General features: G+C 47.1%; 4 protein-coding genes and 1 non-coding gene across 22 annotated transcripts; 1 reads left to right on the top strand and 4 right to left on the bottom strand.

Annotated features, from left to right (window-relative positions):
* Positions 1 to 3,174: 3,174 nt before the first annotated feature.
* On the top strand, positions 3,175 to 10,941 carry GAPDH (glyceraldehyde-3-phosphate dehydrogenase). The gene is made up of 12 exons (XM_035140942.3): positions 3,175 to 3,209; positions 4,014 to 4,059; positions 6,078 to 6,177; positions 6,830 to 6,936; positions 7,052 to 7,142; positions 7,374 to 7,489; positions 7,655 to 7,736; positions 8,582 to 8,733; positions 8,828 to 8,906; positions 9,914 to 9,997; positions 10,394 to 10,491; positions 10,712 to 10,941. The coding sequence occupies exons 2-12, from the start codon at positions 4,037 to 4,039 to the stop codon at positions 10,779 to 10,781; spliced, it is 1,002 nt and encodes a 333-aa protein (XP_034996833.1). The 5' UTR covers positions 3,175 to 3,209; positions 4,014 to 4,036; the 3' UTR covers positions 10,782 to 10,941.
* Positions 10,942 to 25,210: 14,269 nt separating this feature from the next.
* On the bottom strand, positions 25,211 to 49,762 carry IFFO1 (intermediate filament family orphan 1). 10 transcript variants are annotated; one of them, XM_035141209.3, is made up of 9 exons: positions 48,614 to 49,762; positions 37,715 to 37,775; positions 37,523 to 37,618; positions 35,215 to 35,355; positions 34,096 to 34,280; positions 32,458 to 32,578; positions 29,522 to 29,617; positions 26,909 to 27,039; positions 25,211 to 26,009 (listed from the first exon to the last, which is right to left on the bottom strand). In XM_035141209.3, exons 1-9 carry the CDS (start codon positions 49,438 to 49,440, stop codon positions 25,907 to 25,909), a joined length of 1,761 nt encoding a protein of 586 aa, XP_034997100.1. In that variant the 5' UTR covers positions 49,441 to 49,762; the 3' UTR covers positions 25,211 to 25,906. The 10 variants fall into 10 exon arrangements, with proteins under 10 accessions (XP_034997100.1, XP_034997102.1, XP_088514862.1 ...); XM_035141211.3 differs by having other exon boundaries at positions 34,096 to 34,256; XM_088658736.1 differs by having other exon boundaries at positions 25,211 to 26,476; positions 29,522 to 29,614; positions 34,096 to 34,256; positions 48,614 to 49,520.
* Positions 49,763 to 51,554: 1,792 nt separating this feature from the next.
* On the bottom strand, positions 51,555 to 73,568 carry NOP2 (NOP2 nucleolar protein). Its single transcript, XM_035141214.3, has 16 exons — positions 73,236 to 73,568; positions 70,091 to 70,136; positions 69,198 to 69,271; positions 67,365 to 67,609; positions 65,212 to 65,255; positions 63,502 to 63,659; positions 61,876 to 62,075; positions 59,638 to 59,727; positions 59,460 to 59,547; positions 59,194 to 59,334; positions 56,934 to 57,073; positions 56,438 to 56,527; positions 55,147 to 55,269; positions 54,168 to 54,265; positions 53,933 to 54,063; positions 51,555 to 52,113 (listed from the first exon to the last, which is right to left on the bottom strand). The coding sequence occupies exons 1-16, from the start codon at positions 73,339 to 73,341 to the stop codon at positions 51,788 to 51,790; spliced, it is 2,100 nt and encodes a 699-aa protein (XP_034997105.3). The 5' UTR covers positions 73,342 to 73,568; the 3' UTR covers positions 51,555 to 51,787.
* Positions 73,569 to 76,529: 2,961 nt separating this feature from the next.
* CHD4 (chromodomain helicase DNA binding protein 4) lies at positions 76,530 to 104,620 on the bottom strand. 9 transcript variants are annotated; one of them, XM_088658728.1, is made up of 40 exons: positions 104,489 to 104,620; positions 102,505 to 102,684; positions 99,350 to 99,477; positions 98,981 to 99,175; positions 98,499 to 98,617; positions 97,588 to 97,829; positions 97,236 to 97,363; positions 96,934 to 97,069; positions 96,326 to 96,507; positions 95,979 to 96,218; positions 94,975 to 95,178; positions 94,677 to 94,882; positions 94,152 to 94,283; positions 93,828 to 93,924; positions 92,248 to 92,439; positions 91,952 to 92,152; positions 91,618 to 91,755; positions 90,901 to 91,022; positions 90,617 to 90,790; positions 90,181 to 90,322; positions 89,514 to 89,645; positions 89,139 to 89,256; positions 88,612 to 88,736; positions 87,254 to 87,518; positions 86,968 to 87,140; positions 86,568 to 86,748; positions 86,383 to 86,469; positions 85,904 to 85,992; positions 85,595 to 85,728; positions 85,160 to 85,304; positions 84,804 to 84,969; positions 84,392 to 84,516; positions 83,859 to 83,985; positions 83,599 to 83,676; positions 83,363 to 83,503; positions 83,158 to 83,266; positions 81,786 to 81,918; positions 80,676 to 80,871; positions 77,202 to 77,377; positions 76,530 to 77,043 (listed from the first exon to the last, which is right to left on the bottom strand). In XM_088658728.1, exons 2-40 carry the CDS (start codon positions 102,599 to 102,601, stop codon positions 77,026 to 77,028), a joined length of 5,793 nt encoding a protein of 1,930 aa, XP_088514854.1. In that variant the 5' UTR covers positions 102,602 to 102,684; positions 104,489 to 104,620; the 3' UTR covers positions 76,530 to 77,025. The 9 variants fall into 9 exon arrangements, with proteins under 9 accessions (XP_088514854.1, XP_060125126.2, XP_088514855.1 ...); XM_060269143.2 differs by lacking the exon at positions 104,489 to 104,620 and adding an exon at positions 104,024 to 104,072 and having other exon boundaries at positions 86,565 to 86,748; XM_088658729.1 differs by lacking the exon at positions 104,489 to 104,620 and adding an exon at positions 104,024 to 104,072 and having other exon boundaries at positions 83,363 to 83,500; positions 86,565 to 86,748.
* On the bottom strand, positions 84,634 to 84,766 carry LOC118075510 (small Cajal body-specific RNA 11). Its single transcript, XR_004691388.2, has one exon.
* Positions 104,621 to 133,849: the final 29,229 nt, after the last annotated feature.

Below are 133,849 nucleotides of genomic sequence, written 5' to 3'. Positions count from 1 at the left end.
AGAAGCGGCCTTGCTGCCGCCGGAGATTTAACGTGCCGGATACAAATGGAGCGCAAAAGGCAAGCGATACATTGCATCGCAATGTCTTCCTCTTTTTACGCAGTTACACGCGGCTTGGTCCCTCCGAACTTAGATGAGCTTTAAGAGTTCTGAAAGATACGGTCACATGATAACACTATTCCAAGCATATTTCCCCTTAACTGATGTCTGTACATTGCTCTCTTTTATTGATTTTATTTCCCATCCTGGAAGGTGGGATGAGATATAAAATCAATAAAAGGTTACAATATGTGCAAGACTGGGAAATAACAAATGTAAGGGAAACATTTCCTAACACACACACACCCGCGGGGGGGGGGGGAAGCACGTCTGTTGTTGCTTGGGAAACGAGCTGTTAATTATTCGGGGGGGGGATGGGAGAGGCTGGAAGGAAACCTATTTCTCCCAACCCCCATGCATGCCTGTGTTGGAAGGCTGGGTTTCGCTTTGCGCACTCTTACCGTATTAACTGTGATATAGGCGTTCCTTAATAGCCGCCGAGGTGGGGAGAGGAAGGAATTGGGCAGTACCCGAGGCTTTGCTGAAGGTTCTACTGAGAGTCTTGGCCCAAGTGGCACTTCTCCAGGGATGACTTTGAGTGGCTTCTTAAACGGCATAAGCCTTGTCAGGGGCTGATGCTCTTAACTCAGCCTATGATAAAAATCCACACTCCTCCATTCAGTTCAGACATCTAACTACTGGCCAATGAAATGCAGGTAGTAATTCTAATGTAAAGGTAAAGGGACCCCTGACCATTAGGTCCAGTCGTGACTGACTCTGGGGTTGCGCGCTCATCTCGCATTATTGGCCGAGGGAGCCGGCGTATAGCTTCCAGGTCATGTGGCCAGCATGACAAAGCCGCTTATGGCAAACCAGAGCAGCACATGGAAACGCCGTTTACCTTCCGGCTGTAGCGGTTCCTATTTATCTACTTGCATTTTGATGTGCTTTCGAACTGCTAGGTTGGCAGGAGCTGGGACCAAGCAACGGGAGCTCACCCCGTCACAGGGATTCGAACCGCCGACCTTCTGATCAGCAAGCCCCTAGGCTCAGTGGTTTAGCCCACAGTGCCACCTGGGTCCCTTAATTCTAGTGTAGAGCAACACAATTATGGGGTGTCTGCGAACCAGATCTAGGTCCTCTGCATCTTGCTTACAAAGGCCTTTGGTCCATGTGTCACCTACCTGCAATCTTCATTCCTGTTCTTCCGGGGCGGTGAGGTTAGGTGAGGCAACTGCCTCAGGCTGCAGGATTTACAGGGGCAGCAGATTGATAGTTCCTTCCCCTCTTGTTCCCACTGTGGATCTTCACTCAACCCTTCTTCCCTGGTGGCGAGTCATTTTGTGGTTTGGCTCAGGGGCCAGAATGTCTTGGGCTGGCCCTGTGTCCCTTCCCCCACTGCATCCTCTGCTTCACATCCCCTCCTGAACTTCCTTAAAGGTAAAGGGACCCCTGACCATTAGGTCCAGTCGTGACCGACTCTGGGGTTGTGGCGCTCATCTCGCTTTACTGGCCAAGGGAGCCGGCGTACAGCTTCCAGGTCATGTGGCCAGCATGACTAAGCTGCTTCTGGTGAACCAGAGCAGCGCACAGAAACACCATTTACCTTCCCGCTGGAGTGGTACCTATTTATCCACTTGCACTTTGGCATGCTTTCAAACTGCTAGGTTGGCAGGAGCAGGGACCAAGCAACGGGCGCTCACCCCATTGCGGGGATTCGAACTGCCGACCTTCTGATCGGCAAGCCCTAGGCTCTGTGGTTTAACCCACAGCGCCACCGGCGTCCCTTAGGGCTTCCTTAGGGCTCACCAAATGGGAATTCTTCTCAGGGAACCACATACCCTCCTTCTAGCATCTCTCTGCTAAAACACAGCAAATCCACAATATTTGCAGTCCAGGTCACTCTCCCCCCCCCCCAAATCAGCTCCAATGATGGCTGACCGTCTTGCTTGCATCCTCCCAAGGAGAAATGCTGCCTTGGATTCCCTTTACTGCTGATCTGTGGCAGCAGTGTGGAGGCTGGTAAGCTAGGACACATGCACAAAACATCTTAGGGATGCAAAATAAAACAGTTCTTTAAAAAAACAACCCCAAAAAGGGTTCTTTGGAGTGATGAGGGTGTGTTTTTTGTGTTTGTTTGTTTGTTTTTAAGAACCATTTTGCACGAAAGGACAAGCAGTACTACATATCCTGCAAAAGCAGCTGTGGACCTTATGGCCACTCTGTCTTACAAAGAGGCATTCATCAGCTCTCCAGAACTGCCTTCTGTTTCCAGCAGTGGAGGGCTGGTGGCTTGGAAGGTAGACTGCCTCCAGCATGGAGGTTCCATGCCACCTTTATGGCTAATGTGGGCCCCAAAAAATCAATGGCTGGCATTTAGGTGGCCAGGCAGGTATCTCCAGGAGTCCATGAAAAACAAGGCCTATCCAGCCTCTGAGCTTTGGAAATCGCAGCAAGCTGTCCTGGCAGGTTCAGGGCCTCAGTTCAGCACCCAAAAAACCCTTTTGTTGGAATGGTGCTATTCCAGCACAGGTGCTGTTCACCTAAGTAAGAAAGAAGGGCACATTCCAGACCTGCCGGTTGGGAAAGGGAAGGGAATTTATGCCACCGGGAAGGCTTGACTTGCTGGTGCTTGTTGATCCCTGTTGTAGGGTAGTTTTACTCTGATTGTTCTTGGCTGGAGTCCTTATTTTGTCCAAGGGAGCCCTCAGATTTTCCGTTACCATCCCTTCCTGGACGGGGAAAAAGCGCTTATAATAGTGAACCCACTCCGCGGCCTTCACTTTAGCTAGGTGGAATAATGGGTAAGTAACGAAAATTCTCCCTCGTGCCCACTTTGGAGACCTCGGGGGTGCCTGGTTTTTTTGTGGTATCCCTCCGCCCCAAAACACGTTGATGGTGAGGCGATTTGGCGGGAAGGAGCCAGGGCTATTTCTTCCCTCTGAATAGGGGCAGGAAGCGAGGGCGCGGGGGCTGGGGAGCCTCCACTCGCGCCATTAGGGCCGCACGTAGCCTCCCCTCGGGCGCCCTCGGGCTCTGATTTGGCGCCTGCGCTCGGGGCCGGGCCTCGCTATTACCATACGGGGAGGTATAAAGGGCCGGGCGCCGGGGCCCTTCCTCCTCACCTCCTCACTGCACTGCGGAGCTGAGTTAGGTCAGGGACCCCTCGGGTAAGAAGAGGCAGAGGGGCGCGAGGAGGGAAGGCAGCAGGTGTCGGGATTTCGGGGGAAGGTGGAGGAGGGGGAGACGGTGCTGCTGCTTTGCAAAGTTAATTTGGGGCGGGGAGGAAGGAAGGAAGGGCGGCAGCGGGGCTGGTTGTGGGGCAGCAAAGAGCCCCTCTCCAAAGGGTCTTCCGCGTCTCCTCAGCAAAGGGGGTTCCGGCGCTTGTTTGTGAAGAAGTCCCATAGAACTCAGTTGGGGGGTGGCTTTACTTCTGAGGAGGCGCGCCGTGGGGCGGAAGGGGGTGGTTCGCTCTGGTAACCGGGAGCTTTTCTCCTCTTCGCCCCACCAGCCCTCGGGCTGCGTAGGTAACAAAGTTTCCCGGGCCGACTTCCGTGAGGGGGGAGCCTCCCTGGAAAGGCGGCCGCGGAAGCTCATTCTTCTCGTGGGGCGAAGTTGGGATGGGGGGAGAGGTTGGCGGAAGGAAATGTAACCTGGCAGCGTTTCTTTAGTACAATGATCCCCCACTACACCCCCCAAAAAAAGATTAGAAGCAACTTTCGTTGCCTCTTGTATCCTGAGCTTCGCTTCCCTCTGCTCTGCCGGGTGTGGGGCGGCGTCTCTCTCTCTCCGCCTAAGGGGACATTATCCTGATGGGGGGGGGAAGCAGAGACAAGGACCCCTTTGATCCTGGGGGGTTCCTCTGGCATGAATCGGGGTGGGGTTACTGGAGTGACGGGAGGGAGCCCTCCTTGAGTTTTGGGGCAAGATAAGCAACCTTGTATTTTCTGGATATATATTTTTTTCTCTCCCAGGATCACAATTTCCAGAGACGAAAATGGTGAAAATCGGAGTTAACGGGTGAGTTTTCGGAGGGGGCGGACGTGCGGCGAGGCTGCCTTAGCATGGCAGGGAGGAAGGGGCGTGTAAAGTGGGGAGGAGGAGGAGATCTGGTTGCTGGGAGAAGTACGGGGTGGCTGCCCCCTGGGAGAACTTTTGATAACTTTCCAGCCAATGAGAAAGCGATGGCGCCTGGCTGCCTGTTGCTGTCTCTTGTGGCAGTTCTTGGGGGACCCGGCTTGCATTCCTGTCCTTTGCAAGGACATCTGAAGGTCACTCTGGCTCCTCTGGCTCCACCCAGCAGCTGCTCCTCTCAAAAAAAGGATCTTCTTGTGTTCTTGTCAGCCCAGCTGCCCCATTAAAACAGGTGGCACCCAAAAGGGGTTTTGTCCCCATCTTGATCTCTGCGTGTAGCCCAGGGCAGAGAAAGCACATGGGGCAAGCCAGTGGCCAGGATGTGCCTAGGCATGAGAGGAGTGGTGGTGTGACTCACTTCCTTGAGCTTTGCACTGCTGAATCACTTGTGGCAGGAAGCAGCATCAGTGAGACTCCCTGGTCCTCCCCTTCTTTTGCAACTCTGGCCGTTTCCCCCTGCCCTGCAAATCAAAGTGAAACTCTGTGCCTTTTGGTCTGAAGGGCTCACAAATAATGTGACCTTCTGCACTACACCCCATGGAAGCAGAAAATTGTAACCAGATAACATGCAGCTTGGTGCTGGAGGGGGGGGGGAGCTGGCTCTAAAGTTAGTGCTTGACCTTTCTGCAATGGCGGGATGGTGCTCTAAAGGAAGGGGAGAGGTGTCTGGATGCAACATGAGAGAGCGAGCCTAGCCTGTCTAAGCAATACCTTTCCCATCTCAAGGCTGCTAATTAAATACTCCAAAGCAGCGTCCCGAAAGAATTCCCATAGAGCTGAGTGGCAGACTGCATGCTTTGCATTCAGAGAGTTTTGGACTCTGCCTCTGCCTCAGATAAGGGGGAGCTGCTTATTGGTTTGTTCCCACAAGTTGGTTGGGAATAAACCATGTGAGGCAAGTGGAATTCCCCAGAGCAGCTTCATAGGGAGGGTAGGACTTGCATTTCTGCATGGCGGCTTAATATCTTATCTAACACCCTCACAGTGCCATGAGCAGTGAATCTCTGCAAATCAGGCAGTAACTTTTCAAGCACATGAAGTTGCTGAGCAGTGATTTGAGGTTCATGATGAAAGTGGAGAGATCAGAGCCTCCTCCATCCACATTTTTCTTGCCCCTCATTAGCTGCCTGTTCCGAGCATGGTGGCTTGGCCTCTCATGCAAAAGATGTTCTTTGTCTCAAACACAAAGCCTTAGTCACATGACCCCAAAAAAGAGCTCTGGTTGTAGGGCTCTGGAAGGTTTGCAGAGGTGGTGTTGCATGTCCTTAGTTGGTGTCCTTGCTGCAATTGTTCTACTTCCCCTCTCCCTGCATTTCTCTCACTGGTCCTTGACCTCCAGCCACAGGAGAAACTGAGAAAGGCCAGAGCTCACCAGAGCAGATGATTGTTCTGTGTTGGGAGATGCCCCTAACTTAAGGCAATATAATGCAGCTCTCTTGGGCATCAGACACTGGCTTGCTGGTTCAGGGTGCCAGAATAGGATTTGGACAGGTCTAGGCTGTGGGGCACAATCTACTCTGAAGGCTTTGGCAATAAGCCTAATTTGAAACTAACTGGGATTGTGCATTTTTGTGAGGCTTGCACAGAGTATTTAGATAACAGAAAAATGTTGGCTACATTTCTTGTGTGCCTAAGGCAGAACATATTTATAGAATAAGCCTGCTTTTCTCTCAATGGGGTTAGGCTCAGGTCTAAGCCCTCCTCTAGCTTGGTACCCTCCAGCTGATTGCCAAGTTATCATAAGCTGCAGTGTGATGTGCCTGATCACTACTGCTTCTCCCCCTGCCCCAATTACTTGATATTTTGATACTTTCTTAAAGTACTATTCTCTGTTGTTGTTTTTTGCTAGATAGAGAGAATTCTGTTTTTGCTTCCTTGTGACGGTTGCTCTCCTCTTTCTCTAGATTTGGCCGCATTGGCCGTCTGGTCTGCAGGGCTTCATTTAACTCTGGAAAAGTTGAGGTTGTGGCCATCAACGACCCTTTCATTGATCTGAACTACATGGTGAGAATCCAGTTATTCTTTCTATCTAAAGTCAAAAAGCAGGCTATGGCCTTACCTTGTGAACATGTATTTGTGTTACTAAACAGTATTCTTGGTATTTTTCCAGAGATCTGGCAAATGGTAGCAGTTTCTTTCGGGGAAGACAGTCTACAAGCTGGAAGCAGCATTGGGTGGTTAGGGGTAATGGAGAATTGCCTCTTCAGATTTTAGAATAAAGCCCCTCCCCAAGCTGAAGACTACAGAGTATGAGCCAAATTGGCACATAACGCATAATAATCACATTGTCCCTAGTGAGATGCTGAAAGTTGAAACGCAACTTTCAAAGGACCAGATACAGAGAGAGGAGTAAAAGGTTCTGAAGAGAAAATACTGCATGAAGCGGCCCATAAGAGTTTTTGTGCTCTTGTGTGACCACAGCAGTACTTTGCTTTCACCCCATGACCATAACACACAAACAGCAACAGCAACAAACCTGCCTTTCTACTTTTAGTTCACACAGCCCTTTCTCCATGGAGTTGTGTATTTGAGTGTAGCTTGGGATGTGGGGAAATTGCATTGGGGATTGAGAAAGGGGGGAGGGCAGACAGTGTGAGGGATTAATGTGGAACCAGACTACAACAAAACTAATGTTCTGAATGTCTCACTCTCTTAGGTCTACATGTTCAAGTATGACTCCACTCATGGCCGTTTCCATGGTGAAGTGAAGGCCGAAAATGGGAAGCTCGTGATCAATGGACATGCCATCACTGTCTTCCAGGAGTGAGTAAAATATCTCCACTCTTACCTTTCCTTGCTGGCTGGGCAGGATCTGGCTCTATCAGAAACTTGCAGAGTCTAAAACTCTTGCTTCTTTTTCTTCTTCTTTTCTCACCAGGCGTGACCCTGCCAACATAAAGTGGGGCGATGCTGGTGCACAATATGTTGTTGAATCCACTGGTGTTTTCACCACCATTGAGAAGGCCAGCGTAAGTAACTTTTATGCAGATGGGCAGGAGGAGAGGTGTCACAAACTGGTGCAGGAGTTTTCTGTTTTCCACTCCCGTTTCTCGCCCTAGCTGAGCAATGATAAGGATAACATAGTTTGCCTGATCCACATGGCTGTAGGCTTCCTTAGTAGCAAGATTCTTCTTAAATAACGCATCCTCTATCAGTCTTGGAACATTTTGCTACAGTTCTTGCTTCTTTCCCCCTTCCAGGCTCACTTGAAGGGCGGTGCCAAGCGTGTTGTAATCTCCGCCCCATCAGCCGATGCTCCAATGTTTGTGATGGGTGTCAATCATCAGAAGTATGATAACTCTCTGAAAATCGTCAGGTGAATATGCAAGCGAAACTGCGGTACTGTAATAGTAACCGGAGCAGTGTTGCTCGCAGGCCTATTAACATTGGGCCAGGAAATTCCCGTGCCCCCCCCAAAAAAAGAATATGGATGAGGTTAAGAGTTGTGATGCTCCATATAAATGCCCTCATTTCCTTCCAGCAATGCTTCTTGCACCACCAACTGCCTGGCACCCCTGGCCAAGGTCATCAATGACAACTACGGCATTGTGGAAGGCCTTATGGTAAGTTATTGCATGCTCCTAATAATGCGCACTCCCCATTACCAAAGTCCTCCACTGTGGAGGGGGAGGCCTAGCCCCCCCCCCCAACAGATACCCCAAGCCCTTCCACATATTGTAGGGCTCCAGCTCCCATCAGCCAGCATGGTCAGTGGTAAGGGATGATGGAAGCTGCTGTCCAGCAACAAATTTATCCATCCTTAGTGTAGCCAGATTTGCAGCTCTTCAGAATGTTTCTATCCTTCCCCTTCTGGGTGTACCAGGGGGAAAGTGCATAGTAATATATAATAATAATTTATTATTTATACCCCGCCCATCTGTCTGGGTTTCCCCAGCCACTCTGGGCGGCTTCCAACAGAAAAATAAAACACAGTAATCTATTAAACATTAAAAGCCTCCCTGAACAGGGCTGCCTTCAGATGTCTTCTAAAAATCTGGTAGCTGTTTTTCTCTTTGACATCTGTTGGGAGGGCGTTCCACAGGGCAGGCGCCACCACCGAGAAGGCCCTCTGCCTAGTTCCCTGCAGCTTGGCTTCTCGCAACGAGGGAACTGCCAGAAGGCCCTCTGTGCTGGACCTCAGTGTCCGGGCAGAATGAGTATTCTGTCCAATTACTTGCTAAGATTTTGACTCTTTCCATTATTGCATCATACATTTAAACCCTCTCTGCTTCACTGCAACCATTTCTCCTCACACTGAAATGCTGTTCAAAGCTTAACCACAAATGAAAAGTCGGCTGAGAGGAACTATACAGTTCAGAGCCCTTCCTCTCAGTAGTGTACATAGAGGGGGGGACATCTTGTGCTTGGGGGTGAAAAATTGGTCTCTCTTGCCTCTTCTCTACCCCAGACCACAGTCCATGCCATCACAGCCACACAGAAGACTGTGGATGGTCCCTCTGGGAAACTCTGGCGAGATGGCAGAGGAGCTGCTCAGAACATCATCCCAGCATCCACAGGTGCAGCGAAGGCTGTTGGCAAGGTCATCCCTGAGCTGAATGGGTAAGTCCTCTTGTCTCTGGGTGGCTTCTGAGGGAAGGGTACGAAAGTGAGGAATGCTTTGCACCCTAACCTGAGCAATCTTCTACACCCTCAGAAAACTCACAGGGATGGCTTTCCGCGTCCCAACTCCCAATGTTTCTGTCGTGGACTTAACTTGCCGCTTGGAGAAACCAGTGAGTATTTTGGAACCTGCAGCGCCTTTCCATCTGGCCTTGTGTAGAAATCCATCTTTGTAGCTCTCGGTAATACTTTGTAATGCCTGCCTGTACAGAAACCACAAAAGGGGGTTGCACCTCCTAACAATGCATCATGAGCTGTGGATTTATGTCTAAACGAGCACAGCTAGGGCTGGACTTCTCCTATGAAGTCCAGTCTCCTCTATGACCCCCCCCCAAAAAAAGTGGCAGGTGATGGTGGCAGAAGCCAAGATCAATCTTGCCCATTGTGGTTGCCACTGGTCACTCTAGTCCTTCCTTATGCTTAAATATATATACTTTGGGATACTCCTAATTTTATGTTTGCTTTTAAAAATATATTATTATTATTATTATTATTATTATTATTATTATTATTATTATTATTTTCTGCAAGTAAATGTGTTTTGCGCCAGGGCAGCAGAAGTAAACTCCCATTTTATTCCTGCAGCCATGATAGTGAAGTTTTGCGTGTGTGTGTGTGCGCGCACACGGGGGGGGGTTTCTTCTGCTATATAAGGAATGTAGAAATAGTTGCAAAGCACGGACTGGTGGATTGGGGGGGGGGAGAGAAATGTCAATTGTGTCCACATGGCCATCTAGAGCAGAGTCTCCTCATCAAGACCATTTGAATCCAGCATCTAAATTTATATAACTGCACTACTGGACAAGCATGCCAAGTTACCACGCTCCTTCCGCTTTAACTATAGGTAAAGCTTCAGGAATCATGTGTTTCCATCCAGTGCAGATAACAGGATGTTTATTGGGTGATGACATTTTCTGGCTTGCTGAAAGTGAGATAGCACTAAACCTCTTACTGAAAGGAATTGGGAAGCAAGAGACCAGTATGCCCTGGGTGGCGCAATTGCACAAAGCTTCTCCTTTTCCCAGCCTTCTCTGGCCTGTGTCTTAAGTAGTTTCCATAAGCTCCTGCACAGCTCTGGCAGGTAGGGCCATTTTAACATTTCCCATCCTTTTTCACACAGGCCAAGTATGATGACATTAAGAAGGTTGTGAAGGCAGCTGCCGATGGCCCTATGAAGGGTATCCTGGGATACACCGAGGACCAGGTAAGCCACTGTGGCTGCTTCAGCAGACTGTCAAATCTGGATTTTCTCTTCATGTATACACACAATTTGTATGGAGAAAGCACATTGGTACATTTTGTATCAATTTCTGCTACCATGATAGTGTCAGTAAAGATAATTTTGGACATTGAATGTATCTATATGATACATTTTCTTTCCTCCGTCTTCTTCCTTGCCCTACGTGACTGGCAGCATGTGGTTTCATCCTGCATTTCTTCCATATTGGAACCCAACGTGTACATACTCCCATACACCTTTAGACCATACCAGTTTTGCTTCAAGTTTCTACACCACGTTGCCCTCTGTTGGATAAAATGTGAGATCATGTTTTGAGACTTGTGTTGCCTTGTATTGTGAGCTTCCCTTCTTCTCTCAAAGGTTGTCTCCTGTGACTTCAATGGTGATACCCACTCTTCCATCTTTGATGCTGCTGCTGGCATTGCTCTCAACGACCACTTTGTGAAGCTGGTCTCCTGGTAAGAGATCAAGCTAGATAAGTTCTAGAGTTGTGTAGGATCAAGGAACTTCTTGATGTTTTAATTGCTATGGTAATCCAGTGGCCTGCTGAAATTTGGGGAGGGGGGACACAGTATAGACTTTCTGCAATCTTCCTACCACTTGTCAAATTGGGGGAGGCTATTTTACAATGCGATGATACTGTAGGTAACCCTACTATCCCCCTGCCTTTTTTTCCAGGTACGACAATGAATATGGATACAGCAACCGTGTGGTGGACTTGTTGGTTCACATGGCATCAAAGGAGTAAAGGCAGAGTTCCATTTCTTACTTTCTTACAACTCGGCTCTGTATCTTGCAGTAAGAGGCCTTCTCTTGTTCCACCTGCCTCTGAGGAAGTGGAGAGGCTGGAAGAAACTTGACTGTTTCAGTAACATCTCCCCTCTCAATAAAGTCATCACTGTCTCAAATCCTTGTTCTCTTCCTTGTTGTTGTTGTTGTTGTTGGGGAAGTGAGGGTGTGAGCACAAAGGCTGTCCTTTCCCCCCAAAAGAGCTGGGCTGCCTTGAAAGTTGATAGGCGCAGGACAGAGTTTCTGCATGAAAATTCCCCACTTGATGGCTGCATTGCTGAACAGCAGTTGTACTACTGTATGGACCAGCAGGCATAGTGGTGATGCTGCCAGCTGCCTGGCTTAGAGTTTTGAGGGCTCAGAATGCCTGTAGCTGAAGGGGTCAAACTGCTGCGGCTTAAAGAATGAGCAACAGAAGATAACCAAGAGCAGTTGCCGCTTCATTGGGGGGTGGGCACACACACCTTGACTTGCTGGTAAAATCAAACATAAAACCATGTGATTGTGCTTAGCCAATGACCCATCAGGCTAGTCTTCATTTTTTACTGTAAAGCTCACACAATTGTACTCCACCTGGCTGCAACTACTTTTGAATGCTGGAAGCCAAAACCAGGGCAACATCGCTCAGATCTTCACCTAGCTAGCTAAATTGTTCCATTGTGTCAGAATGGCTGTTGCCGTCAATAAGTTTTGACATCTGTACTCCTCGAAACTGAAGCCCATGTAAGATCCAGTGTCCAGAAGTGGACACTGCATGCCAGCAGGTTTAATTAGTACACAGAGCAGAATGGAACTATTCCTTAAGGCTGTTGGAAAATAATAGTTCTGTTAATGGAGCTTAAAAATGGCATGAGTTTTCTTTTCCAGCTGCGTCACATTGCTAACTCAAGTTCAGCTTCTGATTGTCCACAGTCCTGAGACTGTTTTGCCTACATGGAGAACTTCACATTCGTCTCTGTAGTCTTAGCTTGAAAAACTGCTGACACTACACTACTGAGGCAATTTTAAATAAGTTCTCATATTCCTGCCAAGTTTCTTAACAATGATTTACCTCTACCCCATTTATCCCAAGTCTGTTGATAAAATGTGAGGAATACAGGAATACATCACTTCACTCAATTTCCTCAGTTTCCAGTCTTTTAAAACTCATACTTTTACCAACCTGCTGCAATGCTGGGTAAGGCAAGAAGCCACAAATCTTTCAGGGGGGGGGGGAATGCAGCCAGGAAGAAAACAACGCAGCATGAGAATGTTCAGTAGGTGGCAGCTATATTAGTAATTTGCCTCATTTAGTAAGGAACTGAAATCTTGGAATCGATTTAGGAAAGCATGTACTTTGTTTTCTTCCATTATATGATGTAACCAGCTGTACAATGGCAGTGAAGTAGATGAATAGTTTGGAGTTCCGCAATGGGAGCGTGGCCATGACTCTCACTGCAGCACCAGCTGCTGGCAGAAACGCATACAGGCTGCTTAGCCTAAGGAGAGCACATTCCCTTAGTTTTCTCTGATAGGCAGCTGTGGAATTCACAGAATTGTAGAGCTGGAAGGGACCCTGAGGGTCATCTAGTCCAACCCCCTGCAGTGCAGGAATCTTAAGCATCCATGACAGATAGCCATCCAAGCTCTGCTTTAAAACCGGCAATGAAACAGTTCACCATCTTCCAGTGGTGCCTGTTCACTGTCGAGCAGTGCTTACAATTGGCTGACATCTTCCTTGCTCTTTACAATTGGCTGACATCTTCCTTGCTCGCTCTGTTTTGTGTGTGAACAGGCTATGTTTTACTCCCCTTAGACTCAAACTCTTTGCTTGAGCCTAAGTCCTCTGCCTTCAGCTGAGTCAGACTTTGAGGATGTGTGGGGAACAGCCATTCTGCCTCCTTATGGTACATACACAAGGATGAATCTCTCTCCTTCATGAACCGGTGTCACATTTAGCATCACACAATTACCAGCTGCAGAAGCTGCAACAGCTTCTGTGCAACTGGATTTTGCAAGACCCCTTCCTGGAGCATCCCCATCTCAAGTTAATGGGAAGTGACAGCCGTTTGGATTTTTGGCCTCGGACACTCTGAAGTATTTGGGGTGGGCAGGAGCTATTTTAGAGGTGCCAAATTCCTTGCCACAGGAAACCGTTTTTGAATGGAGGAAAGGGCGTGATGCATGATTATTTCTTGCTGAACTGTGTATAACAGGCATCCCCAAACTGTGGCCCTCCAGATGTTTTGACCTACAACTCCCATGAACATTAGCTAACAGGACCAGTGGTCAGGGATGATGGGAATTGTAGTCCAAAACATCTGGAGGGCCGAAGTTTGGGGGTGCCTGGTGTATAAGAACTATATGAGACAGTCAAATGCACTCAAGGATAAATACTGCCACGTGTTCCTAGTCCAGGGATTGGCAAGGCTTACTGGGCATGGGCCGGATCACTCCCACAGAGATCCTCCATGGGCCGGACCAGCGCAGTGCGATGCCGGAAATCACGTCTGTGCATGTCCGCGGCACCAGAAATCACTTCTGCACATGCCCAGGCGCCGAAAATTGCGTCTGCGCAGAAGCGCCTGGGCATGTGCAGAAATGATTTCTGGCACCGCAGACATGCGCAGACACCATTTCCGGTGTCTGGGCATGCGCAAAAGCAATTTCTGAAGCCATGGAAGAGAGTCCCCATGCTGCGCTGTGTCGGTTTAGCACAGCATGCAGGGACTCGCTGAGTGGGCAGTTCGGTTCGGGGGTGGCTCATGGGCCGGTTAAGCGACCCTGATTGGCCGCTTCCAGCCCCTGGGCCTTTGGTTGCCGACCTCTGTCCTAGTCCTTCCCTTGCAAGCGATGAGTAATTAAGACAGACGATGTAGGATTGAAGAACGTATCCTGCAGAGGGCACTGCAGCCATGCTTCACTTACCAGGATACTGGGTTATTCATGGCACTTTCCTTTCTCCTTGTCTCTGTTGGCAGAATGAGTCCACAGGTCTAGAGCAACACAAACTTAATTTTTAAGCTGAGAAATTCTGAGATTGGTTGGGGCAGTTGAAGTAACATTAGCGGGCTTTCCGCCCCAGGCAAAATCAATGTTTAAAGTCATATTTTGCTTTTGTTTTCATTAATAGCTCTGCAGCACGACGTCCTCCCCAAGCAGACTGCCCTTGTCCAGCCCCCAAACCTGCCAACTTTGACAGATCAAAGTAGCAGAAAAGCCTGGGCCTCGCTGAAGCTCTACATTTCTATTTGAGAGCCACCGGTGTTGTATGGTTAGAATGCTGGACTAGGACCTGGGAGACCAGAGTTCGAATCCCCATTCAACCAGGAAGCTTCCTGGGTGACCCTGGGCATAGTTTGCTGCCTCTCAGCCTAATCTACCTCTCAGGGTTGTTGTGAGAATAAAATGAGGAGAAGGAGAACCATGTATTCCCCTTGAGCAACTTGGAGGAAAGGTGAGATAAACATGTAACAAATAATAAAAGAATAACCATATTTCTAACCCAAAGGATCTTGGTGCCAGAGGGCAGAAATTCTAGGCTTCGACTGCCAGCGCTTGCTGCATAACCTATGTTTCGGCAGAACAAGTTGGAACAATTCTAATCCATTGTTTCCGACACCCAGGGCCGGCCCTACGGCAAGGCTGGGTGGCGCAGGGCGCCAGGGGGGGCGCCGCACTGCTGAGCCTGCAGCTGCCACGCTGCACGCTGCGCCTGCCAGACAGCCGCGCTGGGAAACGGGGCGGGGGGGGGGGACGCCGCCAGAGGGATCTTCACACCACGGCGCCAGGGTGCCAGATATGCTTAAGACGGCCCTGCCCACACCTCTGACTGCAGAAGTGCCACCCTCCCACATCGCCTGTATATAAAATAGGGGGACGTGGGTGGCGCTGTGGTCTAAACCACTGAGCCTCTTGGGCTTGCCAATCAGAAGGTTGGCAGTTCCAATCCCCACAACGGGGAGAGCTCCTGTTGCTTTGTCCCTGCTCCTGCCAACCTAGCTGTTCGAAAGCATGTCAAAGTGCAAGTAGATAAATAGGTACCCCTGCGGTGGAAAGGTAAATGGTGTTTCCGTGCACTGCTCTGGTTTCCGCCACGGTGTGCTGTTGTGCCATAAGTGGTTTAGTCATGCTGGCCATTTGACCCGGAAAGCTGTCTGCGGACAAACGCCGGCTCCCTCGGCCTGAAAGCGAGATGAGCGCCGCAACCCCATAGTCGCCTCCGACTAGACTTAACAGGGTCCTTTTATATAAAATAGTATGAGGTCCAGGCACTTTACTTGTCTACCTTGAAATGTTTTGCATCTCTAGACTCTAGAACAGTAAGTATTCCCATGTGGGTAAGTGATCTGTATGCAGCAAAAGGAGAAACAAGTTAGCTCAGCAGCTCCTGGAGGGACAACTTGCTGTCATTTCTCAGCACAGGCAATATATTTTACCTGCCTGAATCCAGGAAGACCGAATGATCTTGCTTCACGGATTTGAGATGTCTTGCTACTTCTTTCCAAAGATAAGATGAAACTACACAGGAGTTAAAAAAAGAGGTTGTGATCTATCTTTCTATTAGGAGTTTTTAACGACCCCCTTGTGTATAACTATTTAACTAACCTAGAAGTTTCCACTTTTAAAGAGCAAGCAACAAGGGTGAAGAGCAAGGGGAGGGTTGTAACTTTTCAAAATGTAATTCTGAGAAAAAAGAAGAAGAACAAAGTTATAAAATAGGTCACAAAATAGCAGAGCCATGATGTGTTTGCGCAAGTAACTGTGCTGTTTTGGCATACGTCAAGACAAAAGCAACATCAAATAGGACCTCGTGATGTATCGCTAACCACATTCCACTTAGCAGTGATGATGGGTGTGTTACCAAGGGGAAGAATAACATCACCCTTATAACTCAGCTACCAAAGTGGGGCACAGTGCGTGGGCTGTGCAGCAAAAGTGAGAGAACGGCTGTGCATTGCTTGAGGTACTTAAAAACGGTTTTAAAAAGAGACCTTTGGTTGAGCACCAGTGCGCCAACTGCTGGATGTCCTCAGGCCACCCCAAATGCACATACAGCAACCGCAAATATTTCTGCTGTGTCTGGAGGCTCAAAACAACACTCAACCCGTCCGAGAGGAAATTCTGCTAGTCCCCGCTCCCCATGCACACAAAACAAGTTCTATTTACTTTATCGTTAAAGAAGAAGAAATCCTGACGTTGCAAACAGTGCATTGCTCTGCATAACAACCAAACAAGATGCCCCTCTAACCGCTAGGCAGCACTATCCAATTTGGGTTACTGTCACCACAGAGACTATTGGGAAACCTGATGTCTCCCACTTATCTTTCTTTTGTGGGAGGGTTGTGCTTGTGTACTTTAAAAATAAATAAATCATTTTTTAATTTTACAAATATAATTTTATAACAGTCCAAATGCATATCCATATATGGAGATTAGTCTGAATCTTGAGACTTCCCCACCCCCTTCATGGGTCCTATTGTCAACATATAAAACTGCATATTATTTCCATAGTCTATATTATCAATCCATATTATCCATAAAGTTTGTTACATTACAAGGGATATTAAAATCCTGCTAATATTTTCATCTGCTTGCAGTGGTCTCCTAAATAGATTATAAATTTTCCCCATTCTTTTAAAAAGTTTTTGTCCTCTTGGTTCCTGAGCTTTTCCATTCCTCTTTGGTAGGGACTCTTTCGTCTTTCCATCTCTGGCCTAGTAGCATCCGAGCGGCTGTTGTCCCGTACATAAAAAGCCTTTTCTGAGGCAGAAGTAAATTGTTATCCAAAATGTATAATTTTCTGTTGGAATGGTTTACAAAAGATGAATTGATGAAAGAAGTGATGATAAAATGGGAAATGGATTTTGGTTATAATATTGAATATGACGCGTGGTTGAAATTATGGAATGAAACAAAGAAAATGTAATGAAAATAGATGGTATTTTACACCGGTGAAATTAGATAAAATGTATAGGATGAGTAACAGATTATGCTGGAAATGTAAAGAAAAAGATGGTGAGTTTGTTCATATGCGGTGGACATGCGAGAAGGTAAAAGCGTTTTGGGAAATGATCTATAATGAACTGAAAAAGATGTTTAAGTATACCTTTCCCAAAAAGCCAGAAGCATTCTTGCTAGGCTTGATAGGAAAGGAAATTGCAAAGGTAGATCAGAGACTATTTATGTATGCAATGACTGCGGTGAGGACTTTACTAGCCCAAAAGTGGGAATTACAGGAGATATTGAGGAGTGGCAAACGAAGATGATGAACTATGCTGAACTGGCAAAGTTGACCTGCGGGTTCCAAAACCAGGGAGAGACAAAGTTTCAGAGAGAATGGAGTAAATTTATTGATTATATTAATAATAACTGTAGAAGTTTGAAGACGCTTGCGGGATTGAAATAAATCCTACGATGTGAACTTGATTTAACAGAAGGAACTGTAAGACTCAGATTAAGAAACAAAGCCGAATGGCGGGAGGGAGGGAAGTCACAAGCTCGGCAGAGCGAATGGTATTGAGAAGGGTGAATATTTGTTGGAATGTAATTTGTTTTGTTTATTTGGAAAATTGAATTAAAATTACTTTAAAAAAATAAAAAATAAATAAAAAGCCTTTTCTGCTCCTTTGGGATCCCGGTACCCCACTTATCTCTTTAAAGTTATGTCCTCAAGAGAAAGAGGGTGGTTTCTTTTGCTAAAGATAAACCAGGTACTTTTCTGGAATAATAGATAATATTATTTCTGTGACTAATAGAATCATAATATAATAATAATAATTTATTATTTATACCCCACCCATCTGGCTGGGTTTCCCCAGCCACTCTGGGCGGCTTCCAACAGAAAAATAAAACACAGGAATCTATTAAACATTAAAAGCCTCCCTGAACAGGGCTGCCTTCAGATGTCTTCTAAAAGTCTGGTAGTTGTTTTCCTCTTTGACATCTGGTGGGAGGGTGTTCCACAGGGCAGGCACCACCACTGAGAAGGCCCTCTGCCTAGTTCCCTGCAACTTGGCTTCTCGCAACGAGTGAACCGCCAGAAGGCCCTCAGTGCTGGCCTCAGTGTCCGGGCAGAAAGATGGAGGTACATAGAACTGTAGAGATGGAAGGGACCATGAGGGTCATCCAGTCCAACCACCCGGCAATGCAGGAATCTTTTGCCCAATGTGGGACTCGAACCCACAACCCTGAGATTAAATAGACTCATGCTCTACTGACAGAGCTATTCAATCAGCATGCGTATAACCCAAGAATACAGAGCTGAACCAGGCTAAATAAAGCAAAGCTTTTATTATTATTATTGCAAGAAACAAAAATAGCGATACAGAATTATTGGGGTGTGTGGCAGCCTTAATTTCTAATATGATTAATATTCCACCCCATTCATAGCTCTAAGCAAAGAGAGCTAAGAGGTCCTCATTGCTGAATATACGGTGTCAGAAATTACCTCCTCCATGCCTAAGGAAGTGAGCAGTGGGATACAGCTGTACGTGGAAAGTTGCTGTGCCCAAAAAGCACAGGTTTCTCACTGAGGCAACAGAAATCTTTCCAGTCCTGTGGTCTGAATCGAGCATTATGTCCTTGGAAGAGTAGGTTGGAACTCAGATGGTCGGGTCATCCAAATTTGCCAAATTGCCATGCTTTCTGCCTAAACCTGGTCCTAAATTCACATGAAAAGAGGGGCTTGGGGGTGTGTGGTGATTCTGTGCTGGGAGAATATACTTGCTGACGCTTTGTGAAACTGACTGGGTCTACTATTCTAAACAATGGGCTATCCTGCCAAGCCTAAGGGAAGTTTGCCAAGGAGGTAAGATAACAGCTGCTATCCTGTACTGATTATTATTTGGAGAGCTGCCTGATTAATTTGAGGTCTCTTGCGGAAGATGCCTACTTCCATGTCATACCAAGCGAGTGAAACACACAATGACTTGAAGAGGGGGGGGGAGAGATATAGTCCAGGGTATCTTTAATGCTTGCAGAATCTTCACCTTCACATGAACCTCATGCTTGGCTGTCACAGACACACACCTGAATGTTTACCGGTATTTTGCTTCTGTACCTAGGTAAAGGTAAAGGGACCCCTGACCATTAGGTCCAGTTGTGACCGACTCTGGGGTTGCGGCGCTCATCTCGCTCTATAGGCCGAGGGAGCCAGCGTACAGCTTCCAGGTCATGTGGCCAGCATGACTAAGCCGCTTCTGGCGAACCAGAGCAGCGCACGGAAACGCCCTTTACCTTCCCGCTGTAGCGGTACCTATTTATCTACTTGCACTTCGACGTGCTTTCGAACTGCTAGGTGGGCAGGAGCTGGGACCGAGCAACGGGAGCTCACCCCATCGCAGGGATTCAAACCGCCGACCTTCTGATCGGCAAGCTCTAGGCTCTGTGGTTTAACCCACAGTGCCACCTGCGTCCCTCTGTACCTAGAGCACCTCCTAAATATGTCTGCATCTCTGCCTCCCAGGTGACTTCTGGTTCCCAAAGCGTTTTTTTTAAAGCTCCTATTAGGTGGTTAAGATATTTCTGCCTAGTTGGGATTTTTTAAAGGCATATTTCTGCTGACTCAGCTCTAGGAATTTAACTACCTGCCTCTTTTAATCCTTAGTGGGTTTGGTTTTTGCCCTTGATTTTATTATTGCTGTTGGTTTTTAGTCTGCTTGGATTATTTTATTTTTACGTACGCCTCCTTGGTTGCCTTGAGCTCTATATTTTAAATGCAAAGGTGGGATAAGAGCATTAGAAGAGCCTGCGGGCTTGAGACAATGGCCCTTTCAGTCCAGCATCCTCACAGTGGGAAGGCAGGATGAGCCCTCTTCTCTCCTGTGGTTTCCTGCAACTGGTATTCAGAAGCTGTGGAGGCAGAGAATAGCCATTAGGCCAATAGTCAGTGATGGCTCTCTTCCACAATGGATTTTTTCTAATCCTCTTTTAAACTCATTTAGATTGACAACCATCACTGCCTCCTGTGAGTTCCATTCACTGCATCAGGGGCATTTTCTTTTATCTGTCCAGAATCTTCCATCCGGGTTTATAATGAATTAAAAAAGATATTTAAGTATACCTTCCCAAAACAAACCTGAAGCTTTTTTATTGGGGCTGATGGACAATGGAATTGCAAAGATTGACCAAAGATTCTTCATGTAGGCCACGGTGGCCGCTAGATTATTAATTGCTCAAAAGTGGAAGTCACATGAGTTACCTCTGATTACGGAGTGGCAAACGAAGCTGCTGGATCTCATGGAAATGGCCAAACTGACCTTTAGGACCAGACTGAGGAGAAATTTCATAGAGAATGGAGTAAATTTGTAGACTATGCTAGGATGAATTATAAAGGAATGAAAATGTTGGTGGTTATGAGTTAAATCTGTGATCTTAAGATAAATTTGAAATACGCGAGAGGATGGAACTAATTTACCTGCTTGGGGGGGGGGGGAGAGTCAGAGCTGGTGACAGCTATGTATTGTTTGGATTAATGTGTATTGTTTAAGTTGTTAAAAAGCGAAAAATTAATAAAAACTTAATGGTGTTTTTTAAAAAAAGAATCTTCCATCCGGCATACATGGGCGTAGCCAGGATTTATGGGGGGGGGCAGGACACCCACCTTTCATCCTCCTCTGTCTGGCTCTTTCTCACAGATTCGAAATGAAATGTCTCAACAACAGTTGCTTTAAATTACTTTCCTTTGACTCTCAAGTGCTCAGAAAAACCTGTCAACATCTTTGTACAAATTACATACAGTGGTACCTCGGGTTAAGAACGTAATTCATTCCGGAGGTCCGTTCTTAACCTGAAGCTGTTCTTAACCTGAGGTACCACTTTAGCAAATTGGGCCTCCCACTGCCACCGTGCTGCCGGAGCACGAATTCTGTTCTCATCCTGAAGCAAAGTTCTGGATCAGCAGAGTCTATAACCTGAAGCGTCTGTAATCCAAGGCACCACTGTATTTTTGTTTTTATTTATTCACTACGCCCATGCCAGCATATTTTTCTAGGAAGGTGAAAGGTAAAGGTAAAGGGCCCCTGGACAGTTAAGTCTAGTCAAAGGCGACTATGGAGTTGCGACACTCATCTCGCTTTTAGGCCAAGGGAGCTGACGTTTGTCCACGGAATGCGGCCAGCAGGACTAAACTGCTTCTGGTGCAACGGAACATCGTGAGGGAAACCAGAGTGCACGGAAAGGCCGTTTCCCTTCCAGCCACAGCAGTACCTATTTATCTACTTGTGCTGGTGTGCTTTCGAACTGCTAGGTTGGCAGGAGCTGGGACAGAGCAATGGGAGTTCACCCCGTCGCGGGGATTTGCCAACCTTCTGATCGGCAAACCCAAGAGGCTCAGTGGTTTAGACCACCACAGTACCACCCTCTGAGCCCAAGACACGGTTTACATCCATGTAACACCTCCTTGCTCCCGCTTCCGACTGCCACAGCGCAGAGTGCAGAGTTTTGCACTCTACCTAGCAAACAGCCTACCCCAACACCTGTGGGATATTGACAGAAATGGAGTAAGGGAAACCGCTGGACATGACAGGGGATGAAAGCAAGCCGCTGCCAAACACCCACACGTACCCACAAATACTTACGATTGCCGGCTGACCTTTGCTAGCAAACAACCCCTTATCAACAGCTTGGTGCTTAGCAACTGGCAATTTTGCCAGCTCCACCTGCCTCTCTCCGCAGGCACCCGCTTCCATGAATTCTCTGTCAGGAATTCCAGCAAGTGGGGCCGGACCTGTTTCATGACATGAACCCGAGAGCAGCTTCTAATTTAAACAGAGCCAAAAAACTTTGCGCAGATGCCACACGGGACAAGTTCCACATAAGTCTGACTATGGCGGCCTCTTCAAAACCACAGGCTCTTCTATTTCCTGAATGCTTTCCTATGAGTTGGGTGTCAGGGTGGAAAGGCAACCAGTTGAAAAGCTGTAAATTGGCCAAGGGTGGGAGAAGTCCAGCCCAGCCCAGAGGTGGAGGGTGGAGCTGAGCATCGGGCGTAACCATGATTTATGTTGGGAGGGGGCGGGACACCCACCCGCCAGCCCCCTCTGTCTGTCTCTGTCTGTCTAGCAGATTCGGAATGAAATGCCTCAACCACAAATTGCTTCCTTTTGCCCCCCCCCCCCAGTGCTCAGGAAAGTATGTCAAAAATCTTGTCATTTGAAAGCTAAATAAAAAATTAACACCTGGGAGTACCTTTCATGCAGCGAATATTTTGCAAAATTACAAAGAACACACCTTTTAAAATAAATAAATAAATAAATAAATAAATAAATCTTACTTTCAAAAAAATCTAAACTAAAACAAGTTTTATTGGAAATATATAAACAATAAATAAATAAAAATGTCCAGTAGCACCTTAAGAGACCAATTAAGTTTGTTCTTGGTATAAGCTTTCATGTGCATGCACATGTATCTGAAGAAGTGTGCATGCACACGAAAGCTTATACCAAGAACAAACTTAATTGGTCTCTAAGGTGCTACTGGGCATTTTATTTTATTTTATATATATATAAATTCCTACTCTGTCAGACCAACACAGCTACCTACCTGAATCTAAAAGTTTTATTGGATTTGCTGAAAACCTTTTCAGCACTTCCTTCTCAAATTCCTCCTTTTTCCCAATGCCAATTTTCTGTGCACGCCCAGTAAGCTAAGCCCATTGAGACGCTCCCCTCTCATCCATGACCTTAGCCAGGTCTTTACTCTCTGCGAGCTACCAAATGATTGCTCTATGGTACGAAAGGTACAGGGCTGAGCGAGAGAGATGAGCAGTGCTTTTTTCTGTGGCCGGGTAAAAGATTTCCATCTGTTCATGTAAGCCACACCTAGCACTCAGTTGGGTGTTGCCAGTTGTGTCCCGAGAATGTGCCACACCATCCAAGCAACCTCAGGGAACATTCCAGTTCCACATATTCTGATTATTTCTACTTTCAGTATTTTTATTTATTTACTTGATGAGGAGGGGGACAGCTGCCCTCCCTGCCACCCTGGCTACGTCCATAGTGCTGAGCTCTTCTCCCGCTTCTGCTCTCCACTTCTCTTATAGCTGGGATCCCAAAACCCGTGGCGGTGTGGTCCTTTGGGTGCTGGCCTAAGACCTGAGAGACCAGGGTTCAAATCCCCACTCAGCTGCGAAGCTCACTGGATGACCGTGGGCCAGTCATTCACCCACTGCTTGGAGGAAAGGTTGGGGCAGAAATGTGAAGAGAAGGAAATATACAAAAAATATGCACAACTGTTGTGTGGAGGGAGGCAATGCTTCAGAACTCCCAAGTGTGGGCCTTCCATTAACCCACACACCTGCTATACAATTGGAAATAACAACTTCCTTCCTCTCTCTTATTTTAGGACTGCAGAGACACCCTCCAGATGTTTTGGACTACAATTCCTATCTTCCCCGACCACTGGTCCTGTTAGCTAGGGATCATGGGAGTTGTAGGCCAAAACATCTGGAGGGCCACAGTTTGGGGGTGCCCGATATAGATATTAGATGCTCAGCCCTGGCACTACCTGGCAGCCGTCTTGCAGTATCTAGCACAGCTGGAGGAAGTGTGGTGGCTTCTGAAACTACTACCCGAAAATTGGAATTAAGGAATATTTAAGGACTTATCAAAAATCGGACTTAAAAAGACAATGCAGGCGGGGGGTAATGATAATATTAGGATCCACAAAAAGGAGAGGGAGGGAAATCAAAGGGGATATGTGTATTTTTTATTTTATTAGATGTATGTAAAACTGAAAAATTCAAAAATGAAATTCTATATTTAGGCCCGCTCAAGGCCTAAAATGCTCCCGCTCTAACCTGACCTAAATGCACATAGCGCTCCCCATAAATTCAGATCATTGAGCAGCCCCAAACATACATTATTTTTAATATGACAGGTCCTATGCAAAGCTGTTTGTAAGAGGAGCGAATGGGGGCAGGGGGTGTGGCAATAGAGGCCTCCCCCTGTGCTCCCTAAGCACAGCTCCAAGAGGTTTAGCTTTTGCCCTGCTGCTTTTGCCTGGAAAATGCACTCTTTAGCTCTAAAAGGGAACAAACAGCCATCTGCAGAAAACTCAATGGCTCTTTGTTCTGATTCAGTGCTAAATCGTGGGTTTCCCCAGAGGAAAACAGTGGGGCAAACAGGTGTGGGCATTCCTTAGTTACCTTGATCTGCAGCTACCATTTTATTGCCTGTTCACCCAGGGCAGAGCCACCCTTCAGCTCTCCAAATCCTTCTTTGATTTTCACTACTGAATAAATTTGGGGTGATCTGAAAACTTGGCTTATTTCACTTAGCAGATGGCAGAAAGCTGCATATCTCCTAGTGCAGGGAGTTATTCTGGAGTGCATATGCCAAATATTGGAAATAACTGTATTGTATATAATTGGATGATAGAAGAGTAGAAGTACCTCTCTCTCTTTCTTATTTAGTTTTGGATCATCCTTTATTAATATTAAAATTACTTATAAATATGATATGAAGATAGGTAAAGTAAGGTAAAGGGACCCCTGACCATTAGGTCCAGTCGTGACCGACTCTGGGGTTGCGTGCTCATCTCGTATTATTGGCCGAGGGAGCCGGTGTACAGTTTCTGGGTCATGTGGCCAGCATGGCAAAGCCGCTTCTGGCAAACCAGAGCAGCACATGGAAACGCTGTTTACCTTCCCGCTGTAGCGGTTCCTATTTATCTACTTGCATTTTGACATGCTTTTGAACTGCTAGGTGGGCAGGAGCTCACCCCGTCACAGGGATTCGAACCGCCAACCTTCTGATCAGCAAACCCTAGGCTAGAAAACTATGTGAGAGGCAGCATAGTGGTTTTTCTCAGAGTGCGAGCCTGAGAAAGATGGGAGCTGCCCTAGGTGGGAACTGGGAAGATGTGGATCTGCTTGTGAATTGAAGATTAGGATAGAAGGTTGACAGAATATAAAAATTTGTGTTTGTGTAGGTTCCCTTTTTTATTATTTAGCTTTCTCTAGATATTAGCTTTCTCTAGATCAAGGGTGGCCAACTCCCAAGAGACTGCGATCTACCCACAGAGTTAAAAACTGGCAGTGATCTACCCCCTTTTGGGGGGTTCAGGTCAAAGTTGTTGAGCTTTTTCAGGAAGGAGGTAAAATGTCGAGCTTTTTTTTAGGGGAGCCACAGTTGTTCAGCTTCTTTGAAGGGAGCCCATGATCTACCAGAGATCTACCGCAGATGTCCAGTGATCTACCAGTAGATCACGATCTACCTGTTGGACATGCCAGCTCTAGATATTAGCTTTGTTTGGCTTTTATTGTATTACATGTTGGAAAACCTTTAATAAATTTGTTTTGTTTTTTAAAAAAATTACAGCCCATGGCATCACATAATACCTGCACCAAGAGCTCTGGCGTCGGCAGCCCCCGCCACGAGGATCACAAAATCTCACGCGCACAACAGCTTGTAGAAAAGGACGTCAAATCCATTTAATGTTCCTCGTTTCCAGACATAGCACATCGCAGACATTGTTTGTGCCACGGGAGCGCGACTAAGCAGAATGCAAGGGCGGAGAGGCAGGGGCGAAGGAGACCGCGGCTCGTTCTTCATCCCCACACGAGGAGAGGCTCTTGCTGTTGGGGGGGCAACGTGGCCTTGGGAGGGGGGGCGCGCACTGCCCAAATGCACTTCTGCCTGTTCAGAGAACAGAGTCCAGCCTTAAAGCCCACTTGGCAACGAGATGAGGTTCAGGTTTTGCAGAGAGGAAAGGATCCAGTTCAGCTTGTGTGTGTGTGTGTAGCGTGGGGAGGCAAGTCACATATACTAGGTGGCGAGGGGGGGCTTCCCGAGGCAGAACCCAGGAGTAGCAGATGCAATAAGGCGGGTGCCTCCCCACCAAAACCCAAAAAAGTACTTGGGGGAGGGGGGAGAAGAGGAGAGGAAGGAACGGAGAGGCCAGACTCTCCCGATGTGCATCTTATCTAGCTCCCCCTCCAGATTGCGGAGGGACTGTGTGGCAGGACTTCTAATGGGGTATGGCTCTTGGTTCCCTTCCGTCCGGCACAGCCACAGCGAGGGCATGGCTTCCCCCACCCCCCAACGGCACGCTCACAACTCCTGGGCCAGGAGAGAGATGCAGAGGGGGCAGATTCCCCCCTCATTATCTTATGGAGGCATCGCTTGGGAGGTCATGATCGGACTCCTCCTTTTCCTCGCTTGGAGCCGATTCACTTTTCGAGACCGGAGTGAAAGCAGGAGATTTTCTGAAAGAAAAAAAGGGCGGGGGTCACATGCGCACTAGGGCTGGGGGGACGGGTCACACATGATGGAAAGGTCCAGTGGGCGCCTGTAACAAACGCTCGCGGCGGGCAGAGAAGGAAGCACAGGAAAGCGTTCTGATACTGTACTGGAAGGGAGAGGGAGTCTGGCTACACTGGATGCAATTGCAGGGAGAGGGGTGGGGGTGGGGGGACACGGGGTGTGTGTCAAGGAGCTTCCTTGGGAACCTTGCCAAGCCCAGGGTTGAGAGGGAATGGGGGCACAGCATGAACATCCTCCCCAAGCCCAGCGCTGCACTGAATTCATTGTCCCATGAAGCAGTGCCAAAAAGCCCAGCAGGTCGGCGATGCTTCTCCTTCTCCGGCCGAAGCTCTCTTTTGACGGCGACTGCGCCTGTCGGAACTGCGTCACCTTCTAGAGACACATGGCACGAAACACAACTCCTGTAAGTCTGCAAGGGGGGGGTTACAGCCAATCACTCAGAATCCAACCCAAATTTGCCTCCGCCTCCCGCCCGCCCCCCATGGACACACACACTCCCCTCCCCTCCCACAACAGAGAAAACAACCGACAAGGCCCTGCGGACAGCCCCACCCCACCCCAAACCCTGGTGTACCCTTCCCACAGCTAGGACTAGGGCATAGCTGCCAAGTCTCCCGTATTCCCCGGGAAACCCCCGTTTTTCCAGCTGTTCCCAGCCGAAAAAACGGATTTTTTTGTTTTCCCCCGGGTTATTCTGGCGCGGCGGCCATTTTGGAACTGGGCGGAGCATGCTCAGAAGCGACTTCCGGTCTGCTACTTCCGGTCCAGTCCCTTATTTCTCAGGCCGGAACTTGGCAGCTATGGACTAGGGCCTGGCCAGATCCCCGCAAGAGGAGCTCACCTGTCTCCCGACTGGGTGATGAGGCGGCGGCAAGTCTCCATCTGCACGTCCAGGCCCCGCTTCATGCTACACATCTCCATGTACTCGTGTAGGTGCCGGTTCATGTCATTCTTTGCTGTGGCCAACTCCAGCTGAGGAAGAGAGGAGCCTCAGGGGCAGTCATCCTGCCAATAGCAATCCAGATCCACCCCGTCTCAAAAAAAGGGCCCTTTCCCACGGCTGCTGGATGCAACTCTTAACTTTATGCAATCAGTAAAAGGTAAAGGTAAAGGACTCCTGGGTGGTTAAGTCCAGTCGAAGGCGACTATGGGGTTGCGGCGTACATCTCGCTTTCAGGCTGAGGGAGCCGGCGTTTGTCCAGAGAGCTTTCCAGGTCATGGGGCCAGCATGACTAAACTGCTTCTGGTGCAACGGAACACCACGACTGAAACCAGAGCACCATTTGCCTTCCCGCCGCAGCGGTACCTATTCATCTACTTGCACTGGTATGCTTTCAAACTGCTAGGTTGGCAGGAGCTGGGACAGAGCAACAGGAGCTCACCCCGTTGTAGGGATTCCAACCACTGACCTTCTGATCGGCAAGCCCAAGAGGCTCAGTGGTTTAAACCACAGCGCCACCCGCTACACGGGAGCCAGGCAAACGCCAGAGAGCTTTCTACACATGCACACCCGTTTATCTCTCTCTCTGTCCTCCACCCAGGCAAGTAGTAGGCATGGCCAGAATTCAAAGACACATTTCAGACAGGCAAAAGCACATCTTGAGGGCCAGATAGAGAGTCTTGGAGGGCCACATTCAGTCCCCGGGCCTGCAATGCCCCCTAACCCTGATATACTTTTCCCAGCATAAATAAATGGCCATTCTCCCAAGGGGAGAAGAAAATGGCTGCACTTGGGGGCAAAGCAGGCCACCCTCCCTGGAAACTGGGAGGCCAGGCCTTGGTGGGCAGAGTCTCCGCAAACACCGTATGTAATGAAATTCAATATACTGGCATTTCCTCCTTAAAGGTAAAGGTAAAGGGACCCCTGACAATTAGGTCCAGTCGTGACCGACTCTGGGGTTGCGTGCTCATCTCGCATTATTGGCCGAGGGAGCCGGTGTATAGCTTCCAGGTCATGTGGCCAGCATGACAAAGCCGCTTCTGGCAAACCAGAGCAGCACATGGAAACGCCGCTTACCTTCCCACAGTAGCGGTTCCTATTTATCTACTTGCATTTTGACGTGCTTTCGAACTGCTAGGTTGGCAGGAGCTGGGACCAAGCAACGGGAGCTCACCCCGTCACAGGGATTCGAACCGCCGACCTTCTGATCAACAAGCCCTAGGCTCAGTGGTTTAACCTTATTTCCTCCTTACACACCCTTTTTTGTTGTTGTAGGCATCTTTCTGCTTCAAGAGACATCGGAGTGCCTCCAGGGGTGAAGTCAAACCACTGTGTTGGCACCACCGAATTGACCTTCCCTGGGGCGCAAGCCTTGGCAGTGTGTATGGAGGTCCTGGGCTGCCCAGGCGACAAGACCCCTGCTCAGCCTCACTGATGGGGTCCAAAGGAAAGTAGAGCAATACGTTTGGCACCATCTTGGCTGCAGGAGTTGCCTGAAGGAGGCGTACAAGGTGCCATCCAACTGCCTTAGGGACTCCTCTCTGGATTCACATAGGGTTTACTCCTTAGTCTTTTCTTCTCCCAAACCTCTCCTAGGTAGGCTACCTTCCCAGGTTGACGATCCCCACCTGCCCCTCACTTCCCTCAGCAGCGCATGCAGAAAACGCCAATTCGACCGTTAGGCCCACTCTTGGTCTCATCCGCTCAAGCTGCTGCAGCCTAACCCACCGAGGGTTTGAGACCCACCGAAACACAACGGTGGATATTAGGCTAATAAAGTTCCTTGTTATTTGTGCCTAACAAGCAGGTGCTACAAAACGGGTGGAAAACTAACAGGCTATTTGTTCCTAGTAAGAAGGGAGGGAGGGAAACAAAAAGGGGAAGGAGCTGGGAATATGACAATTCCAAATGACAATTTATAGCTGAACTGAGAAGCAGGAAAACTTTTGGGAGCGAGACCTGTCTGCTCCTCACTGCATAATCCCTGAGATATACAAGCCCTTTCTTCCATTCTGTACTATCAAATGCAGTGAGAAGGGGTGTTAAATGGGAAAAACATAAAGGCCCGAGTAGATACATAGAACAAAGCTGCCCCTTTCCCTAGACTCCATTATTCACCGAGGAACTTGTGCCCAATGATCTTTGCAATTTGCCAGCTGCTGGGATGGGCTTTGGTATAATCTTTCACACTATGGCCCCCTGTGTGAGGCCAAAATTTGGCTCCTGCAAATGGATCTTCTCAATTGCGAATCTTATCAATTTTGCACCCCTTCGTCTTGGTGCCCTGAGGGGGTGAACCACCCTAATTCTGGTGCTGCTAGATGCCATTGATGCCCCGCCTGGGGCAGCTGCCTTATTGGCCCCCTGAGCTGAGCCAGCGTCGCCCCCCCCCGCACCAAGGCATATGATAATCTAACACTGATCCCCATTGGTCTCCTTCCTTTTCTGGCGGTGGCAGGGAGCTAATAGTTCATCTCCAGCATTTATTTCCTTGCACACCCTTCTTTTCCCCACCTCGATTTGGTCGATGGTTTCCTGATATTCCTTCTCCCTGCTTTTGAAGAGCGACTCCGTGTCCTTGATCACTTTCTCCAAACTGTCGTCCGGCTGCTGGCAAGGAAGGTGGCAGTGACCCCAAAAAGAAAGAAAGAAAGAAAGAAAGAAAGAAAGAAAGAAAGAAAGAAAGAAAGAAAGAAAGAGAGCAGTTGCCGCCCATCAGTGACACACGTTGCAAAACGACACAGCGTCCATCGCCACAGAAGGGCTGAGGCAAAGGAGGACAGGCTACAGAGCGCATGATGTTCACAGCCTCACTTACAGTGTGTCAACAGAGTTCATAGCTCCACCTGAGAGTCTGGGGTGCCATCTGTCTCTAAAATTTTCAAGGCCCCCTCGATTTCCCCCAGCAACGTGCGCACCCCCCCAACATGCTCACATCATGCACGCAAGCTGCTGTGCAGTGCGTGCGCATGGTGTGAGCACATCTCACAGCGAGGCCCCCTCCATTGCAGAGGCAAGCCGGCGCATCTGCTGAGAGCACACAGTGGCACAGAGGGAAGGAGCCAAACAACCCATGGCATTAGCTGAAGGAAGCTTAATTTGGTTTCAAGGAATGGTCCAAACAGGAGGAGTGGGAAGGGTATCCTCAGCCAGATCAGCTTCTCTCCAAGAAGGAGGAGGAGGTGAACAATTTGCCCCCCTTCTCCCCAGTAGGAGAGAGGAGAATGGTGCATAGCCTCTGCAGGAGTTGCCGAGCTACGAGATAGTGGAAGAAGAGGGGGAAAGGAGGGAACAGCCAGCAGAGACCTCCCTAGAGAGCCTGGGCGATCCCCGCTCCTCTTGGGCTCGCAGGTCCAGCTGTATTAGAGAACAGAGAATGCAGAGGGGTGGAACTTCCCATTGGTGGCTGGTTTGTTGCTGGGGACAGAAGGGGAAGGGCTCTCTCTTTGTAGAGAGAGCCCTTGCTTTGCAACCAGATGGCTGAATAAAAAGGACTGTAAAATACAAACAGCTTGTGATTCTTGCCTATGAAGTTACCGGGGGAGGAGAGAACTCTCCATGCCTGACATTGGGTTTCTTTTAATTTGGAGGGAATTGCTCCCAATCCAGATCAGGGACATTTCTGGGGCTCATGGGCACATTTGGAAACTTGAGAAACTGTTGCGGATACAACGCATGGGAACATAGGAACCGAGTCAGACTACTGGTGCACCCAGTTTAGCGCTGCGCACCCTTCTCTGCAAGCAGCTCTCCAGGGTTTAGGTGGCGCAGCATCCCAGTCCTAGCTGCTGATGCCAGGGACTGACCCTGGGACAATATCGCATGCAGAGCAGATGCTCCTCTGCTGAGCTACAACACTGCCATCACCTTTACACAAGCATCCACCCAGCATTGAAACTACACATGCGCACAGGCAAATCCCATGCCTGCGGTTTGCAGTGGAAGGAAAAAAAAGGTCCAATAGGCCTTTTTTTTTTTTGCAAAGGGCCCAAATTGGATCAGGGTTTTTGACCCTCTCCTCTGCCGTAATCCTGATCCAGAAAGAGTTCCCTGTGCTTGCAACTTGCATTGCAAAACGGGCCTCTTTGGTTTAATGGGAACTTTTCCTAATGCATGTTGCCTGTGAAATCGGCTTGGTCTGGATCAGGACCACAGTTTGAAGCAAAGAGATAACCCCTCCTTATCTTTCATGGTGAGGTCTCAATCTGGATTGGCACACACCCACCCGGGCTGGCAAGTTGTGAAATAAAACTTCCCCCTACCCATGGCACGCCCTCTGCTGCCCCCTTTCTGTGTACCAGCAGTAATGGAGATTGTTCCTTTCTCCTTTTTTTTCCTTTTCCATTTTTAGGGCAGTTGGGGCTGTTGGCCTGCTAGGAAACAAAGCCCAGGCCTTTGGCAGCCTTGCTCTCTTCCCTTGCTGGTATGGTAATGCCTCTCGGCCCGTTTTGGGGCACAGAGGAATTATGCAGAAAAGAAGGAAACAGAGATCGGACACACTGAAAAAGGGGGAAAAAGTGTGAAGGGGGAACCAAATAGCGAGAGACACAAAAGGGTAGAGGCCGCCACATCAGTGTGCATTGCATGAGGCAAATTGTACTCTACAACATAGAGTGCAGTGCTTTTTTCCTGGGGGGGGGGGACCCCTAAACATTTTGTGAATCTAACGGGAGAAGAAACTAATTTTTAATTTTTTTTAGTTTCTTCTCTAGCATGGTGAATCATCAGTTCCGTTGCTACCCCCGATGGCGGCTTCATTTCCTGTCATGGTGTTTCCTGAGTCTCAGACGGAAGTGAGCATTTAATGTGTGAAGCAGTGTGGAATGTGGATGTGTGGCCGCCTTGAGGGGCAGTATTTCAATATGAGTAGGAAAATTACTCTTTTTTCATCACCGCAGCCAGCAAAGAAGTGTAAAGTTAATGACTGTGAAAACAAAAGATGGGACAACGGTGTTGTGCGATACAGCATCATCTGTGGACAACATGGAGATTTGAACTATAAAATGGGGGTTTTCTTGAGTACCCCTCAACATATTTTTAGAGGGGAAAAGTGCAAGAAGGGCAACCGCTATTCCAGCATGGAGTGGGCTTCTAATATTGTGTACCTTCAGCCTTTGGGGGCCAGAGTTTGACAGCACCTGCTTCAAGATCTGCGGGCAAAACCTCTAAATGCAAGGCGTCGCCCTGTGGCCAGGCCTCAAACCCTGCTTAGCTCACTGCCCCTTCCTTAAGAAGCAGAACAAGGTCACCTCCTTCTGCAAACCAAGGAAACCTATGAATCCCTTGGCCAAGAATTCTGCCTGGTTTGGTTTTTTGTTTTGTGCCCAACCTTCAAGCACGACTCAAAGCACCCACTCAACAACAATGGAGAAGGCCTTGCACGGAAATGTACGCTGACGAGAGGAGGAGCTCCAAAGTGCGACGGGAAGAGGAGGAGGCCACTCGCTTACCTCCCCCTGGGCTTCAGCTGCAGCGATAGCATAGCCAGAGAAATCCTCCCACAGCAGCAGCGTTTCTTCAGTCTCCTCCCAGGTGAGGCTGTCGCAGTCATCTTCAAAGTCATACTCCCTCCTGGGGACAAAGGAACCGCATGATCAGCAAAGAGAAGGTGGGCAGGCTCTCCTTGGGAGCAGGCATGCCCAGAAGCAATAGGAGGAGAGACTTGGCTACGTTTCCGTACTGAGACTGGCTTGTGAGGGACCATTCCAGCAACTTTCAGTTCTGGGAGTGGCCGTCTTAGATGTCCTTGATCGGAGGCTAGGTCCAGCGGCCAGGACAGCTGCTGCACCAGCACGACCCTTCCTCCTTCAGGCAGCCAGTCCATGCGAGAAAGCTGGCTTCATCGAGCAAATGAGGGCTTCGTCTCCACCTCCATCGCTCTGCCCGGACACTGAGGTCCAGTGCCGAGGGCCTTCTGGCGGTAGTGGCACCCGCCCTGTGGAACGCCCTCCCACCAGATGTCAAAAAGAAAAATAACTAGCAGACTTTTAGAGGACATCTGAAGGCAGCCCTGTTTAGGGAAGCTTTGAATCTTGAAGCTGCCCAGAGTGGCTGGGGAGGCCCAGCCAGATGGGCGGGGTATAAATAAATTATTATTATTATTATTATTATTATTATTATTATTATTATTCATAAATATGGAATTTAGTCACTAATTTGGGGGGGGGGCTGTCCCAAGAATGATTGTGACGATAAGGCAGACTGCAAGGAGGTCCTTTTCCTTTCTTGAAAGCACATGAGACAGCTAAATAATGATGATGATGATAATAATAATAATAATAATAATAATAATAATAATAATTTACACCCCGCCCATCTGGCTGGGTTTCCCCAGCCACTCTGGGTAGCCCCCAACAGAATATTAAAAACACGATAAAACATCAAACATTAAAAACTTCCCTAAACAGGGCTCCCTTCAGATGTCTTTTAAAAGTCAGACAATTGTTTATTTCCTTGACATCTGATGGGAGGGCGTTCCACAGGGCAGGTGCCACTACCGAGAAGGCCCTCTGAGTGGTTCCCTGTAACCTCACTTCCTGCAGTGAGGGAGCCGCTAGACCTCAGTGTCTGGGTTGAGTGATGGGGGTGGAGACACTCCTTCAGAGATACTGGGCTGAGGCCATTTAGGGCTTAAAGGTCAGCACCAACCCTTTGAATTGTGCTCAGAAACGTACTGGAAGTCAATGTAGGTCTTTCACGACTGGTGTAAAATGGTCTCGGCGCCCAATCCCAGTCACCAGTCTAGCTGCTGCATTCTGGAGTTTACGGGTCACCTTCAAAGGTAGCCCCACACAATGCTCTTATAAGAGCTATCCCCAGGATTATTCATCCTTTAAATTAAAAAAAAATGAGGAAAAAGGGAACCACAAGGGTAGCACAATGTGGTGATGTCTAGATGTTGTCGGACTTCAACTCCCATCAGCCACAGACAGGCATGATGGGAGTTGTGGTCTGGCAATCTCAGCGGACGGCCATGGAGGACCACGCAACTTTGCTTTGTTCCTCCCCTCCAGAGGCTAGATTGGCAATCCCTAACCAGTAACTTGGTCCTCCTAGAAGGTAACTCCAGATGCAAGGGATAAACTCACAGCTGGTTCAGCATCCTCTGCATCTCCTCATTGATGCTCATGGCTGTGGTCTCATCCTCTTCCTCCTCCTCGAGTTTTTTGGAAGTCTCGCTCTCAGAGAGGGAGGTGTCCTCGTCGCTGACCAGCTTCCTCTCCCGCTTCCGCCCCATCGTGGCTGGGACCTTAATGGGAGACAAGTGCAGAGACTACAGAACGAGGTCGGGTTGGAGGTCGGAAGTGGGTGGGGAGAGATGGGGGAGGGGGAATGGAGTGGTGTAGGGTGATGTGGAGATAGAGAGAGAGAAAGAAGGAAGGAAGGAAGAGAGCAAAAGAGAGAGAAGCAGAGAGATCGAGAGAGGAGAGAGAGAGAGAGAGACGGGCTTATTATGACCAGGTTAAAGATGGTGCGATGGCTAGAATGCAGTTTTTAGAAACCTCTATTTTTTAAATTAAAAACTAAGCAATGGGAAGATGGAATCTGATGAGGGTTCACAGCAAAGGGAACTCCAATCACACCCCAAAGATGGCGTCAGGAAGACAAGATTAAGACAGAGGTGTCCAGAAGAAGAAAGAGGAAAATGCCGGGAATTACAGTTAATTATTTTTTATTTTTACAGAAAAGCTTCTAACTCGCCTAGTTTTCCAGCTCAATGGAGAAAAGAAACAAACAACAACTAACCAACTGATTCTGTATAGGGGAAGCAAGAGAAAGAAGAGTGAGTGAGTGAATAAGACAAAGAAAAGAGAGAGAGAAAGGGGGGCGGGGAGGAGAGGGGAGAGACGGTGTTAGAGAGAGGCACACACAAACACTTCCACCATGTCTCCCTCTCCAGTGGCTGCTTCCCTGACGGGGCCTGGCAAGAGCCTGAGGTGGGGCGCCCTGAAGAGATGATGACAGGGACCAGGGGTGGGGTGGGGTGGGGTGGGGGTACAGGGTTCCTACCACACAGCCTCACAGAGGGTCTCGTGAAGGCTTGCCTCAAACTGCCTGCCGTCCCCCCCCCCCGCGGGGACTGAGGTGAATACATGGAATGAGGTTTGGGTGGCAAGGGGGTTCCATTTCCCCTTGGAAAGGTATGGGGGGGGGGCGCTGCGGCCCGCCCTTCCCCACAGGTGGGAAGTGCGCCTGGTGCCTCTCACCTGAAACATTTTGATCATGTCCTCGCAGTTGCGCTGCTGGGCGACGTCGCACAGTTTGGCCGTGATGTCTATGCGCCGGCAGATGTCCATGTCCACTTTCATGGCCTTCTCTTGGATTTTGGTGTCGAGCTCAGTCAGATTCTGGCCCAGCGCACAAGAAAAAGAGGGGGGGGGAGGAAAGTTAGGGATCGTGAATTAAGGTCCTCTGTACCCTTATGAACGGACTGCTTGCAGACGCAGGCTTTGCTTGGATCAATGTGACAATACAGTGGACCCTCCGGATACAAATTTAATTCATTCTGGGGGTCCGCCCGCAACCCGGAAAGTCCGTAGGCAGAGGCACCGCTTCTGTGCATGCGCGCGGTGCAATTGAGCGCATCTGTGCATGGCGAAACCCAGAAGTATACACTTCCGGGTTTGCCGCGAACGTAACCCGAAAGTTGCGTATCCAGAGCGGTACGTAACTAGAGGGTCCACTGTATTTGGAACGAGTTTATACAAAATGTAGTAGGCTATTAATATTTACATATATATTAGGATAATAATATCACATTTATAAAAGAATATGTGGGTTAGGGTATTTCCCCCCTGTATACATTTGTATTTTTTCCTGCACATTTTAGTGCCTTTTCATAATTAAAGGAGAAAAGGAAAAGTGGGGGGGGGAGAGAAAGATGGGGATTGCTCGATAGGGTCCTCTGAAGCTTCTGATGTGAATGATGTTACCTCACGAACTCTCACATTAAGCATGGAGTGGAGGAAAAACCTTGTGTTGGGCAACATATCGTACAGACAAGTAGCACAGCAGGGGTGGGGGTGCTGTGGCCCTCCAAGACCCCAAATCCCATCCATTCCAGCAGGCATGGCTGATGGACAGGGAGAAGATGGAAGTTCCGTTCATTCATTCAGCCTTTATTGGCGTAATAGATGGGAGTTTGGGTCCCACAACAACTGGAAGGCACAGGACCCTACTCCATCCCAGCAACAGAACAACCTCTGTGGACCAGGCTGGATACACACACCCGTGTGTGTGTGTGTGTGTGTGTCTGTGTATAAAATCAGATTTTTAAAATTTAAAAGAATTAAAATTCTTTTTTATTTACATTGGATTTTTAAAATAAAATGTTTTTGGAGGAAAAATTCTTCTAAAGATAGTTTTCTATTTAAGTTACATTATAGTCCAAAGGTTACAAGGACTTGTTTTAAGTCTAAGTTTTTTTTAATTGTTTAACCACATCAGTTAACAAACATGGATGCATATGCTATAATGTTATTGCTTTAGTTATTGCATCTGGTTGTAAATATTAAGATTATGCCAGCAAGAATGTTTTTCCTTAAAAAAAAAAAGAGAGATTTAAATCAAGTCTTACTGACTAGTGATTTAAATCCTGCAACCAGAGGGAGATTTTGTTTTTGGAATAATAAATTTTCAGAGTAGTTTTTACAGTTATATCAAAAATTACTGATTTGGTTCTACTATTAGAAATACATAGATAATTATGAAATTATGGTGAGGTTTAAAAAGTTAACTGTTTATATTTGGGCAACTCTTCTGCTGTACTTTATTGGAAGGAGAAAAATAATCATTTCCTTAATAGCAATTTGAACAATTTCTTTAACTAAAACAATAACATTATAGCATATGCACCCGTGTTTGTTAACTGATGTGGTTAAACAAATCTAATAAAAAAACAAAACTTAGACTGTGTTTTAACACACATGAAAAACTTAAAACAAATCCTTATTTCCTGATGGAGAGCCTTTGGACTATAATGTAACTTAAATAGAAAAGTTACAGGTAGGTAGCCGTGTTGGTCTGAGTCGAAGCAAAATAAAAAAATTCCTTCATTAGCACCTTAAAGACCAACTAAGTTTTTACTTTGGTATGAGCTTTCGTGTGCACACGAAAGCTCATACCAAAATAAAAACTTAGTTGGGCTTTAAGGTGCTACTGAAGGAATTTTTTTATTTAAATAGAAAACTATCTTTCGAAAGATTTTTCCTCCAAAAGCATTTTATTTTAAAAATCCGATTTAAATAAAAAAAATCCAATTTAAAATTTAAAAATCTGATTTTGTAAATTATTTTTTTAAAAAAAATCATTGATTTTTATCCACTCTGCCTGGTTGTCAATGTTAAGATGATACCAGCAAGAATGAGTCTTTCTGTAAAAATAAAATAAAATAAATGATTTAAATCAAATCCACCCTGCTGTGGACTATGCCAGTTTACATGTCTTCACTTGCCAGCCATCTGTGGTCCAAAATAAACCAGGGTGCACATTTGGGGGTGCAGTACATATACTCACATTGCTCATCAGCCCCTTGAAAACGACCAGCTCTGCTTTAAGCTGCTCCACCTTCATCGCCAGCTCTTCCTGACACGCTTCTGCTTCTTGGGCCTCCTAGTGGAGAGGTAGACATATAGACAGGTCAGCGCTCGGAGAGACCCAGGCCCCGGGGCGCAGGGAGTCGGAGGGGGGGGGAGGGATGACCCTCACCTCGTGCAGCTCAGTCACTCGGTCTTGCAGCTGAACACGCAACGTATACTCCTCTTCCCACCTGGCGAGACAAACGGACCAAAGACATGGCAATTTCTTTTTGCACAGGGCTCTGCTGGGAGGACAGGTGCATCCCCCCCCCTTGGGCGACACCGGAAGTTTTGCACGGGGATTTGTGCTACGTGGGAGGGACTGGCACGGAAGCAGAGGCGCCCCCCCCCCCTGGAATGTGCCGCAGTGACAGCTGGCAAGGCTTTGCCACACAGGCTTTTAACTCTGCTGCTCTGAATTCACATCCCACTGGGCCGAGGACCGAGGAGAGGAACCACAAACTATGTTTAGCAACTGCAAGAGACTCGCTCCCCCAGAATAAACCACATCGACAGATGAGACCTGCCTCTCCTTCCTTTGCTCTGCTGGATCGGGCCGCTGGGTATGTCCTAAGCTCATCAGTTTTTGGGCAGCCCAAGGCTTGCATTCCCTCTTCCTTCCTTCACAACTATAGCTGGCACTCAGCTGTCCCCCGGCCTACCGAGTGGCATTTTACTGCTGCCAGATAGCTATGCATGTACATTTGCTTCACAGGGATTTATATAGCTATAGGGTCATCCCAAGCCAAGTAAAACAAAGTAAAAGTTCTAGTCCCCCCCCCCCAAGACTCAACCAACTTGCGGAGCAGCCGGGGGGGGCGTGGCAGATCCAACTAACACGCAGTACTACTGGGAGAAAAGCCCAGCACACTGTTGGTGATGCAAACTGTCCTCACAATATCAAACCTTTTGATGAGCAAAGAGGGTGTCTGTGTGCTGGTAACTCCCGCATCAGCGGATCCGCACGGATCAGCTGTGGGAAGTGTGTGTCTGCAAGCATATTTGAAAAAAGAGAATGTATGTGGGCTGGGCGATATATTGTCCAAAGCCGGTTTGAAGTCCGTATCTGTCATTTAAATTCTACTCAATATTGATCCAAAGTAGATTCCAATGTATACTACTGTTTGTTAAACCATTATTATTATTATTATTATTATTATTATTATTATTATTATTATTACTACTATTACTACTACAGTGGTACCTCTACTTACGAATAACTCTACTTATGAATGTTTCTACTTACGAATGGAGCTCCGTTCGCCATCTTGGATGCAGTTTAGATAGGATTTTTTCTACTTACAAATTTTTTGATAGGGTTGCTTCAACTTACGAATTTTTTCTCCCAATGCATTCCTATGGGATTCGACGTACAATTTTTTTTGACTTACGAATGTGCGTTCGGAACGCATTAAATTCGTAAGTAGAGGTACCACTGTATTATTACACCCAAACTGAGCTCGTGACTTATCTCTTCCAGATAAATCAAGAGCTGTAGCCCAGCTTTGTTCTACGACAGGCTTCCTCAAACTCGGCCCTCCAGATGTTTTGAGACTACAATTCCCATCACCCCTGACCACTGGTCCTGCTAGCTAGGGATCATGGGAGTTGTAGGCCAAAAACGTCTGGAGGGCCAAGTTTGAGGAAGCCTGTTCTATGGTTTACTGTTCCTGGGGAACATAAACCAGGAATCTGGGTTGGCACAAAGCAGTGCAAGAGCAGGACAAGAGAAGGAGCAACATGGCCACATTCTTCCCTCCAGAGGCCCATATCTCATGTGCAACAAGAAAGAGCAGTAGAAGTATTACATTTCTGTATTATTTCCTTTTAGGGAAGTAGGTTGGTTTAAAAGCACGAGGAACACAAAATGTTAAGATTTCCACACAAACATTCTGGTTGTAAATCTTTAGCTGCTGCTATAAAAACCATCTGTACTGGCCTGGACCGCTCTAGCGAGCCTACTGAGGTTTATCATTGCAAGAAACTTTGCAATACTGCAGCTGAGTGGGACAGCTAAAGAGCCGCTCTAGGGCTTCACTGCAAACTGAACAGCAGGGCATACATTAAATAAACACCCTTATGCTTTGCTAACTCGAGCTGCTCCAGCAAAGATATGCTAGTTCATTCTACGCCCTTCAGATCTACTTAGCTACTGATGCTCAACATGTTGCATGCGGTTGGTGAAAAGAAGGTTGCACTAATGATTCGTGCATGGATAGCTCAGTTGGTTAGAGCGTGGTGCGGATAATGCCAAGGTTGCAGGTTCGATCCTTGTGTCTTGCAGGGGTTGACTAGGGTTGCTTCCACCTCTACAATTCTGTGATCCCTTATGAGCAATGCCACAAAATAGCTGTGAAGAAGCAACTGAATCATAAAGTGCAGAGTGGGAAGGAAACCAACTGGTCATCTAGTCAAGACCGAGATGCACCCAAAGGCCTTAGAGGCACGGAACAGGATTGTCAACATGTTTTCCCCCGAACAGCAGACACAGCTACATCCAGTGCCCTCTATCACAAACCGCTTTTGGGATTCCTTGGTTCCTTGTATCGAAAGCATACCTGGCCAATGTCTTACGGTCTAGGCAAGCAACTTAAAAGATCTAGCTGATATGAAAGGATTTTTTTATATAGGTTTATATAAATGGTTTCAGAGGCAGAGGTTTTCCTGGCTTCCAAATCAGCTTTTCTCTTGTTTTACCTCATAAAAGCAGGTTATTATATATACACAGCCAGGGGAGGTACAAATGCATCTTATAACTAGATCAGCGTCTGTGTTGTAATGCTTTGTGGTCCCCCACTAAACTGGCCTGTGGAAATTGGGAGGAAGAATCTGCTCAGATGTCAATCTGATCTTTATCTCCAGGGGATTTCGATAAAGCTTGCTTGTCCCTTCTCTCAGCAACCTTTTAGTATTTCCCAGAACAAACTTGAAAAGTCTCCCTCCTTCCAGAAGCAACAGGCTGTGCTGGCATCTCTCATTGCCTAAAATAAGTGGAATTCTTTTCTGGCAAACCTCAAAGCCAAATGCTTCATAGGCCATAAGAGTTTGCCTGCTCACCCACCCATTTAGGACAAAAACAAACGGGCGATTACTCATGGTTTGGGAAGGAACACAGAAAATGAGGCAGAATATGAGAAAGGAAGGGTGAGGTGACTCAGGCAGGCGAAATGTGGAAGAAGGGGCAGGCAGAAAGCTTGAGACTCCAGAGAAGAAAACATGTTGTTTAAGGATACTTCATTCTCCTATTCGGGGGGGGGGGGACCTGGAACCATGGCCTGCTATCCATAGCACGCTATCAAAAGAAACGGCAATGCAAAAGATATCTAGGTACAGGCTGCCTTCCTATGTTTAAAAAAGCATGAGAGGTCTGCTTTTTTGAGATTATGTGTTATAAATAAAGCCTAATTACCGTATAACTATAGCACATGCTTGTTATTAGATGGTAAGGGACTAGTAATGTTGCGATATTGCAATTCAGGCTCCAATCCTGCTTTCAGACATGTGGCTCCTGTCACCTAATAATCATTGCTATTTGGCCGCAAGCTATAGTTGACTGTCCACATTAGCAGGAATATTGCATTTCCCCCCCTGCTTGCACAGCTTGCTATGTTCCATCTATGTGGTGAGTACAACATAGTTGCCATAGGTAGAGGAAGATCCAGGCCCCATATCCTCCAATATTTCTCCAATGAAAATAGGGATGTCCTATTAATAATAATAATAATAATAATAATAATAATACTTATACCCCACACATCTGACTGGGTTGCCCCTGCCACTTGTGGGCAGCTTCCAAGATATAAAGAAACATAGTACAGTATAACATTAAACATAAAAAAGCAACTTTCCTATACAGGACTGTCTTCAGGTGTCTTCTAAAGGTTGTATTACCTAGGCTTGGGGGTTCCATAACTCCATACCCTCCAACATTTATCTGATGAAAATAGGGATGGCCTAAGAAAAAGAGGAACATTCTGGGATTAAATCAGAAACCGGGGTGGCTTCTGTAAATCTGGGACTGTCCCTGGAAAATAGGGGCACTTGGGAGGGTCTATCTATACTCTTGCCCTCCCTCTTGATATTATGTTTTTATATATGTTGTAAGCCCCCCCAGAGTGGCAGGGGCAACGCAGTTCAATGGGTGGGGTGGTATTATTATTATTATCATCCCTATTTTCATCAGATAAACGTTGGAGGGTATGAGCATCCCAGAATGTGCTGCTTTAATTTCCCACTTCCTCTTAAAAAAAGGGGTCTAGCAATCATTTGTACAGTCCAAACACTCATAATAATTAAAAAGTAGACATAGTCAGGGATACCAGCGGAGTCTGTACCCATTTCCTGCCCACAAAGAGCAACACCGGCCTTTGAGCGTGGAGTCTCTCCACATCCTGAGTTCTGCTGGTTGGCCACAGCTCACTGAGCGACAGAATGCTAGGAATTGGTTTCAGTATTGAAAACTATTATTTCAATTCTTTTATCCCCGCTATTTCTACCCTGGCCCTTCCAAAATTATCTCCTGTTCGCTCCCTGCTGGTTCTTCAGAACTGGGACGAGAGGACACACTTTATGTCCCTCCCTAACCCACGGGAGTAAACCCACGGGAGTGAAAACGGGAGTAAACGCTTCCTAGGGAGCAACACTGATCTGAGGGTGGCCCACTAGAATCAGAAGGGGACTCTTAAGCCTCTTTCACATCCGGCCTAGTCTCTTGATCCCCCACCCTGCACCTCCCGCCTCCACCTCCCGATTCGCACTCTCCTCTGCAATGCACCATTTCCTAATAATAGTCTCGACTGCAACCTTCCCTCCTCCCCACTCAGCCCAGCCCAGGAGAAGCAGAGCAGCCCAGGCAATCTAGCGCAAGCAGCCGTTTCCTTGAGTGACCCCACGGCTCCCTCCTTCCCAGGAAGATGTGTTTGAAGGTGCAAGACGAAAGGGAGGGGCAAAAGAGATGCAGGGAACCATTCCCCAAAGAGACCAAGCCCATTCCCTCAAGACGTGATAAACTCAGAGCAACAAGGGAACACGATGGAAACAGCTGAATGTTGAGTCTGAACAGCATTCGGCTCCCAGCTAACTCCAGATTTAGAGTTTATCTGCTTAGAATCATAAAATCGTAGAGTTGGAAGGGGCCACAAGGGTTGTCTAATCCAACGCCCTGCAATGCGGGAATCTTTCTGCCCAACGTGGGGCTCGAACCCATGATCCTGAGATTAAGAGTCTCGTCTCTCAAGAGCTATTCTATGGGTGAAGGATGCAAGGTACTTGTAATGTAACTCTGAGAGCAGCCAATTTCAGAGGGCTAGTTTGGAGGCAACAACAGCTATCATGTCTACAGAGCAGCTTAAAGTCTCCTATAAAGCTTTCACACCTGGAGCATTTTCCAGATACCTCTGATGCTCCTCACTCACATGCATGTGTTAGAGACTATAAGGATCCCCTTGGTGCATCATATTCGGGGCCACTTCTCGGTTTCCAGCCGTGGCTGGTGGCTCAGAGAAGCTCACCAGCAAAGCATGGAAGCACCAGCTCTTTCCCCTTTGTCTCCAGCCCCTGGTATTTCCAATGCACCCACAGATCTACAATGGGGTGGGGAGCAATAGACACCCCTAGGGACTCCTGAGAATACTATTACTTTGAGAGGCAGGGGCTGTTAAGGATCTCCAACAGATTTTCAGCACATTCACAAAAGCTGCAATTCTTGGGATCCTCTGGAAGAATCTGTGGTAGGTAAAAATTGTATAAATCAATTCAAGTTGGTGGTTCAGAGGTGTCCTCCTTTCTGTCAATAAAAAGGCAGGGCGAGGGGCCTGCTCCTCTTCACCATTGCTATTCTCAGGCTGAATGAAATACAAATGAATTAAGTTACAAAAGAGTGGTCAAGGGTTTTTTTTGGGGGGGGAGCACACTTCTAATAAGTGTTAATTATGTAATGAACTTTAATGAAGTTAGGGAGACTGAGCAAATGGCCTTTTAAAATCCCTCCCTGTTCCATAAATGGTTATTCTGCTGGCATTAGCCATTCTGCAGAGTCATCTTGGTTCTCTGCATTGGACCCTTTGCCAGCTTTGCAAATTCCAACGCACACACAGAGAGAAATCTCCAAGCACCACCGAGGCATTTAGTGAAGTCACTTTCCCCTTAGGATATCACAAGTGAGGGGAAGGAAGGACAGAAAGCAGTAGTTTAATTATTAGGCCCCTTTTTCAGTAACTGGTTGGGCTCCTGGATGATGCTGCATGTCAGTATATTTTCCTAGTGTTTATTTAGTGCTTTCCATAATTCCACAAAGCTCTTTGCAATTATCATCTCGCTATGAGAGACGCGAGCATCATGCAGCTCCGCACAAACATTCTCTCTCTCACGTGCACAGCCCATGTGTCCAAATTCCCCATGTACCCAATGCAGCTCAGTGTTTCCAGCTGCTCTCTTCTCACTGGTCCTTCCCCTCTGTTTTTAACAACAGCATGGCTGAGATTGTTTAAGCAGGTGAACTGTTTGCCACCACTTCCTCTCTGCTACCAGAACAGCTGCCCTCAGCAGATCACCTTGCACCAGGCTGCTGCTAGGGACACAGGAAATGGGCAGAATCTGTGCGTGTAGAGATATTGCAAGCCACTCTGTAGTTCCTCCTCTCTGAAGCAGAAAAAAAACAAAAAAAAAACATCCTGGTAAATTGTATTTTACATTAATGAATGGAAAGAAGATGCTGTTTTGGTTTTCTGCATCAGGCCCGTGTGTCGTAGGCTGGTCCCGTCTCCAGGAATTTACCCCAAAAGCATTACAGGCACTTAGGCTAAGTATGTATCGTAAACTCACAGAAGAGTTGGAAGGGACCACGAGGGCCATCTAGTCCAACCCCCTGCAACGCAGGAATCTTTTGCCTAACGTGGGGCTCGAACCCACGACCCTGAGATTAAGAGTCTCGTGCCCTACGAAAAATGAACCTATGAAACACAAATGAGTGGGGAATCTATAATGGAAGCATGGCCACGATGCTTTCCTCTTCTCACCTGCCACTTCCCCACTCCCAAGTCACACACACAAACAGAATAGGATCCCAAACAATATGTTTGCAAGGGCAAACGTGCATTTGGAGCAGAGAAGGAGACGAGGAAATGGCTAAGGAACAGCATCTGCTGGTTATGAAATGGCCTGCTCCAAAGCTGTTTTTTTTCTTAACACATGTATGCTTATTTAACTCCTGCCTTTCCACCAGAAACAGCTCTAAAAGGTCGGTCATGTAAATCCCAACAAGGATGACCTTCAGAAAAGTGATCCAGGCTTTATGAAGCCTGAAGGGGGAAATATGGAGGCTCAGTGAGCGGCAATTAGCTCCATCCCATCAAAGCACTTCCTTCTGATCCAGCTATGCCCGTATTATCATCTGCTTGCCTCTCATCTTGTCTGGATAAGCAAGGAGGTCGTGCAGGGGAGCTCCACAGCCTTTCTGGCAAGAGAGGCAAACTACCGTATATTCCAGCGTATAAGACGACTGGGCGTGTAAGACGACCCCCAACTTTTCCAGTTAAAATATAGAGTTTGGGATATACTCGCCATATAAGAAATACGACCCGGCGTATAAGACGACCCCTGACTTTTGAGAAGATTTTCCTGGGTTAAAAAGTAGTCTTATACGCAGGAATATACAGTATATATCGCAAGGAGTAATGGCGTACTGTGTCCATTTCTGGGAAGGAAGATGAATCGGAGCCTGCCCAAAGGTGGGCGTGAACAATGCTGATGAGCGCCGAGATAAGAGTCCTTTGTGGGGAGGATACTTAGGCCTGGCAAAGAGTTGATTGAGCAGTGACATGACAGCCAACTATCCGAAGGGCTGTCACACAAGCACTGGAGCAAACTTGTTTTCTGTTGCTCCAGAGGCCAGGACCTGGACCAATGCATTCAATTTTCAAGACAATGGATTTGGACGAAATGTTAGGAAGAACTTGCGGGTAGTGCAAGCTGCTTGACGACAGAATGGACTGCCTAAAAAAAAGTACAGCCAGGATGGGCACCTATCAGGGATGTTGTAGTCTGAAGTAGCTTTCCTAGATTGGACAGGGGGTTAGCCTTTATGATCTCTGAGGTGCCTTCCAACCTGATGATTCTGTGATTATGCAGCTGACCATCGGAAGTCAGGGAGATAAACAACTACCTGACATTTAGAAAACACCTAAAGGGAGCCCTGTTTAGGAAAGTTCTTAATCTGTGATATTTTAATGTATTTTGGTATTTGTTGGAAGCCGCCCAGAGTGGTGGGGGAAACCCAGCCAGATGGGTGGGGTATAATTAAATAAATGATAATAATAATAATAATAACAACAATTAGACACAGGGATTGTTAAATAGCAACACTATCAATGAAGACCAGGCAGGTATATTTCACAGGAAAGGCTCTCATTTAGCACTATGTATGGCTCAGGGCTTTAAATAATAATAATTACAAAACCTGCCCTAAACTGATTTCTGCATTGTGGAGGAGAAGAATAATTCCTCCGTTAACTTTCTCTACACTACGCATAACTCTTCTTCGCTTTCCCTCCCCAACCACAGTAAACAAAAACGGTATGATATGGGAGCTTCAAGGCTGAACTATTTAAAAGAAAAAGTGGGACAGGGAGAGAAGGGTGTTACTTGGCACTTTCTGCCCATGTTATTTATCCAAATGGATGTGATGCGGGCGGCGCTGTGGTCTAAACCACTGAGCCTCTTGGGGTTGCTGATCAGAAGGTTGGCGGTTCGAATTCCTGCGACAGGGTGAGCTCCCGTTGTTTGGTCCCAGCTCCTGCCCACCTAGCAGTTTGAAAGCAAGTGCAAGTAGAAAAATAGGTACCGCTCCAGCGGGAAGGTAAACGGCGTTTCCGTGTGCTGTTCTGATTTGCCAGAAGCGTCTTTGTCATCCTGGCTACATGACCCGGAAGCTGTACGCCGGCTCCCTCGGCCAGTAAAGCGAGATGAGCACCGCAACCCCAGAGTCGTCCGCGACTGGACCTAATGGTCAGGGGTCCCTTTACCTTTACAGCACAAAACAGAAATGTCGTATCAGAAAGAGCCTTCTTAGCAGGCTGGGCAAAATAAGGAGGTCTTCTTCTCCTGGTGCCAAAAGGGCAATAGAGTCGGCCCCAGGCAAGCCTCCCTTGGGAGTGAGCATTCAATGGTTGGGCACCGCGAGGTCCTTGATTCTGGTCACTGATGGTGCCCTTCCTTGGAGGGTGTCTGAGAATGATCTTAGTAGCTGGCAGGTTTGTGTGAGACAAGCTTAACTCAAAACTCCCCACATTTATGAAAAGGGAAGTTGCTTACCTCTTGCTCATGTGTGTGTGTGTGTGTGTGTGTGCACACGCACGCTCAAAACATCACAACTCAGAAAAAAGTTATGGGTACCTGCTAGGAGCTGGGAGAGAAGGGTTCAAATCCCCACTCATCCATGAAGCTCACTGCAGGTGACCTTGGGCCAGCCACCATCTATTAGCCTTGCCTACCTCACAGGGTTGTTGTGAGGATGAAGAGGGGAAGAGGAGAACCACGCGCACCATCTTGAGATCCTTCGAAGATAAAGGTGGCATATAAATGCAGTAAATAAACAATAAATAAATAAGAAAAGTGCTGGGGGCTGAGGAAACTGTTCGGCACTTACAGAAGACCTTCCTCTTTTTCAATGAGCCTTTCAAGTTGTGTGATCTTTCCCAATCTGCACCTGCCCTGGAATAGTTTTAAATGTGTTTGTATGGTTCTGTCGCTTGTTATTTGCCACCCTGGGTTCCTCTGGGAGGAACAGCAGGAGAAGAAGAAGAAGAAGAAGAGAGAAATAAAACCTCTCTGATTCATTTGCCATAGCTTTCTCTGCCCTAGATGCTGCTTTCAGAAAAAGGGAATGAAGTTTTCAGAGAAAGGATATATGTCATGTGCAGCTTGGCCCTTTAGTCTTCGCCACCAAGCCAAATGAAGCATCAGGACGCATAAAAATGCACTTGTTCACATCCATCCCTTGTCACTCCCAGCCAGCGTCTAAATGGAGACCGCAAGTTCCTCAGGCCATGAAGCCGACATCTGCCGTTTACATTTGCAGAGCACTATGTGCACTGATAGCACTATATAAATAACATGTGGCTACTACAAATAATAATAATTATTAGTATTATTATCCTGCACACACAGAAGATCTTTAAAGGCTTGGGTTACTGTGGCTTCTCTCCCCAGCAAGTCAGCTGAGTGAGCATCTGCGACACAGAACTCGCCCAACACTGGCTTTCTATACAAGATGGGGATGTTTAGGTACAAACTGGCAAAAACGTGGTGGTGGTGGGGAGCTTTGAAGGGTTAGCCCAAGCGTCACACCTTAGTTATAGAAATATGAAGTAGACGCGACTAACAAAATGCTTCAATGTGGCAGGGAAGAGTTGCGCATTAGTCCTTGGCCTAATTTCACTTTTCTCTCCCTTCTTCTAAAATGGGTGGGGTGGTGGTGGGGGTGGGAGAGCAGTGGCAACCGGGATAGCTCATTTAACTGCTTTATAACTCTGTCCTGCCACACAGAGGAACCAATTGCTAGGGGCCGAGGTCCTTTCTTTCCACCCCCCTAAAGTATTTCAGGGGGCTGCTGGGCCCCCCTAAAGTTGATGGACATTGCCATTCAAATGGTGGGCATGCACTGCATCTTGTGATCGATTATGTGGGGTAGAGCTTACCTCTCCCCCCCAAAAAAATATTTTATTCAAGTTGGCATGCTTGCTGACATGTGTGGAAGAAGTGGATCAGGATGACTTGCACACTGCATCACAATGTCGGGAACTGACGAATTCAGCAAAGGAAGGAAGTCCTCTAACGGAAGCTGGCCTGGCCACGGAACAAAAACAAAAACTGGCAAAATAAGAGGCTCCTGCGACGGTAGCCCTCCTTCGTCGCCTCTTTTCCTAGTGCTTCCACCAGCCCATCTCTTTCCCTCTCCCTGGCATTGGCCTCCTTGCCGGCTGGCACCCACCCACCGCGACGATGGCTTTGCCCGCCCCGTCGAGCCCCTCACCTGCGCTTGTACTCGTCGCGTTCCCTCTTCACCTTGGCCAGGACGTTGTAGAGCGCCCGGATCTCGGGGGTGATGGTGTCGATCTGCACTCCGACGCCGTCAGGGTGCACCCAAGAGACCCCGGGCCCCTGCACCAAGGTGGTCTCTAGGCCGGGCCCCAGCCGTCGAGCCTGCGAGAAGGACCAGATGGTGCCCGGCAAAAAGCGAGAGGAGGACGAGAAAGTGCCGCCGGGCAGCGACGGAGACTGCGACGAGGTGGGCGTGAGCGGGGCCCCCGGGTGGTGGCAGCTGGGCGAGCTCAGCACCCTCGACGGCGTGCTCAGCCCTACCGAGCGGGGGCTGCTGCAACTGCTGCTGCTGCCGCCGCCGACTCCGACGCCCCCAGCCAGCGGAAGCCCCAGCGGGCGGATGGGGCCCACGAAGCCCGTCTGCACGGCTTGGTCCCGGCGCTGCAGGCTGCTCCGACGGGCGCCGCCTTCCTCGAGGGCCTGCTGCAGCTGCTTCTCCAGCTGCCGGTTGCGGCGCTCCAGCTCGTGCACCTTGGCCAGGAAGCATCGGAAGCGGAGGTTGAGGGTCTTGAGGACATGGATGTTGGAGCCCAGGTCGTTGCGGAGCGCCATGGCGGCCGGCGGGGCCGGGAAGGCAGAGCCGGCGGAGAGGGAGGCCGGCGGGGCCAGCTCCCCGTCGAAGAAGTCCCTCGGGGGCTCGCCGGGAAGGAAGAAAAGGTCCGGGAACTGCTGCTGCTGCTGCTGCTCGGGCTCCGATGCCGCCAAGCCCTGCTGCTCTTGCTGCAGGAGGAAGAGGTTGGGGCCGAATAACGGGTTCATGGCTGCGGCGGCCGTCCAGGGGGCTGCGACGGCGCCGGGGGAAGCGCGGGCTGGGCGGGCACACTCGCTCGCCACGGCCAATCGCAGCCGGAGGCGCCTGCCGGGCTGGCACAGAAGGGGCGGGATCCAGCCGCTCGCCCACCTCCAGCCGCTGCAGAAGGGAGGCGCCTGGACGGGGAGGGAGGAAGGGAAGGGAGGGAGGGATGCAGCAGCGCAGGAGGGCGGCGATGCGGCGCCCTCCAGACGGGCAGGGGGATGGAGGCGCGCCGCACGTCCAGGGGGGAGCCGAGGACGCACAGCCGCGCGGCTGGCTGCGCCCCTGACGCCTGGAGACCGTGGCGCGCAGGAGGAGCAAGGCGCTCCTTCGCCAAACGGAGCTGCGGTAATCAGCTGGCCGAGAAACAGCCTTTTGCCTGCGAGCGGCGATGCAGCTCAGAACAAGGCTGGATGATGGACAAGCTGCCTCTGTGTGCCCTTAGATTGAACCACAGAATTGTAGCTGGAAGGGACTACGAGGACCATCTAGTCCAACCCCCATGCAGTGCCCAATGTGGGGCTGGAACCCACAACCCTGAGATTATAAGAGCTTCATGCTCTACCATGTTACCCCAGTCTTCCAAAAGTGGAAGTCCAAGACCTTTAACATAGCTGTAGCACTCTCTCTCCCCGTGTGTGTGTTTTGCAGGCAGAATTTTGTAATCTGGTGCCAAGGACAAAATATGGTGCCCCATTATTCTTTATTTTCACAATGATTCCATTTGGTACAATTGCTTTCTAATGGATCTTCTCAGTAGATAGATATCTGTATAAATATAGCTTTTGTTATAGTTATCATTTTGCATCTCCTCCGGAGTAAACCCGACACAAATCTGGAGTGGAGTCCCCAAGACTGTTGGATGGTGCCTTGTATACGCCTCCTTCCAGCAACTCCTGCAGCCAAGCATATTGCTCTGCTTTCCTTTGGACCCCATCAGCGAGACCGAGAGGGGAGCCTTGTCATCTGGGCACCCCAGGACCTCCATACACACTGCCCAGGCTTGCACCCCAGAGAGGTCACTTCCGTGCAGCTAACACAGTGGTTTGACTTCACCCCCAGAGTCATCTACCATCATCTCTTAAGACAGACGGATGCCAACAAGAAGGGTTAACTGGTCTAAATCAGAATTTGTGCTTATTGATGATGTGTGCTGCCCATCCATTTTTATAGTAAGAATTTCCATTTGTCTCCCACTGAACTAACTTACCTGGGAATTCTTGTTCCCAAGGATACTGTTAGCACAGGACAACTGGACTCTTACACATATTATCAAGAAAACACAGTCCAACTTGGAACGGTGGACACTCTTCCATGTGATGAAAATGAATGGGCTACCCAGATTGAGCTAGGTGCTGTGGGGTGCCCCACTCTACACCACCCACCTCTACTTCAAGCAAGCACCTCTGGAACCCGGTGTTGCAGGACCTGATGCCCTTGGTGAACTATACAAAAGCCACCCTCTACAAGACCCCACTGGGCAATGGCAAATTTCATGTGAATGACCCAAGGGAGGCCTAGACCAGAGAGCTGGACTTCCCGATACACTTGAAGCAATGGCAAACGGCCTTGGCCTCTGTAAGGTTTGGCTCAGATCTTCAATTACGGAGCTACTTAGTGATGGACAAGTGGGGGACAGACTTAAAATTCTCAGGTGCTCCATTATAGCCAACTCTGTGGGCCTTGATGAAGGGGCAATGTAACTGGACTTTTGTTCGCCCTATTGGTCAAAAGACGGGTGTTGCAACACTGGAAGGGGAGTATCCCTCCCCATAACGGCTCAGTAGTCAGAAGACTTGCCTATTCTTACAACATACGAAAAGGCTACTTTCACCAGGCAGCACAAAAAGAATATGCACTCCGAGATTTGGGATCCATACTTCTTTGCATGAAGTACATGTCCAGTGGGCTCTGCCAGAACCTATTCCTTGCCAGTCTCTGTTTCTCCCCACAGTCTCCTTCCCCTACCAAACCCCCTTCTCCCTTTTAGTTTAGAAGATCCAACAGTATTTACTTCAGCTGTGAAAAAAATAACCATACTGAGACTTGAAATAAAATCCTATACCCGACATGCAACATGACCAGGTAGAAAATCTTTTAATGACTGACAAATTCAGACAGTTTCTGCCCTTCCAACAGGGCTAAAAGTAAATTAAATATTTTACGTCAGCCCCGGTGTGCAGAGCAGAATGCCCAAACGCCAACCTGGCACAGGTCTTGCCAGGGCAAAGTGCCTTGGGGAGGATCTCCCGCCAGTCTTACTAGCGTTGTCTGGCAGCTGTCAGAGAAGCATCAAACAATGCAATTTCCTCCCTATTGGTGGTTTCGGTGCACCTTGCGCTTCTTGCTGGGGGTTGGCCGAGCTTTCGCACCTCCTGGAGAAGGCCGAGCAGCCTTCAAGGGCCTGGACCGCTTCTGGAAGGAGCCTTGCCGTGAGACCGAGAGCAGTTTCTTCTGCTCATCCCCTTTCAACTCTCCTTTCGCAGGCTGCGCCTTGGCAGAAAGTTTCTGTTTTGCAGGCTGCTTCTTAACGGCCTTCGACTCGATGTGCTTCCCTGCTTTAGCCGGCGGCTCAGCTGGTACTGCAACAGATCCCTCTTCTGCTGTTTGCACGGCTGGCTCCCCGCTTGGCTCTTCATCTGGAAACAGAAGCAAGCGTTAGACCAGAACAACAGCAGCAACACTGGAGCAAGCAGGAAAAGAGCAAGGTGGGAACAAGCCAAGGAACACAAAGAAAAAAGAAAGCATTGCGTTGAACCCAAGGTTCTAGAACAGACACCCCCAAACTGTGGCCCTCCAGATGTTTTGGCCTACAACTCCCATGATCCCTAGCTAACAGGACCAGTGGTCAGGGATGATGGGAATTGTAGTCCAAAACATCTGGAGGGCCGAAGTTTGGGGATGCCTGTTCTAGAAGCTCTGCAAATGCCATCTTGGTAGTCAAGATAATTAATTGTTAGGTGTTGTAGCAATGAGCTCACCAGTGTTTATATTCACTTGCTTTGCTATAAGCTAATTGGCTTGCTTGAGGAGCCAATTATGGTGCTGGAGGAGACTCTTGAGAATCCCATGGACTGCAAGAAGATAAAACCTATCCATTCTTAAGGAAATCAGCCCTGAAGGACAGATCTTACACATATTATCAAGAAAACACAGTCCAACTTGGAACAGTGGACACTCCTCCATGGGGCAAGGTCCTTTGGAAGGACAGATCCTGAAGCTGAGGCTCCAATACTTTGGCCACCTCATGAGAAGAGAAGACTTCCTGGAAAAGACCCTGATGCTGGGAAAGATGGAGGGCACAAGGAGAAGGGGACGACAGAGGACAAGATGGTTGGACAGTGTTCTCAAAGCTACCAACATGAGTTTGACCCAGGGGTCCCCAAACTAATGCCCGGGGGGGGGGCAGATGCAGTCCAATTGCCTTCTAAATCCGGCCTGCGAACGGTCCGGGAATCAGCATGTTTTTTACATGTTTGGAATATGTCCTTTTATTTAAAATGCATCTCTGGGTTATTTGTGGGGCATAGGAATTCATTCATATTTTTTTCAAAATATCGTCCGGCCCCCAACAAGGTCTGAGGGACAGTGGAGCGGCCCCCTGCTGAAAAAGTTTGCTGACCCCTGTTGACCAAACTGCGGGAGGCAGTGGAAGACAGGAGTGCCTGGCATGCTCTGGTCCATGGGGTCACAAAGAGTCGGATACGACTAAACAACAACAACAACAACAACAACAACAACAACTGGCTTGCTTTGACGTTATCTTTATCTGTGGGCTTGGGGCGCTGGGCTCTGAGCCCAGAAAGGGGAACTATCTGTAAGATTTGGGTATTTGCCACTTATGCCCTCATCTGGTCAGGTGAAGCAATGGGAAGTTCTGGGCCAAGTGACGTATGCTGCTTGGTGCATACAGAATGTATCAGGGCTGGGCGATATCGGGTTTTCAACATTGTGATATATCAGCAGCTAAATACTGCAATATGCTGATATAGCACAAAGTCTGGAATGTATCTCAGCTGTTCCTTCCTTCCTTCAAGGGAAACAAGCATACAATACCAAACTGAAACACATAAAAAAGCATTATTAACTAAAAATGCTCACCCTGCAATAACATAAAAAAGGATACATCCTACCCAACCAAAAGATGCAGACTAATTAAGAGCAAAAACAGGCTGCTGGGAAAATAAGAACGTCTTCAGCAAGCACCATCACTCAGGTTATATTTAAAGCAGAACCAAAAACCTAAAAATATATGCTAGATGCCACAACCCCACCGCTTCAAAACAAAAGCATTACCACTTGACTAAAGCTCAACAGGATCAGAATGTTGCAGAGAGCAGTTCAGCAAAACTGCGTAACTGGCAGCCAAGAAACAGTTTCCAGGATACAGAATTGTGGAAGCGTTTTTTTGGCAAGAAAACAAAGGTTGCTGATGAGGCAAACCCTCCACCCAGTTACCTTTTGGAGGCTTGGGAATGGCATTGGAGAACTTCTTGAGCTTGGCGACAAAGAAGCCATCCATATTGTGGGTGTGAGGGTAGAAGCGGCGAGTGGATTTCAAGGTAGGGTGGAAACGGCGCTCCCTAAACCTGAGTGTCGAGGGGAACACAAAGATTGCATGTTGTGAGTTGCTGAGAGCCATGAGAATCATGAGCTGCTCTTGCATTCCAGCTTTAGGATTAGAAAGCCACACCTGGTAAATCCTTCCTTGCCAAAGTCCAGCCCTGTCGGCACCAGGCGGACATTGCGTTTCTTCAGAGCATAATCGACCACCCACTCGTTTTCCTCCACCTGTCAAACACAGACAATGGGCGGTCAGATTCCTTAAAAACGTAAAGGTAAAGGACCCCCGGACAGTTAAGTCCAGTCAAAGGCAACTATGGGGTTGCGGCGCCCCTCTCACTTTCAGGCTGAGGGAGCCGGCGTTTGTCCACAGACAGCCTTCCAGGTCATGTGGCTAGCATGACTAAACTGCTTTTGGCGCGATGGGACACTGTGACAGAAACCAGAGTGCACAGAAACGCCATTCACAGTATGTTTCCGAGTGTTGGTGCTGACCTTTAAAACCCTAAACGACCTCGGTCCAGTATACCTGAAGGAGCGTCTCCACCCCCATCGTTCTGCCCGGACACGGAGGTCCAGCGCCGAGGGCCTTCTGGCGGTTCCCTCCTTGCGAGAAGCCAAGTTGCAGGGAACCAGGCAGAGGGCCTTCTCGCTAGTGGCGCCCGCCCTGTGGAACGCCCTCCCATCAGATGTCAAAGAGAAAAACAGCTACCAGATTTTTAGAAGACACTGAAGGCAGCCCTGTTTAGGGAGGCTTTTAATGTTTAATCGACTATTTTATTTTTCTGTTGGAAGCCGCCCAGAGTGGCTGGGGAAACCCAGCCAGATGGGCGGGGTATAAATATCAAATTATTATTAATTAACCATCCTGCCACAGCGGTACCTATTTATCTACTTGCACTGCCATGCTTTTGAACTGCTAGGCTGGCAGGAGCTAGGACAGAGCAACAGGAGCTCACTCAGTCGCGGGGATTTGAACATTCAACTTTCTGATGGCAAGCCCAAGAGGCTCAGGGGTTTAGACCACAGCGCCACCCGCATCCTTAAAGCTTCCTACTGAAGAAGGGGTGCTCCACTGCCTGGGGCAGCGAAGGGGAAAGAAGACTCACCATGACTGAACAGGTACAATACACAATGTAGCCCCCGGTTTCTGAGGCGGCATTAACCGAGTCAATAGCACTGAGCAGCAGTTCCTTCTGCAGGTGGGCACAGCGCAAAATGTCCTTCTCATCCTGAAAGAACAAGGCAGGCAACACATCGGTGATAGTGAGATGAAATGTTCGTGTAGCAGCACTTTGTTTACACCTGGGATGGGGAAATCTGCGGCTCTGCAGATGGTGCTGAACAACAATTCCCATCAGTCCCAATTGTCAAGGTGGGAATTGGACTCTCCAATGCACCTGGAGGGCCACCCACTCCCCACTACTGGTTTACATTTCCCAACAGCCCTTAAAGAAACCTCCTACCACTGTGATTCCCATTTGTAGGTGGCGCGGAGGTGCTAAGGATGAGACAGGACTTGCTGAATGCAGCGCAGCAAATTCATGGCAGAGGTGGGATTAGAAGGCACTTTCTGTCACTACTCAATCCAGAGTTTGGGGAGGGGCCTCAAGAGCCAAAACTCATGCTTGGCATGCAGAATGCTTCAGAGGGTTCAGGCCCTGGCGTCACCAGCTAGAAGGATCTTAGTTAGCAGGCCTGAGGCCTAGGAGAGCCTTTGGCAAAGACCACACCAACACTGTGATTGGGTATAGGTGCCTTCGTGTGTCATTACATCTTTGAGTTCTTTCAAAAACTATTAGGTTTAAGCCACCTGGACCTGGCAATTGGTTAAGTTTAAAGAATAGGTCCATTAGCCCTAAAACTACATTCTGTTTGACTTCTTTCTTCAGGTTCTCTCCCCACAAAACTGGTTCAGGTGTGGCAAGTGGCAAGCCTCTTTTGAAGTGTAGGCAGGCATAAATAATCAATTCAGCTTCTCTGCAAGCTCCCTCTTCTCGTGCGATAATCCTTTCACTTAGCTATACAATGGCCAAAATGTTCGCTGCCTGCCTGGTTGTCACCGTAACACTTGTTTTTGCCAGAGCTTGTGCTTAATTTCACTCTCGTCTGGGTCACACTGTCCCCCTTTCAAAAACGAAGGCCTTCTTGCCTTATTTCGCTTCCTTGCCTTTATTCATCAAGCACGCTGGCATCCTCTTGCACTTCTCGTGCCTTTAGTAATCTGTGGCATACTTGTTGCTGTCAACACACCTCTCTCACTTCCCCCAAAATATCCTCAAAGAGGTTTTTGGTAAGAAATAAAATGAAGCAGAAGTGCAGCTCCAAGTCCCTCTCTTTCTGCACACAGATTAAGACACCCCTCCAATGCCCCACTGCAGCGATTAAGGCCCAACTCACCTTATTGGTTTTAACCGTGGGGTCTTTTGAAATAACACCTGTTCCACTGCAAGGAGCATCAAGCAGAACCCTGTCGAAGCCGCCCAGTACCTTGGGAAAGAAAAATGCAATTCAGGAGGACATTTCTCCCTCAGTTCTACATGGTCTCTCCCTCCCTTAGGCTGGAGACCAAATGCTTATCTTAAAACCTTCCTGGTCAGCAGAAGACACAACAGGGGCAAATGTCTCTGCCCATCCCCATCACTTGGGGATTCCTTCTCCCCCCAGCACAGAAAGGAGGTGGCAGAGAACTCAACTTGAGCGGCTGTCACTCTTGCCTTGTCTCCGTCTGCACTGGTGGAATTCTGCCCCGTTTCAAGACAGCATCTGTACCCGCTTCCTCACAAAGTGGACCCTCCCCGCCAGGGATCCACTGGGTCAAGGAAGGTCAGATCCATCAAAAAACAAAACAAAACCCCCAATGCCCTCAACCCACCTCCTGCTCAACCATATATACCTTGGGGAACTGGCGCCCGTCGCAGTTGCTCACAACAGCGTTTGTGACTCCCAAGCGGTGCAGATTGCCCACCACACTGCGCAGACGCTCGGCATTGCTGTCATTGGCCAGGATCACACCTGTGTTCTTCATCAGCTGGGCTGCCAAAGCAGAACGCAAATGGGTTAGCGCTTGCAAAAATAATAACAACAGGTCTCCCTTCAGCCCTGATCATTAGAGACTTAAAATTTCTCCCATACATCTTGTCCTTGAGGCCCTTAGGCAGCTCTGTACCTATCAAAGTTTGGGCTTACCGGTACATGTGAATTTTCTGGGCGCCCCTCCACTAGGGGGAGAGGCAAGTTCTTTGGAGAATGACTCCCTTGAGCGCTAAGAATGGGAGGGAACTTCCATACCCTCCCTTATTGCAATCTCTTACCCTAAGCTAGATGGCCAGCTGGAAAAGGAATATGAATTGCACCCCACAAGCAGCTAAATTCCCAAATCGACAACTCAGGAAAACAAGAAGCAGGGCAGATTGCGGGCCCTGTAGAAGAGTCCACACATAAGCTCAAAATTGTCCAATGAGCCATACTTGTCAGCTCCCAGTGACCCAAAAACACAGCAAAGGTGAGCAGGTGGGATTAGTTTCTCCAAAAACACAGGTCAACTTGCAGGTGGTTTCTCTTGGGACACAGCCATGACATCAGCAAGAGGACTTGGTATTTATTTATTAAATACCGCCTGTCAGGGTTGTTGTGACTACTCTTGAGTAACGACCTTCCACATGCTTGTCTTTCAGAAGCTTTTATTAGTGCACATTATTTACAGTGTAAAGAACTGCTGGATTCATGTCTACTCGCTCAAGTCAAGATTCCTGCACTGCCCCCCTCTGCGTTTTAGACCAACATAAAAGCCTCGGAACTGTGAAGCGCCTCCCTTTTCTCCTCCTCCTCAATTCCAGCGTCGGGGGGGGGGGGAAGGGGTCTCCGTTCTGACTGATTCCTGTCCTCTCTTTCCCCCTCCCTCTCTCCCTGCCTATGGAGCAGGGGCTCTTGGATGTTGCCAGAGCCCTGGCACTCCCTCTCCGTTTCCTGACTCCCTCCATCAGACCCTTCGCTCTTGTGACTGCTGGGAGACGGGCTGCTTCAGATGAGGGGGGGGGGCTGTTCTCTGTAAGCCCTCCCCCTTACTCCGCCTCTCTTTCGTAGATCTCAAGGTGGTTCACAACAAAAAATTACAATATAAAAAAGACAAAAATATATAATAAAAATAAGACAAAAACAAAACCAATAACCCACCCCTTCCCACAACACATTTAAAAGGACATCTGATGTCAGTCAGCCCAAGGCCTGGTTGAAAAGGAACGTTTTGCCTGGTGCCTAACGATGCATGAAGGCACTGAGCGAATTTTCCCGGGGAGAGCATGTCACAGGAGCACTGCAGAAAAGGCCTGTCTTTGTACTGCCACCATCCAGACCTCTTGTGGAGGAAGCAAATGAAAAAGAGTCTCAGAGGATGACCTCAGGGTCTGATTTAGCCCAGGTGCATGTAAGTAGAACTAGATTACAGTGGTACCTCAGGTTAAGTACTTACAGTGGTACCTCGGTTTACAAACACAATTGGTTCCGGAAGTCTGTACTTAACCTGAAGCGTACTTAACCTGAAGCGAACTTTCCCATTGAAAGTAATGGAAAGTGAATTAATCCGTTCCAGACGGTCTGTGGAGTACTTAAACTGAAGCGTACTTAACCTGAAGCGAACTTTCCCATTGAAAGTAATGGAAAGTGGATTAATCCATTCCAGGCGGTCCGTGGAGTACTTAAACTGAAAATACTCAAACCAAGGCGTACTTAAACCGAGGTATGACTGTAATCGGTTCTGGAAGTCCGTACTTAACCTGAAGCGTACTTAACCTGAAGTGAACCTTCCCATTGAAAGTAATGGAAAGTAGTTTAATTCGTTCCAGACAGTTCCGCGGAGTACTTAACTTGAAAGTACTCAACCTGAAGTGTACTTAACCAGAGGTATGACTGTACCTCTCCCCTCAGTGGAAATATGTTGGGTGGGGGCTCCCAAAGAGCCCAGCTGAGGTTCTGCTGTTCTGTGGCCTAGTTTTCCCCAAGCCCATGCTCCAGCTGAAGTTTCCTTCAGTGAGACAGCCTCTTAGCCGGCAGAGAAGAGCAGCACTCTTGTGCTTTGTGGTCCATTGGGAGGCAACAAGATGGCAGAACAGACCCCTCTCCCCTCCCACCCCTGTCCGGTCCTAATCCACCAGTACCTATGTAGCTGGTCTTGCCTCCTGGGGCACAACACATGTCCAAGACGCGCTCGTTCTCCTGGGGGGCCAGAGCCATGACAGGGAGGAGGCTGCATGCTCCTTGCAGCATGTACTGGCCGGCCAAGTATTCTGGGGTGGCACCTGGTAGAGGGGGAGATGAAGCAAAGCCATGAGAAACCAGCTGCTGAGGAATGTGGCGGTGTTTTTCTTTTTCAAGGGGTGTGTGTGTGTGAAGGGAAAGATAACACACACAGCCTTCTACTCACCTATAGGCACAGAGGAGTCATACACAACAAGCCCAGTTTTGGACCACTTTCCTAACGGGTCAAGATTCACCCCGCGGTTTATCAGGGCCTGTGGGATGAAGTGGAAAGGATGAGAGCGAGCTTTTGTCAACCAGGGTTAGGCTGAGGGTGGGTGGGGGGCTCTCCGCCAGCTACACACCTGAGCCAGGTCGCGCCGTCGTGTCTTCAGCGTGTTGGTGCGAAGGGTCACCGGCCGAGGGACCTCGTTGGACTCCAAGAAATCAACCAGCTAAATGTGGGGTGGGGTGGAGAGAGAAAGACCAAAATGAGGCATGAGAGCCACCTATGAGCAGCCGTATTCTGAGAGTGGCTAACCAGGGGCCTGTGGGGGAAATCCCACAAGCAGGATAGGCGTGAAACACCATTCTCTCCCTACATGCTCCCCAGGGATTGGTGCTGCTGCTGCCACTGGCGTTGGAAGTTCCATCAAACCATTTTGACTAGCAGCCACCAATAGACCTATTTATTCTCCATAAATCGATATCAAAATACAGTGGTACCTCTACTTACGAATAACTCTACTTACGAATTTTTCTACTTACGAATGGAGCTCCGTCCGCCATCTTGGATGTGGTTTAGATAGGATTTTTTCTACTTACGAATTTTTTGATAGGGTTGCTTCTACTTACGAATTTTTTCTCCCAATGCATTCCTATGGGATTCGACTTACAATTTTTTTCGACTACAAATGTGCGTTCGGAACACATTAAATTCGTAAGTAGAGGTACCACTGTAAAAAGAAAGTTAAGAGAGTGGCTGTCACCACATCTTGGGGCAATGAATTCCATAGTGTGTGGGAAAGTATTTATAATAATAATAATAATAATAATAATAATAATAATAATAATAATAATAATAATAATTTCTTTGGTGTGTCTTACATCTCCTGCCAACAAAGCCCTGTGCCTGAGAAGTCAGGTCAATAAAAGTGAAAAGATGTACAGTGTTCTGTTTTAGTGGTTAGGGTGCTGGAGACCAGGGTTCGAAATCTCCTACTCAGCCATGAAGCTCACTGGGTGATTTGGGACTAGTCACTGCCTCTCGGCCTTACCTACCCCTCACAGGGCTGTTGTGAGGAGGAAATGGGATGAACTTTGAGCTCCTCTGAGGGAAGGTAGGATATAAATGTAACAACACCGCCTTGTGCTGCCCTAGGGCTGGAGTTCTCAAACGTATTGTCCCAAGGGCTCAAATGAGGCTTCTGGAAATTGTTGGACCACTAGTCGCAAAACGATGGTGCATGAGCACAGCCAGTCCCAAGATGATGGCTGATGAAGAGTGTGTTTGGCATAATCACTTGGCAGTTACTGTGACAGCTTTTCCCTTGTGGTAATGAGTTCCACAGCTCACCTTTTTTCAAGCTACATTTATTCTAGAGGTATTGTGATTCAGCCCCCCCCCCAAAAAAACTTTCAGGCAAATCCTGATGCCTCTATGTCAGGGGTCAGCAAGGTTTACTCCTGTGGGCTGGATCGCGTCTGTGCAGACGTGATTTCTGGTGCTGCGGAAGCGAGTCCCCACTCTGCCAGTTTAGCGCAGCGTGCGGGTACTCACAGAGTGGGTGGCTGGGTTCAGGGGCCGTTTAAACGACCCCCGTGGGCCACAGGTTGCCGACCCCTGCTCTAAGTGACGGTTGCTTTTACTTCTATATTTTCTCCTCCCCACTCCCACAGGCCTCTCAAAAGTTGTTTTAGCCATCTCCTGTAGTTTCTTCTCCCACTCTCCTTTCACACTCAACTTGTACCTTATTCCCCTGCCCCCAAACTGCCAGTCAGTGGACCTTGGAGGTTTCAGTTAGTTAGTTAGAAAAAAAGATCCTGCAAGCCTTAAGTCTTCCAAGAAGAAGAAGAAGAAGAAGAAGAAGAAGAAGAAGAAGAAGAAGAAGAAGAAGAAGAAGAAGAAGAAGAAGAAGAGTAGTAGTAGTAGTTTGGATCCGATATCCTGCTTTATCACTGCCCTAAGGAGTCTCAAAGCGGCTGATATTCTCCTTTCCCTTCCTCTCCCACAACAAACACTCTGTAAGGTGAGTGGGGCTGAGAGACATCAGAGAAGTGTGACTAGCCGAAGGTCACCCAGCAGCCGCATGTGGAGGAGCGGAGACCCGAACCCGGTTCCCTAGATTGCGAGTCTACCGCTCTTAACCACAACACCACATGGGCCAGTGACGTACAGCCTTCAGGTGCTGTGCTACTTAACCGCAGTTCAGTGCAGCCTTCCCCAACCTGGCTCCCCATCACTCTGACCATTGGGCCTGCTGGCTTGGGTCTGGAAGAAGCTGGAGCCCAACAACATGTGGACTCCAAAATACAGTAGGGGCATCCCCAGAAAGAAAATATCCAGGCAGAAAACTGGTTAGGATAGCAATAATGTAAAGTACCTCGGAGAGTGGGAAAAGCTCCATCAACTTCTCGATCAGGAAGTCGCTGTAAGAGTAGTAAGCAGCTAGGTCCCGGCGCAGAAGGGCGAGATATTCCTGCCGCGAGTGCCCCTCCTCTCGCTTCGCACTGAAATCTTGAAGCACCTCTATGTTGTCCTTTATGCGCTGATGAATGAGCTGCAGGTCAGGGGGCTGCGCAGGTGATTAGGATGTTAAGGAGCAACAGCAGAGAGAGGGGTTGAGGCCTGATCCCAATACAGACCCCCCCCAGCTGGCCCACTTGATTTTTGATTTGATGATTTAATTTCTAGATTGCTTAATATATTAAAAACATCTCCAAGCAGTGTACCACAAAGAAGCAGAAACAGACAACTTAAGACAAGGTACAGTGGTACCTCTACTTACGAATAACTCTACTTACGAATGTTTCTACTTACGAATGGAGCTCCGTCCGCCATCTTGGATGCGGTTTAGATAGGATTTTTTCTACTTACGAATTTTTAGATAGGGTTGCTTCGACTTACAATTTTTTTTCTCCCAATGCATTCCTATGGGATTCGACTTACAAATGTTTTCGACTTACAAATGTGCGTTCGGAACGCATTAAATTCATAGAGGTACCACTGTATTACAAAAACACACTGTTACATACAGAAATGCTACATTTATACAGTGCCGATTTCATACTGTATACTCCCGAGTGGAAAATTGGATCCTTACAACACTTTGGAGCAGCTAAGAATTCAAGGACCTGCACACGTTGGCATTCCTTGAAACAGCCCTGTAAAAGCAAGCTGGAATTACCACTCTGTTACTGCGAACGAAGAGTTTCAAGCCAAAGGGAAGGCGCTAGATATCTGAACCAGGAGATTCCCCCAGCTCACAGACACTCATTCCCATTACAATGTAGGTGCTTAGCTTGCATGTGGGGCCCATCATTTAAAAACAAAAAACTTGCTGCTCCCAAAGGTTCCCTGCTGTGATACCAGATGACTTTCTGGGGGGACTGTTCCCCAAGCCTCCCACCATTCTTAATTGATTACAAAAATAAGAGAATTTTTTCTTTTACGGACTTCTCCTCGCTGTGATATTTTGATGCCATTTTAAAAAATTATTATATAGTTTGTGGTTTTATATTTTGATTTTGTTCCGTGAACTGCCCTGGGACCTCTGGGAATAGGGTGGTATATAAATTCAATAAATAATAATAATAAGAAGAATTTATGATGCCAAGGCCCCCCATAATTTCTCTGTTTAAAAAAATGTAACCGTGTTTTAACTGAGCACTCCCCAAAGGGCTCCTAATGTGGTGCCAGAATATTTTTGCAACACACCCTACAAGACCCCCCAAAATCTGTCCTTAATTTTTTTAAAAAAGATTGACCATGGTTAGGATAACCACTTTTGTTGGAGCTGGGTCAACGTGGTCTTTGGCCTGAGAAAGGTTAGCTCCCCGCTGCATCGCAATGACACGCTGCCATGCCAAAGTGAGGCCCATGGGGGCCACAGAGGAAAAGGCGTGCAAGGAAGCCTAAGGCAGCCAGCCCAGGGCAACACGGCACATCTCCCCCCCCCTCGCCCCAAAGACATGTAGGCACTCCCATCTCCAACCAAGAGGAAGGATATCTTCCTTCTCTATTTCCTGCCCGCTGGGAAGCACAAAGTTCTCCTCTGTGTCCACGTTGAGCTGCAGGTCTGTGTCCTTGCTTTGCTCCTGCGCTGCGTCCCGTTTCCGTGGCGACGTCTCACTCTCACTGCCACTGTCATCGTCGCTGAAGGCCGGGCTGCATCCAAGGAAGGGAAGCATTTTAGCAGGAGATTTTACCACTCGTCAGAGTGCATACCCCTAGGCAGAGGGGTAAGCCAATGTTGTTCATTCTTTTATTTTACATCCCACTTTCCCCTAAGGATCTCCCCCTCCTCATTTAATCCCCACAACACCCCTGCGAGGTAGGTTAGGCTGAGAGGCACTGAGCTTCATAGCCGAGTGGGGATTTGTACCTTGGCCTGCCAGGTCCTAGTCCGACACTCTAAGCGCTACCAGTGTTCAAAATTAACCAGTAGGGTTGCCAGACTCAATAGTGGACAGGACTTCTGTGCCTTTAATTGCCCTGCGCTCTCTTGAGTCTGGAAACCTTAAAGAGAAACCAGCAGAGCCTTTGTTTAATTCCCAAGCAAAGGGTCTGCTGGTTTCTCTTTAAGGTTTCCAGACTCAAGAGAGCGCAGGGCAATTAAAGGCACAGAAGTCCTGTCCTCTATTGAGTCTGGCAACCCTATTAGCCAGGCGCCAGTCCAATTGCGACCACGTGGCGATCTCTGGATGCCGTGTTGGCGACTGACATCTCCATCCAAACTGGTTCCTCTAGCTTTCTTAAGCAAGTAAGCAGAAGAGGTTACTTATTGCATTTAGATCCCACGGTCTTCTCCATGGTTCTCCCCGCTCCTCAGTTAATCTCTACAACGACCCTGTCGGGTGGGTTAACAGGCTGTGATTGGCTCCAAGGCTACCCAGAGAACTTCAGACTGAGTGAGGATATGGACCCTGATCTTCCAGGTCCTAGTTCAATACCCTAAACCAGGGGTCAGCAAGCTTTTTCAGCAGGGGGCCGGTCCACTGTCCCTCCGACCTTGTGGAGGTCCGGACTATATTTTGAAGATAAGAATGAACAAATTCCTATGCCCCACAAATAACCCAGAGATGCATTTTAAATAAAAGGACACATTCTACTCATGTAAAAACATGCTGATTCCCGGACTGTCCGCAGGCCGGATTTAGAAGGTAAATGGGCCGGATCCGGCCCCTGGACCTTAGTTTGCCTACCCCCTGCTCTAAACACTACACCATACTGGGTCCCTAGTTACTTTTGAACTACGGGGCAGCTCTATAAATTAAGCAGGTAAATAAATATGGGGGAAACGAAATATCATTTAGAGAAGGGTCTGAAATACTTTTCTTAAAGCTTGAGTTAGTTTTACTTGATGTCTTATAATGTGTTGTAAACCATTTTGAGATTTGTTTCTGAAAATATAAAGGGATATAAAAATGGAATGAATCATCATCGTAAGTCCAATGGGGGGACGGACGGTGCCTAGACATTCCATTGTGGCGACTGCAGCCTAGGTTTAAGGTGCCCAATTGGTGTTTATAGATTATATAGCCGAGTTTCTAACACTGACCACTGCACCATACTGGCCTCCATTTTGTGCCTTCCAGATATTGCTAGACTGTAACTCCCATCGTCCCTGAGCATTAGTCACATTGACTGAGGCAATGCCTGCTCTAAAAGGGTGAAGGGTTCATCAGCCCACAAAATCTAAATCTCTTGGTTTACTCACCCCTCCAGCTTCTCTTTCTGGGCAGCTTGTTCTATAGGCAAGAGCTGAGTTTAAATTTGAAAAAAGAAGAAGAGAGATACACACACAAAGAGGAGAGAGAGAGAGAGAGAGAGAGAGAGAGAGAGAGAAAAGCAGCTTAATCAAATGTCAGATATACACCTCACACATCAAGTGGGATAACACAGATCCACAACAGGAAGTGCAGTGGGGAAGTCGACACTGTTCATTGTACGCAGACACACAGATTGTTATCTTCCAAATTCACACATCTGTTTATGCTGGTTTGTATTTATATATATGTATATATATTTATTGCCAATTATTTTTTATTGATATTCCATCATTTTAAACAGATGGTCATGAAATTAATACAAATCCAATACAAATTTAAAAGTTGACTTCCCACTCATCCCAGATGTCCCCTCTATTTGCCTCCCTCCTTTTGCTGCTCCCAATAAAACAACTTTTCCAACTATCATTTCAAAATACATTCATCCCTTCTCTCTACACATCATCTGTTCAAGTACCAATTTCTGCTATGGCTTTTATATATTGTTATAAAAGGTAACCAGGGACCCAGTATAGGGCCTGCTGATCAGAAGGTCGGTGGTTCGAATCCCTGCAATGGGGTGAGCTCCCGTTGCTCGGTCCCAGCTCCTGCCCACCTAGCAGTTCGAAAACATGTCAAAGTGCAAGTAGATAAATAGGGACCGCTCCGGTGGGAAGGTAAAGGGCGTTTCCGTGCGCTGCTCTGGTTCGCCAGAAGCAGCTTTGTCATGCTGGCCACATGACCCGGAAGCTGTCTGCGGACAAACGCCGGCTCCCTTGGCCTAGAGAGCGAGATGAGCGCTGCAACCCCAGAGTCGGACACGATTGGACCTGATGGTCAGGGGACCCTTTACCTTTATAAAAGGTAAAGGGACCCCTGACAGTTAAGTCCAGTCAAAGGCGACTATGGGGTTGCGCCGCACATATTTTATATAAACCAAAAATTAAAAAATAAATCCTTCCAGTAGCACCTTAGAGACCAACTAAGTTTGTCATAGGTATGAACTTTCGTGTGCATGCACACTTCTTCGGATACACATGCACACGAAAGCTCATACCAACGACAAACTTAGTTGGTCTCTAAGGTGCTACTGGAAGGATTTATTTTTTAATTTTTGTTTCCACAATGTCAGACCAACACGGCTACCTACCTGCAACTTATATAAACCATTCAGTATTCCATTATTACTTCCATCAAAACTTATTTACACTCTTGAATTTATCTTAATGCTTCCAACCTTTCCAAGTGTACAAAATTCCCCCCCCCATATATTCAGTAAACATTTCCCAATCTTCTTTAAACGAATGTTCTTCTCGTTCTCTTAGTCTACCGTGTTTCTCATAAAGTAACACGTGCCTATAAAATAAGCCACGGCACGATTTTCATGCGCCGAAAAAAATATAAGACATACCCCGAAAATAAGCCGTAGTGCCAAGTGCAGTTCTGGAGGGCCTCGCCAAAACACCCAGCCAGCGGGACACAGCTGAAGCGCCGACAAAGCTCCCAGCAGCGCCGCACAGAGTCCCCCAGAGCCGCAGGAGGAGGAGGAGGATTCAAAGTGCTACAGAGCACTGCTGGGTCCCGCTGGCTCGGGGTGCTCTGCGTGGCGCTGCTGGGCTGCTTTCTCCTCCTTCGTTCCTGTCCCCCTACCGCCGACAGCAAGGACAGGTCCCAGGGTTTGGAGAAGCGCTGCACAAGCGTTTCTCCGAACCCCGGGATGTCTCCTTCCTGTCGGTGGCAGGGGGAGAGGATCGAAGGAAGAGAAAGGGCTTGCCTTCCAGGGAGCCAAGCAAGCAAGCGCCGCCACTGCCGCCAGTCCCCTGGAGCCCATAGGAATGCATTAATTGACTTTTAATGCGTTCCTATTGGAAACGGTGCCTCGCAAGACAAATTTTTCGTTGGACGAATTGACCGCCAGAACGAATTAAATTCGTCTAGCGAGGCACCACTGTACTTACCATATATTTTTAACACCTCACGGTGGACTGAAGATTCAGGCGGGAGATTACCAAGTCGCAGCTGAGTTATACAACACAAACTCTTTCCCACCCAACAGCAAGAATTATTTTCACCCATTTGTAATGGAAGGCCAAGAAATCCTTACCTCCTCTTCGTCATCAGAAGACAGATCTCCATAGTCGTCCACCATCTCTTCCTCACTTCCATCATCTCCGCTGCTCTCACCAAGTGCCCCGCTGTCCTCTTCATCGCTCTCTTTGGGTCTTGGTCTCTTTTTCCCTGAGGCTGAAAGAGTCAGCCAAGAAGCGTTGGCGTCGCTGAAGCCACGCCGGCGGCCATCTTGTGAGGCCGCTCTTCCATTTGCACCCTTCAACAAAGGCGTCTCTGCAGCTGCAAAGTAGGACCAAACGGAACTATTTAGAACAAGTCTTGAAGAAGAAATGCCCATTTGTCCTCTGAAGCAGCAGAAGCAGTAGGAGTTGTACCTGTTCTAAAGAGTGCTTCATACTTCGGTTCCCTGAGAAAAACCCGAGGATTCAAGGCATCTAACTCAAACCAAGTATGGAGGCACTTTAGAGAAAGGCCAACAGGTATTGCAAAATATGAAACGCAAGATTAAAGCAGTGAAGAATCAAAGGCATGCGAAAACCTGAAGTCCTTAGAAAGACTCCCATCGCGCAAAAATATGGGGCCATGTCTTTAAAGGAATTAAAAAAACACCCATGTTTTTAAAAACAACATTTTTGCAGAATAACAATAACAATTTATTATTTGTACCCCGCCCATCTGGCTGGGTTTCCCCAGCCACTCTGGGCAGCTTCCAACAAAGATTAAAAATACATTAAAAACAAATGGAAGCGAAAGAAGATGTCGGCAGGTCGGTCGTATGCCGCAGCAAGCAATCCTGCCACAAGAATAAACAGCTGAGCTCAAAGATCAGATCCACCTCCCAGAACCATGGCCTGCACAAGTTGTCATCGATCTGGTGTAAGTACTTTAATTATGTACAGTAGTACCTCGGGTTACGAACACGATCCGTTCCGGATCGCGGTTCGTAACCCGAAAAGGTCGCAAACCAAGCGCCATTTCTGTGCATGCGCAAAGCGCGCTGCTTCTGCGCATGCGCGGGGCGCGCCGAAAACACTTCCGGGTTTGCGGAGCTCGTAACCCGAACTGTTCGCAACCCGAGCGGGTCGTAAACCAAGGTACGACTGTACTTCTATTAACTAAGACTTTTGCCAGTTAATAGATGGGAGTAAAAGCAAACTTCAACCTGTGGTTGAGAGTTTAGGGCATAAGTGCTTCTTTTTTTGCTTTAAAACAGAGCAAGATATATATAGAACCTTTTTGGGGGGGGGAAGAGGTACATTATTGTGAGGGATTTTTGCTTGTAATCTCCTGACTCTGTTACAGCCTGTGGAATCAAGAAGGAATCCTGTCTTCTTCCTTCCTTTGAGACATCAGAAGGAGTCATAGATAAAGACAGAAGGCTGCCCTGAACTCAAAATTTTCTAGCATCTGACGAGGGTTTGCTATTATCTATGGCAGCTCGTGACACAAGACACCTGCTGATTTCTAAGGTCCCTGAATTCTAGGGTTACTGCCAAATATGGACCAACACTGTTACCTTTTTGGATTATAAGCCTCCCGTTAAGGGAGAGCTCCCCAAAATCCCAGCAGAGGCAGAGACGATGAAGATGGAGCCTCTTGCACACCTGTTCCTGAGGCTCAGGAGACCACCCATAAAATAACAGGGTGTGGGGAGGAGGGGGCGCAGCTGGAGGTTGTGGGGAGGACAGAAATCCTGCTGGAATCGACACCAATGTCTGCACGGAATCACCCCTGCTGGTTTTCACAAGGAAGGAAACACTCAACCACCAACCTGTAGCTCCCCTTTATATCCACCTGCTCTAGGCACTAAAGAGCAACAGCAGCCTCTTCGAAGTGATGAACAAAAATGAATTCGATGCCCCCTCACCTGTCTGGAGATCAGGGCCATCTGCATCTGCATCTGCCTGGGGCTTTGTAGATTTGATCCGTCTCTTTGCAGCTCTAAAATAAGATAGGAGAATGAGCTAAAAGCAAGAATGGCTAGGACAGCAAAATAAATCAATGTACGCTATGTAAAGTTTTAGCCGATAATTCAATAAGAGTTAGATTTAAGGAAACATTTGCTTTTTTCCCCAAGTCATTTTGGTATCGTGTTGTCTAGGGGAAAAGAAAAATATATACAGTAAGATGAATGTGGCTATTTTTTTAAAAAAAAATATGGTAGCAAGTATAATTTAGAAGATATATATTTTTAAATCCTGTTGCATTAGCAGGACTCTGTGCTGATTCCTGCTAGCACAACTATTTAGTTCCTAAGAATATCAAATATAAAAGTAGAGTTAACCATAGCCAGACTCACTTCAATCAACATTAACATGCAAGGGTTGACAATCTGTTGCCAGTTATGTTTCTCAATTTCTCATTCCAGCCTGGACTGCTTGAGTATAAGAATCAAATCCTTAGGATTCAAGCCACACAGCCTTGTGGAAGCAAACCTACCATGAGAGCCATGCCTAAAGCAAACCACACGATTACTGGCAAATCTCATCAGAGATGGCCTACCAATGAGTGGCAAGCACACTCGTTTACAATGTGCATTCTAACATCATTTTCTTCAGAGAGCAGATAACATTAACAAAATCCAGGTCGATAAGATATGCTTAATGCAATCCGTCAACACGGAGGTCATTAATGAATCAATTAACACAGTGAAAAAACAAAGAACCAAAGTCTCTCTCCTTGGTGGGCAATGATTATTTTAAAATAAGAGCAAAGCATCATTCTGAATACACAGCAAATGCTGCCGCCTTCACAACCAACCTTCGTCGAGCATGACTGGAAAGCTTCTTTGCACTGTCAGAGGAATCTGGAGGTTGCGCAGGAGAAAAAGAACAATAAAAAAAAATTCTTAGAAGGCTGATCTAGCAATATAGCAAGCAAGACCAAGAAAGCATCAAGGCTTTAATGTGATTTTTAATGTATTTAATGTGATTTTAAATAGGACAAAAACTCAACTGGGGAGGCAGAGTGCCAGGCTGCAATGCCATTACCCCCAATGAGAGATCTCTGCCTGTTGAGAGTTTTGAAACAGCCACCAACACCCAGAGAAAGGAAAAGGGGATAGGAATCTCACAGGGTTGAAAGCTGCTTTTCTGCACTGATCTTCTCTCTTTACCCATTTCTTTAGTGGTTCATTTCTCCTTGGGACGGGGCAAGAAAGGAAAGCTAGCTGCTATGGTCTTCCCAGATGCAATGCCAATGCAGATTCGTGGAATAAGCTCTCAAATGTTAATAGCCCGCACATTTTTAAAGTAGCCAGCTAGGGGTTGGTGTAAGAGGGACAGAGAGCTCCATCTCTCCTACAACAGCTGCCTGACACATTTCTACACCGGGGAAGAGCAGTTCTCCATCGATTCTCCCACTCACCTGCGCACAATTCCTTGTCATCCATGGCTACCAGGCAAGGGCTTACATACAAGGCTGTCCCAAACCATGGTTTGGGTATTATGGAAAGAGCCCTGCAGACCCACGAGCTGCACATTCCTTTCTCTCCTTGCACACAGCAATCAATTACCGTACTCCACGTTCCTGCTTGCAGCAAACCCCCCTCCCCTATTTTGTTCAGGCAGATGAACCATAGTTTACATTTGCTTTCCAAGCAGAATCAAACCCTGGTTTGCAACCCACATTTGCAGACAAGTGCAAACCATGGTTTGCCTGTCTGAACAAAACGACAAACAAGAGTTTGTCACAAACGAGAAGGAAATACTGGGCAACACACAAGGGGAAGAGAGCAAGGGACAGCCAAGGCTCGTTCTCAGAAGACCAAACCATTGTTTGGCACAAGCAGAAACAAAGAAGGGTTATAGAAATGTCAGCTGGTATGTAAAGTATGTGTGTCAGTGGCTATGGAAGCTGCAGTCCGGGCACAGGCAACCTTGGCTCTCCAGATGTTTTGGAACTACAACTCCCATGATCCATAGCTAACAGGGCCAGTGGTCAGGGATCATGGGAGTTGTAGTTCCAAAACATCTGGAGAACCAAGGTTGCCTATGCCTGCTGTAGTCCAACCACATATAGAGGGACTACATTGGCTACCCAGCCCTATAACACTATGTCAGAAAAGCCATGGAGGGAACATTTCAACAGAAGAGGCAAGATGATTCCAGCCATCCCCCAACAAGTCTTTGAACAAAGCCTACACAAAGCCCTTTTCCAGAAGCAAAACAGGTTATAGGCTTATGCATACTAAAAACAAGAGCTGCAGCTCAGAAGACACTGAACTCGACATGAAACACCAGTTTCCATGCAAGAGTGCAAAGCAGGAGACCCATGGAATACCCTACAGAAACCATGCAAGTTTTAAAAATTAAAAGCACGCTTCTTATGTTACCTTTGCCTCTTTACCTTGGCCTCTGACATCTGAGGCGCGTGTTTTCAGGACCCACCCTATCCCTGTGAACTGGTTTAGCTTATTTTAATTCTGAATTTTACATTGCTGGGCCCTGCTTGTGAAGGGCAGGTAGCAATAACAATAATACCTTCATATCCCTAAAAACAACCCTATTAAGTAAAACTACTATCATCCCTGGGGACCCAGGTGGCGCTGTGGGTTAAACCACTGAGCCTAGGGCTTGCCAATCAGAAGGTTGGCGGTTCGAATCCCTGTGACGGGGTGAGCTCCCGTTGCTTGGTCCCAGCTCCTGCCAACCTAGCAGTTCGAAAGCATGTCAAAGTGCAAGTAGATAAATAGGTACCGCTACAGCAGGAAGGTAAACGGCGTTTCATGTGCTGCTCTGGTTTGCCAGAAGCGGCTTTGTCATGCTGGCCACATGACCTGGAAGCTATACGCCGGCTCCCTCGGCCAATAACGAGAGATGAGCGCGCAACCCCAGAGTCGGTCACGACTGGACCTAATGGTCAGGGGTCCCTTTACCTTTACCTTTTTACTATCATCCCTATTGCAGATGCGGAGGTGGAGGCACAGCGGATTGCCAATGGCCACCAGTGATCTCGTGAGAAATAAGAGATTTGAACTAGCACGTGTGGAGCAATCTTAAACACTGCAACTAAGAGGCAAATTCGGAGCAAATTCAACAGGACTTGCTTGTTTTTAGTTAAGCATACATAGGGCTGCACTTTTAGCACACAAGAGGTGGGCAGAAAACAGACTACATCCACTGCAGCAGCTAACTTCCATTGCAGTACCTGGCAGTTGCAAACTGGACTAAGGGACGTCCTCATATGCTTAAGCAAGGCAGAACCATAAGGATCGCTTAGCTCAATGAGTGTGGTGCTGATAATGCCATGGCTGTTAGTTTGAAGCTCATGGGGGGTGGGGGGTGCACATTCCCACACTAAAGAGGGTTGGTTGGATGAGATCAGTATTTATCAAACGTGGGTCCCCAGCTGTTGTCGGACTACAACTCCCGTCATTCCTGACTGCTGGTCCTACTAGCTAGGGTTGATGGGAGTTGTAGTCCAACAACAGTTGGTGACTCACGTTTGAGAAACGTTGGGTGATCCTCGCGGTCCCTACCAACTCTAAAAGTCTATGATTCTGTATCAGGCATCCCCAAACTTCGGCCCTCCAGATGTTTTGGACTACAATTCCCATCTTCCCCGACCACTGGTCCTGTTACCTAGGGATCATGGGAGTTGTAGGCCAAAACATCTGGAGGGCCGCATTTTGGGGATGCCTGTCCTATATCCTAGAATCGACGGCCCATCGGTGCGCGGCATCCTGCTCTCGCAGTGGCCGACCAGGCAGCTTAATCCCAGATCCCCCGATATACAGACAACAAATGCGCGCTTTCTACGCGCGATCTAAAATGCACGCGGACTGAGGTTTCTACAGTATGTGCACTCTCTGGTGTCGGCTCACCCGCGCCGATACTCTGCCCAAGATCCACCCCGCAGGGCCGAACCCAAAGTGTATGGGGAGGGGGGGGGTCCGCAATTTTACCAGGCGGCAGGAAACGAGCGAGCTCCTCCTCGGCTCCGCGCTGCTTGCGAGCCTTGCGCCCCGGGCCTCGCTTCACCTTGCGGGTCGGGTCCAACTTGCGCCCCATGGCGTCCCTCTCCCTTGGCGAGACGAGCTGGGATTCCTGCACGTGGGCTGTTCACTTTTCCCAGGCTCAGCCGCGCGCACTCCCTTCCTTCCGCCCCGCCGACGGGCGCTGATTGGCCAGCCTTGCCAAACGAATGCCTTTGTTTCATTCTGCATTCGCAGCCAAGTGGGTGGGCTGAGCCGGCAAGGCGAAGTTTCCGCTTTCGTGAGGCTGACTTTCCCTTTCCTTTCCTCCCGCGAGGCGGAAGTGAGGGCTGCCCGTGGAAACCAGTGGAGAAGAGGGAAACCCAGGATTTTATTTCATTTCATGACCTAGGGCAGATTTTGTTTACAACAGTTACTGGGGGCAGCAGCGGGTAACTCAGGGAAACGCAGCAGTTGCTGCAAGCGCAGGTTTTCATTCATGGGGAAACATGCACTTTTGATTTTAGCTTAGAAGACAAAGTGTGATCAGTGTCGGACCTGTTCGTATCCCTCACTCGGCCATGACATTAGGGAGCCGCTGCCTGTCTGCCTAACGCAATCATAGAACCGTAGAGTTAGAAGGGAACGCGAGACTCATCTAGAAGAAAAAAATCCCCTGCAATGCAGGGATCTCTTGCCCAACGTGGGACTGGAACCCAAGCCCCTCCTGCTGTACCGACTGAGCTATCCCAGGTGTGCTATCCTACCTCGCAGCGTCATGGTTAGGGAGGTTAAAATGATGACCAAGAGAATCGTGTATGTATGACATCTTGAGCTCCTTGGAGAAAAAAGTGGGATATAACTGAAATTAATAAGGTGTTGGCCCACAAGGCAATGGGAGTATGAGGGTTTGGGCTGAGTCTGGGCCTGGAGTGGACCTGAGGCAGCAGTTTAAGCCCTCAATTTATGCAGGTGTTGCGTTCTGGGGCTGCACCTAAAGCAGTGATGGGCAACCTTTTGAGCTTGGTGTGTCAAAATTCGCCAAAAAACCAAGCATAACTCGGGTGGTGTGTCACTTCGAGAGAAAAAACAATAATTTCACGATATTTATAGTTTAAATAACAAAAATGTATATTTGTAATATATAACTGTATTTAATAAACCAAAAACTAATTATTTAACCAAACCAAAAGCCCCTTATTTATCATAAAGTGCCCAGAGTTGTTGAGCTTTTTGGGGGGAGCTGCTGACCAAAGTTTTGGAGGTTTTTTGGGGGGTGCAAAAGTTGCTTTGCTTTTTTTTGGGGGGTGCCCAAAAGCTGCTTTGCTTTTGGGGGGGGGGAAGAGAACAGAAATAAATGACGAATAATACCTTCGCTGGAACTAACACGCAGCACCGACAGTCTACCAAAGCGCCAAAAAAACCAGCACATAATGGGTTAAAAAATGACTGCTGTTACACCCAATCATAGTCTGCCACAGCGCCAGAAAAGTTAAAAAACCAATCTCTGGCTACCAGCAGCAACAACAGCGGGTTTTAACAGCGGAGACAAGCTCTAGCGGAGACAAGCTGTAGGAGGAGCGGGAGAACAAATAGGGGAAAAACAACAACAGCAGCAGCAGTGCGAATGGGGCGCGTGCCAGCAGTGAGGGCTCTGCGTGTCACGTCTGACACGCGTGTCATAGGTTTGCCATCACTGACCTAAAGCCACAATTGCATATGGTCAAAACACATTGGGTGCAATAGCAGATGCTTTCCCCCCTGGACACCCGCCCCCCTTTTTATATATTTTTTGCCAAGTGCCTTAAACTGAATGCGCAAAAGTTAAATGTGTGTCAGTTGCGGGCTTACTGTACTTTGACTTCTGTCGCAAACTGAAAGGTGTTAAGTACAAGGGAATTTTTCGTGGTAAATCAAACCTTATTACTGCATCAGATATGCAATTTTATTCGCTGGCCATATTGGAGGACTGTCCTAAGTCACTCTCTTCTCCACGGGGCTGCATTAGCTTGCAGGCAAATTAGAAAACTCCATATTAAAAATTAAGCAAAACCACTTTTTGACACGAATTTAAGACCCACTGGGTTGGAAAGCATGGGGACCTTTGCTACTCACTTTTCTTGCTGGGTTGTAAGTTACTACACAATCACAGCTCCAGTAAAATCCTGGCTTTTTCCAACTGAGTTTAGTGGGTAGCCCTTGCTGCCCCTTCAGCCCATAAGAAAGTTTGTGACTGAAACTGGCAATTCAAGAAATGCACTTGTGTCCCCCTTGATCTACAATCTAGGCAGCTGAGCAGCTTGCTGTTGTCTCCATAGATCATGGGTCAGCAGATTAAGGTCCAGGCCGGATCTGGCCCAATCGGGTGAGTGAAGAGCTACATGGAACAAGGGGGAAATAAAATATCTATGGTACATCAGGATCTGCTGCCCCTGTAGATCCTGCCACCTGAGGTGGTCACCTTACCTTGTCTCATGGGTGAGCTGTTCCTGCTCGTGTCCAGTCCCTGTATGTATTCAGATTTTAGTGCAAAATGTGTATCCTTATTGAAGGATCTAGTTAGGTTTGCCAACTTCATCATTTCCTGGGGTGCCATATTGGCCTCTGCTGATACTGTACTGGAATGCTTTCTAGTGCAAGCAGATGGTCTTGAACTGTGGGAGGGAGCTGTTCTGGCCTTTTTTTGTATGTGTAGAGGCAGACCTCCACATTCCAGGCGCATCAGTTCATTTTGGGCTTCGTCCTTATTTTATTTTCTTGCAAGTTGCAGGTTTGCATTTAACTAGCAGTCCATACCAGGCATTATATGTGCATGGCAACAAAATAGGTCGTCGGCAGTTCAACAATTTAATAGCGGTATATGTTTGGTAACATAGACTGAATTTGTAGGGGGTGATCCAGTTTGTAATTTACTTGGAACTCAGCCATAACATCAAGTTCAGATCTGATAGATGTCAGTTACAGGCTGTCTCAATGTCATGGTCCAACCTAGGAATATTCAGATATTAAACATTTGGCTAAATTTATCTTTGTTACTACTATAACATCTTATGTAGGCTATGCTTTAGGTTATGAAGTACCAGTCAATATGGTTATGAAATACCAGTCAAGCTGCAGGGTCATCTGTAAGTATTTGAACCAGTCTGGGATTTGCTTTGCTCACTTTACTCAAGCTATAAAAATTACATGCCCCTGGCTGCTTGTACGAGTAGGCTCTCCTGGCAGAAAGTGAATTGAAATGTAGAGTTAAACCCCATAGCTCCCAAATACTTTGACAGAGCCAAATAAAATACAAGGAAACCTTTATTTTCAACTTTTATCAAGATTTTTTTGTCTTTTTTCCAGCTGTTTCAGAGGACAAGTCCAGTCAGTTTTTGTATTAAAAGGATCTTGATGGAGGTAGCTGTGTCTGTCCTGACTTTTGCTTGCACTCGTCTTGGTAAACAAACTCAAAATAAAATTAAAATCAAGGAAGTGTGGGCCAAGGTGATGCGCGTCGCAGCCAGGTCTGTGTAACAGATGTGGCGCTGCAGCCTCCAGCAGTCACTATATACAGAGTCCGTCCAATGTCCCCTTATCACACCCAAGTGCAATCCAAGTGCAACTGGCAGCTTATGGAGAATTGCACTTCCTCCTCTCTCCAGCCACATCCCCCATGCAGGGAGGACATCATCTGATCAGGAGTGCCAGGCAGAGGGGGGGAAGGGGGTCAGAATTCAAACAAGGGTGTGTGTATGTCACTTCAGCTGAATTGCTGGGTTGTCAGCACTGGGCAAGCGTTTCACTGCTGCTGAGCCACCTAGGGCAGAAAAAAAAAGAGAGGAACAAGAGCTTCTTAAGTGCTGTGTATTTCCTGCAGAACCCACCCAACCTGGGGCAGTCGCCAAGGGCCCCCTCCCTCCGGTTCGTGGCCAGGGTTAGGGCGGAAAGGGAAAGGCAGCAGGTCCGGATGCTTACCTGCTGGGGCGGTGGTGGCGGAGGAGGCTCACTGCTACGGTTTGCCAAGCGGCTGAGGATGTTGCGCTCCGACATCTGGAGACGCACAGCCACTGGAGGAATGCGGGCAATTGTGGCGGGCAGCCGCGTCACATCGGCCTTCATGTCGCTCAGCAACTCCTCCAGCTGCTTCAGCACTGGAAGAAAAAAGGAAATTCTAGACTTACCTGTGAATTTGGTCTCCATAAGGGGAGGGGGGCAGCTAGTCTTTGGGGAAAGCTTCTCCTCTGGGGCCAGGAAGGCAGGCTCCAATTTTGGATTCAAGGAGGAGGGACAAACCCCCGCTACTCCCCAAACTGAGAATGCACCTAGGCCCAACTAGAAACTGAACAGCTGAAATCTGAAACAGTTCTCTACATCTAAATGGAGAGAGCACAGCATAAGGGGTGGCTCCAGTCAGCCCAGAAGCAATCCTCCCCTAGAAGTGTTACTGCATTTGGGAGTCTACAAGGTAGAATGGCACCGCAGAATGGACCTAGCTGCCCTCTTTTCCTTGAGGAGAACAGAAATTCACAGGGAAGTACAGAATTTCCTCTTCTCAATCTTGGGGTGGGGGAGGAGAGGGCAGGTAGCATTAGGTTGCGAAAAAGAGAAGTACCTGTCTGGAAACTGGAAACTACTCTGTCACTTCCAAAGGGTATGCAGCCATATATGAAAAATATCACCCAAAGACCCTTTCAACTTAGGCAAAAAGTGTCTTAACACTGTCTGGTAAAGTCAGACATCGAAACCCATGTGGTAATTTTTCATCTCTCTTCTTAAGAGGAGAGCTCTCCCTGAAGGATGGAGAGGAAATAGTACCCCTTACAGAAGGAGCAAAAACACTCCTGCAAACATGCAAGCTGCTGAAGAGTTGCCTAGGTTGACACTTTCCAGTATGCCAAGGAAGCTGTAGGCACTTTCTTGCCCTATGAAGTATTCTTGGTTGAGACAGATAAGACCTCTACTGCTTAATGGACAGTGTTGTTTACGGAGTACTCAAAAGTCCTGCAGGCATCACATGTATTTCATGACGAACAAAGGTCTATAGCAAAACCTTACCCACAGGAGATAAAGAGATTATGAAATCAGTCTCTGAGGGCTTGGGCAGACAGTGGAGATGTCATTTGGGACAGTAGTGGAGGAGTGCTACTAGCATGCTTGCAGAAGTCTGCCTACTGGGAGAGAGACTCAGTTTATGAGGATATTCACATTCCCTAGTGGAGAAGCAAAAGATCAATGAGATTTTCATGCAGCTGATTAAGAATCAACGTCTTTGTAGTGTTGAGACAGTAGTTACCACACCTTGGGGACAATGCCAGAGAGATGGAGAACAGATAAGTAGGTCATCCTTCCACTTTAAGACCACTGGGATCCTGCTGAAGACCAAAGGGTTTGGCATAAAATTTGTTATTGGTTCTTGCAGCTGAAACGAAAGCACCTGCATGTCTGCTCTTAACAAGGATGCGACGGTAGGCCAGGATGACACTGAGCAGGAGAAAGGAGCATATGAAACTTGTCCAGGAACTGCTTGCCATGCTTTAGTACCCAGCATAGTCGGTGTGTTTCACCATTTTTCTTCAGGAGTATCCCCTTTCTGAGACAGAAACGGGTTTTTGACCTTAATTTCCAGCACTTTGGAAATCCAGTGATGTTTTGAAGGTACTATTGGATATATAGGAGATCTTCTCTAAAATCTGTCTCAGCATCTTGGTGAATCTTAAAGCATAGCTTCTGGAGATTAATTTCATTATCCATTGGTGATGGTTGTTTAGATGTCCATGAATTCCTTCATGTGGCTTCCAACCATCAGGCTCTTGCAGGAAAAGGGGTGGGGCACAATAGATAGTCCGAGTTTGGACTTCCTTCCAGAGCAGCAACCCGTTTTGGATCTCTCTGTATCTGCTATTGTTGCAATATGGACTTAAGCCCCATTTTAAGACATTAAAAAGCAGCAATGTGGTTTGGAAGATCGATTTGTGCACTACAAAGCTTTACTTTCTACTAAAGACTGCCTCCAGAGGCCTTAGACTTTGTATTTACACCTTATTTTGGTAGCAACACAGTTCAAGGCAGCCCTTTTGGAGGCCATGAATCTGTTATCTAGTTATATAAGGGTCCAAAGATGAATCACCAAGAAACACTCCCATTCAAGGCAGCATTTATCTCTCCAAGCCATCCTTATCTAGCATCACAGAGACTTGTGTAAAGGTGGTTCTAGTGATAATGAACTCCGTGCAAGGTTATCTTAGCGTCATAGCTGAGGAATCGCACATTTCTGACAGGGGAGATCCAGACTTGTAGTTCTGTTGGTCTATCAACAATTCATGTGCTTCAGAAGAGCACTGCCTTGGAAGCAAGATCATCGTAGGGATGTCCAACTTGGGAAAGAGTCCACTCTTGTGGGATGTCTTCAGTAGCTGACAGAAGTTCTCTTCTTTCTGGCCATGTAAATAGTGCTTATCCCCATGAACAATAATAATAAAATGACCTAGAACAGATGTGCTCCCAAGATGCACTGCACCTTCTACCTCTTTGGGGAGTGGCACTTCTGCCCCTGGAGCAGGTATGAGAAAAATGAGTACTATCACTTCTACCTTTGAATGAGGGATTCCTGCTCCTAAACACTCTCTCAAGAGTGCATTTCTTTTTAATAAGAGGCAGAAGAAACATTTTGATCCACTGCATAAAGGTGTGTGTGTGTGTCGGGGGAAACTGTCTCCCCTTTAATGGGAAGTCAGCACCTCTTGCATACCTTCCCTCAAAAGGATGGTTGCCTCAGGTAATGGAAGCATCTTCCCCAGAGAATGGGCTCTGCAGTAGGGCCTTCCTTGGGGGTGTTACCTGGCCTTCCTGTATTTCCACAACTGTTTTTGTGCCCTTTTGCTGAAGGGAGGCTATACTGCCTCCCACTGTATCCTCTCCAAGAGATAATGGATGTGAAGGAGAGAAGCCTGTGCTGCAGCAATGTTCGGCTGCAATCATATGATGGCACCAGCCCAAACACATTCTCATCGGCCATGCCAAAACATTCCCCTTCAGAACCAGTGCTAAGGTAGGCCTCAGTGGGAACTGACATATAAACCCTGACCCATCTCCTGCTTCCTGCAGCAAAGTTATGTCATCTCGCTTTTTGTTGCTTTGCAACTGCAAGACAACCAGGTTCTGCTGGAGCCTCCGCAAACCCAAAATCATTTGGGGATGTAAGGGAGTTAAAGCCCCTCTTCCTTGTTTTAAAATTGGAGTTTGCCTTCTGAACCTGGAGGAGGGTCCCCCCCCCCCAACACTAGCTGCCCTCCTCCCCTAGAAGAGAAAGAGAAGTTGCACATTTAGAAAGACACAAGCAATGAGGGTGGGAGTGGAGGGAGGCGGGATGAGGTGGGGCGGGGGGAAGGGGCCAGTGGCACACAACAGAAGTCTGCCCTCACTCCATGTGATCTCCTGCCGACTCCTCACCTTTGTGAAGCACCGCGTTGGCTGGTTTGTTTCCAGCCATAGACTCCTTGGATAGATGCTGGTGGCTCTCAGCTAGGCACTCCACCTCAGCAAAACGGGTGTTCAGGGCCATAGAGGGATGGGATGGATCTTCTGACATGTTCAGGTAGGCAGCTCTCCTTAGCTGTTCTTCGATCACAAGTGCCTGCTCCAGCAGCTTCAAAAGAATTTAAAAAAGACAGGATCCTGAGTCCAGCTCTTCAAACTGCTGCGAGGCTCCCTCCCAGAACAAGGGAGGCCTTTTCTCACTTGAGCCACCCAGCTTCCTCTGCAGGGTCTATGCCAATTGCTGACTCTTGTCCCGACATGCTTACGCACAGTACTAGGAAGATCAATAGTGTTGCCAAAAGGAGAAATCTATCCATATGCTAAACTCCCTCAGAAACGGCATACCACCAGAAAGTTTACTGCAAGCCTATGAGGAATGGTTGCATAGCTTATGCAATCTTGTACCGCCACACAATTTGTTCTTTAGACCAAAACAAAACCATGGGTTCAGTAGCTAATACTGCATGCCTATGCCAGCTATACAGGCGTGTACTGGTATAATTAGGTCAAGAAGGTAAGAGCAGATTCACCCCTTTGACATCTGCAACATAACCTGAAACAGAATACACAAGTTTGGAGAGACTTGTAGCTAAAGGCTAGCTGCAGTCTAAGATTTACCACTGTGCTACTGGGATCTATAGTCCAGTGTGTTGCTCCAATTGTACCAGGTGCATATAGGATGAAGCCACTCAGCCTCTCAACAGGTGTTTGTTTGTTTAAGAAAGGTGCTTTGGCAAACATGCCTGCATATTTTAAAAAGCTTACTTATCTTGTTTAAAATATATATTGGTGTGAGTTTGTGGGAGAGACCATCCATAAGAGCAGCTCAGGAGGATCTCCATTCAGTTTTGCTTCTGTTTAAATGCCATGCCTTTCACAATGTTTAATTCAAATCCACATGTATCTACAGAGTACTCTTTTCTTAATTAGAAAGCCTAGAGGAAAATAAGCTACCAGTACTTTGCTCATTGGAGAAAACTCAAGCCACCACTGAAATATAGCATTCAATTCATAGCTTCTCACCTTAAACCTCCTGGCCAAAAATTTGTTCTTTATCTCCAGGAAGTTGCCCCTGTTCATTTCACCCTTGAAAGGTTCATTGAGGATGGCGTAACGAGGATCATTCTGGATATCTTGCCAGCGAGCGTAACCGTGGCTGAAGTTGGCCAAGCTCAGAAGAAATAATTTTGGAAATGCACTGTTCCAGCAATTAGCATTGCTTTTAACACTCATAGAGTGTCTTAGTGGTGATATTATTATTTATTACATTTCTGAAGACCATAGGGCAGTGTACAATATAAAAACACAAAAATACATACCATACATACAACCACACACACACACCCCCGAGTTCATAAGGCCACAGATTGTTTAATTAGCCAGAGGCCGGGGAGAAGAGGAAGGTTCTTGCCTGATGCCTAAAAATATGAAATGAAGTTGCCAAGTGTGCTTCCCTGGAGAGATTATTCCACAAACAGGTGAAGCCACCACAGAAAAGGCCCATTCTCGTATTGCTGTCCTCCAGACCTCTCATGGAGGAGGCACACGAAGAAGAGCCTCAGATAATGATCACAGGGGCTGGGTCATTTCATTTGGGGGGGGAGGCGGTTCTTGAAGCATTAAGATTCAGTATGGAGATAGTGTTTTTTTTTCAATAGGAAGAAGTCCCCTAGATTTTTCAAAAGATGCAAATCATGTACCAGGCTCCCATAGCCCCAGATTTACAAAGCAGATGCTAATGCAATCACCCTCCTAGCTGCTCACCTCCTTAGGTCAGCTTTCTTCATCCTACTGCTCCTCCTGCCAAACCACTGCTGCAAAATTTGCTGGAGCATAGCCTGCCTGCACCAGAGAGCAGTTCTCGGTTTGGATGAAGCTACTATACAATGGCAAAGTGGAGCTTGCCAGACAGAGCAGGCAGACTGCCTTAATAGATGAGAATGCCACAGGAACAGCAGCAATTGCAGCAGGAAACCTGAAAATCCTTCAGAAGCCAAGCAGCAAACAGTACAGTATCCTAATGCGAGCAACTGAGTGCACATACGTACGTTGGTATGTATTATTGCAACGTGCAGATGCATTTATTCTGGGAGAGCTGGGTTCAGATATGTGAAAACCTGGGTTCAAATCCTATTCAGCATGCAATATGTGGGGAAGATGCTCCTATCTTAACCTACTGAGTAAAAATGATGCAAGGCTAAAGTGAGGTAACTCAATGTACTGTGCTGCTTATCTTCTTGGAAGAAGGATGGAATATGAATAGAAAGCGGCAAATGCAGTGGACGAATGCAGACAAAGCTGCAATGGCAGCTTAGGACCTGCCGAAGCCGTTTGCACGGGGCCACACTCAAAGTCTAGGGCTGGGCTAATCCTGAAGATGCTGGAGAAAGGATACTTTATGATTCCTGCCAGGAGCCAGTAGTCATGGCGCCGGTGCCAGATCTCATAGGTCTTCTTGGTAACAGTAGCTGCTCGCTCTTCATTTTGCCACAGGGAGTGCAACTCTGCAAGAGGAAACAATGTCAGAAAATTATTTTCTCATAACCGAGTGAGACCTCACTTTCCCACAGTCAGCAGCTGCACCCTCAGCCAGCCAGTACCAGTGAAGCCTCCGTCTGCAATGTTGAACATGAACCGCTGCTTCAAGGCTTTCTTGTGCCGGTCTTCAGAAGGCTCTTTAAGTGTCTCCCCGTTCTGCAGCATCACGACATCCTTCTTGTCGTCTTCTTTCTTTTCCTCTGCTTAGAGGGGAAAAGAACTTGTTAGTTAGCCCCCGGTTCTCCGCAGCGACAGTATGCACAGCCAAGGTCATACCAGCCATTCCTAGAATGCTCACCCTTCTCCTCAAGGTTAATTGTTGGAGGCTCAGGGTTTGACTCTGCAGGCGTCTTCTCTTCCACCTTCTCTATGTCAGCTGCAGGAGAGGGAGGTTTTAAGAATTGAATGCATCCATCCTGATTTAAGCCGTGGCTAATTCAGTCCCAACCAGGTTAATCTTGGTAGCCCTGTGAACTCTCCTTGACATTTACCAGAGAGCCCCCCATGCTCTGGAATGCCATATGTCTTGCACATCCATCTATGAATTAACAGCCATACCTTTGCTTTCTGTTTCCATTGGCTCCTCTTTCACTTCTACTTCTTCTGGTTTCTTCTCTTCGGTTTCCACAGCATTCACAGGGGATTTAGCCTCCTGTGAAGGGGTCTCTGTTGCAGGAGGAGCCTGCTGAGTGGGCAAGAGAAAGAGAAAAGGGTGTGTGTGAGAATCTTACTCAGTGGAGTGTAAGAAATGTACCAACCTCTGTGGTCAGGTTTCACAGCATAATCAGGCACAATAACAAACGACTCTCTCCCAGCCATGGACACTGTTCACTGCTTTATGGAGTTTTGCATTTTAAAAACAAAGTATTTATCTTTCAAAATAGATGTCTTTCTTCAGAATCCTGAAGTAGGTGCGGAGGAGTAACTGATTAAAAATCACATTTCCATCCCCCTCTCCCAAAGACAATATGCCCCGGGGGATAACAGCACTTGAAAGCTGAAGAACCTCAGTCATCGGCAGAGTATTCCAAAGATCAGAAGAAGAAATACATTTATTTAGCAGCAACATGAAGAAAACCCTTGAAACTCACCTCAACCGGGGATTCATTCTCAGCAGTGGAAGCAGCAGCAACAGTGGGACTAGTCTCCTTCTCAGGTTCTGTGGGCTCCCCTTGATCCTTGGTAGTGACCCCCTCTTCTATTTTCACTACCTCCTCTATAAATCAGTAGGGGAGAAAGCAGAAGTAGTTTTCAGCACGCACCACTTGGGACTCAAAGTCTCTATACTCTGATCCTCTGGAATGCCCCTCCTCCCACACAGACAATCCACAGCGATGTCCTCTTGTGCCTTTGAGGGCTAGCCTTAGCTCCAGGAAGCCCTCCTAAATTAAGAGTTGGTTTGATCTACGTCCGCCCCAAGTCCTCTGTCGCAGCTGGAAAGAGGAGCAGCATTGAAGGCTGGACGGGGCTCTTTTAACAAAAACACAAACGCAGGGCTCTCACCAGTTGGAGGAACAGGGGCAGGGGTATTAGGCTGTGTGTCTCCTGGCGTAGAGGGAGTTGGGGTCTTGGGGGAAGGTGAGCTGGGCTGCAAAAGCTTCTTGTTCTCCTCTATCTCTGCTAGCTCCGGCATACTCCAGCGTCCATTCACATGCTCAAACTCTTGCACCTGATGAGGCGGGAACATGGAAAACACATTTTAGTCGTTCAAGTTCAGAACCAATGAAATGCATCAGTGTCCTTCTAAACTCCGGAAATAGAAACTGGGAGGCAAAAGGGATCACCGATTAGTCCATCCAATGTATATATGAGGCTAAGGGCCATCTAGAGGTCTCTAAAAAGTTTGTTTTAATACCCACCTTCTTGCGTATGAGAGACATGACCCCTATTCGCGTGAGGACGTGCTGTCGGGACAGGCCCTCGCGTGGGACACCATCAGCAAACGTTTCTGCACCGTCCGCTCCTGGTTCACACAAGTGGCGCATGAAGAGAGAGACGTAGGCCCTAAAGGAGGGAAGGGAGCCTTAAAAAGACTGGTAGCATAAACTGCATAAACCCTCTGCATAAACCCTCGATGCAAGTAATTCCCCAGCAAGACTCACAATTAAAGTGTGTGCAAGTTCTCGACCAGCAATCTCCCTTATTCCACGCAAACTAGCTTGGTTTCCAGAGACTGCTTGTCAAATTCCATCACTCCCCAGCCCAGACATGGCTAAGCAAAGTTTGTTCCCCTAATTCCACTCTCTCTTGGGCATTACAAGTGATGCCTCCTCCAACCAGCACGCCAGACTCACTTAAACTCCTTTTCTGACTTCCCACGGAGGTCCCGCACCAGCCACTGGGTAGTAAAGGCATCCTGGGGTGGCATCCCATAGCGCATGATGGCATTGAGGAAGGCCTTCCGCTGGCGAGCATTGAAGCCCAGAACCTGAACAGGAGAAAGGAGGGGGGGGAAGCTTAAATGCAGCAGCAGCAGCCCCCACAATCATAGAGGCTAAAGTGTTCCACAAAGGATCTGATTTTGGTAATTTGGAAGATTTCTATGCCAAACCCTCAGTATAAAACTCTCAGAATTTTGGGAGTATAAAACTCTTAAGAATTACCTCAATGTTGCCTCCTACACGAGCAAGGAGTGGGGGTAGGGGCTTGTCTTTGTCATTCCTTAGGCCTTTCCGACTAGGCCGGCGAGCAGCTAGCAAGACAGAAAAGGGGAGAAGTACCAGTTTAAGACAGTATATTGAATCAGATGGAGTTTGGTATGCATGGAAAAGCATAGCAATCATATAAAGAGCTTCCAATCTGTTTCGCTTATTCAATTTATGCCTGGCCTTTCATCCAAGGAGCTCAAGGCAGGATGTTTCTCACCCCACCCTAACAATATTAAATCCCAGCACCCCTCTAATGTTTGTGAGGCCAAGAGATCAAATTGGTCAAAGGTCACCCAGAGAGCTTCATGGCCAAGTGGGTGGTCTCTCTAGTTCTGCTCTGACTGTCTACCCCACTCCACCACTCTAGCTCAGTGCATCTCTTTATTGCGCTTTCCCAAAATCAAAGAGTCAAAATGCACAACACCTCAACATACCTTCCGACCTCTCATCAAAATCTTCATCTCCTTCCTCAGAGGCTACAGAGTAATCAGACTGATTATCTGACTGGTCATCCTGCCAATCTGGAAAGATAAGAGAATGCCCAAAGTAAGTGGACTGGGAAAACCCCAACTTTTTAAATATAAAACCACTTCCTCCAATCTCACGCACGCACAACTACCTCGGTCTTCCTGCGAGCCATCGTTGTAGTTGACCTGCTTGCGGATGCGTTTGCCCTTCCCCAGATTCCTGGCCAAGTCTTCCTGCTGCTGCTCATAATGGTGACGAAGCAGCTTTTCCCAATAGTCTGGATCCACAGACTCCTCTTGTTTGATAATCTCCCGTTCGACCTCCTCTTCCTCCTAACATAGGAAAATTAGAAAAATGAAGAGGCAATCCTGAGCATACTTCCTCAGAAATCCCAATGCCTTCAAGTAAAGCTGTCACCCTAGTAAGGAGGTTTAGGATTGAAGCTTCAAACCCATGCATGCTCCAGAATTCCATCTTCTAGCCGCCAGCAGTGAATGCCTTTGCACCAAAAAACAAATGAATCAGAAAGCAGACGGTCAATTCTCACTTACCCCCATTTCCTCTTCACGCACCACATACTGGGCCACCTTGAAGGAGCTCAGGTACTCATTCATGCCCTGAATCTCAGCATCCTCCGTCTCATCCTGGTTCCGGTCCAGTAGGCGTTCAATTGCCTTATCGTCATAATGGATGACACTGCCATCCTCATTTTCCTTGATATCACCTGGAGGAGGAGGAGGAGGAGGAGGACAGTCGCTGTAATTAAGGAGCTGTTGGGTTGCTGAAAGGGGACAGAGCAAAAGCTCTAACTAAAGGAAAGTTAATCACTTCACTCACATTGTGTCACATTACGTAGATTCTTGCCACTTTCAGTGGCTTCGTCTTTGAAAAGCTCTTCAGTACCAAACTTGAGGATGTCATCCAGTTCCTGTTTAGACATAGAACCAGTCTTGGAGCCTAACCCTGGCCTCACAACCAAATGGGTCAGCATCATTTTCTTCTTGGCCACTTGCGTGATCCGTTCTTCCACAGATGCTCGTGTGACAAAGCGATAAATCATCACCTTCCTGTTTTGTCCAATTCTGTGAGCACGGCTGAAGGCCTAACATAGAGAAAAAGGTACTCTTTCAGTCTTCATTCATTAAACATGCTTTTGCTGTCTTTGGGTCCTTCAGTTTCCTTGCCTTCCTAAAGCAGACCCATCCCTTTGCCCACTGCCGTATTAGTATGCCTTCCAAGCTATTTCAAACCACAGCTTAGCATTACAAGAATGATCCTAGGCAAGTTTCCACACCTCCTGCAGAATAGCAGGAGTCTGAAAGGTTTTACTTTCACTTTACACTAAACACAGATGGCATAGCCATCCAACCCCCTTGTAATTTTTTTTCTTCCTTTTAATGGGGACCATTAGAGTGTGCTTTTACTTCAGAGTACTTTCAAAAAAGCTCAGGATTCTACTCATCACACGGTTTCCCGGTTGACTCTTCTAACAGCATTAAAGTCAATCCCAAGCTATACACAGCATATTCTGCTCAGCTTTCCCACTTCCTAGCCTTTGTATAACTTCAATTCCTTCTGATTCCTCCCTGTTCTTTAGCCATATCCAAAAAAGATCCCCTTGCACCTTCCTTTATACTTGCGTTCTTTTTATCCCTTATTTGAACCTGGATAGCTCAGTTGGTTAGAGAGTGGTGCTGAAAACGCTGAGATTGCAGGTTCAATCCCCATATGGGACAGCTGCATATTCCTACATTGCAGAGAGTTGGACTAGATGATCGTCAGGGTCCCTTCCAACTCTACAATTCTATGAAACTCTATAAAATCCCAAGTCCTGTCACGCTCCTGGGCAATAATCATGCCCGTTGCTCCCAATGGTTGTCTTTTATACACCCATGGAATGTACCAGAATACATCCCTTGATTTACCTTCAACTTGGGTGTTCTGGAAGGGGAATGCCATGTTTACAATTGAAAGCAGGTGGCCTTGTTGCTGACAAACGGCAGTAACTCTTAAGTATGGTTTGTTGAAACAAACCAGTTTCAAATCAGTTTATGAACTAGCCGTTTTCACTAGCCATAGCTAAGATTAACCACAGTAAACTATAGTTACTCTAAAATGCAAGTGGCTGCTTCCAGATTACTCCTCACCGTTGCAATGGAGAGGGGGGGGATTTTTATTTTGCTGCTCAAACTCACCTGAATATCATTGTGTGGATTCCAGTCAGAGTCATAGATTATCACGGTGTCAGCAGTGGCAAGGTTGATGCCAAGCCCCCCAGCTCTGGTGGAAAGTAGAAAACAGAACTGTGGAGCACCAGGAGCTAGAGATAAATGAGTTGAGATACTGTCAGATATCACATATACGGATCATCCAGACCTTCATTTTCACCATTCTCCAAATAAAGCAGGGATACTATAAAGCGCAATTACAAAGAATCCTGTGTCACCTTAAAGGCTAATCAATTTGTTATGGTGCAAGCTTTCATGGACTACAGTCCACTTTTATCAGGTGGTGGTCGACTGTAGTCCATGAAAGCTTATATGCTAACAAATGTTAGCCTGTTACAGTAAAGAGGTCTTGTGACAGCTCAAAGAGTAACACAGCTGCCCTGCTAGTAGTTGTAAAGGGTGAACTGACATTTTTAGCAAAGTATGAGAGGGGAACCCTGGCTCCTGCCAAGGGTAACTGTGCCCGCCATTATGTACTCTGTCTCATAACGTACCGTTGAAACGATCAATGGCTTCCTGGCGCATATTTCCTGTGATCCCACCATCAATTCTCTCATACTTGTATCCTTCGTGTTCCAAGAAGTCTTCCAACAGATCCAACATTTTAGTCATCTTTAGGGGGGAAAGGACAAAGAAATGAGTTGGAGTAAAAATGCACAAAATGCATTCAGCTAACCCAGGCATCCCCAAACTTCGGTCCTCCAGATGTTTTGGACTACAATTCCCATCTTCCCCGACCACTGGTCCTGTTAGCTAGGGATTATGGGAGTTGTAGGCCAAAACATGTGGAGGGCCGCAGTTTGGGGGTGCCTGAGCTAACCCATCACCATCTGGAAAATTTTCCCCAATACACAATAGCTCTTGGTTACCTGAGAGAAGATTAGCACCCTGTGACCTCCCTCCTTGAGGTTCTTCAACATCTTCTGGAGCAGAAGCAGCTTCCCAGAGGCCCGGATTAGGGCACTACCATCATACATGCCGTTGGGCATCTTTGGTGCTTCCTAGATGAAAAATTGAAAAGGGGGGGGTGAAGAAGGGAGGCAAAGTATTCTTCAAATTGTTGGTCCTGGCCATTAATGATTCACAAGTGTCAAACAGTTGGGACTCCAGCAGTCTTATGTATTCCTTCCACTTCATTTTTCTTACCTATGCCTCTCTAGCAATTCTCCCTATTTTTTGCAGCTGCCCTATTATTTCTATACAAAAGGCAGCATAGCAAGAAACAGATGGTCTATTATTTAATAAATTTCCTGCTCTGTGCCAATTCTCAGTCTTCTGAGTTGATCATCAAGTTATAAACTTCCCTCCAATTCCTACATTCAAAGGCTAATGATGTGGCAACTGCTGCACACAACCATACCCTGAAATGATAGTTGTGCTTCATAAAAGCAATCCATATGACAATATTTAAGATCAGGATGAAGGTTTAAGCAGGAGAGGGGAGATAAAATAACAGGCCCATTCCCCAATGCCTAGACAATTAAGAGCAAAGTGTATAGAGCACTTTAAAGGGAAATTCTGGGAGACAGAACCTACCATGGCAGCTACAGGAAAGAGATAGGGATGATTGCAGCATTTCTTCAGATCCATAACCACATTGAGTAGAGAAACTTGGTTGCCGCCACCCCGGGCATTCAGTGCTTCAAAGTTCCTTGTCAGGATATATTTGTAGTACTTTCTGTAAAAATATGAATATTCACATTGCTGATTACTTTTTTCTTAGGTCTGCTGCAAACACTATGCTTCTATCTCAGAACTATCTATTGAAGCACAGCTCCCCTCCCATTCTCCCACCTTGTACGCAGAAAAGCAGCCAGTACAAGTCTACTTTATGCAGCTGATCAGGATGAGAGACAAACCAAGAACAGGAAAGTGAGCATATTAGAAGTCCAGCACCCTGAAGCATAGGCCAAACCTTGTTAATGTCAAGATATTCAGCTAAAGGAGCAAAGGACTACCCTCCCACACTCACTTCTGCATAGGACTTAATTCCACTCTGACAATAAGCTCTGTCTTAGAAGGCATGTTCTTGAAGACATCGGCCTTGAGGCGCCTCAGCATGTGTGGGCCCAGCATATCGTGAAGTTTTTTGATCTGATCCTCCTTGGCAATGTCTGCAAACTCTTCCAGGAAGCCTTCTAGGTTGCTATGAGAGAATTCAGACAGACAGTCAGGAGAAATAAAAAACAAAACAAGAAACATGGGAACAGCAACCCAACAGGTAAGCTGTGCTTGAGTGCACACTGCAGGACTTACTGAAATCTTTCTGGCGTCAAGAAATTAAGCAGGTGGAAAAGCTCCTCCAAATTGTTCTGCAGGGGTGTCCCTGTGAGTAGCAGCTTGTGCTGAAGAGAGTAGCCATTCAACACCCGGAAAAACTGAAGGAAGTGTGAAGGGCACCAGCAAGAAAAGGAAAGAGAGAAAGTCAACCAAATTCACAACAACATATTTCCAAATATACAGATCTGCACAGAAGGCGACTAGACACCGATCGTGTAATCTCTAAGCAAGTTCTCAGCTTTTGTAAAACTACAATAACCTATCAACAATTAAAGGACTATGCAGAGGCCAGCTTGAGGAGCACCAGACAGTTCCAATACAACACAGAAAATAACAAATATGAGACTAACACGAAGTTTTTTAAAAAACCAAAACCAAAAAAACAAAACAAGCATGTTCATCCCTCTTTTAAAACAAGAACAATCCTTAATCATAGGCACAAAATTAGGAGGAGCTGCACAGCAAACACAAAAGCTGCTCTTGAGGGTTAATAGCTTCCTCATACATGGGTGCGCACACACATACTTACACAGTGTAAGAATGCTGCTTGTGACAAGTCTTCTGAAAAGCTTGTTAACATTGAATTTAGAAAGAGAGAGCAGTGTCTAATCTTGGCAAGCCCCTCTAATCAGAATCATAAAACATGGGAAAAGGAATAAAGAGTTTACAGATCCAAGATAAATTTCTCCCTACCTTTGACTGGTTATTCTTCAGTCTGTGCGCTTCATCCACTACAAGGCAGGCCCAGTCAATGGAGCCTAGAATGGCCATATCAATAGTGATCAACTCATAAGAAGTGAGCAATACATGGAATTTCACAGATGCCTCTTTCTGCAAGGATCAGAAGTTACACATTAGGGAAACAAACAAACAGCAGGAAAGGTATAGCCAGAGGCCAGAACCACACTCAAAAAAACCCATCTTTCCATCATTTGAGATTACTTGGCATTCAATGCTTCACTCAGGAACCTGCAACATTACAAAGTTCTCAAGAGAGGCACTAACTTCAATTAGTTTGCTGTAATACCTTCATCTTGAAGGCCTTCTTTCCCCCACGAATAGCATTATCTTCAAAGGAAAATTCATTTTCACGGATAATGGCCCGGCTGTCTTTGTCCCCCACGTAAGTCACCACATACATGTCTGGGGCCCACATCTCAAATTCTCTCTCCCAGTTGATGATGGTGGACAATGGAGCGCTCACCAAGAAAGGTCCTTTAGAGTGTCCCTATAATCAGATAAACCTGATGTTAAGACAGCAGGAAACAGACTTCCGGAATGAAGATATATATGTGTGCATGTCAAGGTCTTCTGGAACCTCACCTCTTTGTACAGAGAATACAGAAACACAGCTGTCTGGACAGTCTTTCCCAGACCCATTTCATCTGCCAGAATGGTGTCTGTGCCCTGAGCCCAAGAGAAACGCAGCCAATTCAGACCTTCAAGCTGATAAGGATGCAGGGTTCCTCCAGTCACATCCAAGTAATCAGGCTGTCTATCATACTTCACTGTTGGCTGCAGAGATGGAGAAAAGCAATTGAAAATGTTCAGTTTCTGCTACTGCTGCTATTCGACAAAGCTGAGTCTTGCCCAGTTGGATAATATGTAATATCTCAGTTCAGGGCTCAACACTAAGTTTTAAACTGACTGCATGGCACATGTTTAAAATAAAAAATAAAAAACCACCTTATCTAAGCAGGGTCCTATGTGCTCAACGTATGTATAAACATTAAAACAGGCCATTAGCACACCAGCTTTGTGTAGCTTTTAAGCTATGTACTTCATACATGCATACGGTTTCATGCGGAGGTGCAAAGCATATTAAGACCACATCAAAGGTAACCTGTATTTTATTCAAACCTCTACTAGTGAAAATTGTTTGGGAAGAACAGGATATAGGCAAAGCAGGCAAGAACTAAGGGAGGAACACAGTGCAAAAAGGAAGTTTGTTGCTTCCTTTGAAAAGTCAAGAGTAATTTTCTCAGGCAGGAATGGTGTGAGTTCTGTATAGCATAGGGCTGTCGTATGTCCTGGTTTCCCCAGACATATCCGGGATCCCACTCTTGCAAATGGGTGTCCAGGGGGAATTTTCGGAACTCGGCAAAATTTATTTCTCAGCGCAGGGCTGGCTCACGCCAGCTGCCTCCCTCCCCGGTGCCCTCCAACATTGCACCCTCTCTCCCTCTCTTCCATCCAGTCTCTCTGTGTGCCTGATGGAGATGTGCAATGGGGGTGGTGGGGTGCCTCGATGGTGGTGGGTGAGTGTCCAGGTTTTTGCTCTTTGAAATATGAAGACCCTAGTATAGCACCTAGTGGACTTCTGATACTACACAAAAAAAATAGTAGCAGCAGAGGGTGGTAGTTCTGTAGACAAGATCCTTTGCTCTGGTGAATATTACTTTATCTTTGTACAGCAGTATATTCCTCTTCACAGAAGGTTAGTGAACTAGATTGTGTGTCTGCATTTATCCCTTTTCCACCCGTGGCAAAAAAGGAAAACTGCTCCACCTGTCTTTGGCCTGAGCTACTCTCAGGGTGCCAACTTAAATAAAATAATCGTTCACAAGACACAGCACACACCACTTGAATGCCATTGCCCATCAACTTGGGAGGGGGGCTCAAATATTGTATTTGGGGAGGGGTGAAGAGACCTCATTCCCTAGCAGTTGGCTCCTATGCTTCTGCAACTTAACACCGTCAAAACTGGTCCAGGACCAAGATTCCACAGAATGCATAAAAATTACAAAGGATTGCTTTGGTGATTAAAAGCATTATAAATACAGTGTTTTCGCTCCAGCTACAAAACGTACTGTCTCGGACCTTGAACATACAAACTGCAGGACCACCATGTCCTTTCCCCTTCTTGTGTCTCCCTCCCACAACCCTCAAAGCCATTAACTCACATCCACTGTTGGTGTTTCTGGGGGTCTCTCTAATTTCCGCAACTTCACTTTCTTTATCTTTTTTCCAGGTCTTCCTTCTTCACCCCTCATCAATTCCCTGTGCAAGAAAAGAGGCACATAGGTTGTATAGACTCTGTACTTCCAATACAGCAGATGGAAAGAAGAAACTCTTCCAAAGGAAGCACCCCAGGGCTGAGTATCCTTCTCCTTTCAGAGAGAAAGCGACAAAGATCTTAGGATAGATATGCTTCAATTCACATTACCAACCCAGCTGGGCTTTTCTCTCACCTGACCCATTTATCAAAGAATGAAATCCATGCTCACCTGTGGTTCCAGTATGCCGCCTTGTAGATATCATAATCCTGTACCTCTGCCTCCTCAAGCTCCCAAGAAGCCTGGTCATATGGTAGATCCCTCCATTTGATAAGGTAATGAACATTCCCCTTCTTATCAATGCTAAAGGAGAGAGAGATTAAATGAATATCACAATCTATGTAAAGTAGTAAAGGATGAAAACTGCATATATTGTTCCCGTTTCCCCCAAAAAATACAGTTAATGAAGGGAACCAGAGGAGGCACAGAAAAGGAGGCTGAATTGTGTGTTTGGATTTCTTACTGATTTTATATTGGTTGGTGTTGCTGATTTTATATTATTCTTTACATGTTTGTGTGAGTGTGGAAAGACAATATATAAGGTAAGGTGTGTCTTTATATTCATTTGGCTAGAGACAAATAGAATTGAATTTATCCTTTTTGAGTGTTTCAGGACCTTTCAGGGTCACTTTCAACTCAGGAATGTTCAATCATTCATGTTTCAGAGACCGAGGCAATCTCAATCTCTTTCCTCACCTGTGGTTGAGAATCCGATGGATCATCATCCATTCTGGCTTGATCCCGTAACGGTAAAAACGCTCTTCCATCTCTGCAAACTTTGGGTCCTTGTTCTTACGTTTGCGGCTCTTCTCTTCTTCTCCCATAAAGTCTCCTGCAGGAGGTTCATCCATATCATTTTTACGCTGGTAATTGCGAAACAGTACCTGGCAATGCAGCTCCAGCTGAGGTACAAACAGATGCAGTTACACACCATCCTGACATGGGGTTAGTCAACTTCTTTGCTCTGCTTCTAGGAAATATGCCTTTTGCTTACCTGTAGTTCAGACACCCAAGAACAATGCCAGTACGACATGCCCTGCCACTTGACAAAGAACTGTCGCTCGGGTCTTCCCTCCAGGGGCTTTGGAGAAGGTGCATTTGGGTCTGCATCAGCCGGTCGTGGCACCGGCGTGGCTGGTGGGGGCTGTCCCCACTTCCAAGTCAAGATCTTCTGCACCTTACCCTTCAGAGATGGACACTGGAGAAGATGGACCATGGGATTAAAATCAGTCCCCACCACAGCTTTTGAACAGCACTTATCCAATCTGCTTCATACTTAGAATCATAAGCGACCACAAGGGTCATCTAGTCCAACCCCCTGCAATGGAGGGATATTTTGCCCAACATGGGGCTTGAACCCATGACCGTGACAGTAAGAGTCTCCTGTTCTACCGACTGAATTACAAAGGTTCCACTTCTTTACTTTATAAATTGTTGATTGGCTGCAAGATGGGAAATGCAGGTGGATTGCACCAGGCGTGGGAAAACAATCCTAGACATAACAGATGAAGATGCCTGGGCTAAAAGACATGTGAAGCTTCCTATAAAGAACTTATTGGCCAGAGTCCAGGAGGCAATGCTGAAGGTAGTGTTTTGCTGGTACTGAACTCTACAATTCTATGATTCTGCAAGAGAGAGGGCCTCGTACATTTATGGCAGGAGTATGACAAGCTTACTGGTTTTTTTGTTGTTTCTCATATTTATGGGTCAACCATTGAACCCAGACCCTGGACCTATCACAAGATGCTAATCTAGACCCTCCCTTTATACACAAGGACCTGTTTGTTTTTAATTACTTGGCAGCAGATGAACATAGTGCTAGCTCACTTTTTAATCACAAAAAATTAAGTCTGCCTGGAGAGTAGGATCCAAAAATGTACTCAAATGCTTTTCAGAACAGGATTTCAGCGTGAGCCATCTTGATTCAACTATCTCACTCAGGGGACTCCCACAAACTCAGCTTGTATTTCCCATTTGTGGAAGAGCACAGGAACTCACAGTACAACGCGGGCAAAGCCATTCTCCGTTCGGAATCTCTGGCAAAGGTGGATTCAAACAGTGGATGTGGTAAGAAGAAGGACAGGCATCGCAGCAGAGCAGCTCTCCTCCATCTTTGCAGACACGGCAGAACTCCATGTGGTGATCATCCTCCTCCTCTGCATCTCCCACAGCATCCTCCATGGTCTCTTCACCCTCAGAATTATCTTCTTTAGCCTCCCATTGGATACCCTCTTTCTCCTATAGGGGAGGGAATCTGTTAGACTAAGATGCTTGAAGTCCCTCAAGCTGTCTTCCTAACCCTGCATTCCCAGGCCTCTAGCTGCGTCATAGAACCCAAAACTCACACAGTGCGGGCAACTCCACTTGCCCTCTGGCGCTTTCTCCATATCTGGATCCAGACAAACCATGTGATAGGCACGAGGGCAAGTGTCACACAGGATGATCTCTCCCCCCTGTTGGCACACCTCACAGTAGTCCTGGTGGTCCGTTTCGTAGCCATCAACGGTTGCAGCAGAATCCTCTTCTCCTAGCAGAGCAAGGTAGTGGAGAAAGCTTTTAAACAATTAAGTAAGCAGCAGGTTTAAGCAACAAGGAGGATACTCCAACCTCAAGCCACAGAGCAGTATCTAGATAGCAAAGATTTATTATTTAGAGAGCACAGCCTGGATATCACTATTGTATCCCAAGGGTCAGAGCAGGAAAATGGCTATGGGTGTACCATAAAAAGCCGTAACACAAACTTTTTAGTTTTCCTCACAGCGTGTCTTGTTCCGTTGAAAATCCCTCAATCTTTTAAGTCTGCAGAGTTTGACTTCTTTCCTAGGTACGCAATAGCAAATATTTTATACAAATGGTCCCCAACCACCTTCCAGACGCTTGCAGTCATGAAATCCCTGCCCCTGAGCACACTCTTTCCACACAGCTCCCGTGTGAGCCAAGCAGAGCTCAGTACCTTTCTTTTTCCTCTTTCCTGCTTTTAGTTTCTTGCGGCTGCGGCTGCTGCGACTGGTAGAGCCATCTGACACAGAGTAGCTGTTGATGCTTGCATCATCAAAGTCTGACTCAACATCCAGGTCATCCTCCTCACTCTGGAGGTACAAAAATAAATAAATACTGTAAAGGAATATGAAAACTGACTTTTGTGACCCAGTGCTATTGAGGCTGCCCCACACAAACCCACACACCCATATCCTGCAAGAGACAATGTGGCCAGGAGAAAATTCCCACCCTCTTACCAGAAAAAGAAAAACTCACAGATGATCTTTTACGCTTGGAGCCAAATCCTCCCAGCTTGATTTTCAAAGGTGCCACCTTCTTGGTTTTGGGTTTTTTGATCTCAGGAACACGAGGACTAGCCTTGGGTTTTTTTCGGGCATTGGGACCTAGGAAACAGACCATCATCACCCCATTATTAAATGGTACCTAGATCCCAGCTGAGCTGTGCTTTAAAGGGAAATGTAAAATCTTACGAGAGATTTCCAGAAGTGACTTAATGGGTGCCCTGCAGTACAGTTGATCAAAGTTGCTAGAAGACGGCACAGAGTTTATGAGCCCCTCCCTCCTCCCCCAACTCATCATCACAACAGCCCCCATATGATCACCTCACCTTTGCCTTCCTTGGTCTTAGCCTTCCGAAGTGGGACTTCAACTGGGGGCGGAGGAACAACTGTATCCACGTTAGCCACCATGCTCTCCACCATAGCCACAGCAGCAGCTGCTGCAGCTGCCACAGATGCCCCAGAGCTCCCTTTAAAGGGGTTGTTTGTACTAAACTCTCTCCACTTGGCTCCAAGCACCATCATCATTTTTGAGACAGCAATTTTGGGATTCTTAGCAGCAATAAGTGGCCTATGTGGGGGAAGAAGAAAAAAGAGCACTGCTGGATGGTCTGGACTTTGGGAAGCTCAAACTTTACAACCTATTCTTAAGACTGTTAGCCCCTCCCATTGCCCCTGAAGCCAACTAACACATGGGAGAATAACATTTTCTAGTATTCCTAGAAAAGCTAGGTATGTTCCTAAGTCCCCAACTCTGCCACAAAGATTTTTGAGACCAATTATTTAGATTCTCCATTCCCCCCCTAAGTCCTTCTATGGGTAATAGTTAACATGCAAATCTAAACATGCCTATTCAAAAGTAAGCCATATTGAATCCAATGAGCGTTAGGATTGCAGTCTAACCCATTTTCTACAGTAATCCAACAATTCTGTAGCACCAAGAGCCCAAGCTTGGAACACTGTGATAATTTATATAGCATTTTCTATATAAAAACATTCATGGGAATTCACATAAATTATCTCAATAATTCTTACAACTGCCTTGTAAGCCAAGTAGTATTATCCCCTGCTTTAGATGAGGTGTCAAGGCACAGAAAAAGTAGCATGCCTATTTGCCATTCAACAAAAAAACTAAACCAGAGACTTACAGATAATACACTTCAAATATCACATCACCTGCTAGAGTATTAAGCCTTTCTTGCCCTGCATTCCTAAGATATGAAAAGACTGAATGACGCACCTGACAAATTGGCTAAAAGCCTTGTAATTGGTAAGAGTGCGATAATCCTCCTCTGTGAAAACATGATCAATATCCTCCATGCCCCAGTCCTCTAGAAGCTGGGCAGAAGACTTAGGTTCCTGGAGAAAGTGACAGGGGAAAGTTGCTAGTTAAAAATATATTAGTTTCAATGAGGAGACACTTTCCTGCCATGAGCAGGAAGCTTGTCAAAGAAAGACAGGATCAGCAGGAAATTATAGAGGACTGGGACAAAAGCAAGAACAACCCAAGACACACACCTACCCTACAAAACAGGACAGGGCATTCCCTTAGACCCCCAAGAAGGAAAACATCACCCTCTTTTAGCAGGACCTTGTGTTGTGCCCACCCTTCCCTCCCAAACCTAAAGTACAAAAACAAGTAAGATAAGCAAGGGTAACCACTATAGGAGCAGTGGAATCACGTGTTCATGTGATTTAATGGGACATTCTGGATCTTCTCACCTTGGAGTCATCATCTTCATCCTCTTCTTCTTCCTCCTCCTTGCGCTTGGCTTTGCTCTTCTTTTCCTTCTTAGCCCCAAGTTTCTTCTTCTTCTTCTTCCCAGGGGTATAGTCACTTCCCTCACTGTCGGAGCGCAGCAGCACCTCCTCCTCCTCCTCCACAAATTCATTTCCTTCACCAGAACTGTCTCCAAGCTGGGATGGAGGGCGAGGGAAGAATTAAAGCACATAAATCAGCACCCAAAAAAATGTTCTATCCAAAAGAAAGCAAGACTGTAATGTAATCAACATGCAGACCCATCTGTACATTAAGCTGCTTTTCTCTCCCTCACCCCCCCTCCAAGCCACAAGCCCTACTCTATTTCTTACCTCTTTTTTCTGGCGCTTACTAAGCTTGGGCACTTTAGGTTCCTTCAGCTTCTTGGGTTTCTTCTTCTTCTTGATTTTTGGCAGTTCTGCCTCTGATAATAGCTCTTCCTCTGGCTCTTCTTCCGGCTCTGAGGGAAATTATGAAGGCAGCAGGGGTAACTAATCATTTTCCAATGCCTAGGTGTTCCTTCACAATCCCATTGCCACAGACTACACCCCACTTGTAGTTGTTCCATTGTTGCTTTCCCACACTCCCAAGTTAGACCCTATGCAATAGGGTCACTTCTCACCTTTTTGTTGTTGTTGAACTGGGCCCATTTCTGAACTACCTTTCACTGCCCCCCATTGTCTTTCCCACGGGTGTGATTCCAGTGTTCAACCTCCTGCTATTGCATTGAAGTAACTGCAGACTGGAGTACTAGTCCAAAACTGGGGTTAACAGATTAAAGAGAACAAGGCATCTCTGATCTCCTCCCAAAAATCGTATACCGGGAGGCTTCACTGAAAGAAATTGGAAGCTCTTCCTGTACTAGCTTCCTCCCGTATCCTGACAAACCTAATGCAACTCAGAGAGACGGAGGGGGTCCTTTGCCCAGGCGCATTCAACCCATCCTAGGTCTGAATTAGTGAATGAGGAAGGTGCCACCTGCCTCAAGATTCTTCCAGGATCCCCAAAGGAGCCCTGCACCAAAAAGTGGGGGGGGGCTGACCACAGACATATCAACTAAGTGTCTTCATGCATCTTCCTCTACCTCTTGCTTAGTGAAGTTATTCCATAAGGAAGACATTTGTTTAATCCAGCACCAGAGCAAAATACAGACTAGGAACAGTACTGGCTTTTAATGCAACTGAATAGCAAAGCACTGCCCCATTCACCCCTTACCATGTCGTTTCAAATGAAAAATATGAGTCTGCAAGCAAGAACTTCTGAAGATACACCTGCTAGATAAAGATCAGGGTACAACAAACATTCTCTCCCACTTTCCTCAAAATCCCCCTGAAGAAACCTTCATAGCTAACAGCAAACTCAACAGGACGCTGCTTCAACTCTCCCATCCTACCTAGACTGAAATTGAGGTTCTGAGTGCTAACAATCACCAGGTGCTAACTCAGGTGCCAGCCCTCTCGCAACTCACAAATCACCTCCTCCTCGCTATGCAAATGCAAGCTTCAACTCATTCCCTCTCCCCCCCCTCATGTGGGTGCACGCGCATGCATGCACAAGCACGAGTGCGCGCGTGCGCACACAAACATGTCACTCCTTAACCCGACAGACCACACTCCCATCTGTTCTCCAACCCCCAACAGCCCAGAGGGGCACAGCCAGCCGGCAGCTTCCTTTGTGACAAGATCCACAGTAACCAGCCATTCTCCCTCCCCTCCCCCCTCAGCAGCCACCCCCCCCCATTACACGCAGCCAGAGTCACAAGCTCTCCCTCCAAGGGAAAATGGCCTCCTAACCACAGGCACTGGGCAGGATGGGGGAAGCTACAGGTCACAGCAGTTGCTGCAACCAAAGGACAAGGAGCAGAGGGGAAATGGCACAGGGTGGAGCCCTGCTTTCCCAAACCAGCAAATGTATCCTGTGCCAGAAGTATTTTCCTCCAGCAAGACTTTCCCATGTTTCTCCCTCCCCGTGCACTTCAGGTAGGCTCAACTCCACAAGCACCATCTGCACCTCTTCTCCAGGCCTTATAGCATCCATAGAATCATAGAATCGTAGAGTTGAAAGAGACCACAAGGGCCATCCAGTCCAACCCCCTGCCGAGCAGGAAACACCATCAAAGCATTCTTGGCATATGCCCGTCAAGCCTCTGCTTAAAGACCTCCAAAGAAGGAGACTCCACCACACTCCTTGGCAGCAAATTCCAATGTCGAACAGCTCTTACTGTCAGGAAGTTCTTTCTAATGTTTAGGTGGAATCTTCTTTCTAGCAATGGTAAATGGTACCATCCAGCAATGGTAAAAGAGAGCTGACTCCCTCTTTGGCCTGTGAGCTCAAAAACACACAATCCATGTCTGCCCCCCCTGAACTTAGGGAGAAAGAAACAGCCAACAAGCTTGAGGTTACAAGGTGATGCAGCTCCCAGCTGGGCCAAGCGCTACCGTAAAAGCACTTCAGAGGCCAGGAGACATTCACCCTGTTCCTAGGGATATTCTTGCACTCAACCCAAATCAATAGGTGGCCACTCCGTACAACTGAGCTCAACTACAATTCTTCTGAAAGGTACCAAGGCAAAAAGATACACAGCAAAATGCATTGCTCCCATGTCCCCGCCACATGGTGCAAGCCACATTCAACCCAAAATACAGGACTAAGGTGAGCAGCTGTGAAGTAAGCTCCACAGGGTGTGGCTAGGGAGGAAAGTGGGTCATGCAACAGCCCAGGGCACAGATCATTTTGGACACAAAACATAGTTGAGCTCTCAAGTGGGCCTTCCACTTCTCATTTCCCTTCAAAGCAGCTTGAAATGTGCATTGGATAAGAACCTGTCCTCCACCCTCACTTCAGTCAATCCACTTGAAAGGTTCCCCCCTCCCCCACAAGCCCCCCCCCATGAACCCCCATCACACCTTTAGCACAAGGAATGAGATACTTTCTTTCACACACAGAGAAGTTCCTAGTAAACAGAACTTTCCCCTAAGCCATGTCTTTTTGCAGCCACCATTCGTGTTCATTCAAAAGCAAAGCTAGCAGAATGATTGAGCGGGATCTACAGGAAGCCCTCTCCAGGCAGGAGGAGGACTCAGCAGGAAGCCATGGAAAGAGGCAACCAAATGAGACATCTAAAACATTAGCAGCAATAGCAGTCAATGATTAATCTTGCAGCCCCAGTGAAAAGAAGCTCAGAACAATTTTTTTAAATTTCCCTCAGCCTCCTATCCAAACTATCAAGTTCTCCCATCATGTCTACCGTATGTAGCAGAGTTATCAGAAACACAGGGCAAGATGCCACCCCTCTCCCCCCCAACCCATTAAGCAAGGACATGGATTAAGCAGTAAAAAGGGAGTTGGAAGAGCATGACCTTGTCATTACTGGTCTAAAGCATGCAAAATAGGAGATAACTCTTTTTGTTCCTTGGTTCAAGGAAAAGCCGCCATAGCACCCCCAAAACAAAGGTGTCAGTACTCTTCTGCTAGCTGATATGTGTACCTTGATGCTGGTGGATGCTGTTGTTCAGCAGGATCTCCATCTCTTCCTCGTCGCTGCCTGCAGAGCATGGCGATGGGGATCCGATACCCGACGCCATGTCCTCTGTTTTGGAGGACAATCCGAAGGCTCAAGAAGATCCTGCTATCTCGGCGCCTCCTTACTGCTAAGGCCAGCAACGGGCTATAGGAAGAGAGAAGGAAAAGAAACTTATAAGTCGCAGCTTTTTTATAACAAACAGCCAAAAAAAAGCCTCTGGATCTCTGGAGAAAGGTGGCAGCGGCAGGGAGGGCCAGACAACTAGGTAGCAGCTTGGTCCAAGCACTCATCTCAGAAGGCCTTCAGGCCAATGCCAAATTAATCCGAGTCGCCACCTCATTATTATGAGGATCTTGACAGGCACCACACCAACTTGGGGTTTCCCAGTTTGGTTCCACCTGTATTTTGGACAGACTGACAAAACCTGGGGGTGGGAAACAAAAAGCCTGGAGCAACCCACCTCCCATGGGTCAAGAAATGCCTCTTGGTGGCGCCTCTGTGGTCAAAGCTACCATAATTCAAAGCTACCACCACCACCCAGAGAGTTTGTTTCAGCTCATGGACAAAAAAAGGAAAAAAAACGCCCACTCACGAAAAGACGCGCAATGGAAATGCTATAAGAAATGAGGGGCTGGTTTTTATTTTTATTTTACAAAGCCCACTCATTCTTCTCTGGCCGAGAATGGTCGTCCTGGCGTCCCCTGATGGGCAGTTGGAACTTAAAAAAAAAGAGCTTAACTCCCCGTTTTCTTTCTGACATAAACAGGCTAAGGAAATTGAAAGTTTTGGACCAGGCTGCAAAACAAAAAGGCGGCTTCGAGGGAAGCCGAGAAACTTGTGGGACCCGTCCCACTCCTCCTAGCTATTGGGAGGGGGGAGGAAAAGACCCAAACTTGGGGGGGGGAGAGAAAAGACCAGACCCAAACCAGAACATTTATTTTGGAGCTGGCTGAGAAGAGCTGTTATTGAAGGTTGGGAGGGGGGGGGCTACGGCAAGGAAGGTCGAGGATTGGGACGGGGGGGGGAAATCTCTTGACTTCTCCCGCCACGGGTTGGGGGGGGGGAAACGGAAGAGATAATATCCCCACATATCTACATATAAGGCACCCCCCTGACACGTGTCGGGGGGGCTAATATTCCCCAGGCTCCCCACCAAGAAAGACGAGGGCACCCCACCCCCTTCCCCACCGTGAGAGGCTGTGGGGAGTTGTGTGAGGGGGGGGAAGAGGGGGCGGCTGGCGAGGGGGGGGCGCTCCGCTTCCCTCAGGCGGCGGCGGGTCGCCCGGGTTGCAGGGCGGCGGTGCAGCCGGGAAACCCGGCAGCTCTCCTGCCTCGTCCCTGGCCGCCCCCCCCTCAACCTCCTCTTCCCCCCCCCAACCCCAATATCCAGGGCGCTTTCCCCTCCTTCTCTCTCCCCCCACCCCACAAAAAACCCACCTGCCCTCCCGCCCCCTCTCGGCTTCTGCCTCTATCCCGCCCTCACCAGACTCCGGGGCGCCCCGGCTTCTTATTTCTCGACGCCGTTGAAGGGAAAATGGCTCCGGCTCCAGCGCCGCCTCTTAAAGGGGAAAAAAAGCCCCGGCCAAGCCCCTCCCCTCTCTTCCCCTCCTCAGCGCTCCCGCCTCCATCCCATAATATGCGCTCCCTTGCCCGCCCCCCCCCCACGGCCGCCACCACACGGCGCCTTGGCGACGGGTCCCACCCCCGTCACCTCAGTAACACACACGCGCGCGCGCCACCCCTCGACCGAGGCATCCCATAATACTTCCCTGTCCACAAAACTCGGAGCCCAGCCCTGCATCCCATAATAATCGCCCTCCCCACCCACCCCCACCAAAGCATCCCATAATAGTCCTTGCGGGGCACCGTCCAGTAATCCACACTCCCCCCCCCACACACACACACCATGCGGAAACATCCCATAATACTCGCCCTTACTCATACATACCACAGTAGCCACCCTTCCCCCACCAAGGTATCCCATAATAATCACATTCTCTCCTTGCTCACCCCCCCAGCCTCCCACAGGCACTGTGTCCCTGCCCTGAGCATCCCATAATAGTCACTACCTACCCTCATCTCCTTCCCTGGCTCTTCCAGCCAACCCACAACAATCTCCCCACCCCACCCCACCCCCAATCACTCACTCACTCCCTGACATATCCCATAATAATCACACACACTCCACGTTGCCAAGTCTGGCATCCCATAGCAGGCGCACTCCTCCCTGAAATATTCCATGAGAGCCCCCATGGCATCCCATAATAGTCCGCACCAGAGACATCCCATAATACCAGCCACTTCCACCTCTTTCCTCCCCCTCCCCCTTCTCAGACAAGCATCCCATAATAGTCCTCGTCCAGCGAGACATCCCATAATACTGTCAGCAACTCTTAGCCACAGCCGACAATGCTTGCACTTACTGCATCTTCTCTCTCTCCACTCCCCCCCCCCCGCTTGCCTTCACACAGCCCATAATAATCACCGGCACACTATTCCTCCCAAAACAGAATGGAACCCTGCTAAAACAGTTCACAGCACCCAATGCCCCCTCCAGGGGTCTCCTTCCAGCTGCCCCCTAAGAAAACATTTGGCGTGCCTATTACAAATGCGCCCCACTTCCCCCACCCCACCCCCGCCTAAAAGTGCACAGACCATAATAACCACTGGGGGCAGAGGGCCAATGGCACATCCCATAATACTCTGGCAAAGCCTGCCAGGGTTCTCTATTCTTCCTTCAGATGATGCAGACGCTGCACATCCCATAATCTTTCATACACAGGCGTTGGGAAGTCAGACCCTTACAGGTCTGGCTGCAAGGCCTCTAGGCAGGCTTCCCCTCTCTGCCATTCGCTATTTATGTGACCTGGTGCTATTTATGTGACCTGGCATTCCCAGATATGCAAAAGAAGGTAACTTTCTGATGCGCAAACCGTCTCACCAATGCGCTACCAATGCGAACTTTGGTGATCGATTCGTGCGCAAACTTCTCCTAGCAAATATTCTTGCCTCTTTTTCTACCACCCTCTGAAGATTCAGGGTACAGTACTTCAGTTTGGAAATGTGGGACTGCTGTCATGACGTTAAAAGTTTCGACAGGTCTATCTCATAATGCTACTGTAGTATCATTTTTACAAATGATACCATCTCACTTGTTCTCAGATACCCGTAAAAATCTCATAGATTCATAGAACTGGAACGGACCTGCATGGTCATCTAGTCCAACCACCTGATGATGCAGGAAAAGCCGTTTCTGAATCCACATTCCATTAAGGGATCTTCACTGCAATTGTGCAGTTCTGTGATTTAAAAAAGGTCTGGCAGATGCTCCGTAATGCTATCAGCATACTGACCATCCACCATAATATTCCTAATCCTAATGTGGTCCTTAATATGCACAGGGAGCAAGCGACTCTCCAATATTTCCTCTATTGCTATGCAAGCTGTATTGAAATAAATGGAGACTGTTTAGCAGCAGGGCTTAGTGAATTGCACTTGACGATTGCTTCTGTCCATCCCCTAATTTAACAGTGCACATTTTTCTTCCTCCATTATTTTGATTGACAATGTTTTTATTTTTGAATACACAAACTTCAGCAATATACACATCTCATAAGATGCATGTTTATTATTTTATTTATTTATTAAAAAGCATTTCCAAACTGCTTAACGCTTTAAAAATTCTAAGCAGTATACAGAAATGCAACATAAAAACAGAGATATGGCAGTTTTTAAAAAAACCCAACAACAACTGACAATTCAGTAGTAACTGTGGGTGTCTCTTAGAAAAAGCGTTGAGAAAATCTCTCAGAAAAAGGGAATTTCCATTCATTACATTTGTCATAGCTCACAGACATAAGAATCAATGTAAGTAGCATGCTACATTTAAACACAACGTACACAGAGGGCAAGGGAAGGGAAGGGAGAGGAATGGTATCAGAGACAAGGTCAGCCTCCTGTAACAAACTTTACAACATCTATATAAATAAGGCCATAATCTTGATAGCACTTGGAGCTCGAGAATTCCATTAATACCAAAGGTGTTTATGAGATCAGAGACAGCTTCACTATTACAGCTATGTATTTACTATAACAGACTACCTGTTATATATGCACACTATTGCCTGTGTAAAAATGACGAAGAACTCTGTTTTTCTCCTGAGATCTCATGAGTTTTGGACTGCATTTTTTCAAGCTGCTATCCTAACTGTAAATTTGCACATCTAATTTTATCTGTACACATATTTTTACACTTAAATTATGCTGATGGGAGAGGTTTAGGATTTGTTTAGGTTTCCTAGGATTTGTTTAGGTCTTGGAGACACGCCTCGCACTAGGGACCCAACGTCAGTGTGATGTGTGGGTCATGCTGGTGTATCCCTGTCACTGATGGAACGACAACATTAGAAGGATAGGGAAAGTGTGGCATGAGGGGTATGTCAGAGAGTAGTGGATATTGTCCAGGCCAGGGGTCAGCAAACTTTTTTAGCAGGGGGCCGGTCCACTGTCCCTCAGACCTTGTGGGGGGACTGGACTATATTTTGGAAAAGAAAAAAAAGAACAAATTCCTATGCCCCACAAATAACCCAGAGATGCATTATAAATAAAAGGACACATTCTACTCATGTAAAAACACACTGATTCCCGGACCGTCCGCGGGCCAGATTTAGAAGGTGATTGGGCCACATCTGGCCCCCGGGCCTTAGTTTGCCTACCCATGGTCTAGGCTGCGTACACACTCACCGGTTTATAGCACAAAAGCATAGTTTTTCTCCAACGTAATTGTTCGTGCTCATTCTCCACATGCTGCTTTCAATCTCTATTGATTCTAGCTTCTGGCATGCACAAGGGTGGGTGTGCTCACTTGATATGTGTTCTAAAAGCGTCCTCTTGATTAGGTTATCCATGCCTTTTCCTCCCTGCACATGCCCCAGGTGAAGGAAGAAGGAAGTAGTCACTGTATTCTTGGTACAGGCCCACCCACAACTTCATTAGATACACCCCTCATTGGATACAACCCCCATTGCCAGGTCCCTCTGCATCAGTTTTCACACAGACACACTGTGTATACACAACGTTTTATTCTGGAATCATTCGAGGCTGAGTACATACTTGCTTTTCCGCCCTATGTAGTCTACACACTATTTATTTAGCATAACATTTATGTCCTGCCTTTCCTCCGAAAGGATCCTTGTTTGATTGCCTACTTTTGCTCCTGAAAAGCACTTACTGAGGAACTCAATTCATTCAAAAAATAAAAGCTGTGTATGCATGACATTTTATCCTAGCATGAAAGGAAAGTGACTACAGTGGTACCTCGGGTTATAGACGCTTCAGGTTACAGACGCTTCAGGTTACAGATTCTGCTAACCCAGAAATAGTACCTCGGGTTAATAACTTTGCTTCAGGATGAGAACAGAAATCGTGCTCCGCCGGCCCAGCGGCAGTGGGAGGCCCCATTAGCTAAAGTGGTACCTCAGGTTAAGAACAGTTTCAGGTTAAGAATGGACCTCCAGAACGAATTAAGTTCTTAACCCGAGGTACCACTGTACTTGTTTTTGCTAAATGGTACATACACATACCGAGATCTATTGCATATTTCTGCCCCTGAAAGCCAGTTCTTGAGAAACTGGTTTCATTATAAAAATAACAGCTTGTTGCAGATTTTACTCCATACCATAAAAGAGCATTTGAAACTCATTCATTCACTCAAAGATTTCTGGGAACTGTAGTTTATCCCAGGGCCGTCTTAAGGTCATCGGGCACCCTTGTGCAGGGATCCCTCGAGCGCCCCCCACTCTTAAAAAAAAAAAGGAAATCTCTTACCTGGCGTGCCGGGCGGCGGGAGCCTCACGGCGGCCCCCGCACCTCACAGCAGGGCCGTGCTGTGCCGGAGGCCGCCTGCCTGTCTGATGCCGCCGGATTGAGTGGGGGGCCTTCCTCCCTTCTCCCAGCGGAGCGGGGTGCCTGGGCAGGCCAGGCCACGGCGGGTTCCTTCCCGCCAACAGGGCGCTGCGTTTCATTGGTAGAGGTGCTGCCATGTGGCGTCACCTCTACCAATGAAACGCAGCACCGGGGTGAAGAATGACCCTTGCGCTGCAGAGCGAAACAGGGTCCTAGTGCCCCTGTTCCGCTCGCTTCCCTCCCTGCTCTCGCGGCACAGCTGGTGGAGGGAAAAGGGAGGCCGCCGCGAAGCTCCACCACTTGCTGGGGCGCCCCTCAGCGCCCCCTGATCACCCAGGCGCCGTGGTGCATTGCGCCACTAGAGTCAATGGGCGAGCCAGGCCTGGTTTATCCCTCACAGAATTACAATCAGGGGCGGAATGTCCCATTTCACTGCTTGAGGTGAAACAGGAAGTGCCACCCTGCCCTGCCGCCGCTGCCTCCCCCACCAGCAGAGAAGCGGTGGTGGCACCGGTGCCAATTTCAGTCAATAAATGATTTCAGGACAGCTCTCTTGTGCTCCACAATATCTCAGGTGATTTTGGCAAGATCTTGCCCAAAATCATTACTGATGCTGGCACTGCTTCTCCACCAGTGGAGGTGATTGATTGATTGATTGATTGATTGATTGATTAGGGCTTCTGCCACTTGAGGTGGCGGCCTCACACCACTTAATGGCTGCACCAGCCCTGGTATAATGGCTTTATACAGTCTTATTTTAACTTGAGGGACGCAGGTGGCGTTGTGGTCTAAACCACAGAACCTAGGGCTTGCCGATCAGAAGGTCGGTTGTTCAAATCCCCACGACGGGGTGAGCTCCCGTTGTTTGGTCCCAGTTCCTGCCCACCTAGCAGTCGAAAGCACGTCAAAGTGCAAGTAGATAAATAGGTACCGCTCTGGCAGGAAGGTACTGTAAATTGTGTTTCCATGTGCTGCTCTGGTTTCGCCAGAAGCAGCTTAGTCATGCTGGCCACATGACCCAGAAGCTGTATGCGGACAAACGCTGGCTCCCTCGGCCTATAGAGAGAGATGAGCACGCAACCCCAGAGTCATCCGCGACTGGACCAAACAGTCAGGGGTACCTTTACTATTTTAACTTGTGCTGTGTCGGCCTCTCTGAATTGCTATCCTGTGACCCTGCACTCACAGTGCCTAGTTTAACATGTCCCCCATTTAAAAAAAAATTCAATTTTATCATCTTCATCCCAGGAAGGGGGAGTTTTTTTCTGAACCGGATTCTTCTCACCTCCAGCCAGTGTTCTTCTCACCCCCGACTCAGTTTAAAAGCTCCTCTGCCCCCTTTCCAAGGGTCTACAATCTGGGTCCACCCCAGTTCAATTGGTGATGGTCCCTTTTCTACAGGCCCGACTTGTCCCCGATTGTTCTCTGGCGCCTAACAAATCCAAACCGTACCTCCCAATAGCACTCTCTCGTCCGCGTATTGAGACCAGGAAGCTGCTCCTGGCTGACCAACCCAGTGCCTGGAACCAGGAGCATTTCAAAGGAAGCTACCTTGGAGGTCCCAGCTTTCAGCATCCTACGCAACAGCCTAAATCCAGCTTTCGGGACCTCACAACCACAATTCCCCATATCTTTGGTGCCAATGTGCACCACAGCCACTGGCTCCTCCCCAGCACTGTCTAGCACAGTCACAATCTTTACACCAAGCAGGCAATTCACCCTAATAATCTTAATTGTTTACCATCATTTTTAAGGTAAATTGTATATTTCCCCCATTCCTTATTAAAGTTTTGGTCTTCCTGATTTCTGATTCCTCTGGTCATTTTTGCCATTTCGGCATAGTCCATCAACTTAATCTGCCATTCTTCTCCGCCATTCTAATCTGCCATTCTTTTTCAAGCTTTAACGAAAACAGTTTTCTTTAAAAAAAAAGAAATAAACAAGCAAGTCCTTGATCTTCATAGATTCTATAATAAAATGCCTTCACGTCTCTCTGACCATGCTCTTTTGCCATCGTGCTAGCAGAAAAGAAGGTGATGTAAGCCAAAGCAGTCCTGCTGAACTAGGTAAATGGGAAGCAAAAATAAGCGGTCCCCTCACATCTTCCTGCTTTGCAATGAAATGCAGGATTCATACTAACACAACACATCAGCGTATAAAACCCTGCCAGGGAGTTCATTAGTTAAATGAAAGGGTGTGCTTGATTTGACCTCATGTTTTGCACACCCCGAGTACACCAGGGGGAAATTTTGGTGATGGGAACTAATGGAGAAAGGAGCACTTTGCAGTCTTACAACAGCACAAAGCCCCAGGGCAATTATAGCAAAAGCAAATAGCTAACAGTCGTTTTCTCAAAAGCCTTACAAGTTGTCTGCTTTAGGACCCCGTACAAAAGCACTCATGAACAACTCCCCACTCGCCTCCCAGAGAGGAGGGTGCTCTAGTCTAGAATAAAACAAGCTCTGCAAATGAGCAAAGGAGTCCTGTGTATGATAGCTCACATACCATGCCTCTGTTAACTCCCCTCCACAGCTAGTACGGTAGCTGTGTCTTGCACACAGAAAAACAGACTAGGGGCCACCTCCACATGCAGGAGGGAGAAAGGTTGTTTTCTGCTGCTCCAGAGAAGCGGACACGGAGCATTGGATTCAAACTACAAGAAAGAAGATTTCACCTAAATATTAGGAAGAACTTCCTGACAGTAAGAGCTGTCAGACAGTGGAATTTGCTGCCAAGGAGTGTGATGAAGTCTCCTTCTTTGGAGGTCTTTAAGCAGAGGCTTGCCAGCTATCTGTCAGGAATGCTTTGATGGTGTTTCCTGCTTGGACTGGATGGCTCTTGTGGTCTCTTCCAACTCTATGATTCTATGATTCTCTTTCTCTGCTCCCCAGAGGACAGTTCCCAGTGACCAGTGTGATTCCGGCTGTTCGCTGTGGAATTGCCCTGTACCTTCTGAAATCTTCTGGACAGACAGCTACATATTGTCTTACTCTGCAGTCTTCCGTATAACTTTCAAGGGCACCCAACAGCTGCTGGGACAAGGCACTCTTGGGCAAACCTGTTAATCTGTCCTGCTTTGAGAGCTATCTCCCTCTCTGTTCAATAAAAGCTTCTACTTTCTTATCTGGTATTGTTCTTTGCCAATTGTTCTTTGTTATCTAAGAATTTCTCCCCACCCCACTGGGCCACAGCTAGCAGGACATGGGACTCTTGGTTCTGGGATATAGGGCTGGGTCTGGCAGCTGGTGGAGAACAAATGTCCCACAAGATACCCTTGGCATTCAAAGCTGCCTTCTATGTTTCCCATTGGGACGCAAGTCGTATAAGGGGAATCCCAATTTCTGCATGCAGGGAGGAAATCTGATTCTGCAAAGGTCTTGTGCAAGATGAATGAAAGCTTCCTGTTTGCTGGAAAGCCAGAAAACAGGAACCGAGCACCAGAGCATCTCCCCAATTGTTATTCCCAGCAACTGGCATACTGCTTTCCAACAGTGGAGGCAGAACAGAACCACCATGGCTAGTGGCCATCAATAGCCTAATTCTCCATGGTTTGATCAGTGGTGTGCCGGTCAGCCTGGAAGTGCAGGAGCACTTACCAGTAAGAATGGTGGTTAAGCTTGGAAGTTCAGGAGCACCCCATTAGCTACCCCAAAGGAGAGTCCAAAAATCCAGGCAGCTGTGTAAAGAAATTTTAATACAAAAACAAAGGAAGAATGACTGTCTTTAGAAAGTCCAAACAGGCCATCGTAGTGACCTCTTATGGTGTTTCTTTGCAAAGAACACATACATAATAATGGTCTGAACATAAGGAGATTAAGTTTCCAGTATCTGCTTATACTGTATCCTTTATTTGTCATAGCGATGGCTGCACTTTTGCACACATCATCTGCAATGACTTCACTGTTCAGTTCTCAGACCGGCAGAAGTAGACTCCTGCCTATGGAAGTCCCTGCCACAATTAATGAATCAGTCTTTGAACTACTACAAGACTGTTTGTTGTTTTCACGTGCAGTAGAGTTCAGGTGTCACAGCCCTCCCTCATAGTCTAGATTTCTGAGAGTGCACTCCTATGCATATTCCCCTAAGAATGACTCCTAAAAAGGTAAAGGGACCCTGACCATTAGGTCCAGTCGTGACCGACTCTGGGGTTGCGCGCTCATCTCGTATTATTGGCCGCGGGAGCCGGCGTATAGCTTCCAGGGATTCAAACTGCCGACCTTCTGATCAGCAAGCCCTAGGCTCAGTGGTTTAACCCACAGTGCCACCTGGGTCCCCCTAATAATACCACCAAGTCCTAAATAGGTGACTAGACCTACATAGGATTGATCTGTGAGAGGGATATAGCACAACTATTTACCAAAGATACTCTCTATTTTCCAGTGCCTGTCCCTGGTAAATCACTGTCCACTGTTCTTTTGGGGAAATGTGTTTTTTTGGGGGGTGGGGGGTGCACAGTGTATTTTTTTCAGGGCTAAATCTCTGATTTAACTCTGTGGGACTGTATCTTGACGCTTCTTATGCATGCATTTAAATGCACAGAGCATTGCTTTCCCTCTGCTGCCAAGTTCTCCCTTTTTTAAAGGGAAATTCCATTATGCTGAATAGGCCAGCTTTTCTCAACCACTGTTAAGCGGCACACTAGTGTGCCGCGAGACGCTGGCTGGTGTGCCGCGATGTGCGGCGACGAGAAGGGCGATTTGCATTGTCACATGCCTGGCGGCCGCCAATACACATCACTAACCCGCCGGAAAGCAATATTTCTCCTCCTCTTTCCCAAAGCTCGGTGCAAATGAGCCTGGCGGCCGCCAATACACAACACTGACCCGCCGGAAAGCAATATTTGGCAAGTGTTTCTTACAGTCATAATTATAATATAGGGCGGCACAGAGTTAAATTTTTTAACTTTTTTAATGGTGGTGTGCCTCGTGATTTTTTTCACGGAACAAGTGTGCCGTGGCCCAAAAAAGGTTGAGAAACACTGGAATAGGCTTCCTCGCGAGAAAAGGGAAAACTTGGCAGCTATGCCGTAACTGCCTATCCAGACAGTAAAGGTAAAGGGACCCCTGACCATTAGGTCCAGTCGTGACCGACTCTGGGGTTGCGCGCTCATCTCGCATTATTGGCCGAGGGAGCCGGCGTATAGCTTCCAGGTCATGTGGCCAGCATGACAAAGCCACTTCTGGCAAACCAGAGCAGCACACGGAAACGCTGTTTACCTTCCCGCTGTAGCTGTATCTACTTGCATTTTGACGTGCTTTCGAACTGCTAGGTTGGCAGGACCTGGGACCAAGCAAGAGCTCACCCCGTCGCAGGGATTCGAACCGCCGACCTTCTGATCAGCAAGCCCTAGGCTCAGTGGTTTAACCCACAGAGCCACCTGGGTCCATCCAGACAGTAGGTATGGCTTAAAGCACATTCATGCAAATTCACAGGAACAAAATCCCAGAATGGACTGCTCCCCCATAACATCCTGGTCTTGATGAATCCGATTTTGCTTGTTATGAAATAATTGCAGTGCAGATAAATTGTGGGATGTAAACATTCTATCACTTTTTTTATCTTTAGGTGTTATGATCAACTGTTTATGATCAGCCAATTAACTGATTAGCAAACCTTTTAAAGGACTAAGAAAGTACCCCTGATTAATCACACTGCAATACACACATTTATGAAAACTGCAGGTGGCAAGCCCCATCTTAAAAGAGGAAATGGATCTTCAAGGACTATGCTTGCTACACCGCTTGTGTTGTAATAATAAAAAAGTGTTTCAGAAATATTGGTTTTAGTCCCTGTGCAAATTTAATCAATAGATTAATTATTATAATTATAATTGATTAATTATGTGAGTTTTAGTTTATTAACTAATTAATCATTCATTGATTAATTGACTTCCCAACTCACAAAATTAATAATCTATTACATTGTATGTTCTCTTACACAATATCTCAAAAAAGGCACCTGTAGCCAAGTATTTTTAATATGCAAATTAAGTTTTAATCAATTGGTTGGTTTAAAAATGCAGATGATTAACTAATCACTGATTGGCAGCCCCAATGCAACACCTGTTTATCATATATACACCCACCCACCCACCCCCACTCACCCGTGTGTGTGTGTGTGTGTGTGTGTGTGTGTGTGTGTGTTTTCTTGTGCTGGAGTTAACTTATAATGCAAGAATATACGTACATTCCTCAACGAAGATTTCTTATGGGGTGCGATGGAATCACAGAATGGTAAAGATGTGTAGAAAGCTGCATCATTCATCACTACTTTTTAAATAAAGCATAGATCCTTCATTTTTACCCAGAAAAAGAGACTCTTGTCACAGACAATATCCAATAGTTGTCTATGACACTTGCCACAACTGCATCCCATAAATCAGTCATGATCAAATTGAATGTGTGAACTCACAGAAGGACATTTCCCAGGTGCACAATATGAGTTTTCGTATTGATTGTTTTATAGCATGAGAAATGTGCCAGTTATTCTGTTGCTGCAAGGTGGTTCAAATGTTTGGTGCTATGCAAGAAGAAGAAGAAGGAGAAGGAGAAGGAGAAGGAGAAGGAGAAGAAGAAGAAGAAGAAGAAGAAGAAGAAGAAGAAGAAGAAGAAGAAGAAGAAGAAGAAGAAGAAGAAGAAGAAAGCATTTCCCTTTCAGGATTCTGTTGCTGCCCCCCAGGTCTGCTAACCTTCCCACCCACCTCAGAGCACCTGTTGGGATGGTGGATTGTCCAATGTGGTTTCAAAACTGTAGCTGTGTGCACTTTACTGTTTGTTCCGGGTCTGGGCACACTCTCATCACTGGTGCTTGAAGCCATGTACTGCACACATGGCATTGGCCCCAATCCATCTGCACCCTTTGGCTTCTGGAGAAACGCTCCTGTTGGATGCGCTTTCCCTTACGCCAGCTTCCACCCGATTGTGGTTAAGCTGAGGTGTATTCTTTGGAGACAGAGGTTGCGCATGCGCACATGACAGCTTCAATGAGTGGGAGTCTGGAGCAGGGAAACAAATCGTACAATGCGCCTTGGGTGAAGACGTGATTTTCCTCTCTCTGGGGTGTACAGGAATGTAAGAAAGCAACTGGGAACGCAGCAGGGGGGAAATTCTGATCTTGCTGCTGTTTCAAACCGTTAATGTGTCTATGTCCCCAGTGGCACAACGGGTCAGTGCATCTGGCTGTTAACCAGAAGGTTGGTGGTTTGAGGCTACCCAGAGACAGCTGTGAGCAGGATTGCAGCATTGCAGGGGGTTGGACTAGATGACTCTCAGGGTCCCTTCCCACTCTACAATTTTATAATATAGCCTATGTTATATATATAGTATATATAGTGTGTGCGTGTGTGTGTATCTATATATCTATATCTATAGATGATAGATAGATATAGATATAGTAACTGTTCATAAATGTACCAAGGAAGCACATGTTGTTGTTGTTTAGTCATTTAGTCGTGTCTCACTCTTCGTGACCCCATGGACCAGAGCACACCAGGCACTCCTGTCTTCCACTGCCTCCCGCAGTTTGGTCAGACTCATGTTGGTGGCTTCGAGAACACTGTCCAACCATCTCATCCTCTGTCGTCCCCTTCTCCTAGTGCCCTCAATCTTTCCCAACATCAGGGTCTTTTCCAGGGAGTCTTCTCTTCTCATGAGGTGGCCAAAGTTTTGGAGCCTCAGCTTCAGGATCTGTCCTTCCAGTGAGCACTCAGGGCTGATTTCCTTCAGAATGGATAGGTTTGATCTTCTTGCAGTCCATGGTCTCCTCCAGCACCATAATTCAAAAGCATCAATCCGTCGGTGATCAGCCTTCTTTATGGTCCAGCTCTCACTTCCATACATCACTACTGGGAAAACCATAGCTTTAACTATACGGACCTTTGTCGGCAAAGTGATGTCTCTGCTTTTTAAGATGCTGTCTAGGTTTGTCATCGCTTTTCTCCCAAGAAGCAGGCGTCTTTTAATTTCATGACTGCTGTCACCATCTGCAGTGATCATGGAACCCAAGAAAGTAAAATCTCTCACTGCCTCCATTTCTTCTCCTTCTATTTGCCAGGAGGTGACGGGACCAGTGGCCATGGTCTTGGTTTTTATTGATGTTGAGCTTCAGACCATATTTTGCGCTCTCCTCTTTCAAGTAAGCACATACATGTCTGAAACCCCACAGAAAAAGGCCTGAAACCATTTGTCTCTTCCAAATTGACCTGAAATATTTCTCTGCAAGGTCGAAGGAAACGGGGATCCTTCCCATTGTCTCTTTGCTCACAAGTCCTGTCTCAAGGACACAGTTTAGATATGAATTGGGTGAGCCTGTAACCTGGATTCAGGAACTGAGTAGTTATCATAACAAAAGAGTGGCCAGGATGCCCAGGTAATCCAATCAGGTAACCTGGCAGACAAGATAAAAAAAATGCACTCAGATTTCCGTTGTAGTCCGTCCCTTCTCTAATGTACACATGATGTATTGGGGAGTGGTCTTGGGCTCCAGGATGGGCAGTTCAAAAGTCTATATAAGCCTTATAAGGGCTTGCACACCTTTGCCCAGGGTCCCTCCTGCCTCCTGCGTGTGGCAGTGAGCACCCTGTTGCAACAGTTAACAAAGATCAGGCTTATTATAGCCCTTTGCTTTTGTATATCCTGGTCTGGTCTCTGTTCATTTCCCGACCGGTTTGAGCCTTAAAAGGTATGCTCTCTCCGAAGGTCCAGTCTTCCTTAAGAAGCTGAACCCCTTGAAGGGACCTCTCAATATTCTTGTTTCACCTATGTCACAAGAACCTATTGGACAGGACTTCGTTAGCGATCAATGTATTCTTTTCAATATGGGAGGGAGGGGAATTCTACACAATTGTTTTCCTTCCTATTAATACTGAACAATATTAATGATGAGTATTCTCTGCTATGTTAACTCTCCCCACTCTGTAGCTTTCGGGTTCTTCGATCTTGGAGCACATCCTCTACTGTTTATACTGTAAAAGGAGGGTGAAGGGAAAATAATAATAATCCCCCCCTAAAACTGTCTTCTGCTCTATCTCTATTGCATGCTGGATCCACCCAGCTCCATTATTCCCATTATTTAAGAATTGAAAGTGGTGATGAAATTGGAGCATGTTTTGCTTGAAATAGTCAGGAAGTGGAGATTATTATTTTTTTGGCAAATTCAAATTCATTTTGACTTGAATGTAGGCATTTCTGAACTCCGCTGTGGGGTCCGTGTTGTGTAGTGGGTCTTCAGTGATTTCAGCTCAGTGCAAATAAGAAACAGGAGGCGAGGATCTGATACAACACCTCTTTACTTCAAAGAACAGGTAAGAGCCAGAACGCAAGGAATGGGGAAAACTGGGGCTTATATAGTAACAGAGAACTAGCAGGGAAAAGATACATTTTGGCGGGAACCAATGGCAAGGATTCCCTCCAGCGTAAACCAATCCAGCAGCGGATCCAAATCCTGCACTCTGAACGCTCTGAAATGATATACGTTCCCGCTGGAACTTATACATTCAAATGAACTCTGTAATACAATACAATAAACTCTATATTACAATACATACTTGGCTGTGCTATTACTTTAATACACAACAGTCCGGATGTGGTTTTCTGGAATCGTCCTCCTGAACATGACCTTGCCTCAACCTTCACTGAAGTACCGGAACTGGCTAGCCATTTTAAAAGTTTTCATTATTACTATTTTATCCCGAAGAAGTCTGAAACCTGCTCCGTGTACAGACGTTTTCCAACAGGGTCTTACTTATTTCTACAGCTCACTTCCTCCCACCCCCCACCCCCCAGGCAGCATATATGGCTGTCCCTGCTCCCCACAACCCTTTTATCACCACAACAATCCCATGAGGCAGATAAAGCAGAGAGAGAATATGAGAAAAAGTTGGTGGCCCAAGGTCATCCCGTGACCTTCATGGCTATGTGGGGAGGATTGGGGCCTGCCGGTCCCCAGTCACTTGACGCTATAGCCACCAAACCACACTGGAAATGGCACGATTCTTAACTGTGGGAAGGAATAATTCAATAATTTTACCACCCCTGTTCCCGTGCCTTTAAGTAAGTGCCTCTAATTGCAAGAAGTCCACCCCCCCCATGCTTATTTGTTTCTTTTGTACATAAAGCTGAGAGTAGGGCTGGAAAAAAATGGGTGGCATTGCCCACATTGTCTCTGTGTGATAGAAGATAGATATGTGTGTATGTGCATGTGCGCATACACACACACCTTTAATTCACAGGGTTTCCATGCAATCTGCCTTCTTTTTTCACACGGCCGTGAAGGCCCCTGAATAAACCTCCTGGGCAGCCCCACCCTGCAAAACTGGTCACATCCCATTGTTGTAAAATTTAAGCTGGTTCCTATGAACCCAGAGAAATGGATCTTGACCCAGGGAGAGCTCAAGGATCCAGGCAAGCAGACGAATTTAAGCGTCTCCTGCCCACCAAATAACAGAGACCAAACCAGGACGTACGAAGCAAGGCACTTTTATTTTTGCTGTTGCAACAGGGTCCTTCCTCTCACACAGGAGAACAAGGAAGGAACCCCAAACAAAGATGTCTTGCCCTTAAAAAGAAATTTGAAATTGGTTTCAGCCCACCCCCCAGAAGCATCATCCATATGTCACAGAAGGGGTGTAGCCCAAGACCCCCCTCCCTAGATTCATCATAGGTACATCATGAAAGGGGAGGTCTGGTGGCAGTAATCTGAGCAGTCTGGACCCTGCCCCCTGCCCCCCAAAACCTAATCAACAAAATTGAGAGATATTTACATTTCCCTGTTTCCCAGCCAAGTTAATCACACCCTTTTGTCTGGCAGTCAGGTATCAGGATGCCAGGGATTATCACTTTAATTCCTGAGACAATGAGAAGGTTCCCCCCACCCCACTTCTTCCTTGCAGAGGAACACCTGGTCAGAGAGAGAGTCAAAATGGTGTCAGAAAGGCCTGTCTTCCTGTGCTGCTTCAGACATGTGCCTGTACATTCATGTACATGTTTTATGAACAATTATTATATATATATAGATATGACCTCAAAATTCTTATAACAATTCCCCATTTGGGGCTATAATTTTTCTTAAAAATTGTTGCCCCACAAAAGAATAACCAGATGTGTTGTTTTAGTACTTTGGGAGAAGCATTTCTCAAAAATGGTCTATGTATTACACTTAACAGGATGGTCCACCAATATTGACTGGAAAGTGCAGTTTGCTTGTTTACCCTTTTGTGTGTTCTCAGGTGTCAAAAGCTAGCTCTCCTCTGGTTGCACACCTCCAACGTGGCACAACAGCAACAATCCCTGGTGAATCCCCTTAGGGCTTTCATATTGACCATGTCGCCTGGCACTCACCATAGCTGCCACAGGTTTGGACATGTCATGAGAGAGATGCCTTTGCCTTGGGCTTTCTATGGGCCTTTATTATAGGCTCTGGCCTTGCACTGTAGGGAGTTGCCCAGTTGCTCTTAAAGGAAGAAAGCTACTTGCACCTTGGATACACTTGCCCAATTAGAACTGAAGCCAAATTAAAATTTATACAGCCCCATAAAACATGTCCAAATTAGTCAAATTTAACTCTAAAAGGGATCATTCCTGTTAAATCAAGACATAAATACCTTCATTTATCTGGTGTTTCATGGATCTTGGAGCTTATTCTTGGTAAAATGAGTAAAAACAAATTTAAAAAATGTGTAGAGAAGGTTGGCACACTGCAGAGTGCCAGGTGGGACAAGAAAATGTGGTCATAAGTTGATCTAATCTAAATACTGAACTATGCAATATCCTGATCCTTTAAAAGGCATACAATGCATGGCAATAATACAAAAAAAAAACATTGGGACACTATACATTTTTTTTTTTTAAAAAAAACCCAACAATTAAACACAAAATTGGTTCACCTCCCCCTCCTTGTGGAAATAACATACTGTCAGACATAGTTCAATGTTTCTGTCGAATATCACGCAACATAAGACCTAATAATTATATATCAGTTGTATGTCTTGAGGCCATCATGATCTTGAGACAATTCCGGCTGCTTTTAAATCCTAGGGCACAGAGTCTTGAGGTCAAGGAGAGAGAATGTCCTTGCAATTCACTTTCCCCCTTTGTCCCAAAGTCATTTGACACATTTCAGTATTCCTATATAACACATAATGCACAAAACCTTCAAATTATTAATTATACGCCATTTGTATATCTTGAGGCAATCAGGTGAACTTGAGATAATTCTTGCTGCTTTTGCATGTATCTCCAACAAGGGGGTTTTCTTGTCTGCCTTCGAGTCACTGGGAGGAAGTTAACAGTACTTCTATAACAGCACTTCTAAACCTTGCTGAAACGTTATAGCTTTCTAGGTCCTCCTTCTTAGGTTGTGATCAAAGAGATAAAATGTCAATTTGGTTTCCTGTAAAACATCCTTTTGAAAATAGGCCTGCAGGGGGTTGGGGCCTGAAGATATAATTAGTTAAAAAATAATAATGATAAATAGTCAAGAAAGGGGAGAATATTCTAGAAATTTCTTCTTGGGGAGCTGCAAATAATATAAGATCATAGTTATTTAATTACTGCTGTTATTGTCTACTCAGTCAGTTTAATTTACTTCACCTAGTTTGGCTGTGGAGGAAACAAAGGACAAAAATTTTGTTAATTAGGACACAATCGATAAGTTATTAACATTTTCCTTATGTGGTTCTGAATTCTCTTTGAGGTTCATGTATCTTGTTTGAAAGGGATTATTATTATTATTATTTACAGGAAAGAATGACTTAGATGCTACATTAAATATGGGGATCTCAACACTATCACTGCCCTTAGGATACACATACATTTGAGTACAGACGCCTGACTGGGAAGGAAACACAGGCTATGCCCTATCACGGAAGCACATGTGTGTACTAAGGGAAAAATAAGGAAGGGGAAGATTAAAAGTACCAACGTTATATAGAAGCCTTTAGCAAACCTTAAGATTGGATAAACAGTTTAAGAGGGAATTTACTTCCTTACTAAAACCATTCTGTCCATTTGAATCAAGGTTAAAGTGACTCAGATAGACATTTGCTGGCTATGGATCCTCTACTTTTAATAACATTTCCCTAGAAGGAACACCATATTCCATAGTCACATGGTGAAACATTACATACAGAGCACATGGCTCCCTTGTGACACAGACCTTAAATATTGTGAGTTCACAAACAAACATTTTCAAGGTTACAATCTCCCTTTTCCCTTCCCGCTCCCCCAATAATCTTTCCTTGCCAGAAAGCAGAGCTGGGCTGAATTTCAACCCATCACCACATCAGACACATTGCCTTTCACATAGCTCTAAAATGGGGGTTAGAAGGGACCCTGAGGTCATTTAGTCTAACCCTCTAAGATACAGGATTCACAAGATTTGAATGAAAATACCAACTTTATATAGAACCCTTTAGCAGATGAGTTTTTTTCCTTAAGAGGTGATATCAGGAGCCCAACACAATTGAAGTTAAAACTAGACTCAGATAGACAATTCCTGGCTAAGGAAGCTCTACTTTTGACAAACAATTCACCTTTATAGGAATAGCTGTTCAATTTTCCTTTAGTCAATATTCCTCTAGTCACTTGGAGGAAGACTCCCTTTTAGAGCCTCTCTCAATAACAAACATTTGCACACCTCATGAAGTGAACATTTTCAAGTTTCAAAATATTTTCAAAGCATTGAGCAAGCATTTTCAAACTTACTACTCTTATTTTCCTTCATCCTGCCCCCTCTTTTTACTTTTGGAGAGGAAAAAATGGCCTTCTACAGCCTCTTTAAAACAAACCTTTACACACTACCTCCACTCTTTTAAATATTTGCCATTGTTTTTGGGTTGATCAAGCCCTTACATAAGATTATTTAAGCAAGCTTGCCTTATTATTATATTATTTTAAACTATGCATGCTTTAAAAAAGGCAGTCTGTGGGTGTCATGGCCAAATTTTACACAAACCCCTAATTTCCTAAACCTGGATTATATCTCTCATTTACTTTAAGGGGAACAATGAACTATAGCAGACACAAGGATCAGACGCACATACACTTCACAGACAACACAGACAACATGTAACATGCAAACATATATAATTTTATACCATAACATACTTTGTAGGATTCCTCACAAAACTTTTCTCATTCAGAGTTCACCAGGGTTAATTTTAAAGCGGAGATTCACTGTATGTTAAAGGAACCTCCTGGTAGCCATTTCCCCTCATCTGGGTGGTCCATAGTAAAGCGGACCCAGTGTTTTTTTCTTACAAAGTTTTTGCAATTGGTTCCCTTCAAGCTTGTCCGCCCCGGGGATTTCGTGCCAATTTAAGAGAACGAATTGGAGTGGACTTTCATCCTCAAAGTCCTTACCGGAGCCAAGCCTCAGTTGTGCTTTGCCTCGGTTGGGAGTCTGGGAAAGGAATTCCTTAGAGTGGGTTGCACCCATTTTACTTAAGCCTTTTTATACTGCAGTTCGGGTCCCCGACCCTGTTCCTGGACACTCTTAACTTCCCGAGTCTATGACTCACCCCCACGTCCTAGTGGTGTTCCTGCCTGCCGTTCGCGTGCACTAACTACTAGGCGGCCTGGTGCAGCTAAAACCCTATTGGAACCCTCCCACTGGTCATCAATTGCCTGAGGGTTCCACAGCAACTTCCCTGCCTCTTACACACTAGACTCATATCCTACTGAACGCTTGCCTACGCAATGTCAGGTCGGAACTGAGGAATACAGAGATACAGAGTAGTAGGAAAGGAACGGGCGCACTTGCAATCTCTGGTCATGGGTCATACCTAACAAAGGTCGCCATGGCAGGGGGGCGTCTTCACCCGAAGATTAAGAGCAGAGGAATAGGAAACAGAGCTGGGATAGCCAGATTCCCAGATTGGTAGAAAAGCGACAGTTTGCTCAGACTTCTGCTCAGTTTGGCAGAAGGGAGCTGGGACAGTCTTTCTGAGCTCTGCGTTTAACGTAAAGACTGTTGCCCTGGACCTCAGTTCTACCTTGTAACTGTGCCTGGCAGCCTTGCTGCAACTAAGGTCCAAAGAGGAGAGTAGAAAAGGATAGTCCAAGTGGAGAAATAGATTTTTAGTTGCTGTGGTTCTTAGCTCACCCAAGGTGTCCCCTTTTAATACTCACGACCGATCCTTTCAGTCGAATCCCGTTGTCTCCAGCTTCCAACTGGTTCCTGAAAAAAAAACAGCCTTGTCCCTTTAAACGTTGCTTCGTCCTGGGGGTCCCGCTTGGACTCTCAATTACTACCAAGTGCCTCGGGTCCTGAGGTTGGTTTACCCCCCTGCAAAAGAGGCAAGGGCGCGCTGGGCTCCCCTTCCTCAGTGAACCCGGAGCTCAAGGCAAAACTGGGTCCCCGAAGTGGTCGCCAAATTGTTGTAAAATTTAAGCTGGTTCCTATGAACCCAGAGAAATGGATCTTGACCCAGGGAGAGCTCAAGGATCCAGGCAAGCAGACGAATTTAAGCGTCTCCTGCCCACCAAATAACAGAGACCAAACCAGGACGTACGAAGCAAGGCACTTTTATTTTTGCTGTTGCAACAGGGTCCTTCCTCTCACACAGGAGAACAAGGAAGGAACCCCAAACAAAGATGTCTTGCCCTTAAAAAGAAATTTGAAATTGGTTTCAGCCCACCCCCCAGAAGCATCATCCATATGTCACAGAAGGGGTGTAGCCCAAGACCCCCCTCCCTAGATTCATCATAGGTACATCATGAAAGGGGAGGTCTGGTGGCAGTAATCTGAGCAGTCTGGACCCTGCCCCCTGCCCCCCAAAACCTAATCAACAAAATTGAGAGATATTTACATTACAGTTAATCACACCCTTTTGTCTGGCAGTCAGGTATCAGGATGCCAGGGATTATCACTTTAATTCCTGAGACAATGAGAAGGTTCCCCCCACCCCACTTCTTCCTTGCAGAGGAACACCTGGTCAGAGAGAGAGTCAAAATGGTGTCAGAAAGGCCTGTCTTCCTGTGCTGCTTCAGACATGTGCCTGTACATTCATGTACATGTTTTATGAACAATTATTATATATATATAGATATGACCTCAAAATTCTTATAACACCATAATATCTCTGACAGGAGACATTCCCTAGCAACCATCCCCACCCCCACCTACAGAGTAGCCATCCCATAATAGCATGCCTGCTTTACAGGTTCTGACAGTTGAAACAGAGGAGATTACAGAGCGGGGGGGGGGGGAGGCTGGGCGAGGAAGGAAAAGGGGAGCATATTGGAGAGGGAGAGAGAGAAAGAGAGAGGAAGAAGGCAGGGCAGCCACTTGGACACAGTCCCAACAGACCCAGCCAGACACACCGTCTGCGCTGACATCCCATAATAACCCGCTCTCCTCCCTCTTGTCCACAACACCCCGTAGTAACTGAGACTGAGAGGCCGGCCGCATCCCATAATGTTCTCCCCACCACCCACCCACCCTCAGTCACGTGTGGCGTGCTGGCTGGCTGAAATGCTGAGGCATCCCATAATACTCCCCCGAGCACACTCTCCGATTTGCAACACCCCACCCCCCCTCCACTCGCCTTGCCATCCTCTCCCATCCCATAATAGTCTTGGCCTCTCGTGGGGCACCATCCCATAATACTCTCGCCAGCTGCAGCAGTCGCCACACATCCCACAGCGCTCTCTCTCTCTCTCTCTCTCTCTCTCTCTCTCTCTCTCTCTCTCTCTCTCTCTCTCTCTCTCACCACCCATCTTTTCTCCTTAACAACACCCCCACCCCACCCGCACACAAACTGCACCGCCGCACCATCTCTGGTCACATAAGCCCTTGCTGCCGTTCCAGCCCATAATATTTCCTTGGCTTCCTCCCCCCCCCATCGCATAAAGCCTCGCCATCCCATAATAGTGCCAGAGGCCTGACCCCGTGGGCCAAACCCCAGCCGGCTAAGCCAGCTCGGTTGTGGAGAGTTCCTGTGGCTGGGCCTGTGTGCCTTTGCAGTTTGTAACATTCATCTCTTTCCCCCTTTAACAACTTAATATAATATAATAAAGAAATAGCCCTCTGGTCTGTAATATTCACACCCCGTCCATCTCTGACCCCTTATCTGTTCCAGATACTGAGTCCCAGTTTTAGGTTTTTTTTAATGGACATCAGAGTGTAAACATTAAGGAAGAAGCTCAAATTTTGATCTCACTTTGCCTTTTTTGTATGTGTGTGCAATTCCAGAAAAGGGTGGGCACGCGCCCTTCTTTACAGAGGACAATCCTCTGTTGGAAGGACAATCCTTTATTTGAAATAATGCTGCATTTGAAGGGCTGCCCAGTTCAATTCTGGTTAAAAAGCAAAGAGCAGCGAGCAGTTGCCCATCAGTCTGCATTGCACTGGCACGCAGGCCACAGTCTTCCCTACTGTGGAAAGAAACAGCATTCGTTTCTTCCCCCTCTCTTTTTCCTTTCCTGTCAAATATTTCGTTTTTACACAAAAGCAAAGATTCATCCCTTAAAAGATGCAGCAATAGAAAGAGTCAGGCAGCTCACTACACATCCATAGCAAAGGCATATACAGTCAAGACTGGCAAGGAAACAAACCCCTCGAAAAGATGAAAACAAAGATGGAGGCCTGACGTCTCGGCCACTTTCAGTGAGGGGCTATCAGAGATTAACAAAAGCGTCGGAGGAGGGGTCACATCTAGCCTTTTCTACACAGTTTCGCAAAGTTCAGTGGCCGGCCCTTTCCAGTTTTTCAATTATGATCCGCCCGATTGTGCATCATAGCTTTTGTTTCTAAATTTCCATCATGCATTGTGAAGCGCCACAGTTACATTTATGCAGACTGGTGTCTCCTATCTCCTCTTCTTCTGACGCTGCATTACCAACCATCGTTATTTCAGACTTTGCAGCCGCCGTTCAAGTCTTCATAGCCGAGGGTTGTATAATGCGCTGCACAAGGAGCTACCTTGTAGAGCGATGAAACTGAAGAGGCCGAGTGATGGAGAGCACATTCCCTCTGCTGGCCACTCCAAGTCCTGGAACCTTCAAGAGCCACCTTCATTTCCAGAGACTTTGGCAGGAAAGGAAGGGCAAAAATTGAAGGGCTAGTGGCCCTTAAGACTCTTTGCCAGAGCCTTGCCTGGGGCCCCACCTACACTATTCATTTAAACCAGGGGTCAGCAAACTTTTTTAGGAGGGGGCTGGTTCACTGCCCCTCATACCTTGTGGCGGGCCGGACTGCGTGCACACACACACACAGCGGAGGGGCTCTGCCTGCGGTTGGGAGCCAGTGGCAGTGGCGGCGCCACTCCTTTCCGGGCCAGCTTTCCCGGGCGCTAGGCGCAGGGCCAGCAGGCGCACCAAGCTCCAGCTGAAGCCCCGTGATGTGCCCGTCATGATGCCCACAGGTGGCCATGGATGGAGAGGCCGGCGGGCGGGTGGTGAGTCTGGGCCGTGCCTCAGCGCACGGGCGGCGAGGTGCTTTGGATTGGCTGGCATCAATCAAAGCCCAGCTCCTTTCCTCCGCAGGCTGGGGAGAAGCCAGGAGGAGGGAGGGAGGGAGGGAGGGAGGGAGGGAGGGAGGGAGGGAGAAGGCGCTATGGTGTGTGTAAGGGGGGGAATGGTGCCCCCCCAAAAAATTGCAAAAAAATGGTGCAGCCCAAACGATCACGCTGACACAAGTGGCAATTCCAGGACCATCTGCGGTTCAGATCCAGAGGGCAATTGGGCCTGATCCGGCCCGCAGGCCTTAGTTTGCCAACCCATGATTTAAAGCACTCTTGAGCTACTTTAAACAGTCCTGCCTTTCCCAAAATCCTGGGAGCTGTAGTTTGTTAAGAGTTCTGAGTTGGTAGGCGACCTCTATTCACCTCACTGCCCTATTCTGGGAACTGGAACTCTGTGGGGGGAACTGGGATCCCCAAACAACACCCCACATGCTTAACAAACTACAGTTACCATGGCTGTAAGTTTGGAGGGCCTATTCTGGTAAGGGCACCAGCTTCCTGTGAATTCTTTCAGGAGGAAAAGTCGATATCGGTGGCTTTTGCCGTGTTTGGGATAGATAGAGGCTGGATCTAGCCACGTCAAAGAAGCGATTCAGTGAAATGCATTGTAACCTCATGCAGGGAAATCCGATAGAGCAAGACGGGACTCCACAGCGCCACCTGGTGCCACAGTTTTGTATCGCATACACAACGCCTATAAAACACTTTTTCTTTACCAATCTTGCTGGGTCCGGATAGTGTTGCCTGCTGCTTGAGGCCATTCACTGTAAGTAGCAGAGAGGTGTTTTGAGAGGGAGCAAGGAGCTGTGTCAGATTTAAGGCAGCGTGGGCAGTTCCCCTGCACTGGGCGCAAAATTGAGGCGATCCATAATTGAGAAGATCCACTAAGGAGCGCCAAATGTTGGCCTTGCTCAGGATGCCACATTACTGAACGTTACCAAAGTTCACCCTTGGCAGGGAGATGGAGGGAATCAGGGAGGGCTATTTTAGCAATAGGAGGCAGAAGGAGATACTCCAGTGGGAGACAGCTTGGTCACTGCTGCAGAGAAAGGGACTTCTGTCATGTCTTGGGCTCCTCCCTCGGTTGGGTTGTCCCTGAAGTCAGTGAGCCTGGTTTCCCCTGGTGACAGTCCCTCTGCGTTGAAGGTTACTGCTTCTGGGTTGGTGAATGGAAAAACAACGGCCCCTCAGGTTTTTACCCAGAGTGAGCCTGCTAGCTAGGCCTGTATTATGGAGCCTTGGTACTCTTGATCTGCAGGAACTGCTCTCCTCCCAGGGTTTGTAAGAGTGAATATGCATGAGGAACGGAGAGAAAGAGACGGGGCTGTCTGCCTCCATGTATGTATGGGGAGTGTGTTGTGCTGCTTGCCAGTGAGAGGAAAATGGATAGACAGAGCAAGAGACCTTTGGGAGACGGGAAGAAGAGGTGGAGGAGAATACCTCTGTTGTGCGTGCTTGTCTGTTTCCCCATCTGCTGCATTTGGCGTGTAAAAAGGTAAAGGGACCCCTGACCATTAGGTCCAGTCGTGACCAACTCTGGGGTTGTGCGCTCATCTCGCATTATTGGCCGAGGGAGCCGGCGTATAGTTTCCAGGTCATGTGGCCAGCATGACAAAGCCGCTTCTGGCAAACCAGAGCAGCACATGGAAACGCCGTTTACCTTCCCGCCGGAGCGGTTCCTATCTACTTGCATTTTGACGTGCTTTCGAACTGCTAGGTTGGCAGGAGCTGGTACCAAGCAACGGGAGCTCACCCCTTCACAGGGATTCGAACCGCCGACCTTCTGATCAGCAAGCCCTAGGCTCAGTGGTTTAACCACAGCGCCACCTGGGTCCCTACATTTGGCGTGTACACCTGTGCTTTGTGCATGTATGTGCGCTGCATCAGTAAGTGTGAGTGCACCCACGAGTGTTTGCGTGTTCGTGGCATGTATGCGCTGGCGTGTGACTCTCAAATGGTAGAGCAGCAACTAGCATCCCTCCCTGCAAATCAAGGTACACGAGGCCAGTCAAATTATTTTGCGTCTAAGGAAGAAGATATTAAAAGTACCTCCCCCAAGGAGTACAGCTGCTGCAATAATAATAATAATAATAATAATAATAATAATAATATATAATATATGATATAGCTGGTGCAGAATTCAGTGGCCAGGTTGCTCACTCCGGAGCAAGACAGTCTGAGCATATTATGCCGATCCTGGTCCGACTGCACTGGCTACCGATTAATAATAATAATTGTTATGTATTAGTGTATATAGTTTTCCCTCAGGTCCTCAGGTCCTTGACAGTTGTTTTAGGAGGGAACTTTAGGAGGGAACTTTAGGAGGGAATTTTGAATTATGTTTGATACATTGTTTGAGCCAGCCTCTATAAAAGCAGGCCAGCTCGGCAATGCAGTTCAGTTCTGTTCCAGCTTCCAAATAAAGAGCTGCTTTGGAGAGATTGCTGTGTCGTCTGCTATGCTTACCCACAACCTAACAATAATAATAACAAATTTTTATTTATACCCCGCCCTCCCCAGTCAAAACTGGGCTCAGGGCGGCTCACACCAATAAAATTACAATACAACATAAAAAGCAATTGATTAAAATACAGATAAAAATACAGTATTAACATTTAAAATGCAGCCTGATTTTAAGTAGTCCATAAATCCAAGCCATGAGGGAGGAAAACACAGGGGTCAGACTAAGTCCAACCCAAAGGCCAGGCGGAACAGCTCTGTCTTGCGGGCCCTGCGGAAAGATGACAATTCAAAGCGCTGATTTTGACTTATAAAGCCTTAAATGGCTCAGGACCACAATACCTCAAGGACCGCCTTTCCCCATATGAACCTACCCAGACCCTGAGATCATCTTCTGAGGCCCTTCTTCGTGTGCCTCCTCGAAAGGTCCGGAGGGTGGCAACATGAGAATGGGCCTTCTCTGCAGTGGCTCCCCGTCTGTGGAATGCTTTCCCCAGGGAAGTTTGCCTGGTGCCTTCATTATGCTGAGGTAGTTGGAAGGGTCCCAAGGAAAAAGGTTAAAAGAAAAAGCGAATTGAAAACTTGTTGGAAAAGGAAGATTGCCAGGAAGTGTGGGAGTGAGGGAAATAGCTTGCTGAGTTATTATTGGGGTGCTGGAGTGATGTTATTTCTTGGGGGTGAATCCTGCTTGTGGGAGAGAGGATGCGCATGCTTGCTCAGGCTACACTTGCAAATAAACAGTTTATTGAAAATGGCGCCACAACTCTCCATGACTCCCTTCTCGCAAGGAAACTGGAGGTATAAAAGATGTGAGGTTCTCTTACTCGCATACCTGCATCCCGTTGCCTTTAGACATTTTCATTCCTGAAGTAAAAAAAAGAGAGGGGAAGTGGCACCCGTCCCCTTGCCATTTGGTCGATGGCTTTCAGACAGGGAAGGCAAGAAAAAGAGGACATTTTCTGAAACTTGCTTGAGGCAGCTCATCTCGACTAGTCACGTTTTCTGTGCTGGCAAACTCTCCTCCATCTTGCCGCTGTTCCTCAATAACTCAGGTCAAAAAGACAGAAGCAAACCATGGCAAAAATAGAGTGGTGGCATTTTTTTAAAAAAGCATACAAAACAACAACAACACTTTTATAGAGCTATATGGGCAATACCAGAGAGAAATGGAGAAACACCTCCCTATTTTTAGAGTAACTGAGCTGTCAACATTGCTATTTTCAGCAGATATCTAAGACACCAGGTGGCAGCAGAGGAACAGGCCAGGACTACTATTTGGGCTGGACTAGAGATAGCAATATTGTTTGCAGGAACCATGGTGCATTTATGAGGAAATTTGGTTTTGTAGTGGAAATAGGAGGATCCTATGGCAATTTCAGCTCACGGATTAACAGGGTGCTTTGAAAATGTAAACATGCAGATTTTATTGGGCCTGAGCTCCTCCTACCCCTTTTGCCTTTGTCTTTTTGAACATCTATCAACGGCAGTGGAACAACTGATGTGTTATTTGAAGCCACCCAGAGTGGGTGGGGTAACCAAATCAGATGGGTGGCATATAAATAATAAATTGTTATTGTTATTATTGGCACAATTTAAATATATGATGCATTCATTTTATTACAAGTAAAATCCTAGCTACAGTTCAGTTTAATACTGCCTTTTTATATAAAATAACCTATTTAGTTCCTGGAATAACTGAACAGAAAGGTATAAATCAAATTACCACATTGTTCCCCCTCTTAACTCACAACTTTTGCTTGTTGAATTGTTGCACACCACCCCAATCTCCCAGTGAAGGGTTTGTGTTTCCTTTTCAAAATGCGGCACAGGGGAGAATGTGGTGTCTTTAGGATATATGGGTTATTCACACATATATCAGAGAGCCAGCGTGGTGTAGTGGTTAAGAGCGGTAGACTCATAATCTGGGGAACTGGGTTCACGTCCGCTCCTCCACATGCAGCTGCTGGGTGACCTTGGGCTAGTCACACTTCTTTGCAGTCTCTCAGCCCCACCCACCTCACAGAGTGTTTGTTGTGGGGGAGGAGGGGAAAGGAGATTGTTAGCCGCTTTGAGACTCCTTCAGGTAGTGATAAAGTGGGATATCAAATCCAAACTCTTCTTCTCTTCTATACATACAACCTGAGCCTATGATGGAGAGACTCACAGCATTCAGACCCTTACCTTCCAAGTCCCAGACTGCAGAATCCGGGACCGGCAGCCATGTGACACCGGAGGTTGCGTCGCCGTAACTTCCGGTGTCGCTGTTCCCTTCTATGGGCACCCAAAATGGCCGCTGGCGGCTTCGAAAGTCGCTTGTACGCATGTCAGGAAGTGTGTCGACGCAACTTCCGGTGTCGCTCCGCCCATCTATGGGCACAAAAAATGGCTGCCGTCGACACCGGAAGTTGCGTCTATGCACTTCCAGACATGCGTAGATGTGACTTTTGAAGCCGGCGGCGGCCATTTTTGGTGCCCATAGAAGGGCAAATCGGAAAGAAAAAATGGCCGCCGGCAGGAGAAAATAACGGAGAAAAATGGGAGACGAAGTGATACAGGGGACCACCGGGAAAAGGTAAGTAAAAACGGGGGTTTCCCGGGGAAAACGGGGTACTTGGCAGCTATGTTCAGACCTCAAAAAGTCTTGTTTTCTCCCATAGTCACTGCCTTGGGTTCCAAGAGAAATCAGGCCCAGCTTTCTCTCTCTGCCTCTCCAGCCTGCTACTTTTGCCTCCAGCTTCTAGCTCACATCAGTCACCTCTCAACTCTTGCCTTTTGTCTTTCTGAGTGTAGGTACTCAGAGGGTAGGGTGGCGGCAGCAGTAATGGATAATTTGAACTGCAACTGACTAACTTTGCAAGGCAGCTGTGCAAGGAAAGGCACAAGCAGGCATTCCTATAGCCTTCCCCTTTTGTTACACCCTTCCCCTGTAACCTCCTGGACCTGGAGGGTACAGCTTATTCCTGCTGTCTCTCTTCCAACTCTGCTTTTGAACTCCTCGAAATGGCTTTTGTTCCCTGCACTCAACTGAAACGGCCCTCTGGAAACTACTGGACTCTTCCATGGGCTTCTATTCGGTCCTCATCCACTTTGACCCTTTGATACAGTCTGGAATTGGTTGGTAAGGGGCAGGTGATGGTTGCAGAAGCAGGGGGAAAACAAAGCAATCTTTGTGAGGAAAATGGACTGGGGAGCTCCCCGCTCCCCTCTCCAAAAATTGCAACGAGCAATGTTTCCTTAGTAGACAATTCCTTGGGACCACACACAGTAGTCTGTTGGTGGCTACATCATTGTTCATTTTATCACAATCAATTGGAGGATTGCAAATTGGAATGAAGAACATGCACTTCTGCCTTGTGTTTTCAGATGGGATTCATTCACCTACCAGCAAGTTCAGGCTGTGCAATTTACCATAAGTTGATTTGGAGCTCTGGCGTAACACTTCTGCTCTCTGCCCGCCAAGGAATTTTTCCAATAGGGAAAGTGACAGGAAAATGCACCGGGAAATGTGGGATAATGCTTGCTTGGTACATGGGAAGGACGTGGGATAGCTCAGAGGATAGCATGAGACTCTTAACCTCAGGGTCTTGAGTTTGTTTGTTTGTTGTTGTTTTTAAATAATTTTTATTAAGTTTTATAAAAAGAAAAGAATAACTTCCATACATTATTATAACATCAATATTCAAAAATTCAGAAATAAAAGAAGAAGAGTTAAAAGAAAAAAACAACATATACATTCCATTTTTTCTCATTTTAGTAAGGGACTTCCCCGAGTCCCCCTTCTAACAGTTCATTGCATATCATTCTTGACAAATTCTATATCTTATTTTCCAAACCTAATTACATCCTTTTCTCAATTTTACAACTCACTATAATATTCTAACCTATTTTCAATTATATCTCACTTAATTTCTTAACCTGCAACTTCACAATGGCTTATAATTCTCCTCATACATCAATTCTGCAATATTTTTTATAAGAAATTCTAAATTTCTTTCATTCCTCTTCCACCTTCTCCTCTCCCTGCTCGCGTAGTCTTCCAGTCAGATCAGCAAGTTCCATATAATCCACAGGGTCTTGAGTTTGAGCCCCATTTGGGCATAAGATTCCTGCATTGCAGCAGGTTGGACTAGATGGCCCTTGTGGCCCTGTCCAACTCTGCAATATTCTACAAGAAGGTTGTATAACCTCCCTGCAAACAGATGAATGCTCAGTAAATACTGAACATGCACCCAATGCATTTCAAATCCTGAGTTTTTAATCCATGTTCACACAATGTTATCCAAGATGCGTATGTACTGTATACTGCACTTCGTTGTGGGATCGGTGCACCAAATGTAGTGTCTATATATGATGTCAGCATTTTCAAAATGCCATTCGCCGTGCCCCTCTGCTCCACTTCTTCTACGTTAACCCTTTTCACCAATACATTGGTGGTGGGGAACCTGCTGGTAACAATCCATTTGCAAAACCCGAATGACCTGCTTG

Source organism: Zootoca vivipara, chromosome 15, assembly GCF_965207765.1.
Source record: "Zootoca vivipara chromosome 15, rZooViv2.hap1.1, whole genome shotgun sequence".
In the NCBI taxonomy this organism is placed as follows: domain Eukaryota; kingdom Metazoa; phylum Chordata; class Lepidosauria; order Squamata; family Lacertidae; genus Zootoca; species Zootoca vivipara.
Note: the sequence above shows the minus strand (reverse complement) of the source record. Positions and strands in the feature narration are given on the sequence as shown.

Bases quoted from the DNA above. Each gene is read 5' to 3' on its own strand.
- GAPDH (XM_035140942.3), top strand. From the start codon at position 4,037: ATGGTGAAAATCGGAGTTAACGG. The intron at 6,937-7,051 runs GTGAGTAAAATA...TTTTCTCACCAG, and splicing joins GCCATCACTGTCTTCCAGGA to GCGTGACCCTGCCAACATAA. The intron at 9,998-10,393 runs GTAAGCCACTGT...CTTCTCTCAAAG, and splicing joins TGGGATACACCGAGGACCAG to GTTGTCTCCTGTGACTTCAA.
- IFFO1 (XM_035141209.3), bottom strand. From the start codon at position 49,440: ATGAACCCGTTATTCGGCCCCAACCTCTTCCTCCTGCAGCAAGAGCAG. The intron at 29,618-32,457 runs GTAAGCGAGTGG...CTTCCTTGCCAG, and splicing joins CAGCTGAAGCCCAGGGGGAG to CAGCCGGACGACAGTTTGGA. The intron at 27,040-29,521 runs GTGGGGAAAAGA...TCTCTTCCTCAG, and splicing joins AAACCATCGACCAAATCGAG to CTGGAGTTGGCCACAGCAAA.
- NOP2 (XM_035141214.3), bottom strand. From the start codon at position 73,341: ATGGGGCGCAAGTTGGACCCGACCCGCAAGGTGAAGCGAGGCCCGGGG. The intron at 67,610-69,197 runs GTGAGGGGGCAT...CCTACTTTGCAG, and splicing joins TGGCCCTGATCTCCAGACAG to CTGCAGAGACGCCTTTGTTG. The intron at 65,256-67,364 runs GTAAGGATTTCT...ATTTAAACTCAG, and splicing joins CTTCTGATGACGAAGAGGAG to CTCTTGCCTATAGAACAAGC.
- CHD4 (XM_060269143.2), bottom strand. From the start codon at position 102,601: ATGGCGTCGGGTATCGGATCCCCATCGCCATGCTCTGCAGGCAGCGAC. The intron at 97,830-98,498 runs GTGCGTCATTCA...TCCCCCACATAG, and splicing joins GCTTTTAGCCAATTTGTCAG to GCCACTTATTGCTGCTAAGA. The intron at 94,284-94,676 runs GTGAGGAAAGAG...TCTCTCCTTTAG, and splicing joins CATCGGATTCTCAACCACAG to CATTGATAAGAAGGGGAATG.